At 39.5% G+C, this 144,179-nt stretch overlaps 1 protein-coding gene across 1 annotated transcript; it reads left to right on the top strand.

Annotated features, from left to right (window-relative positions):
• Positions 1–66,821: 66,821 nt before the first annotated feature.
• On the top strand, positions 66,822–137,075 carry LOC145985202 (homeobox protein six1-like). Its single transcript, XM_083118941.1, has 3 exons — positions 66,822–67,575; positions 129,148–129,316; positions 134,333–137,075. The coding sequence occupies exons 1-3, from the start codon at positions 66,929–66,931 to the stop codon at positions 134,555–134,557; spliced, it is 1,041 nt and encodes a 346-aa protein (XP_082975067.1). The 5' UTR covers positions 66,822–66,928; the 3' UTR covers positions 134,558–137,075.
• The last annotated feature ends 7,104 nt before the right edge of the window (positions 137,076–144,179 follow it).

The raw sequence follows: 144,179 nt of genomic DNA, 5'->3' as shown, positions 1-144,179 counted from the left end.
ACTGAAAGTGATGTTTACCTGTTACAGAATATGCTCCACATGTTGTCCGTGCTGGGCAATGCACGTCTGCAGACGCTTCTCCCAATGTCTGTGGTCAGTTGTTAACGGCTGGTTCAGCACCTGCAACAAACAGGTAAACATCACTTTCAGTTGTCAATAACTTTTCACCAAATGAAGTTAAATGAAATCTGATTTCAGATTTGACATCCTGATGAAATTCTAGCCTATGGTCATGTATCACATGACCCACCTATCATTTTAAATAAAAAGGTTGAATTCGAGATGGCGGAACCAAGATATCGGCCGTCCCCGTGACACACTCCAAAAGGTGTCCCCCTAGGCCTATTTTGTATCGCCCATATCAAATTCCATGAAAATACATCACCGGATTTTACAAGATGTGGTAAGGGATTTCTGATACACCCTGTAGAATCGGCAGAATTTCGGGGAAAGAAAACCTCGCCCAATGTATCCACAGATAGGATAAGGGACACACACACACAGTGTATATATATATTCAGGGGCGTGCCGTGACCTTTCGTGATAGGCAAGCGATGGGTTAATTTTTCGTTTCGGTTAATTATAACAATTTCAAATATAATATAGGTCTACACACATCCCTACTTACAATAATGTGCATAATGGTGAAGTATCGGGCTTGAGTGTGTGAAGTGCATACATACCGTAAAATCAAATCTTCGCTGCACGGATTTTAAAGAAGAAAAACAGCCTCTCGATATAAACTTGTAAATTTCAACCATGAAGGAAATAATGATTTACTTGATATTTGAGGGCAACTGTAAATTAAATTACGTTCTTTTTTAACCCTGAAAATAATAAACATCCTATTAGCATAAAGTTTCGATCTTAAATAAACGGACGGGTTTCGGTTTCTTACTTGGCTAGAATTAAGAATGATGACTTGTCTTCAATTGGATGCAAGCGCAGATGTGATTCTGGGAACGTTCATGTCTTTGTACTGAATTATAAAAATTGCTCAAGTCACTGTAGCTTGTATAGTTTCCATGTTCCTAAATTTGTACTGAACAAGACACATGGCCAACAAATTAATTTATTAAGAACATTGCTGCCACATAACCACATAATATTGTTGTACTGTACTGAGATGTTTTAAACTGCCTAATGAAAACTTTCCCATCTTTCTTAATTGGTTTGGTTATGCACAGTTCAGGACACGGTCGCTCATGATTCACAATCACAAGCTCCAACTTTACACCATATGTTCTCGAACTGAATGGTTTTGAAAGAAGGTCCCTAATCAAGGCCTTACCTGCAGCACTGCAACCATGTCGGAAATTTTCAATGTAGAACCAACCATACTTTTACACCAGGTACAAAAACACGACACAAAGAACAGAAAAAAAACAGCACAATATCACAGTAAAAAACAACACACATCCGCAGCACCCACGCTTCTAAATTAACCTTCCTTTTCACCCTACCTGCAGTGTTACATACTCTCCATATTTCTGAGGAACTGACCACATGACGAATATGTTCAAGTACCGGCTGTGATTTCATTTCTTATAAATAGCATACGACTGGTGATCACTGGCTAACCTTATAATGTAATTTGTTGATTACTATAGAGTTTCAAACATGAAATCGTACCGCGTTAGGTGGCGCTACGGACGCACAGAAAATTCTGGAAGTTAGCAACACTTGTGGCCCGTGTGGACGAATTCTTTCCAACACCCTTGCCAAAGACAGATGCAGTTTTGGTGTTCCTTGCCCTCGGCCTTTTTTCTTCGTGAACGGGATGGACAGCGTCCATGCAAGAACTGCATAAGTCACTCGAAAAGCGGGGGGAAATGTGAACAGTCCCCTTCTTCTAACGCGGTCAGTCGTGCCGCATCGCCCAGCGTCGTCAAGGGTGTAGCCGGTTTATGTTTCAAGCCAAAAGAACAGAAAATAGAGGAAATGAAAATTCTGCAATGTAAATATCCTATAGTAAATAAATTCCATTCTAATGTTTATAAAGACATTGAAAAACACGAACTTAAGATATCAAAAGTGTTTTAAAAAACAACGCAAGCGGCGCTTGCCCCGCCTTTCCTTACCGCACGCTTCTGATATATATATATATATATATATATATATATATATATATGTGTGTGTGTGGGGGGGGGTGATGGTGTGTGTGTGTGTGTGTATGTGTATGTGTGTGATAAAAGTGTGACCGTGGGAAATTTCCAGCGATGATTGATTGGTTTGTTTTATTTGACTTCCCTTTTATACCACTTTTGGCGAAATTTCCATCTGATGAGTGCTGGACTAGACCTCGGTTTTCCTTTTTGAGTGCCCCTTCATCAGTTCCATTCTTCATTCATCCTAACCGACGCGATTAGCCAGCATATTGACGTTTGTTGCAATAGTGTTGGAAAAAGGTGCGTGAAACTCACCACACACCTTTCAAAATCTTTCCAGTAGCATGTTCAATAAAGGATAATCCAACAGTAACATTACGATACATGCTCCACGAACACTGACGATCTTTCCCTGGTGCAATGTGACCAACACATCGCGGAACGTCCGTCATCCACATGTCAGAGCAAAAGTTCTTCCGAAACCGGATCCAATTTGACCACAGGCTTAGTAAGTTCTCGGGGTTTTGCTGGTTATGGAACACACCTGTATACTATGCATGTGAAAATTTCACTGTCGGAAAAACTAAGGTAGTGCCTTACAGGAGTAGGATACTCTCGCACTTCATACTTCGTTTTCCCTGGACAGAAACCGATGTCTGCATTTGAATTTCATAAGGAATTAATAGGGACAGCATTAACCCTGAGAGGTGGCGAGGAGGTCGCCCTATCTCAGCGCCATCTAGCTCCAGACTGTTTGTTGAACAGGGCGACTCCCGCCTGCATTGACGCCACTCTTTTGTTTTCTGACTTGTCACCTGGCGGCCGCTCGCGAAGGAGGTCCATGCCGAGTCATGGATAGCTCCGCAGGGTGCCGGGCGGGGTCGCCTCGGTCGCCTTCCATCATTTGCATCGCAGGGGACGTCCGGGCGTGCGTTGGTTCCGCGAGGTGATATCCAAAAGTTTCCGGAGTGGAATAATCACGTCACAGATGGACGTGCGCAAAACTCCGTTTTTGTCACTCGAGGACGATGACTCGAGTTGAAACATGCGCATAATGTAGAATAATGCCTTTCCGTACATGCCTTCTCGCCACTAAAATCGCAAAAGAGTTCAATGTCTTAAAACTTGGATATTTGTATCAGACGCGGATTTTATACCCGTTTAGGTTCATCGCGAAGATGAGAATGAATGATGATTCGGCGAGATTCATGAAGGGACAGTTATAGAGGAACACCCAGTCGACGACTCGCACTCGGAACCTTTGGTGGTTCAACTTACTCCGCCAGCGAGTTAGCTTGATGCCTGGAACGTTTATAAATAAAATGTTTCTCTAACACTCTACGCACAAACAATGCCATAAACTTTACGCCGATGTTTTAGTACATCGTCTTGTGGTACTGTGGTTGTGAATTCTTGTCTGAGCGATTAATATGCACACAAAATATACATATTGAATATTGATAATCCATATAGTGTGTATCTAGACGGACGCACGTTGAGGATATTTTTAGTACTAATTTAAACTAGAAACTCTACGTTTCTTTTCTACAAATAAAATGATTATTTTTGCTTATTAAATCTTACAAATCTTACGAATCCTAGCAAATAAAATTCTCGTTACTTTCAAGTCAATCAACTGCTGACCGGAAACAGTTAAGTTGCAATCTTTTTATATTTACAGTTGCGGTAATATTTTTACTTCCGGTAAACCCCCAGGAGAATGTATTTTCGTATTGAATTATAGGACCTGCCTATCAGAACCAAGCTTTAATCACGTGACGAACTGAATGTCTTGGATATCAGTGTGGTAACAAGCTATTATACGGTGTTATAATCAATAAAGTCAAAATAGAGATTTCATTTGCATTTGGGTAATTACAGTGGCTGCGATTATGGAGGGGCGAGGGGGGCAGTTGCCCCCACTCTTGTCCCCGCTATATGTTAAATCTTATCTACAAAGGGAAATATACTGTCTTTGCGGCCCCCCCTCGTTTTGGCACCTTGCCTCTCCGGTTTTGCAACCCAATCGCCGCCACTGGGTAATTACATAATTACAGTCAGTCAGGCGTTGATCCTAAGCTAGGGAACAATTTCTCTCTAAAACTGATCTGTGCCAAGCTCCTCCTAGGGTCTGATTCGTGTCCACCTTTCCAGTTCTTTCATACTCTCTCTTCTTCATTATATCCTCTTAGAAGGTGGGATGAAGTAAAAATTCTCTATTCACTGATAGAGGAAAATAAATGTCTAGGATCTTTATAATCATGACTGTTATTTCTATCGACAGGTGATATGGGGAGGAGATGTAATTGTTTACAGAGATAGTACATTTCTCGAATTTTATTCGTCATTATTTTACTAATGAATGCGTACTGAGTGAAAATTTGCATGGAAGATTTACTGGACCATGGATGGAATGATGGAAGGGAAACTGACAAAAAATATTAATTGATTGAAACTTCTGAAAGGGTCATTCCACGTCAATTCATCCAGGCCATGTCACCCACCATCCCCAATTTTGATGAAATTCGGTATGCTTATAGAACTTTTCTTGCTGATTACAAAAATGACAACTTTTTAAAAATTGGTCAAGGGGTTCAGAAGTTACGCGCTTTTTAAGATCTCCGTGTACGCCACATCCGGCTCCACTTTGAATGACACGCATTAGGTTATAAACGATCAGATCTTCCCTCGGGTTTGCCGTAGAAACTTCAGGTTTGTTTTCTTTTGTTCAGAATAGTATAAGCTTTCATTTAAATAACGTTTCAGATGAATGCATCAGTAAACATGTATTTTTATATATAGTTTTATGTATTTTTTTAGAAAAACAAATGACTAACTTTAAGAACGAATTTCATGCAATGCCCCCCCTTCAATTTCTCCCCAATTTTATATGTAGGTAGCTCAGAGTGTGTACTAATGCCTGATGAAAAAATTGGGATGGGCGGTTCAGAGACAGGGTGATAAAAAAATCATTTGCATAAAATGACATTAAAAGTAAATCTTATTAAAAATGCTCATGTATTTAGCACAAAGCCTGAAGTGCAATATGTTTCAAGTTACAATATTCCAAATTTATGTTCACTAAGCATAGGCGTAACCTGGCGGGGGCAAAGGGAAGCACTAGCCCCCTCGAAAATTTATAAGTTAAATATATTTTGTGATCCTCCTGGCACTTGAGGAACAAACGAATAAAGAGTAATAATTGTGATTTTTCAAATGTATTTATCAAATAATCCTGGACACTATTTTTATGCGATGGATAACTTTGCGATTATCTCAACCCGAAGAAAGTTTCAAGTGACCCATTAAGATAGTATCTAAAAATTGTACTTTATGCATTGCCAAAATTTCATGTACTATAAATTGTGCCGTTCACATTTTAGATGGATATTTTGACCATTTCAAACACACTAAAGTATTTGACTTATCACTAAGTACATATGTTCATCCATTTGTATTGTTAATGTCCACTGGATACATCATACTTTTTGGCCAGTAGTGGGAAGTTGATGGACAAAGTGGATGCAAAAAATTTAATAGCTGCATCGCCATTTTCACGTGGACTTTTGAAGCAATCCTACAAACAAGTTTGAGTCACGCACACACATGCTACTACATAACTGTTCACTGTTGGAATTCGAAAGCCACTTCTTCACAGAAGTCAAACCATACAGTTATACAAAACATATCACATCAGCACTTACTATTTTGGCTCTGACTGTTAAACAACTAGTGTTTCGAAGTAACTAGTTTCAAAGTTACAAGTACAGTTACTTTTTATTTAGGAATTCTAACTGTAACTAGTTACTTTTAAAAGTAAGTACCTGTAACGTTAACAACGGTAACAGAGTTACTTTTGCAGTAGGGAAATAGCTAAATTGGACAATTCTGTTCCAGACTATAAAAATAAAAAATTTACCTTCTCCGGATGCTACGTGAAAGGATTTACTTGGAATTGCTGGCAAGGAAGCTATACTTTGTTGCATACTAAATTTAGAACATCCACGCTTTACTGTAATTCATTGCTAATTGCATGTGAAAACTCCATTGTTTTTGGTAGACTGCTGCGTTCGTTTGGAATGTTGTTGTCCAACTAGGAAAAAGTCATTGTCGAGGGAGTGGATCTTTGGATATTGTTGAACTTAGAATGGAGGAGAAAGAAATAGGTGCAAGTGGAATCAATGACAAAATATTCAAAATACCGTGGTCAGCATACAAATGATTTTTAATTATAATCGTTCAAGCAAAGTTGACTGTGTTTTCCATCATTTATTAGCAGTAATAATGTAAATATATGAATACATATTATGTACTAGAAACATAAGTAAAACATGGAAGTCTTCTTGATCATTGATTTTGTGTAACGTATACACAAATCAATGATCATTAACAGTACGTTACTGTTACAGTAACTGTAAAAGAAACTCAGTTACTTTCAAAGTACCAGTAACAATAACTGAGTAACTTTTTTAATGATTGACTGTAACTCAGTTACTTGTAAAAAGTAACTTACGGAACCTGTAAGTTCAAAATAGTGCATACTTCCTGGTACTGTTGTAGTACTTTGCAATCGCTGACACGTTGTACTGTGGGTTGTTGTCATTTCACCCTAGATGATTACTAAGAAATTTATGCCTTGAATACTATTTCTACATAATTGCCGTACTTGTTGCTTTATACTATAGAAGTCTTTTCAAGTATTTTTACTGTTCCAACCACCCCGTCACAAGGATATATTCTGTGGTATGTGGCGAAAAAGCTCCATTTGAAAAAACATCAATCAGCACAAATGTGTAGTATTAATTCTTACTTCATATTACGTATCCCCATGAATAGTAGCCAAAAAAGAACTTCCATATTGAGATAAAATGCACAAAAAGAATGTTCTCGAAGATAAATTTGCTAAACTTGGGAATGTTAATAATAATTATATATATAATTATATAATATATAAAATTTAAAAAAATGAAGACTGTTGAAACTAACTTAGATACAGTGGAACCTCAATTTTACGTTATGCAGGAGACCAAGCTGAAAAAACTTAATACGCGGGAAAATATAAAATCATGGAAAATTTCTAACCAGACCATCAAGATTGAATGCAAAATGAAAGAAAATGTAAAATCGAGGAACTTAAATCGGGTTTCCACTGTAATTATTACTTGCAAATTTTAAAATTAATCTATAAATTTTGGAGGGGGCAAGTGCTTCCCTTTGCCCCCGCCAGGTTACGCCTATGCTTAGTGAACATAAATTTTGAATATTGTAACTTGAAACATATTGTACTTCAGGCTTTGTGCTAAATACATAAGCATTTTTAATAAGATTTACTTTTAATGTCATTTTATGCAAATGATTTTTTTATCACCCTGCCTCTGAACCGCCCATCCCAATTTTTTCATCAGGCATTAGTACACACTCTGAGCTACCTACATATAAAATTGGGGAGAAATTGAAGGGGGGGCATTGCATGAAATTCGTTCTTAAAGTTAGTCATTTGTTTTTCTAAAAAAATACATAAAACTATATATAAAAATACATGTTTACTGATGCATTCATCTGAAACGTTATTTAAATGAAAGCTTATACTATTCTGAACAAAAGAAAACAAACCTGAAGTTTCTACGGCAAACCCGAGGGAAGATCTGATCGTTTATAACCTAATGCGTGTCATTCAAAGTGGAGCCGGATGTGGCGTACACGGAGATCTTAAAAAGCGCGTAACTTCTGAACCCCTTGACCAATTTTTAAAAAGTTGTCATTTTTGTAATCAGCAAGAAAAGTTCTATAAGCATACCGAATTTAATCAAAATCGGGGATGGTGGGTGACATTTTCACAAAATTCTGGATAATTTGACATGGAATGACCCGAAAGTTAGTGGAGCATTAAACAAGCTCCCAACTGGTATAGCCAATAAGCTCCTCCTTCTCTGGTCAATTCTTCGGAGACACTGCAAAAAAAGTTGAATGGAGAAATAACGGTCCAAGACCATCGTAAAAAAGATGACCATGGCCGATCATGAAGTATTAACATCCATTACATATATATATATATATATATATATATATATATATATATATATATATATATATATATATATATATATATATTACTGTGTTGCCAACCGTAATTTATAATCATTATCTACCTTTACCTTTCTGCATGATAAAATATTCAAATTTAAATATAAAAACGATCGCGTTCCGTGTTTGTAAATTAACAGTCAGGTCGTTAAATTTTAACGGTAAAATATTCAAATATTAACGGTAACTTCTAACATTAAAGATGCTAGAATTCACATGGGTGCTTGCAGAAGTGTTACCACTTTGTCTGTGGTGTTATTTTAAGATTATTCAAGAAAGAAATAATTTGATATAGCTCCACGAAACACACGAAAACAATTTTCTGATGCAGTGAAAACGTTAAGTTCGAGAGGAAGTGATTTTATTCTTACAAGGGCGTCTAAGCACTTGCTGTTATTTTAATAGCCTTTATGAAGATCACTATTTCACATAAAGAGCTGCTCGATACTGCCACATGAGGAGAAATACATATTCTACAGGGTGCCCGAAAAGTCACTGAACCGAGATTTTGACCGTACGTATCTTTTGTACAAAAAGCGAAAGAGACTTGAAACTTACACTGAGTATTAACTTAGTCTATGTGGATATATTTTTTAAAAAATTAGACAAGAAATTCATGCTCTTTACATGAACGTTCAATGCGGAAAAAGTTACTAAAGGGTAAAAAAGTTATTGTGCGAAGTAAAAACAAACATGGATAAAACAAAACTATGGAGTCGCTTGCAAAAAAAATAAAATGATATATGTCGACGGTATGTGTGGGTATTGAATGAATGGATAAAAGAACGTACATTTTTACGCATTTATGCATAGCAAACGATTTTATATAGGGTTAATTATGGCATGTACACAAAGAAATGTGTTTAAAATCGAAATTAGGTGTATTGGCAACATTAATCGTGTCAGAGGGCAGTAGCACGTATGCCCAACACCTGGCCTATGTTAGTCAATCAATGCAAGAAAAGATTTGAAATTTATCGTACAAAAAACTAACCTACTTATCTTTTTGTATGACACCACGTAGGCTACTATTTTTTTATTTTCAATATTCAAGTGCATTTCAACAGAACTGAAATAAATGTGCACCCTATGGTTGAGTTTGTGTTTTAAGTCCACTTTATGCACATACAGGCTACTCTGGACTTGACATACAGTATAAAGTGGAATTCGAACCACTGTGTGCTGCACCGGGTAACGAATCCGAGACCCCCTTGATTACAAGGCGACGTTATTGGAGACCGAAAGTCCTCATCCTGGATTTTACAATGAGATAAGATAACCACTGGTCCACAGAGGTTAGGATATATTGGAAGGCACCAAAGTAAAATTCGCCCATCCCAAGTGTCATCAGCCACTACTGCCTCCGCCAACAGAGCTAAGCTTATGTGGCTAACATCCAAATGGCAGTTACTCCCAGAGGCAGAATATGAAATTAGACAAGGGCTCACGATCGCTATCTGGGCCCTTTGGGGAAAACCGCTTAATTGCTGGGTGTCCGCCCCGGGACGCGTAACACTTATCTGTCATCAAGTCACTTCTCCCTCTCGCTATTACCACCGGAGCCATTGTGCTTACGTGCCGCCACGTGTTGATGTGAGTGATGCTCGATTTGGGGAAAGCAGATTAAATTAAATTGAACACCATCTTTTAAATTTGCATCTCCTTCCGCGACGTGGCCCAAACAGCTGCTCTGTCCGCCCGACGTGTGAGATCCCGTCCGAAAGGAGCCCGGTTGCTAGGGAGACGAGCTTTGGTAACGTGGGAGTCGACAGAGAATTTCGTTCAGGGTTAGGGTCTCAAGGATGGGTGAAATTTGGTTCAAGTGAGATCTGCTTCGCTGGTCATGGTTCCTACAAATTTTCTGTTTCTTCCTGTCTCTCTCCATCTCTTAGCCTCTCTTTCTCTATATCTTTCTTGATTGATTCATTTAGTTTATTTCGCTTTTCTGCCATCTTGGCTAATCGCGAAAAAGGGGATGAGTGATGATATCAAGAAATTTATGAAGGGAAACTCACAAAGAACGCCCATTCCGGGATTCGAATCCGGGACCATTGGCGTCGTAGCTTACTGTGCTAACCACTCCGCTACGGAGGTCGGCTCTATCCCTCTCTCTTTCTTCCTGTTTCCCTTCATATTCTCTGGTTATCTTCCGCGGATTTATTTCTTTCTATCCCTTTCTGCTCTATTCCTTCGTTCATGGCTTTATCCCTCTTTCCTCTTTCATTCAGTGCCTCTTCATCGAGTTCATCTAATCATCATTCATCCTCATCGTCATGATTAGGCTAAAGAGGTGGAAGATCGACGTAGTAAGAAGATTTTAATGACAACCCACCCCTTTGGTTTGTCTGAATGAGTCGCATAGTAAAGCAATTCTGATTCATATACCTAACCTAAATTCTCAAACGTACTTGTCTCGACCGTAGTACAAGTTGCCAATACTGTTGATGTCATTGTGTCTCAGGTCTGTAGTTTTCTAATTTTTCTATGTGGATGTTTAGTTATTATTTGTATTTTATTTGGGCTACTGCAAAAACTTGACTTTCTTCCTCCTATATAAATCGTCTCTACTTGCCACTTTTATTTTAATGCTTTTATTTCCAGGGCCTTCCCGATGGCGTATCGGTAACACGTTCTATCCCAGGTGGATATTGTACAGTGGTTCAAATCCCACCTTAAACTAAAGGTCCAGTCCTGAATAGCCCATATGAGCATAAAGTGGACTATTCTTTCATATATGCAGGCCCCCGTGGCGGAGTGGTTAGCACATCGCTCTACGACGCCAGGGGTCTCGGGTTCGTATCCTGGCCTGGGTATGGATGTTTGTGAGTGTTCATTCATGAATTTCATCATATCATCGCTTGTCCCCATCTTCGCAAATTAGCCAAAAGTGGCACAAGAAGCGAAGTAAAATAAAGCAAATCAATTAATCAATCTTCCTTTTATTTCCTCCTCACTTATATTTCTATGGTCTGCTTCTGTCTTTTCTTTCTTGTATCTTCTGTCCTTGGTTTTCTTTCTCATCCTTTCCGTGTCTTTCATCCAGTCATCAACGTTTTGTTCGCTGAATCTTTTCTTAATTTCCTTCACTTTACCATGTCTCTTTGTATATGTTCCTCTTCCTGGATACCATTTTTCTTTTAATCTCCAGTTTATTCTTTTGCGTGTGTTCTTATCGTAGAGATTTGGATGAACTACATACTGTTCCTGATTTTGTTATATCCTTTATAGGCAACGTTTTTTCTTTAGAAAAGCTTTATGCTAACGTGAGAATATCGCACAACTAAGATCGAGTCTTTCAGTAGGCTTAGACACCTCCCTGCAACTGAATGACACATCCATCTACCAATGAAAAGTTAATTGAACAACAGGAAAGTGCACAGTTTCCATGTTTAGCAATAACATGGCAAAGAATTAGCAGGTGCTCTTCGCTAAATCCAGAGGTACTATTGGCTAAATCCAAGGGCACTGTTTGCTTCGTCTGTGATTGTATGTATCAGTATACAAGACCTTCGTTGCTGGCCATAGAATATCTGGAAACACGGAGATAGGTAGTTAACGATCAAGGTTATAGAGGCTGAATCATGATAGGAGGTTCGGGGTCTGGATCAACAATGCACGTCTCCAGGATTTTTTTAATGGGGAGAGGGGGGGAGAAGGAGGTTAGGCCCTTAATATGAAATGAACTAAGAAATAAACCAAATGGCGCAAACAGCTTGTTGAAGGCCAAGGCCTGCTAAGCGACTTTTCGTTTCGTGATACATAGTCAGCGCATTGTGTCCCATCGCCGCAGTGTTCTAGATTTCGAGACTGGAGAAGGGCGGTCAACACCGAGATTTTTGGTATGGAACCTGGGATCGCTAGCAGCAAAGGCAAGAACGCTAACCAATTAGATTACGAGACAGATACCAATAATAATAATAATGACAAGGATAATGTACGGTGATGATAATTATTATAAATTAAAAATAACTTATTAGTAATATTCTTTCTTCCTTCGTAATTCGATTATTTCATCTTGAAATGATGAACTAATGGAATGGATGATCGAGGAAATTCAATTATACAATTTCTTGACCAGAGTTCGATCCTAGGATATCTGACTTGGAAGCGCTATATTACTATTATTATTTTATCCTTGAAGAGGCTGTTCTGATCGATCTGGCACAACAGTTTTTCTAAATTCTGTAATTCCAAAATGTATTTGGTCAAGTCAGTCAAGGAGAGTCCACGAACACGAGGTTTAAGCTCACATAAAAATATCGTTTTTGAAGTTTGGAAATCTCACTCTTGGAGCCATTTATTTTTTAGATTAAGTGGTGCAATATGACATTTATCAAGTTCTGAAATGATTTTTCGAGCTAATCCATTTTCCCCTATAAGTTGTTTCTTTGGCGTGCGTGTGTGGAATGAATGGTGCCAATTCTCAGGGGGAGGATTCACTTTACCGTTTGAGAATCTTTTTCCCGACGCTCACCTCACCAAAAGATTTGTAGTATTAGAGAGAGAGAGAGAGAGAGAGAGAGAGAGAGAGAGAGAGAGAGAGATAAAGAAAGGGACAGAAAAAAGAATTGAGAGAGGGAGGAGATATGCACAGTGACCGAGAGAGAGAGAGAGAGAGAAGAAACAGCAAAAATGAGATAAACAGAGAAAGAGAAAGATAGAAAAATAAGAAAAAAGACAGGGAGACACGCCGTGAGAGTTCGTAGTCAGAGAGAGAGAGAAGGAAAGAGATAGAAAAGCAGACAAAGAGAGACATTGGATGAGGAGGAGGAGACAGACATGAATATAGACAGAGGCGGAGTTGAGAGGAAATAGAGAAGAAAATTTTCTGAGACAGAGGAAAGAAGAGACATGCCAAGAGATTGGAAGAGAATGGCAGAGAGAGAGATAAAAAGGATGGGAAACAGACACATAAGTACGAACAGAAATAGCGAGAGGGGGAAAGAAAATGAGACAGAGAGGGGAAGACACATACGGAGAGATAGACATGGAGACAGATCAATTTCAGATCTAGAAAACTGAAAATTCATATACTTCCCTTTTAGAGCACTAACATATTGTAGTTGTGTGTGTACTTTCTGGACAGAAAGGAATTCGCAAGTCTTCCTGCTATATGTGGATCTGAAATGAATTTTATGTGCAATTCGTCACTCCATTATTTTCGCGATTAGTAAAGAATATCGAACTTCATGCTAGCTTCCATTATCTATTTTTATTGTCTATTTTCTCTCTCTCTCTTTATACGTTTCATGGAAAACAGCCTGTGTGACGCACTCGTTTCCAGGAATCGGTCTATTTCTCCCTCCAGACTGTCCAGAGTCCAGTCGGACTTGACATCTGGCAACAACAGACTCTAATCAACCTTTTCGACCAGAACAATAAGTGGCGACGCCAAGGGGAAGAAAATGTAACTTTTCCACCGATTTGAATATGAATTCCGTCAAATGAGATCGAAACGGAGGGGGCATGGATCCACGGCTACCCGTCACGGAACAATGGACGGACAGGGTAGCATGATAAATGTGGTTTCTTCCTCGTTCGCTAGATCGCCCTGTCAGCGTTTATTGTCGCCTATCTGCGGGGTGTTATTTATCTGTAGCCGGAAGCAAAGAAACGCTTTGCGGGTGGCGCCGCGCACGGTGTAATGAGGAAACTTCCACAGTGCTGCCAGTTTCTTTACTAAAAGAACGCTTGATGTCTGCAAACTATACTTGGCGACGTGTAATCAGGCGACTGGCAAAATTTGCGCTGTTGCCACATCGGTGCAGTGGCGAACCAACATTTACAAAGTTCTTATATAATTATATAGTATTACAAAGAGAAACAAGGCTACCAGACGTACTGTTTTCCAGAATGTCTTACATTCTACAGTATGGTCACGCTGGATTTGGTTGTCGTGTTCTGCCCAGTTTGACTGACGGATGTTTTGGTGATGTGATGGTCACACTGAATTCCGAAAATTGTCAGTGTGCTTGCTGGTGGGGTTTGATATGAAGATTGTATATAAATCACCGACGAAATATTATTTGGAATGGGTTAGATTTTGGAAGAGAAGGAGACGTGTGATGTGCTTCACGCCCTGTTTCTAAGGCTGTTGGACAACTGTCGGGTAGGATGAATAGAACTGATGAAGGGACGCTCAGAAAGGTACATCAGGCCTTACATGTCACACGTTTACATGTATAATAGCTATAAATTGGAGTATTGAATCATTCTTTTGAGATGGGTATAGCTCTGTATCTATTCAAATAAATAGAATGTTTTATTATTATTATTATTTGCGCATATTTTTTACGGAAATTGTAGTTAGTGCTTAGGAATCTTTGAAATTTTAAGCCACATTTTCATAGCTCCTGATTGTGGTAGTTGTTGATTGATGTTTACGTAAGCCAAGTCAATTAACTCTCCTTGCCTACTATTATCAAAAGAAGCCAGGTATATACCCGTGAACGCCACAGTAGCTCGGCGCCAGTGTGACCTCTCACACCTATTTACATGTTCTTTGTGTTGCAATTTTCTGCCGTGTACGCCATCGTATAAGTTCGGCCGAAACAGAACCCAATGCGACCATACCGTTAGACAGGGAGGAATTTGAAAGAACTATTAAATGTCCTACATTCTGGACATCATTAGATCATAAACATATATGATGCGGCCCCTCGTGAAATCCACTTGAAAGGCCCTGGAGTCATGATCTGAAATGCAATATCAAAAGATGAAGATTTTCCAGCTTTCAGTTCATACATGCAACTTAGAATTTTTAACATTCCTTCGAGTGGAAACTGATTCACCCCTTTCTCTCCCAAAACAGGAGAACGAATCCAGGGCGACAGAGAAGCCCAAACGCACCGACTCACGATTTTCCTACCGAGGGTTCCAGTTTCCAATCTAATCACCATTTCATACTCATCGTCATGATTAGCAAAACGTGGCAGAGAAGCGACGTAAAATGATAAAACATTACAATTTACAAGGAAACAATAGTTTCCTTCAATGCATACCGTGTAGTGTAGGTTGGGTTGCATACGCACTAGGCTCACATGTTGAGAAATTACGCATTAACTAACGTATTCAAGGGTCTCCTGACTCCTTTTCTGCGAAGTACTAACATACAATAAGAAAAATGCTTGTTTTCCATTTGCTATTTCATATGAAATTTATTTCCATCGGACTTATATATGAAGATAAAAATTGGACTGGTTGGAATGAAATCAGTTTTGTATTGGCAGTGCCTACAAAAAATGAATACATAACAATGAGACAAGAATGTTCATAAAAAATAGGAATCATCGCATGTATTTAATTGAAAATCTTTTAGTTATTCTAAAATCTTGTTGTTATTTTGACTTTGATATCTTTGGTATACCAGCTGTACAAGGTCTGTACAAGATTTAGTTGCCATGACGAGAAAAAACATTATTATTATTGGTACTGGTACCTGTTCTTAATAATAAAATTGTTATAATTATTATTATATCGGAAGCACGTGGTCAAAGTGTAACGACACCATCTGAAACATACACTCATGGGCAAAAATTAAGGTAATGCATTTTCTTTGTTTTCCACCCACCGGAGTGACAACACAAATATACATGTACGTGTACATTTAATTTAGTGAAGTCTCGAACAAGACTATCCCATCGGTCCCATCTCGATTTTTTAGATATCTGTCTGTCTCTTTCTCGGTCTCGTTTCGAAGGATCTTGTCTCGATCTCATCTCGATTTATTAACTTCGATCTTGGTTGGTCACGGCACCATCCCCCTATTTCGGCATGTCGTTGTAATGTTATCATCGCCCACAGTGGTTCACTTTTCCTTCCCAAAGGCTTCTGTTACATATCCTACCCGCCGACCCGGAGGCAGAAATCACATTTCAATCCGATCCCCGGGAGTCAATTGGCACCCCGCGATCAGCCAATGAAAGGGCTTAACGAGCTCCACGGAGCACCATTGTTGCGCCTCCTTGGAGGGAGGGATTGATTTTTCCCAGCCATCTCAACAAAGGTCGGTTCTCCAAGAGGCAACCGCCAGGTGCTTCGCAACAGCAGAAGGATCGCGTTTCGTCGTTCCCGAAAAAGCTCATTACGTCGCTGTTATCCTTAAAGTGGTCGATTGGACGGTGTAGCCTTACGCCCTCTCCTGCGACATTCTAAACTCCAACCGGGAGGAATGTTTTGATCGCAACGGCGACAAAACAGAATTTAATGCGGATCATATTGCTGTGTAAAGGGTAAACCTGAATTCCAGCAGCTAGGAATGCTACCCCGACTGAGATGACAGCGACGCTCGACCGACTCTTCATGGCTTGTGGAGAGGAGGGGGCATCAAAATCAAAAAGTTGTGTTTTGAAGAAGGATGTAGAAAATTATGTGATATGTTTAAAAGTCACTGTAAAATATATGTGTTATAAGAACAAGCTCTGCAGTTGTCGCTTGTCACGTGACATTTGCCGATTCAGTCTGAAAGCTTCCTAACGCAGCCCAAAATGTTTTAAAAGGTCCACTTTACGCACTTTGGAGTAGTGTTGCCCACGGGACGAGACGGGACAGGCTTTTAAAAATTCGAGACGAGACGAGATTGATCATGTGTCCCTTTGACAAACGAATATTTTCGAGACGAGACAGCATTTCACAGCATTTCCACGAGACGAGACAGGCCAAAGTCTCGTCTCGTGGGCAACACTACTTTGGAGCTAAAGTTGACAAGAGTCTCAATGTACTGTATTTCTTTTTTAAAAACTCTTATCAAGCATAATGACCTACATAAAGAGTTGACTGCAACTACAACATGATAACTGATAAGAAATGCATACTGTAGAATTCATCGAAGGCTCTCATTTCAAAGAAATTGAAACAAATGTACATCTTATGCGAAATTGTCCCTCATACCCTCCAAGGGTAAAAAAAGGGTAAAATATCATTTTTACCCCTCAGCTGCCGAACCCTGGTCATAATAGAAAAGACGGTGAAATTAGAGCCGTAAGCAAATCAAAAAGAAACCGTCGCGGAGAGCCTACGGGATGGAAAGCGATAGGATGTCTTCTCTCTTGAAGAACCGAAGCCGAAGAGCAGGTGTGTTGCTCCTCCTGCCCGTGATACTTATCCCGCGACAAACACGGTGTGAAATCAGAACGAGGCTCCCGGAAAGGTTCAAGGATCTTTTGGGCACCTGCTAATTCGCCCAACAGGAAAGGGGCAGGAGAATCCCCCCCCCCCTTTTCTTGGAATTATGTGACATTTCACACTCTCCGGTAGGCAAACATTTCCTGTGGAACCGACGAAAGAGAAGGCCACATTGTTGGGGAAAACACAATTAATTACACTTGAGGTGCTACAGATGGTAGAGGGCGATTATTTTCTTAACATCCCTGATTGTACCTAGGTACTGCATCAGCATTTAAACAACGTGCTTCCCAGCAATATGCCGACGAAATCTATACGAGCATCTATACCTTGCGCCTATGCGTTCTCTGTCCCATGGAGCAGGCGAAGGAAAACAAGTCTCTACGCGAGTATTGACGCGATACGGCTCCACCAACGAAAACGTGAGAGGAACGGGATTGCGCGGAGGGGGAGAAGCGACTACAGTTATAACCAGCCTTCCCAGGAGCGTGTACTGCTTCGCTCTGGATCTGCTTACTCGATTTCGCCCCCCTTCTCTGCCGCTATGCGCGGCCTTGCTCCATAGATATCTGGGACAGGGTATAGGCTCGCTAGCTCGCACAGTCAGCTGGAGACGTTACGAAAATAAAGTACCTCTGCCAAGGATAGACATGGTGTGATCTTCTGAATGGTTTTATTATCTTTATTTGGTTTATTTTTCTTCGCTTTTCTGCACACCTTTGGCTAATCGCGAAGATGAGGATGAGAGATGATATGACGAAATGTATCTAGGGACACACAGAAAACACCTATGCTCTGGCCGGGATTAGAACCCGAGATCCCTGGCGTCGGGAACCACTCCGGGTCTTGTGGATGAGGAAACCTGACTAGTTTTCGAAATAATCGATATCCTACAATCATGTAAAAAGAACATTCGTCTTTAAACAAAATAAGAACGTAATCATCCGTATATGAACAACACGTGCAAACAATCTACAAGGTTGAGCGGAGGCAGACTGGGCCCCTGAGAAAAGAAAGTAAAAATCCATACAAGAGCAAATAGTGATCGACCACACGTTGACGTCTAAAATTAAGAGATCACCCCCACGAAACGTTTAAAGCCAACATTAAACCGTTAATGAACTTAGCCGGTGGTGGTAGGGATGCGCAATTGTTCGCAGTGTGGGCAATATTATTTGTAATTAAAAAAAGAAATCTGCAAATGCCACTTATCGTAATCACTTGTTGCAAATAGTACTAATATCGAATAGCGGCATCAAAGAGTCTCCTTGTTGGGAACCCGTCGAGTGCTGCAGTTACGATCTAGCCACCGACAGTTCCAGGTTCGAGTCCTGGCTTGGGCATGGGAGTGCATCAATTTCATCGGATTATCATTGATCGTCATCATCTCCATGAAGCAGACAAGCAACATTGAATCAGCGAATAATAAAAAAAAGAAGTCGAAGGGAAACATATTTTTAAAGAAAACTGCTTACCTAAATGACCACAATATACGCTGTGAAAGTTTTACGTGTTGCTCACAGTAAACATGTGTCGAGGCTCAAGACGAGACCGAGATAATCCGCCACTGTCTAAACGTATACATCTTTTCCGCAATGTCTGGAGTAGCGACGCGCAGAGGCGACAGCTTGTGGGCAGGGCCAGACTAGGTGGAGAAGGGTACGATTGGCTAGTCGAGTCGCCCTCTCCCGCGCGACACCACCTCCGCGCGTTCATTGGACGAGGCACACACCCGAAACGTGCGCCAAGGACGAGTTCGCGTTCTCTTACTCCAGACATTCCGGAAAAGGAGTATAATGACACTACTCTGGTATATCTATCTAAATAAGTCGCATGGAAAAGCAACTTTTATTTATAACGGTTGAAATTTACATATATTAATTTACATTATACTTTACTTAAACTAGCTAACGCTGTCGGCTTGTATTCGAGGGGTTCCGGGTTCGATCCTGAACCGATTGATATATCTCGAAGGCTCTTATCTACATAGATCTATACAAACATGAAATATTCAAGAGAAACTTGTTTCTCCTGCAGATTACCTTTTCACGAAACATACATAGAAGACAGTGGGACAGAGCCTTCCATTCTCCCTCTGCGAAACCGCAATCGAATCCCCCTCCCTTTCCCCAAACACGCAACCCCTCCCTCCAGCAATTAGGATTGGGTGTCACGGAGTGCGTCACAGGATCCGCCGTGGAAACACGATATCCTGATTGGGCGTCTCCTCCCTCATCCCCCCCAGGGAAAGGTAATGATACGTGAGGGGGGTGGGCAACATAGGAATGGTCGGAGAGAACAAAACAACAACGAAACTGATAATGTGCATGTGCGGAATTCGTCTCTTAATAATAGGCTTCCGCCTCATCATGCACGCCGCGTTACTAGGAGCAGTAAGTCTCTGTCCAGTTACTTTCCATTACTTTCAGGGATTTTTCTCTGTTTACGTTTTCCATTTCGAATATTCTGGTCAGTTTTCTTTCTCTTCGGTTAATCGCGACATCCCTGAGGCTTTATTCAATACGAGTTATTTGTAACTCGGTTACAAGTAAGAGTTATCTTTTCGAGTAACAATGACTATAACTAGTTGTTTTTAGGAATGATCAACTGTAAATCAGTAACCAGTAACGAAATTAAAGGGTTACTTTTACAGTTACTTTTCTGTACAGTTCAATTGTAATAAAAATTTAAACATAATGTCAATAAGCATACATTTGTTGCGAGCAAATATTTTTCGTGACATAATCTTCATAAACACATAGCAAATGTTCTCAACTCTATAGCTTCATATAAACAAATATGTAATGTAATTACTAAAATTGAATGAATGTAAATAATAATTTGTAATGACCATGGGCAATGGACAGCCCGCTTGCAGTTCAGGCATGCAAAACGTTTCACGAACTGAAGTTTATTTAGTATGAAGTGACTTTGAAAGAAGCTTACAGTTGCTTTTAAAGTAACAGTAACTGAGTTACTCAGTTACTCTTAAAAAGTAGCTTTGCGAATATTTTGTTTTGTTGCAGGTACCTCCTAACCCAACGACAGTATAGTCGTGAAAGTATCTATCGACTTGCAATAAAGGTGTCCGGGTTCTATTCACGATCGAAGACACTTGCGCAGTTGTTCGTTTCCCATTTTAAATTTATACCCAGTCTCGACTAGTCTATCAGTGCATAAAGTGACAAAGTGAACTTACAACAAACTTTTCCAAAAAATTTTGCGTCCATGCCTTGGCTGTGATTCTTCCTCTATCATGTAGACTCTTCGGTTGGACATGGACATGGGTGTCACCAGAAATTTTTGTAAGAGGGGGTTAGACCACTGATAAAACTTGAATAGCAAAATAATCGCAAAAATAATTACTAATTTCGTGGTAATAATGATTATTATACAATCATAACCATTATAACATAAATAAACCAATTCTATTACAAATTTATTATTATCTTGTTGTGATTATTTTTATTAGTAGTAATACATATATCCTAACTGACTTTTCTACTCTATTCACAAGGTAACCAGCACAACTGTTTTTCATCTTTTTACATTTCATTTTTACATTTCATACAGCCAGTGTACTGAAATACATAGTTCAATCTATTTTCTTACTTTTACGCACATCGTTCAAGAAAAAGCTTTAAATATAAGAGGAATTTTAGTCATAAAGTTTATGTTGTGCGAGTGTGACCTTTCACATAAAACTATAGTTCTTGGAATTTTGAAAAAAACCTGTGGAACCCTTCATTCTTTGGATTAAATGTTAAAATGAGAAAATGTAGCTGGTTCCTGTATTTTACAATGAATTTTATGGTTCCAACGATTTTTTTCTTTTTTATTCTGTCCGAATACTAACTGTAATATTTTTTTGTAATCAACAATAAAAATGATAAGCTTTATGATTTTTTATAACTTAAAAAGAACGATGCCAATTTCAAGGGGATGGGTCGACGGTCCGGTTGCAGCACTCTCCCGATGCCCATTGATACTCCGGTGGGGCAATGGCGACGCCTCTACTACAACTGCATGTGTAGTAAACATTATGCAGGGGAAAGGCCTCGGTGCACATTTATCCGACCTTCACCTACAATCTCTCTCCCCGCCCCTCTCAGTACAAGTTTACCCCTTCAGGAAGCTTGGATTTCGGACCCTGACTGGAGAAAAAGAATCCTAGCCAGAAAGAAACGCGATATGAAGAAGAATATCGCATTTCGGTGAAAGTGTCTGTGTAGCTCCTAATAGGTGAGTCATGCTCACGTGTGAGCCAGTTCTTCACATGCACTCTTCCCCGCGCTGTCCCGAACCGAACATCCCTGAGGAATCATCAACAACGTATTTCTGCAAGTCACCAGAGTCATTTTCCACGGTTGATAAGGGTTGAACCCATCCACCCCCTTTCTTGGGCGAAACAAAGGTTTCCTCTAGAAATTACGAGCCTTGAACGCTAACACAACACCCTTCTCCCTCGAGCAGCAACTGGCAACTGCTGTTGAAATTGATCCTAGATGTTTATGCAGTTCCTGTGCAGTCAGCAGCATCTACTGTATGTGTTGTGTTTGCTGTATAGTAGTGTACCATTTATCAACGTCTCCACATTGTTTGCATGGTGCTATACTTTACACACACAGGATAGCCGAAACGTCACTGTACACTTAATATGCATCATTCGAGCATGGGTTGCTAAAAATGGTGAAGGTTTGTTTATTTCGTTCAATTGGTATCGTTGGGGATGCCTGTCTCGTTCTCGAGGTTAGTCTCGTCTTGTAAACAGCAGTCTGTTTCGGTCTAGAAGAACGAGTCTTGGTCTCGTCTCCAGTCCAGTAATTCGAAATATAAACAACAATAAACAACATATACAGCATGTCACCCCACGAACTTTCACAGCGTATGGAGGTCATTAAGGCAAACAAGTTCTCATAACGTTTTCCTGTTCGGCGTCTCGTTTCGAGGCTTTTCGAACCCTCGAGAAAGTGGAATTTATTCCTAAATACGTATATGCAACCACACTACACTGAATCAAATGCATTATGCCACTAATTGATTAACTTTACAATTACTATAAACAAAACAGTCAAGTACAGCGGCGCTAACCTATATGGGCCTGCGGGACTAGGATCTTCTTGCTTCGAATTATTATTATATTTTAGAAAAAAAAAGTCGTATCGTGCAACGAAACCATAAATAATGTTCACAACTTACTGTTAATAATAATTTGAAGGGCTCGGGTGTAAAATATGGTGACATTTTGGTTATTTTTGAGTTACAAAGTAAAATGTGCCATCCTTCAATGTTCGGGTGAAATTGGCATGTCATGCAATTTGCATTTTTGTCAGTAGAACCTTCTGAAATTAGTAAACGCAACATGAAAACAATTTATCTACAGTATAGCTTCTAATAACAGTTTTTCTTAATGAACTCAGAAAGACCAAAATGTCACTTACCATGTTTTACATCCGAGCCCTTCATTTGTTAATCTCCAATTTGATACTTGTCAGGGTTCTATATTATTGACACTTTCTGTGGTCATATCGTTATTGTGAAAGTACAGGAGAACAAATGCATGTGCTATGTGTTGTATAATATTACAACAAATCTCCAAGTTCAGCCTACCCAATGTTTTTTTTTAAAGATGGCGCCACTGGTCAAAAACATATCCGCTTGTCGTCTCGGTGTCCGAGCGCGTTGAGATCTCGCCGGGTTCGATTCCATGCCTTCTGAGCATGAGTGTACTTTGTGAGTGTCCCATCACCAATTTCACATCATCACTCGTCCTTATCAAAAGTCACGAAAATACAGATATCGGTCTGGTATATCTGAATTAGTCGCACAGACAGGTAATTTTGGTTTTCAAACATCATATGTTGTACTTTATCAGAATCCTTAACCGGACTAAGTCTAGAGTCTAAAGGGTAGGTTGTTAGAACTAGTTTTAAACATGAATTCGAAGCACTGAAACATGGCCCATCCGGGACTCGAAGAAATAACTAGATTACAAGGTGAATGTGTTACCTCAATAAACATTACGTTTCTAACTTTAGGAATTCCTGAGAAAAAAGTTTACACGAGTCGATGTAAGGTCACATATCAAGATGTTTTGGGTTCATACCCCGGTAAAGAGTGAAGGTTCATTCACCTGCACTTACAGGTAACTCAGGGCTGTCCACAGGGGGGGGGGGGAGTATGGAGCAGGCTGCACCGTCGAGATTTTTGGGGGGATTTTTTCCCTTCAAATAATATAAAATTCAACAATATCCAACTCTTACATATCAGGCCTTAATTGACACGTGGGTCTCTGAATTAAACTTTGGGGGGCAGTATCCAACTCTAGGTCTTAGATTATTGCGGGTATTTTAGTTAGAGGGGTATTGAGGATTAAATTGAGGGGGTATCCAATTTTTGTGTACTACTATTGTCTTAGATTGTTGCGGAAATTATGGTGTTGAGGCTGAGAATTAATATTTTGAAGGCAATATCCACTCTTCAATATCAACAGTACGTCTAAAATTGGCATGGAAATTTTGGTGGTAGAATTGAGTATTCAATTTAAAGAGGGAGGTAGAAAGAAGCTCTTGATAAAGTGTTAAATCTTAGATTGTCAACGGATTTTTGTAGTGGAGAAAGTTCGAACATTAAATTTTGGAGACTGTATTCAGCAAAGCAATACGGTATCCACACGTTTTCGACCCCGAACATGCCAAAAGAGAAGCTGGAAAAGATATCTCGGGATCCTAAGAAAGTAGCTATTGACACCCCCATTAAATGAATATTCTTGACAGCCTGCAAAGAAATGAATGCAAAAATTTTCTTGCTCGCTTCGCTCGCAATAGTCTCTTACGGAGCGACAATGCGTGTTTCGCGCTTTAATGAGGTGAATTTGAAGTTTTATACTAGGGTCATTTGTTCAAAGACGGCCAGTTTGTAAAGACGGCCTACCTGCAACGTTTTGTTGTGCAGCGTCGCACGTGGCGAAATTTGGAGCTAACGGTGCCTGTTCCAACACGCAGTGAGGCTTTCTGAAGTGGGGTGACATAAGCGCCGTGTTGTTTAAATGAAGCATCCAGCTGCATACTCGTAAATACAAAGGTAAGTGATAAAAGTATAACGATCAAAATGGCTGATATAACTCTCTGCTTAATGAAAAACTCTAGATAAACAAGCGAATCTGTAGTTGTACAAAAGTCAGGTTTATAGGTGTGTTAGATGAGGTGTGGAGCATACAACGCTGCTTCCTGGTTTGAATTCCATAACGTACAAGCTTCTCGTTTGTTGTTTTCGCTGCATGATACGTGTTGGGGTAAGGCGGCCCCTTCTGTGCATTAGCCATGTGGGGTAAGACGGTCCCCACTAATATTGTTATGCTAGTGGAATATGTCGTGAATTTAGATTAATAAATATGTGTCTTGCAATGATATGTAGTACAAGACTTACAAGGCTCGCCTCCTTCACGAATGCACATAACATAACCAGGTAATTAGCTGTCATTAGATTGTTTAGGCGGAGGCATGCATTGGCGACCAGAAATAAAATTGTCCAAATTAGTGTAATTCGTACTTTTGTATTGTGTGAACTTTATTTTTGCTGTAAGCAACAAAAGTGCCAGTGTAGACGTGGCTGTTTCCGGGTTCTCGAGCACAGGTCTATACCCTGTACGCCCTGTACACCACATTACTTCAACATCGCTGATACTACTGACAGACCTAGGGCTACTGCAGACGATGTCACAGCCTCATCCACAGGTGCAACCACTCCATCCAGTGGTCCCAACGCCGATGTTGGCCTTGTTCAATCTCAGTCAGATCTAGGGCTAACTCACATGTCTCAACTTCCACCTTCGAGCCCATGCCTTCAACATCTCGTGGGACCATGAATGGAAATGCAAGCATGGTGCGGTTTGCAGATATAATGAAGGTACCACGTCTTGATACTGCTGGGCACAAGAAGAAAAGCAGATGTGCATCTTCTGAACAGTTAACTTCCCTTGAATACATAGAGAAAGCAAAAGGGAGACATGAACAGTGAAAAAAGGAACGTACTCAGGCGCAAAAGAGTTGTGCAGATCGAGGGAAAGGAATATCAATGAAACGTAGTAAAAACCATTGTTCTAAGTGTGGCGGTTATTATTAAAATGCAAGTGATGGGAAGGATTGGTTCAAGTGTAACGATTGATTGCTAGGGTTGGTTCCATGAAGACTGTTTTGGGCGAGATAGAGTCCAGGTTGGAATCTGTGCTGTTTGTGGTGATAGTGATGGTTTATAGTGATGATAATGATGGTTTATAGTGGGGTACATGGAATATGGAATGCTGACGTTTTTTTTTCACTTGTTTATTACATTTAATGTAAGTTTTCATATATCGGAGTACCATTTAAGGGGGGTCCATCTTTGCACAGCCAACTTTTTAACGGTGGGCCGACTTTGACACATGTTTGTAAAAACGGCCTACTTTACACTACCTGCAATTTTGATTTATTGTGCAGACAGGATGTTTGGTTAGTGGATATTACCTGTATTTTCTGATAACCTAAATAACAATAGTGTTAATAAAAAAAATGCTTTTTCTTCAAAATTAATATTTTCTTGTTATTAAGGGAAAAAGTCCTTAGGGGTGCCGTCTTTGAACAAATGACCCTATAGCTGCATTACAAGACATAAGCGATATTCTTCATATTCATTAATACCGTAACATCGCTTCTTAAATATATAATGCTTAGTGTTGGTATACTGCTTAATTTAAAGCAGGTGCATCATTTGTAACAAAAATATATCGAATTCGCACTTCTAACTTAACAAGTTAAATTTGCACGTAAGATAAAATCCATGTAATTATTGTTATGGGTTACTAAAATAACACTGGCCAACAAGGGGTCGGTAACATGGATGAAAGTAGCTGATTCTTATTGTATTTCTTGCGCTGAATTCAGATATGTAGGTGAAAATTTTCCACCACGTACCAGTTGTCTGTTATTTTGTCTTAAGAGGTTCCGAACGAATGATGTTTGTGGCTTATGGGGAATATTTTGCTTGCACGTTGGCAACACTGGAAACGTCCCACAATGCTTTGACCATAATTTTGGCAGGTAAATAGTCGGTGCTGTGCTGGGGCTTAACAATGGAGAAATCATCGCGCCGTGCTTGTGTTAATTCCCCTGATATGTTCTGTTACGTGTGTGGACAGTTTGTTGCTAAGTCTCAGCGTCGTTCAATGACAAAAACGTTCAAAACTGCATACTATTATTACCTTGGCTGTCAAGTTGGTGATCAGGACAAGGAGTGGGCCCCACACGTAAGCTGTATCACATGCTATGTTAACTTAATTGAATGGCTAAAAGGAAAGAACAAACATTTGTCGTTCGGTGTTCCAGCCATTTGGCGTGAACGTACAAGTCATCTCGTGGACTTCTATTTTTGTCTAACCAAAATTGAAGGTGTTTCTAAGAAGAAAAAAAGTAAAATAGAATATCCAAATGTTCCATCAGTTCTGCGGCCGGTTCTGCATGGTGAACATCTACCAGTTCCTACAGGGACAGTGAAAGTGCTGAATCGGTTATTTGTGATCCTGCTTATGACCCTGGGATGAACAGTGTGCCACATCTCATTGAGCAAGAGGAACTAAATGATCTTGTTCGAGACCTCTGCCTGTCCAAAGAAAAAGCTGAACTTTTAGCGTCACGTTTTCAAGAATGGCATCTACTGGCTGCAAACACTAAAGTGTCAGTTTTTAGGAAGAGAAATGAAATGTTGTCGTCGCACTTTAGCATGGAAAATTCTCTATGCTATTGTAATGATATTAATGTTCTTATGAAAGACTTGGGAGTCACATATGATCCAAATGAATGGGTCTATTTATCAATTCGTCGAAGTTCAGTTTGAAGGCCGTTCTATTACACGATGGAAACCAAAAACCGTCAATTCCCGTAGCACATTCTACAGGCCTACGAGAATCTTATGAAAGTATGGAAATAATTGTCATAAGCATACATACAGTATGAGAAACACAAATGGCAGATATGTGCAGATTTTAAGGTAATAGCATTCTTACTTGGTCTCCAAGGGGGATTCACGAAATACTGCTACTTTCTCTCTCTGTATGTGGGACAGCAGAGCAACAGAGAGGCACTACGAAATGAAAGATTGGCCACAGAGGACAGAATTCATTCCAGGTGAAGCTAATATCAAGTCGAAGCCATTGGTTGACCCTCAAACAATTCTGTTGCCCCCACTTCACATTAAACTGGGACTAATGAAAAATTTCGTCAACGCAATGGACAAGGAAGGAGAAGGATTCAAATATCTGAGGGGAATTTTTCCGAAACATTGTGATGTTAAGTTAAAAGAAACAATTTTCGCTGGGCCTGAGATTCGAAAACTGTTGAACGATACACATTTTGAAACCAGACTTTCGGCAAAGGAACTCGCAGCGTGGAAATCTTTTGTATCTGTGGTGAAAGGTTTCCTTGGAAAGCATAAGGAGGACAACTGGCAGTTATTAGTGCAGAACCTTCTGCAAAATTACAGACATTTGGGATGTCGAATGTCACTGAAAATCCATTTTCTCCATTCGCATCTGAACTTCTTCCCAGAAAACTTGGGCGACGTCAGTGATGAACAAGGAGAGAGATTTCACCAGGACATTCGAGTGATGGAAGAGCGCTACCAGGGAAGATGGGATCCAGGGATGATGGGAGATCACTGCTGGTTTCTGCAGAAGGATGACCTTACACCACACAAAAGAAAGAAGTAAAATCTCAACAAGACGTTTGGACTTCTGTTGTTATTTCATGTGTGACTATTCACTATAGTCCAATTATTTTACGTAAACTTATAAAATTATAATTATATTTATTATTTCGTATTAGTGTTTAAGTGTGTATGTATATTATCTTTTTACATACTCTAGATGTAGGGATCAAAGAAAACAATCTAAAATCATTACTGAATGGTGTTTCGTTTGTAACAGGTCAAATCTACACATAAATTATATGGCAAAGATAAAAATACAGATTATCATAAAAATAAAACCTTACGTGCTGGGTGTTTTTCTAGTTCATATCTGAAATCAGCATCCCAAAATTAGTATAAAACAGTACTTGCTTTCCATGTTACCGAAAATTGTTTAAAATTTGTTCCCCCCCCCCCAAGAAAACTGAGGGGGAGTTCTTTAGCTAGGGTTCTGTAATGACTCGTGAAACAATAATTGTATCGGTCATCCATACGTTACACTTTGTGTTAAATACTCAAATTGTGAGTTTTATAAACCCACTCACAAACACTATTTATATGCATATTTACATAATTTAGTTTACTACATTTAACCAATCAATGTCCTAGTTTTAAGTTTTTTCGAAAATCGAACAATTAAAAAAATATGGACAGTTTAACATGGTATTTCATTCAAATATACATCAATTTATTATTTATTATTATGATGAACGATTTTAGGGGTGATCTTGAGTGATGGGCACCCCTGTTTAAGGAGGAGAGGTAAATCAAGTATATTGTTCAGTTAAGCTAAGAAAAAGTTACTTTCAGTAGACACGCTGTTGTTATTAAATACTTTGTGGGGATTACGATATGGTTTGAGGAGATGAATGACATGATTTGGGGGGATGGGCACCCCTTAAGGTAACATCTATATCCTGAAATATTAGCTTCCCTGCACTGTGTTAAGTGTGTTGCCAAACTCTACAGCAATGAGCGAACTTCAATAATAACTTTTCTTTCGTCGCCTTAGAGTTAGGCAACACACAACGCATTGCAGGCAAGCGATTATTTCGGGATATAGGTGTCCCCACTTTTATTTCTGATGACTGTACATTGCACAGTTGTTCGGATTCCTCTCGGTCCAGTCCCGATTAGCCTACCTGAGCATAAAGTTTACAATGGGCCAAGAATCGGTACTATTTATTTCCAACACTTATTGTTTTCGCCGAAAAAATCCCTCGTTTACGCACGCAGTGTTGTAAATATCCCTAATTCTGGGAGAAATTACAGCCGAACGAGAACACTGACCCACTGTAACCCGACGCCGCAAACACCCACTTCTGGTCGGAAGTACACGTCGCTTTGCATTGTCCCATGCATGGAAGATGACGTAATCTGATAGACGGTTGCTAACCGCAGCGAATCCCCTCCTCCTCCCGCAGCAGAAACTTGTTACGCCTGCGGGGCCTTTCTCACAGGTCCGTGCGGGGTTTGTTCAAAGCATCTATTGTTCTTCCCGTTCCCATTTGTCTTTTAGTGACAGGGGCGTCGGAAATTAAAGGATTATATTAGGAGGGACAAGGATTATGGGAAGATCGTGTTGGAAATTCTCGGTGCTGCTTATCTTTTTGTGATTTAATTTTCTTTGTAATTTTCAGTTTGATCAAGCTGAAATGTATTATTTCTTTTAATCATACAAAGTGTCTGTGGCGTAGTGGCCGCCCCCGCCATCCCCACAATGCGGGAGGGGGCGGCCAACATTGTCTACATTGGTTCTTCTTGAGGGCGCGGTCCGGATTTTTTTTTAAAGTTTGGTGCCCCATTTTCAACTGTACTCGTAAATATATTTCAAATCCATTAAACTGTATACATTAATTTATATCCATTAAATTAGGCACACACAGGAGATGTACTATGTAGATTTTCACCGAAAAATGCAGGGGCTCGACCAGGACTCGAACCAGGTCTCTGGCAATCCGTGCCATTGCTCTACCACTGAGCTACCGAGCCGGCCTGGCTTCCCCTGCATTTTCGCTGGCGCTGTTTTACCTGTGTGAAATCGTCTCTGCAAGTGCTACTGCAACGGGATCTGTTGCCTTTGAAACACTATAGACGTCGACGTTGTTAATTTATATGTGCCGTTGAAATTTTATATTAATAAGTAAATTATGGCATAATCAGAATTATGTCTAGTAGGAGTTCGTCTAAGCTTTTTGACAGTCTTTTGTATGAAAAATATAGTATGTATGTTTATGTAATTGTGAATGCATTCAATTGTTTCATCAAATGATAATAATTATGATGATTTCAGTCTGCTTAAGCGTTGCTGGGACAATAAATTCAATCTGGAAATTGTTTGAACTAGATCTACATTCTCATCCACTCATTCCAGTAATCAAAATTCAATAGAAAATCAATTAATTCTCCATTTTCTGCGAAAGTGATAGAAATTGGAGATAAACAATAACAAATATTTTTTAGTTTTTTTTTTAAAAAAATCCACATTATGCACAGATAGGCTAATCGGGACTGGACCTATAGTTTAAAGTGGGATCTGAACCACTATGTGCCTCCGCCGGTCATCGAACCCGGGACCACTTGATTACAAGACGAGGACGTTACCAATATGTCATAGGGAATGCTCAACAAATATTTCTAGAAATAATATTGCCTATATTATTAAAATTATATTAGTCTTCTTCTCCCAAATTCCTATGACGCAGAGCGTGTTGTGAATCCCCTCTCGTCGGGGTGCTCTTGGGTGCGGGCGTCATGAAATTGAAGTTTGAATTTATAGCATTGGAAGCAAGAGTTTTGGAAGAGGCTTGGCAACGCTGCCTGACATCTCCATCTTGGTCCCGGAGTCGAGATGTTGTTTTCCCCCCATTCCTTTCGCCCAGAGTTTTGGCGCTGGCGTCGGGGGGTATCGCGTTTCATTTTATTGGCTGCGACATGTGATGGGGAAACCCAAGTTGATGAAGAAGCGCGCGCCCTCTCTCGCCAGAAACAGAAGGTTCCCGCCAAAAAATGCAGTCTTGGAATCCGCTGCTTCTCAACCGAAGCCAGGAGGGGGCGTTCACTGCACATGGGACGAAAGGTTACGTTCTTGGGTTACACAAACGCCCCCCTTTCCCCGGATATCGCTTTGCGCTCTCGCTTGTTTGTGACATTACAGACGGGAAAGGCTATTGTAAAGCAGATATGGAGACACCAATTCAACGCTGAATAAAACCTTTTGACGTTCTGCCAGGAATTTTTGTAGCGTCCTTTCTGAGTGACTGCCAAGCGACGATTCAGCTATCGGAGAGCAAGCGAATGGTGTCGAGGGAGAGAGCTTTATTTGAGACGTATATTAAAAATTAAAGCGAATCTTACATACCTCAGGACTCACTAAACACCACAATCGCACGAAAACTTTCAAAGAGGAGGATAGTCAAAATCAGTGCCGCAGGAACGTTTTTCATTTGGGGGGGGGTACAAAATTCACTCTCCCATATATACTATATACACATACACATGTACTACTTCAAACCAAGTGTCACAATAATAACATTAATTATTATATTTAATTTAATTAAAATATTAATTAAATATGTAAATTAATTAATAATGCATTATTATTATTATTATTATTACATGAATAGGTCAAATATAGTAAAATAATATAGATATAACAGCACGTATTCATTATCTAGCTTACGTGTAGTTAAAGATTGCCAAGATTTGCATAAAAACAACTGTCCTGGCAAGGAATTTAATGTCAAATAGAAAAATAATTGAATATTTATTCAATAACAAAAGAGGAGTTGGATCCAATTCATGAAAAGTAAAGTTCCTGAATAATATTTTATGGATGATATTAGCAGTGTACATAAATCTTTGGAACCCTTCAAAGCCGTATGCACCAAATTCCTTGCCTTCCAAAAGTGCAGCGGAAATAGCCATCGATTATGCTAAATGCATAACAAATGCTAACAATATTTTGATTATTACTTTTACTACTTGGTAAGTCTTTCGGGGAGGGGGATCAGGAACCCCCCCCCCCTTAAATATGTCCTTGATATCTAGGTATAATGTGAAGCCATGGGAAATATTATATTTTAGAACAGCACACACGCATGTCCTGTTATTTAATGCATATTTTGCATAAATATTTTTTTCTTTGTTTTTCTTAGAATTAAAAAAAAAACATTTTTAAAACCAGATAAAAATTCTGAAACATACAAAGCTCTGGACCTCGTTCTGGGTTTATTTGAATTTAAAGGAACGGAAAATCAGGAGTTTGAAATGTGAAAATTGCGAACAAAGATACATCTATTCATTTTAATGCAGGTTGAGATTAAACGGGGTGAGGAGGATCTTGGGCCACCCCAACCAGAAATAATCATCTCCCACCCAATGGATATAGAAACGACATTATTAATTATATAATACTTATGAAGTTCCACTTCAGTTCTTTTCATTCTAATTTTAATGTGCCATATCTACGCATAAAAATATCTTAAACAATTTATGGCAGATGTGTACCACATCCAATGCCTTTTAGAAGCCATGTATTTGGTATTTTCTCAGATATCTATAGGGCGTTGTATTAAAATAGAAAAAAAACTCGAGTTGAGATGGTTCCCGATCAACTCGTAAGAAGTCTAACTTTGAAATATTTGTGAAACATTTCACAAAGCATTTATTTGTTATATAATTAGCTGTACCTAATGACACTCTACAAGCACTTTATCATTACATATACAAAACCGAAATCCTTCAGATCTCAGAGGAAACAAGGAAAGTTATATGCTCAAGACTTCTTTTTCTTTTCAATCGTTGGTGGACAATATGAAGAGCCGGCCAAGGTTTTTTTTCGTATGTAATGGTATTAAATGCAGGTGCATGCGTGTATTTTTGGGTGACATGTCAATTTCTCCTTTATGTGAAAAGGTAAACTTTAATGTAAGCAAAAGCATGTGCGCGTCACAGTTAAAGATTTTCGCATCTACAAACCGTGGCGGAGGGGTTAGCATAGCGCACTATGACGTCAAAGGTCCCAGGTTCGAATCCCGGACTGGGCATGGGTGTTATTTGTGAGTGTACATCAATTTCATCATATCATCACTCATCCTCATCTTCACGATTAGCCAAAAGTGGCAGAAATGCGAAGTAAAATAAACCAAATAAATCAATCAAACATCACTCAAAGATCTTGTGAATCCATCCAATCCAAAATATACCAATAGAACCTGCAGCGAATCTCATTTATGTCGTTCATTCATCTGACTAATATAATTTTTTTTCAGTTTGACTTTAAGGTTTAACTTAAAATGGCGTTGTGTTTGTGCATTCGATATCACAATTAGATTATAGGCAATTAATGTCCAATTATAAGTATACCCTAATACCTAGGTAAAAATAAGTCCCCCCTGCTAAAGTCGCAAATTGCATCCTGTTTAAATGTCTAGGAAAAATTTAATTTCACCTAGAAATGATTTCGCGATACGATGAGTCGAGAATTGTCACAGCCTCATCTCGTCTCCTGTGTGGTGAGGTCCTTTTCGTTCTTGTTTGTGCTTATTTTTGTTTCGGTTTCCACTCTGAAGTTATTAAAACTTATTCTAGATTCACTTCATGCTCAAATAGACTAATCGGAACTCTATTTTCTTAAAAAAATATCTTAAAATATAGGTTTAAGTATAGTTTTCCGTACACCATCTTACAAAGTTATGCAAAATATGGGTGAGGTACAGGAGTACATTGTACAGTCATGGACACTTCTGGGTTGTAACGATTCCATTGAAAGTTAATGAAATTGATATAACCCAGAAGTGTCCGTGACTGTAGCCCCCAAGTTGGTCTGTCGTGTCTCGTTCGTGTAAACATTTCGTTTCGGAAAATTATATTTTAAACATTCAAAAGAAAATGGAGTCAGTCATATACTCTTCTGATGAAGATTTGTATCTTATCTTCGAATCGATGCGACCACTTCTTTAGTAAAGTGTACCCTTATGCAAAGGAGCATTCGTCTGCTGCGTGATTTTCTTAGAGCAAATATGGTTCCATCGTTCCACACACATTTTAAACAATTTTCATCTCCTTAAAGAGGTTTCCAAGAACACAGGTCAATGAACTAACTAGTAGCAAGGACAATGTAGTAGAATAAGTTGGCAATGGATTGAATTTTCTGTGGTAAGAAAGATAATGCTCATAAGTTATAAACAATATAAACTTCTTTTATTGGGTGAATTGAAAATAGGTTCTTTTAACAGTAGCACCTTCCGTCTGCTGTCATTTTTTTTTTTTGGTCTTGTTCTGTCTGTACTGTTTTGGGTGAAGCGCTTCTAAATTGCTAATTGGGTGTTATATGATTCTATAGTATAGTTTAGTAATTTATATTACATTATATTTGTGTATGTGTTCTACCTGTGTTATGTCTCACTGTATTATATTATGTGTTTCTCTTGTATTTTTATTTGTATTTTTATTGGCTGCCTTCTGTAAAAGGAGATAATTTCTCTGTTGAAGGAAATAAATAAATAAAAATTACCAAAGGGGGGGTACAGGGGGTACAACTCGATTTACGGATTTACGGGGGTACAGTACCCCCCTTCAAAAATTTGGGGGGTACAATGTACCCCTATAACCCCCCCCCGTTCCTCGCCACTGGTCAAAATGAAAATCTTGTGTTCTGATGTAGGACATTGAAGACATTGTGATCAGGCACTTATCTAGAAATATGTTTCGGGGGGCGGATCCGAACCAAGTGTCTCAGGAATAATAATAATAATAATAATAATAATAATGTTTAAATTAAAATATTTATATTAAATCAGTAATTACAATATATAAATTAATATTATATTATTATTACACGATTAGGTAAAAATACTGTATAAGAATAGAGATGTAACAACGCAAATTCATTACGTAGCTTACCTGTAGTTAAGATCGGAATAACTTACATAAAAACAAGTGGCTGGCAATGAAATGGATGTCAAATAGAAGAATAATTGAATATTTATCGAATAACAGAAATGATGTTGCATGTAAACTTAGTTGGAGAAAAGTAAGTTTCTGATTAACATTTTATGCATATTATTTTGAGTTGTAGTGTACACAAATCTTGTTTGTAATGTCATTCAAAGCCGTATGATCCTAACATAATCTGTGCCTTCTACAAAGTTCAGAGAAAATTAATAACCATCGATTATGCAACAAATATGCTAATATTTTCATTACTTAATTTTAGTACTTGGTAAGTTTTTCGGGGAGTCCGGACTCCTGAACCCCCCTAAATTCGTCCTTCCTGTCCTTCAAAGCCGAATGATCCCAATATAATCATTGTCTTCCAATAAGTTCAGAGGAAATTATACAACACATGCTAAACGAGTATATTTTCATTATTTAATTTTCGTACTTAATAATTGGCCTTCCCGATGGCGCAGTGGTAGCGTTGTCGCCTTGTAATCAAGGGGTCCCGGGTTCGATTCCCGGTGGAGGCACATAGTAATTCGGATCCCACTTTAAACTGTAGGTCCAGTCCCGAATAGCCTTACTGTGCATAAAGTGGACTTAAAACACCAAATCAATCCAATCAATCCAATCGTAGTAAATGAGTCTCTCGGGTGGGGAGAGGAGGTCCGGAACCCCCTAAATACGCCCTTCGTGTCCTTCAAAGCCATATAATCCTTGTCTTACAATTAGTTTTTATGTGTCATCGTAAAATAAAACTGTTTTTTTATGAATATGTATATACTATATATATGTGTGTGTGTAGAGGGAGAGAGAATGTGATGGAGTAAGGAGAATGAAAGAGAACATGAAACAAAATGTGAAAATGTGGTATAAGAAATAATCAAGGGAAGAGAGGTAGTAAGCAACAAGAAATAGAGTCTGAGACAAAAGAAGCAGAGTAAAATAATAAGATAAAAAATACAAATGTAAGGAAGAAAATAATGTAAATACATTAAATTGTAGACAAATATTTACTGTCACCTTAGGAGAAAAAACAGCATACCACATAAAAGTGTATATCGTGATTGGAATTTCTGCTTGTCCAATCATTTACACAGTTTACATCGTTTGTCGCAAACTTACAGGGTGTGAATTGTCTACAGTTATGAATCCAGTAGGAAGATTCAGTTGTTCAGTCAGTTTGTCTCTTATTGTTAAACTATCGACAATCGAACTTGGTAATTCATAACCTTGTATGCGTGGTATTTAAAATGCAATGTAACTCAAAATATTTCAAAGAGTGGTCCCAACCAGTTTTCATATTCAAATAAGGGGTATCCCACATTGTCCACGTCTGTTGTTGTTACACGTTACTCAAGAGTTTTAGCTGTACTGTGACAAGATAGTTGATTTTACTTTTAACTGTTAAACACTTCGCCTCCCCAATGGCGCAGTGGTAACGTCATCTCCTTGTATTCAAGGGGTCCCGGGTTCGATACTCGGTGGAGGCACATGGCACGGTGGTTCGGATCCCACTTTAAACTGTAGGTCCAGTCCAGATTAGCCTGCATAAAATGGACTTACAAGAATAAATCAGTCTGTTAAACACTTCAATGGGGCCCAAAAACTAAATAGGAGGTGGGCTTCAGAGAGCAATTGTCCTTTTTCTAAGGCCAGTACACCCCTGATAATAAGTCGCGTATTCTACATTCCCCTTCTGTCGCAAAGGGTACCTTATATGTGTATTATTTGAGTGATTATGTGAAGAGAATTTTTATTTCGTTTTGAAGTTTCGTCGGTATCCCTGTCCGATCAGTTTTCTTTTTCAGTCTGTTACGAATTTTTTAATGATATTTTGTAAAGAAGAGGCATTGCTTCATGAAAAGTCTAAGAAATGTATATTCAGTAGTGATATTGTAAAAGGAATGGCATCGTTAAAATTTAATAATATCTCTAGGTCCATTAACATTAAACGTAAACTCCGTGCCCGTGTGGAAAACAACCTTTTTGAGGGTCAAGTTCTTCAATCTTTTTTTCATTGAGTAACACGTGATCGGTGAATAATATGTACAAAATACGCAGAAATACATTTATTAAAAAAAACTGAAAGCAAAACTTAATGCACATTCAACAACTCATGTAATTTATCTATAAATAAGGAGCCATCTCATTGGTATGATTCATCATACCATCGAAACGAGGCGTAAAAAAAAAAAAGAGTTAAGAAAGTTTGCCTCGATTACCTCCATACACTGTGAACGTTTATGCGGTGAGACTTGTATTTTTTATTTGCAGACTCATCACTAGAGATGGACGATGTCGAAAATTTGATATCGCGAAATATCGTCACAGACGATACGATATTTTTTCCGTATTGTGATATCGGCGATATATCGTCTCCACGATATATATGGCCAAATATCGTAACGATATATCGCCGACACGATATATATCGCCATATTATAGTGATGATATATCGCCGACACGATAATATATCGCAAAAATATCGTGACGATATATCGTCTAGTTCATATCACCTGGACGATATTTTTCAATGTCGTGATATATCGTCTGGTCGATATATCGCCCAACACTACTCGTCACTTGTCATTCGAGAACGAGTTGGCGATTTAAAATCAACTCCTCATTCACAAGACCAGACGATACTGTGCTAAGTCTTCTCTCCGTCGGTAACATACAAAACTAGCTTGTCAACTAGATAAATTGACTATCAATGGGATCATTCAACCTAGAACTGTCTGTGACTGTACATACTTAAATTAACTGTTCAACTAGATCATTTCTAGTTGATCATCATGTTTGTTTTGATGTACATATACATATTTTGTAGCAATGCCATTATGTAATTGCACAGGATTGCCTGAAGCTGCTCTGGTTCTCTTGGGGAGTAAAAGTGCTCTCTTTCTCGCTGTCATACCTCTCTCTCGGGAGGGAGAGGAACAGCTGGCGGCTGAAACCCGAGATGTTTGAGGAGGGATTCTGAAGGGGAGGGGGGACTGAGGGGGTTCCTCCCGTAGTCCAAAAACAAACACGGAGACGCGGAGAGCGCGGACCACCAACTTGGATGGAGTTGCAGTTTTTTCCATCGCGAACGCTCGCGACGCGGCCAGAATTTCATCTCGGTTGCAACGTTGCACAGGGTGGCCCGAAAGTATGTGACAAATTTAGGGAAAAGTTGCAGTTCTCTTCTCAGGGCACTAAGAGTTGACGATTTCCAGCCAAAGTTCCGTCTGCTGGGTAGAGAAGAGGGGATTCATGGGCTAAAGGAAATAAAGATTATATCATCTGAATTGCATTCAGAAAATTTTTGATTCGGATTAGAACGCTGGGAATTTCAGTGTTTATATAGTTCTTTTTGAGGAACACGAAACTCAAATGACCAAATTTTGGTTCAATTAGCGAAAATATAAAGATAAAGAGGGGATGTGTTCATTCCTTCTCCGCAAGAAATATGGGATTCTGATAATAGTATTTTGACTATCTTTAGAACGGCCATCATGATTCAGCTTATACCTGCACTTTAAGGGGATGCCCCCCCGAAATACTTACTAAGTACAAAAATTAAATAATGAAAATAATGTAATAGCAAACTAACTGAAATTAAATAATGATAATATACTTGTTTTATCAAGGGTTATTTATTTCCGCAAAAGTTTTTGGATAGCAAGGATTATATTGTGCTCATACGACTTTGAATGACAGTACCAAAGAAGATTTATTACTACTTGTAACGTAACATTCATAAAATATCACCAGAAAATTTTCTTTTCTGAACTGGATCTAAAAACCTTTTTTTTCAATATTCAATAAACATTCAATTCTTTATCTATTTGGCATTCATTTCCTTGCAAAGGCAAGTTTTTTACAATTTTGCCGACCTTCGCTACACATAGTCTAGTTAATGAATATATCACTATTCTTAAACCGTTCATTTCTATATTCATGTAATAAAAATATAATATTAATTTATTTGAATATTTTAATTAATGCTATTTTAATTAATTTAATATAATTATTTTAAACATTAATTATTATTATTATTTTGAAACACTTGGTTCGAACCCCTCCACCCGAAACATATTTCTAGATACGTGCCTGGATGTGCAGTACACGATCTAGAATGTCACTTTACTATTTCTTCGTATCCTACACTCACTAAAAAGAGATGTGGCAAAACAATAATTAAAGTTACAATCTATTCGTAGAAATTCTTATCTTGAGATCAGATATATTATTTTCACCTTATCATTACTCATCTCTTGGTTTTTGAGTTTGGAAAATTTCACTCAAGAACCCTTATTAATCTTGAGTTTTTACAATTCATCAACGTATGTAGTAACTAGAAATCAGAAACAATGGATGTACGAGAAAGCACTGAATAGGAATGTTTTCGATATGATATATCTTTGTTCAGTTTTTCAAAGTTTCTGTTAGAACCAATTAGCCTCTTCTGTGGTGAGAGCCGGAAGAGCTTTTCAGCCTTCAACTCTTTCTGCCTTAGTGATGGTCATTGAAAGGAAATTTCCCTCGTCGTAGAGAAATTTTGAAGAGAAGGGGGAAAAAAGGGAAATTTCTATCGAAAGTTGACGAAATTTAGATAATAACGGAGGACTACCAAAGCTGTTTATCTCGGTTTCCTCTTCCCTCATTGCTTTTTCATAAAGAGACAATCTCACTGGCTGTTGGTTTCCTTGGTTTTATTGGCTCTGAGTGCCTTCGATGAAATAACAACTTTGAGAGGATACAAATTCTTTGTATCACAACAACCGAATATCTTCTAGAAATAACTGTGCGAGGGATGTTGCGAATATTCCAGTGAAAATTATATGCATTTAAAATTGTATTGTATCATAATTTTGTTGGTATTACCTGGTATTTTAATTACAAATTCACTTTATAATTTCATTATTGATTCATTAATTTGGTTTATTTTACTTAGCTTTTCTTCCACTTTTTGGCTAATCGCAAAAATGAAGATGAGTGATGATATTATGAAATTGATGAACACACAAAAAACACCCATGCTTGCCTAGGCCGGGATTCGAACCCGGGACCCCTGTCTGCGTAGCGCGTTGATTGTTCTAAAGACTCCGCCACGGAGAGCGGCGCTTTATAATTTCAATCTATCGTAGTAATTAATATGTTTTATTAATTATTAGTCGCCGGCTCATGTGGCGGAGTGGTTAGCACATCGCGCTACGTCACCAGGGTCCCGGGTTCGAATCCCGGCCTGGGCATGGATGTTTGTGGGTGTCCATCATGTCATTACTCATCCCCATCTTCGCAAATTAGCCAAGAGTGGCACAAAAAGCGAAGTAAAATAAAGCAAATCAGTCAATCAATCAAATTAATTGTTAGTCAATGAATAAGTAAAGTAATTCAGTAAAGCGAGCAAACACAAGTAACCTTGTTAGAGAGGGTTATTCAAAAACCGATTACCATCACTGCTCTGTCAGAGTCTTCTAGAAAGAGCCCACGCCATTCGGAACAAGCGGACATTGTTCGGTCAACACGCCATTTTCACATATCATGATCCTTCATCAGCTGGCACAACTCGTCTTTGCGCTCAACGTCCTTGTCCTTGCACGAGATTACACCAGTAAATATCCCCATTCAATGCAGCAACCCAAGCCCCTGCAGAGGCTCAGCTCAAAGCAGTCACCCAGCAGCATTCGATCCTCCAGTTAGCAAATGATGTGTGTGCAAGAATCTGCTGAAAAAGCTAAGTTTCCATTTATTAAATTTCCGTGTTTGTTTTCTATTATCTATCCAGTACTACAGGGTGTCCCACGAACGGCGCAACTGGGAATTAAGAGTGACGTTACTTTGTAACCGAAACCTGTACATACATAAGTCATACACCAAATGTTAGCCCTGTCCAAGTAGATATTTTTAAACATAGAAACAACAAACAGGGTGCAGTGTTGTTCATGCAGTGTTTACAAATGTAAGTGGAAGTGTAAATTTATTTTTCCACAAAGCATGGAAAATTGCATGTCAAACATTCGTACGGAAATTTGGACGTCAATTTCCACCTTGGGTAGGTGGACTATTTCGCCATCTATAGTTCAGAGAAGAAAACCGATCGTTTTCGCGTATAGCCAATACTGAAATGCCTCGTAAAGGCGTACCGGTCCAAATGGGTGTTTTAAAAACATTACGAGGTACAGTGGCAACACTGTTGATGTTTGAAGGCAACAAAAGGTGTGTTTAGTGATGGTCTATGACATGGAAATACTGGAAACAGGAAAAAAGGAAAATTTTCATTTTCTTTTTTTCCTGTTTCCAGTATTTCCATGTCATAGACCATCACTAAATTTTCATTTTCTTTTTTTCCTGTTTCCAGTATTTCCATGTCATAGACCATCACTAAACACACCTTTTGTTGCCTTCAAACATCAACAGTGTTGCCACTGTACCTCATAACTTTTTTAAAACACCCATTTGGACCGGTACGCCTTTACGAGGCATTTCAGTATTGGCTATACGCGAAAACGATCGGTTTTCTTCTCTGAACTATAGATGGCGAAATAGTCCACCTACCCAAGGTGGAAATTGACGTCCAAATTTCCGTACGAATGTTTGACATGCAATTTTCCATGCTTTGTGGAAAAATAAATTTACACTTCCACTTACATTTGTAAACACTGCATGAACAACACTGCACCCCGTTTGTTGTTTCTATGTTTAAAAATATCTACTTGGACAGGGCTAACATTTGGTGTATGACTTATGTATGTACAGGTTTCGGTTACAAAGTAATGTCACTCTTAATTCCCAGTTGCGCCGTTCGTGGGACACCCTGTAGAATTCGCGATTATTCTGGCATTAACCTTACGTCAAGATTATAACTCCTGTGCTTTCTTCTTCGTGGATGTGCCTTCGCGTTTATTTCTATGCTCAGTGATCCTTCCCTCTTTTATTCCTTTCCTGCTAATTTACGCTGGCGCTTATTTTCCTTCACTGCTACTCATTTCGCGATTATTTCTGAATCTCAAGTTGCAAAGGCGTTCAGTTTGCTTCACGGTTATTCAATTCGGTTCTTTTTTTCTGTATCCTGTTCTACCTTAGCCTTATTTTACTTCGATCTTATTAATTTCGCCCTTACTTGTGTTTCCAGCTCTTAACAATTATTTTGCTTCGCTTTTGTTTACTGCAGTATTTTCCCACGCGAGGAAGCAAGAGAGGATTTTTCCCATAGGGGCGGGGGCAAGCAAGAACTTTTTTAAACCCCAAAACACTGCTTCAGTTTGAAGATTTCGCGTTTCCCCAACAATCTGTTGACAGTCCTTTATGAAAACTAATGCGAATTGCTGTGACTAATAAATTATATGTAGGCTATGAAATATAATGATATTAGGTTGACATTCATTTTCCACGGAGGTAACGTCCCCTTCCGCATGCCCATGGTTTCAGCTACTGAAAAATAATTTTCAATGTCGCTGCGTGTAGGAAAATGAAGCGAAATAATTATTGATTGATTGATTTGTATATTATGGGCATTTCAGCACATAGGCCATTTCGGCCCGTCACCTTATACGAGGATAAACCCCGTAACCAAACCAAATTGAGGGCAGGCCCCTAAAACAAAATGTCTCTTACAAACTTATTTTCTTAATTTTTAAAACTAAATAATTCATTCACTGCCAAACAAGAACTGAAACTTTACTGTCTGCGAGGACTAAAATATCCTTAGGTTAGAAGCTCAGGCTGTAAAGTGATAGATAGATTTATTCCTTTCATTTGCCAGCCATAGGCTGTACGCACTACATCCCATTTGAATTTTTCTTCTACAATACATACATACACACACACACACACACACACACACACACACACACACACACACACACACACACACACACACACACACACACACACACACACACACACACACACATATATATATATATATATATATATATATACGAGGGCGATTCAATAATTATTGTCCCCGGCATACTTAAAGAATATGAATTGCAATGAATGATGGGGATATTGTAGCCTAATGTCTTAGATGCCTATATGCAAAATTTCAGAACCGTAGGTGCTATAGTAAATTTGTTTTTCACGTTTTAGGTGTGAGAGGTGGCACTTAGTTTGAAAAATGGAGAAAACCGAACAACGAGCTGTCATCAAGTACCTCCAGAAAAAGGGGCTAAGCCCAAAGGAAATTCATGAGGACATGGTCAGTGTGTTGGGTGATGGGGCTCCTACCTACCAGGTGGTAAAAAACTGGTGCCGCGATTTCCGTTGCGGCAGGGAAAGCTGTCAACAGGCCCCTGGTGCTGGTCCTCCAACAACAGCATCCACCCCAGAAAACATTTATGCTGTGCATGACATGATTATGGCTGACAGAAGAATCACGGTCCAACAGTTAGCAGACATCATGCACATCTCTGTAGGATCAGTGGAAACCATTGTGCATGAACACTTGGGATTCAGAAAGGTGTCAGCGCGATGGGTCCCCAAAATGTTATCCCGTGAACAACAGAAAGACAGAGTTCAATGTTCGAGGGCTGGTTTGGAGCTGATGGGGGCAGAGCTGAAGCAGTTCTGTGATAAATTTGTGACAGTGGATGAGACATGGCTCCACCACTATGATCCCGAGTCCAAACGACAGAGTATGGAGTGGCGGCACAGCAATTAACCTCCCCCCACCCCCGCAAATTCAGGGTGCAAGCATCAGCACGCAAGGTTATGGCCACAATTTTTTGGGATGCGAAGGGTGTGCTCTTTATTGACTACCTGGTGGGACACACTGTTACTGGGGACTATTATGCAGCCCTAATCCCTAAGTTACGCGAAGCATTCAAGGAGAAACGGCGTGGGATGTTGCGGCGAAAAGTGCTGTTTCACCACTATAATGCTCCAGCACACAGAAGCCATGTTACTGGTGCCGCAATCCATGCTGCTGGTTTCCATGTGTTGGAACACCCTCCCTACTCACCCGACCTCGCCCCTAGTGACTTTCATTTGTTCCCGAAGTTGAAGGAGCACCTCAAGGGGACGCATTTTCCCTCAAATGCTGCTGTTATGGACGCTGCGGGAGAATGGCTCACGGCTCAGCCACAGACATTCTTTGAAGCTGGCATAGTGGCTTTACAGCATAGGTGGAAGAAGTGCATTACTGTGAAGGGGGACTTTGTTGAAAAATAATACTGCTTATATGTCAGGGACAATAATTATTGAACCACCCTAGTATATATATTTACATTGAATTTATCTCTTATGCTGTCTCTTAGTTTGTGCCCTATGTACACATTCTTTCCCCTCCCCTACCAGCACATTCACTCCACTCGTTCCAATCTTTCTTCCTCACCACACTTCTCTTTTCCTTCACTTTCACCAAAAACACCCCACTTTCTCCAACTTTTCCACACTTGCGGCACTGTTTTCCACAACTAATTTGAACGTTCCTTCCTTTTCTGAACCCTCCAACCATTTGTCCTGCAGGGCACGCGTTCCCGGACATGCAAACAGGTGATCCGTTCCATCATTCCCCTTACATATTATATATTCATATGTCCCTCCCTCTCTTTTCACCGCACTGTGTCTCCACCCTCCAATCTCAGCCACTACTCCCTCTCTTGCTTCCTTGCTTACTTTCTTCATATAACAACGAGAGACACAGGACAACACACACACAAAACCCTACAGAGGATTATAATGATTGTAGGTTCAGTCGCCACACCCTCATTGGCCTCCAAGAAGCAGTTACCGAAGTGTACTACGAGTAAGTGAGGCGAAATAATTACATTGGCCTATTTTCGTCAAGAGGTGGTTTCTGACCCCGCTTCCCATGCCCTCTGGTGCGCATAACAGGACTAATACTTCCCATGTCGCGCTATCTTCTTTGTTATTCCCCCGTTTCTTTTTAGTATCCTGACGCGTGGGCAACCAGCAGAGCAACATGAATCTCCACGGAAATGAGGCTGAAGACAAAAGTTGATGACAACGGATCGTGATGGACTGGGTAGAATTGTCCACGTGGCCCAGGAAGATTAATTAGCGTGGAAGTACACGCTCCGTAACGGATCCAGGGGACCACTGATGGCTGTTTCGCTACTAATCGAACGATGTCTTCGATTCCTCGAAGGAGCGAAGCCTCCTGGCTAAGAGCCGAACCGTGTCAACGAGGGGCGTCGGTTGGGTGTCGCGTCGATGGGTATCTGGCGACCGAGGAGCCTGTTACGTCACAAGGGCAGAACACAATGAGTGCGTGGGACGGGGATGGTCGAGTGCCAGACACGCTTTCTGTGCTAAGCCTTTGATGTGATCGCAGTCCGTGGGTACGCCAGTGGAGGGGAAAAGGACAGGGGCCCATACAGCACACAAATGTCCGAGAGACATCTAGTCTCTTGGATATTCAAAACATATCTAGGATATATCCATTAACATTTTAGAGAATGCTTTGGACATCAGCGCATCTATAAAATAACTTTTCGTGCAGACTTAATCTCCTGGAAGGTTCCGTCACCGGTAATGAAAATGTGACACTTACAGTGCTGCCGCACTAGGAACCGGTCTGCAATCTCAGCGCAGAACGGTTATTTTGACAAAATCCTGTTTACCTGCTGGCTACTTCGGGAAGGAGGGTTTCCAAGGATTCCGCTTGTTGCCCAAAGAGTGGGTCAGCTGTAGATCTAATTGGCTGTTTGACTGCGAGTTCCTTCGTAGGTAAACGCTGCAACAGAGGGTCACTGCCAGAAAGGCGGCTCCTACGCCGGGAGTAAGCGCGATTTCACTATAGACCCTGAAATATTCGCTTCCATGCAAAGCATTATGTGTGTTGCCTAACTTTGCGGCGTTGGTAGAAGTTGCCATTGAAAATTTGCTATTGAAATTCACTTATCGCCGTAGAGTTAGGCAACACACATAACGTCTTGCAGGGAAGCGAGTATTTCAGGATCCAGGTGTCCTACTTTTATTGCCGGTGACTGTACCTACCCAAAAATGTTATGTATCGAAGTAGCCTAATCTCAATACTGGATCGTGTATCTCGAGTGCTGTGTGAGAAAATAACCGCAACGATAGTAATAAGTTAGAGCTCTAATAACAGCCAGTTGGGTCTCGGCCTACGACCTCCAAGTCGACCTCGATATCACAAGGCCTTAGCCTTACAAGTCTCTCTCGGAAGCTGAGGATGAGGCTGAGACACGGCCTCCGAAAGCTAAGTGAACATCTCTCCTTCTGAATATTGTGAATCAATGTCACAAAGACCATCATGAACGCAGAAAAACAGAATAGTCTACTTAGTATAGAATATGAATGACTTTTTAACATGTGTTCATTTTTTTTATATCATATTTTCTTTTAGAATGTTACTTGTACAGCCAACAAGGTGCAAATTGCACATCGTTATTTTCATTCTTTCTATTCTACGTCCTTCTTTCTTTTAAGAATGGATTTTGTAGAAGTGAAGCACACGTTGTCCTCTGCTTATTGAGGTTTCTATTTCAATTCATGATCGTCATATTGTTGAACACAGACTGGAGGAAAATGGAGATGGACAATTTGCATACCATTTCTTTTGCTGTTGGGTGTACAGAACTTTTTCCTCACAGCCATACCCATTTATTCTTTGAATCCAAATCGAAAAAGCTTTGTGCTTGTAAAAACTGATTTGACTTGGCTGTTCCTTTCGAGGGTTTTCTGGAGAACGGACAGACGACCTGCTCCTATGCCTGACGAAGTGATTGAAGACAGACGGACGAGAGAGGAGGTTCATACGCTTTGTATTCCTTACACTTATTCTCACGAATAAGGAGGTGGAAGAAAAGGTTTAAGGTTTTATCCGATCGGGTCAAGCATTGTTGCGTGGAAGTCATCCAGAAACGACCGCCATTGTGCCCAATAATACGGGGTGATTTGCTCCTTCGAGTCGAACATCTGAGCCCAAGAATTAGGGGCGTTTTGTGTCGGCGCGGGAGGAGGAGAGGCAATACCCCCCCCCCCCCAGGTCCTCTTACATTCTTGACGATTGCCCTACTCTGAGCATCCAGGCTGTCTGGGTTGTTTGCGATTTGGAAAGCCAGAAGGGGATCTTTTGGCAGGCGCTGATTTCCTCTCAAGTGGCCTACAATGCGCCTTTGTGCTCCTCGGAGGGCCGAGGCCGAGGGCTTCGGGAGAACCAGACGTGGTTCTTTCTGACTGGAAAGGAAATTGCTGGGTTTTTCTCCCAAAACATGGAAACTTGACGAATTAATCCCAGCATTGACATCAGGCAATTGTCACCTCATTCAGGTGCACCAGGAGGCAGTCTTTGGCTGCAGGGTTGCCACGTGTGTCATAGGGCTCCAGATTGCGGTCTCTCATTTAGGATGGGGCTCTCAGGAGAGCAGACCTCACCCTCATCTTCCTAAAGACAAGTGAGGGTAAGGGCAAAGGCGAAATCGAACCGTGAGGGCGAGATCGATCTGTGAGGATAAAGGTGAAGGAAGTTCAGTCAAAAGGCCCACCTCGGATTGTTTGAGTTTTTAAGTTCACTTTATGCACATATAGGATATTCGGGACTGGACCTACAGTTTAAAGTGGGATCCGAACTAATATGTGCTTCCTTTGATTACATGGCGACGACGTTGCCACTACGCCATCCACGGAGCCCGACGTGCAACGCAATTTCATCTATCTTCCGTTTGCAGCAGCGCGCATTGCTTTGCTCCGACCACTCGCTTTCTCCCCTTCTCTACTGTTATGCGCAGCTTTGCTCCGCAAAATAACTTTTTTCCCTGCCAGGGATATTATTATCCCCACTATAACAATATATGAACAGTAGGCACATTTGTAGCACATGTATTTCCAGTGGACTTCTAACAAAATCTTCTTGATTAAACAAGTTTTATTTCGTGCAGGTAACGAGACAAAGCGAGATATGGTAAAGTCAGGTCTCGTCTCATGTGGGCGGAAGTTTTTTTGTTCTTGATCTCGTCTCCGTTTTACAGACGCGTCTTGTTCTCGGTACAATTCCTAGTTGTTATATACCGTAAAAAGTTGACCGGAGAAATGGCGGTCTAACACCGTGAATTTGCGTTGCCATCCAACAACCGTTAAAAAAAACGATCGTAGCCGTTTTTAAAGTATTAACTGCAATTCCATAGGTAACCTAATTAATGTAACTGTAATGGCTAAGTTTTTAAACAATGTATTTATGGTAGACGCAATCGCAGTTTATAATCATTATCAGTCTCTATACATGATAAAATAAAAAAGATTGCGTTTTGGTTTTGTAAATTATCAGGCAGGCTGTTAAGTTTTAACGGAAGATTATTTTCAATTTTACAGTAACTTTTAAGAGTGTAGGGGATAAGTGATGTGTCTTACATGCTTTGAGTCGTATGAACAATGCCGGTTATGAAAAAAAAACCGTCGTAAAAAAACAGGTACAATTTACATAACCAGGAGGTACAGATTGGGAAATAATTATGGTGTATTGAGGATATCATTGAATAACAATACCGCACTCTTTAGTTTTGCATTTCAAGGGAATTCTTGTGTTGTTACGCCGATCTACATAGTGACCTGATCGACACGGATATTGGACCCTCCTGTTCCAATAAGTTATGCATTTGGACACAGCTGTCTGATCGCTAACCCACAAGTAGTACATCGCAGGGTGGCAATATGGGAAACCTGTCACCGCGAAAAGGTCGTGAAATTTCTTGTTAAAGTAACGGCCAAACCTTCACCGCGCTGGGACAATCGATATTGTACTCTACAAAGGTAGAGGTGGTCGTAGTTGATAAAAGGTTGTAGTTGACTTTCTCGTGGCAACAATCAGAGGTTTTTGCCTCCCATAATTCCATGTTTCGCAGCTCGTCAAATCGACAGCTGCCCCATTCTCCCCTGTGCCCTATTCACCACTCTATCCGATCATGGAGTCAGTTCATCATCGGCTGATTTTTCACCGCGAAAAACTCCTTTTTCTGCCCGTAGCATGTTATTGTGATTCGATGCTATTTGTCCGCTTGAAGGTAGGGGCGTGCATCCCCCTCACCCCCTCCTTCTCATTCACTCTTGACCCCGTGTGCGACGGGGCTTCTGTGGGGGCTGTTAGCGTTTGTTTGAAATGGGGAGAAGCCCACAAAGGGATGAAGAATGGGTGTGTAAAAGGGCGAGCGGTGACATGCTTTATTTCAAGCTCCGTTGCTGCGTTGCCATGTCCCCGACACGCAAGTGCGTCCGGAGGCTGCTGCGATTTACGCATTATCTGTGAGGAAGTGAGGGGCGGTTATCGTATACTAATAAGCAAAAGGCTATACATAACTGTCAGGCGGAGTTTCCTCATTTTTGTTCTTTTCATTGCTTTTTCCCCATCTCTAGGACAAATTTTGCAGATTGTTCGGTGAATGATTTATTCATTTGGCTTTTTTAACACATGCATAGCGACAGCGATACTGGCTTTATCCCCCCTCCCTCAAAACTGAATAAGGGATCTTACGTAAATCAACTTTCAGAACTTACCATATTTCCAGTACCAGTATGCAATGCTTTTACACGAAAGAAATCTAACGAGAATTCAACTATGAGAACAACACCATTAGAAAAATCGAATAAATTAAATTTTAATATACAAGGTGTCTCGTAAGTAATAGCGCAAACTGACAAAGGTGAAAGTACACGATAATAGAAGCAAAAAGTCTCAGTAAACATGGGTCTGCAAACGAGCCGTTATCGAGATAATCGCGAATGTGTGATTACAAGCCGCCACTGACTTCATTGTTTGTAAACGTCGTCCTAGTTGGTAAAATGCTAATAATGTGTGGTTACAAGCCGTCACTGATTGCATTTTGTAAACACCGAGTGCTTTACTCCTTGCGCGGTCCAAGGTTTGCTCTTTGTTTACAAAACAGAACATTTCCGAGAGGTGGCGTTGTACTCAAGCAGGATGGATACAATCGGTACAAAGTCTAATCATACTGTGGGAGTCACGTCAGTTGTGCTGTACTGCGTAGTGAAAAGGGAACCTTACAGCAACGAAGAGCACATTTTACCAACTAGGACGACGTTTACAAACAATGAAGTTAGTGGCGGCTTGTAAACACACATTCGCAATTATCTCGAAAACGGCTCGTTTGCAGACCCATGTTTACTGCAACTTTTTTGCTTCTATTATCGTGTACTTTCACCTGTGTCAGTTTGCGGTATTACTTTTGAGACACCATGTATACTGTAAATTTCACGTGTCGTCGACGATTGTACTCTTGCAAAAAAAATTCTTGGTTTATGAACAAAGTCACATTTTATAAATATTTATTACAAGTGGTGACTATTTTATATGGGAAGGGGGGTTGTTAAAATCATTCCTGAATCCTGACAGGGACGAAAATTTACCTCTATTGCCTCGTGTAAGCAGTTCTTTTGTCAGTTTCATGAAAAGAACGAATGGCCGAAACTATTACCAAAACCTATTCATAAACACAATATATATCAAATATATCGTTAAGCTTGTTTTCTCTGTAGATAATCTCAATCAGGTTACTCATACGAAAGGTTAATTAAAGTAGAAAGCGCAGGAAGCAAGAATGCTGAGTTGCTGTTTTAAGTCCACTTTATGCACAGTAAGGCTAATCGGGACTGGACCTACAGTTTAAAGTGGGATCCGAACCACTTGTGCCTCCACCGGGTATCGAACCCGGGACCCCTTGATTACAAGGCAATGACGCTACCACTGCGCCATGGGGGAGGCCAGGAAGCAAGAATGCAAACTGAAGAAACTAGTAAACAAAACTGATTATTAAAAAGTCATCTTCTCGTTGCACTTGCGTTTACACTTAATACATTGATGCTTATTTTTTTGCTTATATTCTATTTCTGTGTCGGTTATTTTACGTGGCTTTCCTGGATTAATCACGACGACGGGGATGAACAGATGAAATTCATGAATGGACAAAGAAAGCGATACAGCCAAAGCAGCTCTGGAGATGCTGAAAATTCCTCCATGAAGCAATTTAGTCGAGATTTTCACATACTTTAGTTTCTAATTAACTAAAATCTCGATTTTCAAAATGCAACATCGATATTATATCCGTAGCCTGGGCAGTTGGGAATGTAGATCCTCTCCAATATTTCATCTCGTGGATCCGCCCCTGTCGCAAGAACGAAGAAGGTGACTAGGGATGGCATCTAGATTTGGCAGATTCTCGGTCTCGTCTCGAATTGTAAATGCCTGTCTCGTCTCGATTTACAAACACCAGTCTCTTTATTGTCTCGCGTATCGAATTATGTAGTGTAACAGGAGGCGCCAACCTAATATAAATTTTGGGCGGCAAGGTTGACATAAATAATATTTTACATGTATAAATATATATAAAATGTGTCCCTCTACGTGAATTTTGGGGGCAGAACGTACCTTGCAACCGCCCCCGCGCCTATACATACAGATTGTTTCCGCCAAAAACTTTCACAGAGTACAGGGGTCACTGAAGGAAGCAATTTCTCTGGATAAGGTTGAACTATTTGACGCCACGCTTTGACGCTACGAACCCTCTCAAAAAGGAATTGTATTCTCAGTATCTACGCAACACATGCTAATTGCCACTAATGGTTTGACAAGATATATGATTTATAAATAATCAGATAGATATCCACTTGGTATATCTAAAGAAATCTTCTCACAGTAAATTTGGTTCATGCATTTTTTTTTTCAAATACCATACCTGTAAGTCTGTCTCTTCTCGATTTTACAGAGGCTCGTTCTCGTCTCGACAAGTCTCGAAAGAGGCTGGTCTCGATCTGGCCTAAAGGTTTAAAAGACTGTCTAGGTCTCGTCTCGAATTTCGAGAAGAAACCGAGACTTATCTTGTCTCGGTATCGGTACTGCTACTCGCAGAAGGCGACCCAGGAAACCCACCTCCCAAAGTTTTAATGATGCCGATCTCTATGGAACCATCTCCCGACGAAAAGCACCTTGCTGTTCCACCATTGTGCCTCATTCCTTTCTTCTTTCCCTGTCCACTTCCAATTACTCCCGCTGAAGAGAGAGCGAGTAGACGTGGCAACAACGCAGGAGTATCGAGTTACCTTCCACCCCCATGAAGAAGGAGCAACTGTCAGGACAGCGAAACCCGATACCAAGGCCTTCCCCACCTCTTCTCCCAGAGCCTGTTCTGGCCTCCCTGACCCTGTGGCTACCTCCCCCTCCGCCCCACACACCCACAAGCTCCTCTTCCTCGGCAAAACCACACAATCGTCTCAAGAAAAGAGGCACAGAGGACCACCATACCATATGCCTGGCTTCCGCTGTTCGAAAGACCAAAAGGGTCCCCAAAAGACTGCACCGCTGACAAGAAACAAATACTGCTGGACTACCAGTCTCATTTTTCTTCGGTCTTTGCAGTATTCCAATTTCCTGCCACTTGTATAGATGGCGGGGAAAGAAGGGGCAGCAGGCTGCACAGGCGGATACGGATGCAAGTGTGGAATCCGAACCAGTGTGCAATGTACAGTCACCCGCAATAAAACTACATTCTGTAATGAAGAGTTGTTATTAAAATCAACTTATCGCCGAAGAGTTAGGTAGCACACAAGACTACTTGCAGGGAAACGAGTTTTGTTATATTTCAGGATCAAGGTGTCACATTTTTATTGCCCGTGACTGTACCTCTAGTGAGAATCGGATTCGAGGACCTTTTGCTATACCACAACGAACAAAAATGTTGGCTGATCGTAAAATAAAATCCTTCAATATCCTCTACCAGACAGTAAAATAATAAAACAAAAATTAATCGGGACTGAATCTACTCGAACCTGAAATGTGTGGGGTTCAGTTGCCACTACAGTGAGAACAGAAACAATTTTTTAATTTTTTTTTTCAAAAATGAATAAGGTATGAGAACACTGCAGAGACGTAATATTTTTATTGATCTTCCCTGGAAATTTACATTGTTCATTAGTATGACATTAAATTACATTGTTGTTAGTAAACATAAACAAAAAAGCTTGTGTGTATATTTTTTCACAAAATATAAATTTTAGTTCATTTGTATTTGAGCAGATTAACTAAAGAAAAAATGGGTTTGCTCAGAAGGTAGAGTAATCAAAGAATTTCGGGTTCGATTGCCATTGCTTGAAGTGTAAGTCTGAGCATCTTTATTGAAACTCGAACGTTAGAGAAGTTGAACGTGAAAATAACAAACCAAGCCAGAAGTTGAGGTATTCTAGTCCACTACTTATTCCAAAGAAGGAGGGAACGTTATTATTTTTTAATTAAAAAGAAATATGGAAGGTCACACAAGATAAATTTCGCGACTAAAGGTTTCTATAACTATCCAAGATATACCCAAGGTATAAACGGCATGACAATGTGTTGTACTTTATTAATGGTTTGGTAAAAGTTGTGCCAAATATTGAGTTAAAGTGACTCCTCAAAGATGTCGACGATGAAAGTAATCATTATTATTAGTTTACTTATTATTATTATTTAATCATTTCTATATCAACAGCGTGACCAACTTTCCTTGCCAAAATACTGGCGACGCTCAAGTATATAAATATACTATATTTTGGATAAGGATGATTTCAGAGAATGTACAATCAACATGAAAAATCTTTTGGCAATGTCGATTGAAATATAATAAGTGACAGATGAGTTTGGAAATGGTCGTTCGCCCTCATATTCCACGAGGATTGTCTCGAGCGAGGGAATATTGTCCTTGAGGAAATAGTATCAGGCGAAATGTGTATTTCAATAGCATGTAGAAACAATTTTACCCCGAAGGAAAAATGTAAGCGCAACCCGCTGCCCACATTCAACTTTCAGAAGCGAACTCGGAGAAAGGAGGGTGTTGAGGGCTGAAGAAGTAAGACGTTCCGTTCGGTGACATTACACTTTGTGGCACAAAATCAGTCAATATCTACGACACTCCCTTTCTTTTCACTCCTCGCCGTGCGGTGGCGTGGCGCCGCCCTTGCAAGGCGAAGGGAGTGGCCCCCGTCTTCATTTAAAGCTCGTGTTCCTACGCCTCTATACTCCACCCTTAGCGCCTGTGATTAGCTTATTATTATCGCCGGCTGACTCACTCGCTCGCTGCCAACTTATCGGTTATTGGGGAGTCGCTCGATCACCCAAGGCTGTCGTCTGTCTCCGCATCTTATCTTCCTGCTTTTGGGACTGCCAAGGTCTCTTTTGGAAGACGGAGAGGCAATACTCTTGTGGCACGAAGGGGCAGAGATCTACACACTCTGCAAACATAATGGTGGTGGTAACTTTTTACTGAATGTGTGCTTATTGCTGAAAAGTGAATAAAACACTCAAAATGCTGACCAAGGCAGAATTTATTGTCAAATAAACACTACAAGCGTGACGTTTCAACCTCGCTTTGCAAATACTTTGGCATTTGAATTTGCTTCAGTGTCTGAGGAAACGTCAACTTTAAAGTGTGTTTCTTTGACAATAAATTCTGCCTTGGTCAGCATTTTGAGTGTTTTATTAAACATGGAAACAAGGCTTTGTTAATACTTACACATTTTAAGACATGACTTTGTATTGGTTGGAACCAAGTGAAATTTAGGCTAAGTAACGTTGTGCTAAGATCTCGTACAACTAAAAGTATGCTAAATGTTGTTCTAGAACCACCAACTAAAAGTTTGTTAAAACATGTTAAGTCTTAATGGGACCTACAACTAAAAATATACTAAATGACAAGTTAAGCCAGGTCCAAACACTTAAAGTATGCTAAACGACGTTAAGTTGTGTTAGTACTAATAATGAATATGTTAAAGGACATAAAGTTTTGATAGGACCAACTGAAAGTATGCTAAATTATGTCAATTATGCCAGGACCAATAACTGAAAGTATGGTACGGTAAAATAAGTTGGGCTAAGTTGTGTAGAACAGCTGAAAGCATGTTAAAGGACATTAATATTTGATGTGACGTATGTACCACCGAAAGTAGGTTAAATGTCATTAAGTTTTGATAAGATCATCAACTGGAAGTATGGTAAATAATGTTGAGACATTCATAAACCATCCTCTTATCTAAAACATAAGAGGAGTTTCCCTCGTATATTGGGAAGGGTGCAAAATGGCCAAGTGTCCGATGCATCCATAACATTTTAATTCATCCATTCATTCCTTCGCAAGTAGCCTCATGAATAACGTTCTCGACATTTGTGTAGAAGACCCCGGGCTCGATCCCCGGAGGAACTCCAAAATTTCAGTGCTGACCTGCCATCGTGAGAATACTGAGGAGCAACTTGAAAAGCAGGCTATCAAAGGAAGCCAGACGAAAGCGGTCATAGGATTTGATGCACCCAATGTTTAATCAACACTACCCCCCGATAGAGGGAGAGATTTTTTCGTGAGGGGTAGCCACCCTATGAGCGCCATTATAAATGGTGGAAAATTTCGAAGACGGTGTTGTTTAGATGGAAACAATTTTTGAAGGGGGTCGTTCTTGAGTTGAGCGTCCAACGGAATATGCTTCGTCATCGGGTGTTTTTTTAGAGAAGGATAAAAAAGAAGGTTGCCTGATATTGCACCCAAGGAAGCACCATGTGTGGTTTGCCACTTGAGGGGTTAAATATGTTATAGATAGAACCCTATTATCATAAGGCCCCCCATCCTGTTGGATGACTGGTAACAATAGACCGTTGTACTATGGGAACAGAGGTGCATTTTGACGAGTGATGGTTGTTGCATCGCATACACACCTGTTTGTTGTTAATATTTATCGCCGCGTGTGAGGTGTGAAAGGTTCGCCCCGGGGGTTGCTTAGTATTCATGACGTGGACCGTGTTTTGGCAACAGACGCCGTCGTGATGAAGGGGGAGGGGAGGGGACAGAAGGAGGACCCCGTTGGGGGGGGGGGTTAAGGCGTCGCGGGGGGTTCTCGGAATGAACGTTAAACTATCGCGACTCGCCACGTCAGCGGTGGTTTTCAAATTCCCTTTCTGATCGTCGTCGCAGTGTTGCAAACTGCGATTGATTTGTGTTTTAAATTGCGTGGGTGGGTGGGTGGGTGGTTTCATCATAATGGGACACTTCTGTCGCTGACACCTATGAACGGTCGCAAGGCCGGGTTTGGGCTTGGGAGGGTAGTAAGCATGGACGTCCGGAAGGGAAGGCAGGGGGGCACGTCCCCCCCTGGAAAACGAATGTCCACTTAAAAATTATATATTGCACACATAATTTCATTTCAGTCACAATAATATATGTTAATTATTACAAATTCATTGAAGAAACATGATAATTTCGGGCTGAAATAGTATTTTTTGAGGCGGCATCACTATTATAGGGAAAAATATGCCTCCTTTCCCCCCCCCCCCCAGGAAAAAAATACCTTGCTTGCCCTCCCTGGAAAAAATCCTGCGAACGTCCAAGGTGTCAGGGCACTTCAAGTTCTGTGGATCTCCCGAACTCAGAATACAACGAAATCGAAGAGATCGAGATGAGACCGAGTCTTTGCTATGATATTTGGAATATTTACTTAAATAAAATTTACTCTACTATGGCATGAGTCTTCTTGACACACTAGGTGGATATTTACTTGCAAAGGCAATGCATTAGTGGCAGTTGTGAACCTCTGCTACGTGGTTGCATAGTCTATATCCAGGGTAAAATTTCGTTTTTCAAGTGTCGAATAGAATAGAATAAATTTATTCATCAGAAAACATTTTTGCTTACTGTCGTGAATTGTTACATATAATTACATTTCAGGTTGCCTATTGATTACAGTCACTTTAGACCTACTCACAAAAGTTAAGATTAAATATAGCAGATACAATGTCTTGATTGGACATATGGGTAGGAACAGATGAATATTATAAGATAATTGAGATTATGGTAGTTGCGTGCCTAGAGCATAGAACAGATGTGGAGTTGAACAAAAAGTATTAAACGATAGAATAGCAAATCATTTTTTGGAATGAACTTCAGGTTTTTTCTGCGTGGGAGAAAGAGAGCATTGTCCATTAACAAAAGTTGTAGTGCTTCCTTAAGCCTTACAATAGGCACATTTTGGGCGGTCACTAGGAGCATGTTGAACAGCTTGATTCCCATAGATTTGTAACTACTCTGTGTTTTATTTAATCTGACTGTTTGCTTGTCCATATTAGGTAATTATTATAGGCAGCTTGGAACAGTCATTACCTTGAATTCTTTAAAAATAGGCTTATATGAAACAGATTAGTCAGTAAATCAGATCGTTGTACTTATTGCATTTTTTGCCAACTCAATACATTCCAATACATTCGCGAGCTACGTCGTGAGAGAGTTCCGTAGGTCAGAAGTCCATGAAAAATGTATGGTATGACTGTAAAAGAGGATCCTTACTGAAACATGTGGTAAGCCCGTAAGTAAGTGTATCGGGTGTTCTTTTATTGCTACCGAGGAATGGGGTGTCATCTGCGTATAGAACTGTCTTTTGAGGAATGAAGTTAGATAGATCATTTATATGGATAATGAATAGTAAAGGACCTAGGATAGAGCCTTGGGGAACTCCACACCTTACAATTTGGAAGTCAGGTTGTCTATGCTAACAATTTGGTGTCTATTTGATAAATATGACTTTATGAGAAGGAGTTGCTTTTCTGAGACACCGTTTCTTTATATCAATATTTGGTGGGATACAGAGCCTTACTGAAGTCAATTAGTGTTGCCATAACGGAGAGTTTGGATTCAAAGGCATGTATGGTAGTATTATGGAAATTACATTTTGGTGTGCTCAATAATAATATAAAATTACACTAATTGAATTAAAATAACATTAATTAAATATGTAAATTAGTTAATATTGTATTATTATTATTACATGAATAGGTAAAACTATGTTAAAAATAGAATTATAAAAGTACGTATTCATAATTTATCTTACGTATAGTGAAGATCGCCAAAATTTGTATAAAAACAAGGAAATGTCAAATAGATAAAGAAATGAATAGCAAAGAAAGGAGTTAGATTCATTTGAGGAAAATTAAAGTTCCTGATTAATATTTTATGCATATTACCATAAGTAATAGCACAGACAAGGCTATGGTACGAGTGTGCATAAATCTTTGGAACTGCCCTTTAAAGCCGTATGATCCAAATTTCTCGCCTTCCAATAAGTTCGGCTGTAATGAATAACCATAGATTATGTAACAAATGCTAAAAAAGTATATTTTCATTATTTAAATAGGGTACTTGGTAAGTCTTTCGAGGGGGGGGGGGGTCCGGACTCCTTGACCCCCACCTAAATACGTCCTTACGTGTTCGATAGACGATAGTTGTTAGGACTGGATTTATTTCCCTGAAAACAGTTTGGATGTTACTAGTGTCTTGTGTTATATGGCTGATTTTATGAGATTGCATTGAGGTGTTGCTTTCAGTTTCAGGTTTGTTGCCTACTCCAGTGAAAGAGTTTTAAAAATGTATCCGGAGTGATTGGGATATTATTTTTGGTTTTGTGCATCCCTGTACCTATTCACAAAAGTTAAGATTAAATATAGTAGAGACAATATGTTGATTAGACATATGGGTAGCCATCAAACAGAAAAAAAACTTTATTGAAAAAAGTTGTTGACCACTATACGCTGTCAAAGCTTGTGCAGCGACACGCTAGTCTATGTATGTTGTTTATAGTATAGTGTATTTGGAGATTCGAGATGAGACCGAGACGAGACATACTTATAATTCGAGACGAGACCTAGAGCGAGATGGTATATACAACTCGAGACGAGACCGAGACCCTACAAATTCTTGTCATCTCCTACCATCCCTACAGGGAAAAGCAAAACAATAAATTGTAGTTACTTCAGATAAACATCGGAAGAATTGTTACGTAAATAAAATAAAAACAAAAACTCATATTAGCGTCTAAAATATATGAGGATACATTACATTCGTATCTGAAAAACGAAAAGGAAAAATTAGTCCTGAGATGGCAACATTGCAGGTAGAGCTGTAGAGTGTTCGATCTACCAGGAAGACCCCTGGAAGTAAGGTTGCCCGGTGGATGCTGAGAGGCCTCGCCCTCTAATATTTCACGTCCGGAGACGGCGCACTACCAATTGCCTACGTCGTGGTAATCGTTCAATTCTCCCTCGGTCGGAATCCGAAGAGTGATTAATCGATGCTGACTCGATCGGATAATGTGATCAATGAATCGGAGTTGCAGGTACCGTCTCAGAACAATGACAGTGAACCCGTCATGGAAATTCGACTCCGGGGGATGCCGCAGTCATTAATGGATTCGGGGTTTAGGGGATCAAAGTGCCATTGTGACGCCGTCTTGTGTTGCCTTCGGGTAGACGCCACACAAGATGCACACTAGTTCGTTATTCGAATGCGGATCCCATGTCCGAATCTCGAATCCTAGATACGATATCTAAATGGAACTGATATCCTGACCCTAATCCTGGTTTCGACATCCAAATCTCGTAGAGTTCCACATATTCTCCATCTCGGCCATACTTGGAGGTGATGTGATCAGCACCACGTTCAGGCCAGCTTTCCTCCACTTCCCAAAGGTTGATCCTCTCAACCCCCGGAATCGTACCCGCTGAATGCAGGGGCTAGGTGAGCCTCAGAGTCGGTCTATATGCAGGAACATTATCTGAAAAAATCACCCATACTGCCAATCGAACCAGTCTCCCGCATGGCAGTTTGACACCATATCGACTGGACCACGTAACCCCAAATTATGTTATTTCTTCCCTATGTATCAATCTATTTATAGTGAAATCGCGGTATCTCCCGGCGCGGAGACCGCCTTTATGGCAGTGACCCTCTGTTGCCGCGTTTACCTGCGAAGGAACTCGCGGTCAAACAGCCAATTACACCCATCGCTTGGGCAAGAGGCGACAACGTTAAAATTCCCCCTCCCCAAAGCAGCCATTAGGGAAACAGGATTTTGTCAAAATAACCGTCCTGTGCTGTGATTGCACACCGGTTCCTAGATTGGCTCTACTGTGGACGAAAGTTAAACTGGTTGCTTAACTTTAAGGATATGAGCGCTGGACGCTGGCAACCCACTTAACCTCCCTCTACCTCCAGGTTGCATACAAGCTGCAAAAATTGCTGTTTTATCGCAATTCTTAATCGCTCCGAAAGTAGGGAGGAAGATTCCCCGTGTGCAACTGTGACCTCCCAGCTCCGGGTACCTCCCGCAAGGTCTGCCACGTACTCCAGCACGAGTAAAAAGGCGGTTACTCGGAAAATCATCCTCTTTGCGCTTCACTCCGAAATCTTACTTATCCAAGCCAGGTTTCTTGTTTTTGCTCTTGTGTAGTTTTCTTGCCCAAGCAGACAAAATCGAGAAGTCGCCGGCTGAAACTGTCTGCATCATACGATAACAGAACGAAATGAAGAGCAAGATTGAGATGAATGAATGTTGGATACTGGAGCACTCTGGGAAATTAGAGACCGATTTCGATGGTGTTTAAGGCACACCAAGGGTTGTAGCGCCAGAATAAGAGACACACACACGAGATAGAGAAGTTGAAAAGAGAGAGGAGGAGAATAGGGAGAGGGAAAGAGATGGAGAGAGGCAGACAAGTAGCTACATAGAAATAAGTAAATTCATATATAGATAGATAGATAGATAGTGAGAGAAAGAGAGAGATATTAGCACAGAGCGAACGAGAAAGAGCAAAAATACAGACAGAGACAGACAGACAGACACGGAGTGAAAGAAAAAGGAAGAAAAGAAGCACAGCGGGAGAAAGAGTTAAAGGGAGGGAGAGATAGAGATAGGAAGACACAAAGAGAGAGAGAGAGAGAAATTAAGGCAGGAGAGTGAGATAAAGATAAAGGCACAGACTCAGAGAGAGAGAGAAATAAAGACCGAGAACGAGAGGAGATGGAGAGAGAGAGAGAGAAGGACAGAAATAGGAAATAGATAGAGAGATAGGTAGAGGGAAAAAGAGAAGGAGAGAGAGAGAGAGAGAGAGAGAGAGAGAGAGAGAGAGAGAGAGAGAGAGAGAGAGAGAGAGAGAGAGAGAGATGCATTAACATTACAATTTCGTTTACTTCCTTCCACAACAGTAAACAACATTCTCATTTCGTGCGAACCCATGTTGAACAGTCAATATTCTTTGCCTAGGAGTTCGGAACTTCCCTGCAATTCTCTCTTCTAAGTAACGAGCTCCATCGATAGAGTCCGCAAGCAAAAATTGAGGAGAAGCAGAAGGCAGCTGTCGTTATGAGAAATGGAGGAGAGGTAGTGCCACACCCTCAACTGGGAAAGGAACAGCCTAATTCAGCCGAGATCCACGATCGTCGAAATTAAAGGACACAACCAGAGGAAAAAAACAATTTCCAAGTGGCCATATTCGGAATCACGTGCAACGAATACATCACGCCTCGGTACACTCATCAATCGAGAGCAACGCCCCTGCCATCACGTTCGTTTCGAAAGGGGGGAGGATCCGCACCCCCCCTTTTCATCACGCCCCTCGCCTTTCCCTCCTGACAAATCAAAATAATGCCTTATCGAAATCGGAAGCTTCAAATCGGAGCTCTGTGATCGACAGTTAGGGGCGCTTAGAAAAATTGTAGCTGGGTGGAGTTGTCGGCGATAAACATCTGAGAGGTGTAGATGAGGGAGGGGGTAAGGGTTGTGCATGACACGGTGATTTTTTTTTTATCCCATTTAGGGCTAAATGATGCTTAGGAGACGGATTCTGGAAAACTGTTTCTTTGATTAACGAAACGTAGAGATTGGAGTAGGGGCACAGTATTGTTGAATGGCGTGGCCAGGAGCTACATAGAACTAAGGGGTATTAGATTCCCATTTCTTAAGATTGCTTTAATGGAAAATCAGACCGAGGCAACCACTTAAGTATAAAGAAAAGAACGAGACGAGACGTTCTGAGGCGAGACCAAGACTTTCCATCTGTCACTTTTGTCTCGTTCGAAACTTCTTAATTTATTTACCCCTAACATTACAGATGCAGTACTGAATGACTAGTTTTTCTTTTCTGAAGCAGTAACAGCAGGAAAACAACAATAACAACAAAACAAAATAATACAAATCAAACTATTCATATAAACTTTTACCTAGTAATACATCACCGTCAGTGTTCAATATGTAGACCTTCTTGACGCAAATCAGTTACAATAATTTCAATTGGTAGTGTAACAAAATGTAATATGAGAGGGAGAACCTAGTAACTTGTTGTCCGTGTTGGGGACATTACTAGAAAGGAAACTAAATTTTTGTTATGAAGCCATACCGCAAATCTTGACGTTCTAAAAAGCCTGAAGCCAAAGGCCTGCTTTCAGCTATAAAATCGTTGGATTTCATTGTATGTTTATCAGTATTTTCTGATTGTCTCCGCCCTCATAAATGTTTTATACCAGTCCCCTCAGAAAGCTGATACCTCAATAGCTCAAAGTTCCAGTGTAGCCAACGGAGTATTAAGGAGTTTGAGTCCCAGCGAAACGAAAACACTTGGGACAGAAAATGGAATGGAGTAAAAGGTGTAGACAAAGAATTAGGTCTAAACGTTTTTGAAGGTGGAGGTGAGATGAAAGAAGGTACAAATCCAAAACGGCCTAGACTGATATCAAACAAATTATATGTTTATCTGGTTTGTTCTTCAGTTGGCCAGAGAACCAGAGAAGAGACATCAGCTGAAACACTTTCTACATTTCAAAGTGAAGAAAACTGGAAGAAAAAATACAAGTGTGATTTTGTTATCCATTGCTGGATATTTTGATTGGTGAACTGAAAATAATATTTTGTGGTGTAACTTTGGAAGTTGTTGAATCCAGTGAACGATTTATTCGTCTGGATGAAGAAGGAGCTGCAAGTTTCATTGAGATTTACTCCATTCCTGGTATTGACACAACAATATTGATGGCAGAAATGACCACTTTAAGAAATGTAATGGAAAGTTCAGGTTTGAGTTTGATAAGTGCGCCTTCGAAGAATATTGTTCTAAAGATGGGACACAGTTTTGAGCAAACATACAGAAACACACACAAATTTTAGCATTCTTCAGAAAATTGCTCTTACCCTGCCATCAAATAGTGCCACTTGTGAGAGGACATTTTCTGCTATGAGGCGAATCCGCAACTGCTTGCGTTGTACGTACAATGAGTCAAGAGAGAACAATTTAATGATCTTATACTTTGAGTCAGATGTTGTTAAACTAATTAACTTAGACGATTTGATGGATGTTTACAGTTTGAAGAAAGAAAAACGTAGAATGATTTTGTGTTGAGTCAACAGTTATTGTTGATGCAACAAAAGAACTTTTCAATTTAATTTTTCTAAAATTTCTGAAGCTTACTATTGTACCGTAACTTTTTTAAAGTAATACGAGTATTGTATCAATAAAAAATTAATGAAATGCAAAATGCAATAATCGTACTGTTTTGCTTCTTTTAAAACTGACAACCAATATATTAATTAATATTTGTTTATTTAAGCGAGGAAATTTAACATTTTCAAATCTAAAAGGCCTAAAACTCAGTGTTTTTAAGTTTTTTTTTTTTTTAATTTCCGGGGGAAGGCCTCCGGACCCCTTATAAGCTAGGTGATATTAAATAACCCTCAGGTACATCATATGCTTCTCCCAGAGTCTGCCCCCCCCCCCCCAAAGCAAAAGCTCAAACTCCGCTCATGGAGGTTGGTCACAACAATACCGGACTGTCACGGAGATGAAGTATTACACGTGGCAGGTGTTACGCTGTTCTAGTCCTACCTTACAATATCTGGACGTTGTTCGTCCAAGAGATCATTAATTGTATACTGTAAAAAATATTTTCTAACGTTAAGTTTGTGACATCATAAAATTTACTGGTTGTTTTCCGTAGTTTAAGTACTCTACAGACAGTATTTTAATTGTGAATAAGACTAACTTAAAAACACTGAATCCAACATCTAATTTGCAGACACTTCTGTACATGATAACAAGTAATTTCAAAATGGGAACTGTTGAAAAAACGTTTATTGTTATAATGAGACAGCAGATTGATACTAAAACGTGAAATAATTTAAGTTAAAGTACAAATAGGAATTGTTATTCAATTAACAACGGGTATATGCTACTACAACTGGAGACCAAACCATATGCCAACAACAGAAACGTGGTGAAGCATTAATTACCTTCGTTTGTTATTGTTCCTTTAATTAGTTTTTACGACATTACTTTTACGGTAATATCACTAGCGTCCTACTTAAGTGTGATTTCACTGTAAAATTACATTCTTTTTTAATCAATAGGGCAGAAAATTTATATTTGAACGCGGATATCAGTTTCAGAAATTTGACTTGAATTTGTCTTACTTGAAACCATAAATAAATAAATAAAAAATACTGTACATAATACCGAAATTCTTTAAGAAAATAGTGGAGATATTAATTTTATATTTCAGTTTCCGACCTGTCTTTCTCTGGCGTAGTCAAGATGTATTTTTTACCGCGTCGGCTTAAACTTCGATAAAAAAATGAAAATTTATTAGGGGAACCTGTCATCTGCAACTATAATTTAGTCATAAAATATACAACTTTTTCCAGAATGTTATCGAACTTATTACACTCGCTTAGCAGAATATCTACGATATAGTCTAGTTCTTCACAGAATATGTACAAATGTTGTGAAATTCGTGAGAAACCCTAAAAATCATGGACAATAAAGACTTATAATTATTTGGAGACTTTTTTGGCTGCGAATGGCGTTTGTTGATGTTATCATAATAAATAATAAATAAACCATGGCTCGACAGCCCTCGAAAGAGCCTGGGCCTATCTCCCTTCCACAATCCTACCTAGAGGTGTGGAGTTCTTCAACCGGTAATGGGGTGACGTGGGGTCAGCACGTCTAACCCCCAGCCCTTATAGGAGATTTCCGAGACCGGGTTACGCTACTCACTCGTAGCTCCCCAATTTCCTCACGATGGTGCGTTGCCACCGGTCCTATACACCGGCCGAGAACCCAGAGACAGAACCCAGGCGGACTCGAACCCATGCCGTCCCGCAGTCGGAGCTCAATGCACAGCGCCTTAGACCGCACGCCCACAGAGGACTGTTGATGTTATCGCGATTGCGAAAAATACGTTGTTCACATGTAGGTCAATACAACGTTTTAAAATGTTGATTTCAGTTACATCTCTTCACATGGAAACAGGAATCAATAATTTCAGAATTTGAAGCCCGTGACCGGTGAATCCTTGCCTGCCTATGCCAATGGTGTTTTCTCGTATTAATACTTTTTAACTCGATGGAACTGTAAGATTTTCAACAATCTCTTTCAGAAATTCCACTTTTATGTATCCATTTGCTCAACGTCCAGTAACACACCTCTTCAATACTGACAAATCCTAGATTAAAAATTTAAAAACATTATTTTTTTCTACGATTCCACAACTTTTAACGGCGTTTTAGACTTTGGGTTGCTACCTGTTTGGTATGGAAAAACTAGTTGCCATGAATTCCAAATGATCCAAGTCAGATTGTGTATTTCGGTTGTACAGTCACCGGTAAAAAAAAAATCGGACACCTATATCCTGAAATGTTCGTTTCCCTGTAAGGCATTGTGTGTTGCCTAACTTTACGGCGATAAATGGATTTTAATAACAAATTCTCAATGGCAAACTTCTCTCACAGCCGTTGAGTTAGGCAACACATATGTCGCCTTGCAGGGAAGGGAACATTTCAGAATCTAGGTGTACCATTTTTATTGCCGGTGACTGTACATCTAAACGATACTCTCTCCTACTCTTGGCGCAGCACCCTTTTCACGGAAAAGGTCTGTCTATTGTGCGGCTTTTGATGGGGTGACGCATGATCAGCGCGTATCGAGTGTCATCGCCGCTCTTTTCTGGCTTTCGAAATCGGAGTCCACTATTACTGCTTTCAAGTAGATCGCGAATTGTTCTCACGATGCTGGATCAACCATGAAAATTTAATTCCCATCCAGGATCGAACTTAGGACCGCTCGCACCAAAGGAGAGAGCACAAACCGTTCGACTAGGCGAGAGTTCTGATCAAAATAAAATATTATTTTCTTCTTAATTTTTATTCTGTTTTGTTATTTTTATTATACATAATTTCATAACACAGCTATGGCAGTATTTTTTAATTAACGTTTCAGCTTTCACAGCTTCCCCTTACTTGTAAGTATAGTTGTGTAAGTTACTCAAAAAGTAAGTATTTACAGTTACCGCTACTTTACTTCTGGAAGTAACGTGATACCGTTACTTTGTCATGTTTGTACTGTTTACACAAATACTACATCCGTTCTCTGCAGTGCATTTTTTTTTTCAGTTAAACTTTACATGCACAAGCGCGTTTGGTGGGGGAAAAATCTTCCAGTTCTGAATTTATCAAGGTAGTAATGCAAGTTAAGCAACACAAAGCAACGAAATACCTTTTTACCTACTCCTGTAACGCAAGTACCGGAAAATTATGCGATACTCGCGTTACGTTGTTCCCAAGTCTGTTTGTCAGGTAGTCTTCCTTTTCTTTTACTTGCAAAAATGCTCATCAGCTTTTGGATAATCGATTACCCTATGAAAGCATGGGTTACAAGCCGGATTACACACACAGATTAATTAACTGGACCATTTTAGCTTCCCGCACGGAGAAATTACCCGACCAATTCAGCTGAGTGGCCAGGGTTAATGAGTGCTCCCCCACACATACTCACAAAACACACTCATGCGTGCATGCAACCCAGGGACGTCTTTTCCCACATCGAGAGGGACACGTAACATGTGTGTTCGATCAGGTAGCCCCTCCCACAATCTCCAAGCCCCGCCCCGACCCGTCTCGGGTTACGTGACTGACGTCGTTACCATGGCGACGCCTATTGTAGTGTCGTCGCCGCACGCCGTCCGGACCAATCAGGCGCTCGCATCTCGCGGACCGCTCCGAGTGCGGCTGTGCCGGGAGTCAGTTCGATAGAGTCGCGCGCGCAATAGAGGTTGTCTTCTGGCCGGTGTCGTGCAAGGGGGATAGAAAAAACGTAACGTGAAGAGAGACCGGTGTATGTTGACGAGGTGGCGAGTTTCCAGTTCCCGATGATAGTGGGACCGATGTCGGATTTGTCCGCTGTGAATGCTGGCGTCATGGGTCCCGGCGTTGCGGCTCTAGGTCCTCAGTCACCGAGCACCATGCTGCCTTCCTTCGGCTTCACCCAGGAGCAGGTCGCCTGCGTCTGCGAGGTCCTGCAGCAGTCGGGGAACATCGAACGCCTCGGCCGTTTCCTGTGGTCGCTCCCGGCGTGCGAGAAGCTCCACAAGAACGAGAGCGTCCTCAAGGCGAAAGCCATCGTCGCCTTCCACCGCGGCAACTTCAAAGAACTCTACAAGATCCTCGAGAGCAACCAGTTCTCGCCCCACAACCACCCGAAACTGCAAGCGCTCTGGTTGAAAGCCCACTACATCGAAGCGGAGAAGCTCCGGGGACGCCCGCTCGGGGCCGTCGGCAAGTACAGGGTGCGTCGTAAGTTCCCGCTCCCGAGGACCATATGGGACGGCGAGGAGACGAGCTACTGCTTCAAGGAGAAGTCCAGGTCGGTGCTGAGGGAATGGTACGCGCACAATCCGTATCCGTCGCCGCGAGAGAAACGGGAGCTGGCGGAGGCGACGGGGCTCACCACGACGCAGGTCAGCAACTGGTTCAAGAACAGGCGACAGAGGGACAGGGCGGCGGAACAGAAAGACACGTAAGTTGAGACATTTTATATTACCATTTTTCTAACGTCTTCAAAGCGCATGGGTGTATTTAGAAATGTCAGGACCGCTCTCAGTACCAAAATTAAATAAGCAAAATACTTGTATGCAGTTTGTTTTTCAATATGAACTGTATGTAAACATTTGATTGTGTTGATGGTAAGTATTCGATTGGAATGAATCAATTTTATGCTGACAGTGTTTACGAACACGAATGCATAATAATAATAACAATGGTGTCATGCGACACTAACAACCTTTTGTTATCCTTTAATTATTTATATTGACATTAGTTTATGAAGGAACAGACACATTTTTAGTGATTTTAACTAGAACTAAGGGAATACACTTTTATACAAGTGCATGTATTTACGTTTCTCGCCATCGGTTTTATTTCTGCTGAAAGGGTAATAATAATAAATTAAGTATTATTGATACTACTATTATTAATATTCAAGGTTCTCGCTGGTCTGGAAAAGACGGGGGGGGGGAAATATGGCGGTTGAAAAGATAGTATAGAAAAATAAGAGAAAATGAATTATTTTTGTATTTGCAAATAATAAATAACACATTTCAAAATTTTCTCCAAGTTTCTTGATTGAATTATTGTTCGCAAAAATATTTTTTATATTTTATTTTTCTTCATTTATTTTCATCAATTGAATAAATTTCATTAATTTGATTAGCATGCAAAGTAAAAATCCATAACATTTATATATTAGTATGTTAATGCATTATAAAATTACTTGGAAAAGTCAGGGTATTTGGTTGGGAAAAATGAGTGGGAAATATTTTATTATTAGAGATTATGATTAGTGAATCTGCAAGGACACCCGATGCGTGCCTGTTCAAGGTGTCTTTAAACTTGTGGACCACATGTTCTCGCTCCTTTTGAGCTACTTTTGAGCGACAAATTGTTCACCACTATGTTCATTTCACTGTGTTTTTCCACTATGTAAGCTTGAAGAAGTGAAACAAAACTTCAAAATCAGTTGACAACCTCTGTACCATGATCAACATAATCATATTCCATAAAATATATAGGGTGCTAGAGAAAGGTAGTGAAAATAGTGATGGGCAATTTTTTTGTTGTTATTTATACATTCTACTCTACAAGTATTCCCACCTCAATTACACACCCATTTGAATGTACTACTATCAAACATTTCAGATAAATGCATTAAAATAACTCACATTGCAACAGCTTAGGTACTTGTTGGGATTTATTTTCTTCATTATCATTTAAATTAATGTTGATGTAGCTTGGATAGACCAAATATCGCACGGAGATTATATTAAAATTCTCAAAACTTTCATTCCAGAATTTTCACGTAGGCTACATATAAATGTACCATAATTATGTCAGTGTAATTACGAATTCCTAAAGGAACTTAAATCATTACCGACATGAATAACAATAGTATCCCAGTCGTAAATCGCAATATACAGCATATCCTTGATTAAGAACGATCAGTGTTAGAAAGTGGCTATAAAATTTATCATGGCGCTGTCATTGGATGCTCAAATAGGCCTGAATTTTTCATATTAATTTAGTTCGTCACAGGCAACAGCTAGAATTAATAATAATAATATTTAATTATGTCACTATTGCAACACAAAACAACTTTAGTGGGTTCTTAGTGCTATTTTACACTAATGTAGCGTTGTTTATGTAAACATTATCATCTATTTATTATTATTATATTATTATTAATGATTTGCAAGAACACAGAATGCTATCACGTTCAATAATAATTTACCAATTTGTTTTTAAAGCTTGGTTGAATGTGAATTAGAAATTTTTTTTCATTTTTTTTTTTGCATTAACAAGAAATGCATGAATACTTCGGAATTAAAGATGTTCCCTGACCATTTAGGAGAAATTATTGTACGGTATGTAATACTTTTGCTATTACTTTCATTTTTATTTAGAATTGCTTACCCTTAACTTCTATATCAATAAACTATTGCAAATAAAACAGCAATCCACTTTTTGAAAATTCCATTGAATGCCTCTGGGGCACTGTAAAGCCGATATGAATTTCTGAATCTGTAATATCGGCTTGTTTCTTGAAAAGGAATTACATTATGAAAATAGTTTGTAACAAGAGTCGGAGAATTAAGAAAAAAATCAATGAAACAACGGTTCTAGTTTTACACTAAGCCGATTGAAATACAAAATTAATTAATTTTTATTAGAACTGTTGATGGAGGTCCACGCATTTTCTAGACTGATTTCGGGTTTAAATTGAGTTAATTGTTAAAGACAGTAAAATAGCCATTAATTTTGAAAACGAGTATGTGGTAAAATGAATGTTCGCCAAGGAATTTATCTAGAAGAAAGTTTTGCATAAATTTCAATTGGTTATGAACTCGACTATTTTTTCTTGTTGAAGCATTGTGTGTAATAACTGATCGCGTTAATATTGTGTGCCTGTTTCCATCGTAATAGAACTAAAAAAAGTCCTGAGTTTTTATATGCCTATGTAGTGTTCGTGTCAAAATTTATTTTCCAGAAGGCTTAGAGTTTTTATATACCTCCCAAATTTCCATTCTAATATCGTGTTTGATTCAATAATGCTGATGAAGATTGATACGATGATACCTAACTACTCTCTTCGGAGACTCCCCATGTATGCAATGGTATTTGATCCAAGACATCCAGGCATTAATTTATTCTATTTTTTACCGATAAATTTCAGAGAAATAATTAAAGCTGATAGAAGATAAGATTAGTTTCTCCATAGTTTGTGGATGATGCTGGTCACATTTAAATACTATTAAGATTGCATCCCCTTATATAGAATTTGGAAGTAACAAGCCTAGGATCGGTTTTATTGAATGTAGAATTACACATTGATAAATATTAACCAAATCAAAAATACGTATATTTTTTTAATAAACGGGCAAAGACAGGACATTTTCTTGACAAACCTATAGATGTTCTGCACTAGTATGTTTTTATTTTATTTCATACATGTTTATTTACAAGAGTCCCACCAATTTTCTCATACATATAATCTCATGTACTGACTTGACTGGTTCACACACACACACACATCACACACACGCGTCTTAATACCGTAATATATTACATATATCCAGACAACAGCTAATACTAACTTTGTCGCCTTGTAATCAAGGATTCCCGAGTTCAATACCCAGTGGAAGCACGTAGTGGTTCGGACCCCACATCAAACTGTAGGCCCAGTGTTGATTAGCCTGTGCATAATGTGGAATCACATAAATGATGTAAGAGGAATTCTTGAACACCTCTGAAATTTGAAATATCAGGAGAGTTTGCAATCGGGTAACATTTTCGATAATACCTTTGCTGAAACAGAAAGTTCCCGCCGAACTTTAAATTAACTGTGCTTGACAGACTATTAATCTCAAATAGTAATAGAGGAATAAATGTAAAAACGACCGAAATTCATAATTTCCACGTCCCTTTAAACGGGCATTTATGCAATCCATCCTACTTTTATATTGCCAAATTTTCTGAGGCTATTATGAGCGTTTTTAAATGTATGCACAACACAGGAAAGTAACGCATTAATTAAAAGTGCGTTACATAAAGGATATGCACTAAAATGCATGTGGTTTTATCAATATTATTATATCATGTTACTCGATTCGCTGAATGCATGAAATATTTTAAAAGCACTCTTCCAAACAAATCTAAATTGTTTTGAATTCTTAAAGTATAATTAATCAATTTTATATTTACAACAATGTTTCCTTTTGGGGAATGCATAAAAAAATATTACATATTGCATAACGTATTAATATGTTAGAAATTTTCAGTTTTCTCGTTGAGATAACTTTTCCGATCTTTAATAAGTTATTAATATTTATTAATGTGATTATTATTAAGAAAAACATAAATTTGCATGGGAAAGTAAACTAGTCGCATGAACCAATGATGCAATGAAGCGCATAAATCCATCGGATCGGAAGATTTGATCAAGAAACTACTAGTAATTACAAGTAGGGTTGATGCACATGAAATGCTTAAATCAATTTGATGCATTTTGTTTTTATGTGTGAGCAATCTTGACCTGTCTATTGTGACGCAGATATACAGAAGTGAAATTCCTGAGTGAGAGTTGCCTGAAGATCATTATTCTGTTACAGAGGAAATAAATGATTTTAGGTATAGGAGGAGCAGGGGCGGCTCAAGATAAAATTTTCACCCCGGCGAGGTGGATTTTTGGTGTCCCTCTACTTTCCACCTTTCTCCAATGGAAAACATTGCCATATGTTTCTATATTTACCACGTTTTACCTTATATTTACGGTTTTAATGAAAAATAATAGTCTTATTTTTCAAATACTTCGTTACTGTTACGGAAGACGTTTATTCTAGGTATATGCTTATTTAATGACATCAAAATAACAGTAAAACATTACCTTAAATTGCTACATGATTTTGCAACATACTTGTTATGTTATGCAGCAGCAAACTTCAATTGTTGCCAACAATAAACCCAACTATATTTAAAACAAATAGCCACGCACCCAGTGGAAGCACATAGTGGTTCGGATCCCACTTTAAACTGTAGGTCCAGTTTCGAAAGTTTTTCTGTGCATAAAGTGGACTTGAAAATAAACTCAAACAAATAGCCACGTTTGTGTAATCAGAAATAAAGTTTTGGCGCTAATCACAAGGGGGGGTTTGGCTGCCCCGAGGACGACGCCCTGGGCAGATGAGAAACGAGATGCCATGGATTTCAGTGAAGCAACTCAATGAAGTCAACACACGCATAGCCTTTTTTTGAGGTGGAGATGAGTCGAAGGTTTGCAAGGTGCACCTTTATGTCAATCCTGTCAAAATGCTCCCGAAAATTAGCAAAACGAAGACATCAAGATCTAGATTTTTTTTGTTTTCACGTTGTAGGTGTGAACGGTACCTTTAGTCGATTTTTAAGCTAGATGAAGCTTATTGAAAACATTCTTAGTGCATGGATTTCGACTCCAATGCACTCTTATGGAGAGTGAAATCACTCACTCGCTCTTCAACTTCAAGTGTTCACTAATCAGAACTATGTTTTGATATTTTTCGTAACCCTTCTTATTTTTTCAGTTCAGGTGCTTGTGCAAGTTATATTTAGTGACATGTTCCTAGAGTGGTGATACAAGTAATATTTCCGCAGGTTTAACATTTTAGCTTCCATCCGACACTAGGCCGCGTAGATGTTCCTCTGGAACCACTGACTTAATTAACTCATTATAACCATTACAGTGTTATACTGGAAACATTCTTAACCAGAGCAGTACCTACACTTTTATTTGTTATTGCAATCATTTTTTGGTCACAAACGTATCCATTACAAAAATGTTCCGAGATTTACAGTGTTCGAAATTAATTTTTTACTTTCACGCCTAACTGAATATATCAGATCGCCATTTTTGGGTACTATGTACTTGTAAACCTCATAAATATTTTAGAAATTTGAAAGTTAAGTATTTTCAAATTAATTGACAGTGTAGCATTTACATTTGTTTGAACAGTCGATTTTAATTAGTAGGCCTACATTAAATTCACGGGAGCCTTCACAGAGAATTACTTAGCCTGGATTCGAATCAGTGAACTCTAGCTTCTTCACACTACCAGCAAATTTGTCAAATATCGAAGTGTGAGATATCGGCAGTTTTGGCTTACAAGGTACCTGAATGTTTCAATGGAACAGTGACGGAATACCCAATTAAAATCAATTGAGATTTTAATTTTGCTGCTTTTGTGTGGTTCTCTAAATAGTAGAAATGTATGTTTCCGTATACATTAGTTTTTATTGCATTTTGTTATTGAATCATATTTTGGCGAGTTAGTTGTCAGTTGGCGTTATGCATTAGTCGCCACACGGTGCCTACATATCAAAATCTATGTAGTTTCGTCGAACTATGTTTTACGTGTAGTACACATGCTAAAAAAAACACAAGAAGATTCGGGCATATTTCTGAAATTTATATAATTTTAAAGGATATCTTCTATATTGTTTCACTTGAGATATCAAATCCAGTTCTATTCGTGGGCGCTTGTTGAAGTAAACTCTTTGTGTGTTTGCCAAAGGAAAATACACTTTTGCATAGGCCCTGATTGTGGAAACTTCGTCTAGGCGACATTTCTTTTCGGGTTGGGAAACCAACTCACGGGGATTTTACCTAGGTAGAGCATGGCGTGATCTACAATTTGACAATGAAACCTTTAAAATATAATACATTATTTATAAAAAAAGAAGGGTGGGAGCAAGGAGAGCAAGTCACCTAATTTTTTACCCTGATAACTGTCGTCAATTTTTCAGATTTTGTACCGAAAGTTTTACAGATGCTGTAGATATTGGTCGGAAAGTTTCAAGAAGGCGGTTTCTTAATTTAATACTGCACTCAGAAATGTAAACGCATTACTGAACGGGAGTAAGAAAGTGCAAAGCTGAAGCTTCAAATAAATGTGTAAATGCATCAAATGTTTGATAAACTTACGTGAAACAAAATTAATTTGTTTTGAATTCTAAATGTTTAGAATCACGTTTTCCTTTTTAAAAATGATATCACATAAGTGATCTCATATATTGTATAACCTGTCATTTTCAACTTGCAGATCTTTAACAACTAAACAAGTAATACATTAATAAGAAAAACAGACAAAGGCAAAATTAATATGTCATTTGAATTAATGATGCAGTGCAACACAGGCGCAAGAAAGCATGGCACTCAGAGGCAGGTTTTGTGGGGCAAGGTTGAAATAAACAATATTTTATATATGTAAATATATATATAATAATAGCTAGCTGTCCATCTACGTGAATTTGGGGAGGGGACAAAAAATTCCTCCCCCCTCCCTCCAAGACGGAGCCTATTGCAGATTCACTTTACATTCTCTTTTTGCATCAGAAATGCATCGGATCAGAAGTTTCGAACAACAACGAAACCAACGTTGTTTTGGGTTGATTCATTTGAAGTACGCAAATCAAAGTCGATGCATTTCTTATCTGCGTGTGGTCGATGCATTGAAATTGTACAGCAGCTACAGACACCTTAACCTGTACGGATCCAGATTTGTCCGGATTGGGAACTGAAAACGAATTTTACTTTCCCTCCCAACTGGCTTCTTTTTTTTTTGGGGGGGGGATATTCGACATAAAATTTTTATTTTGGTTTATTTGTTATCCTTTATTTTCAATAATTGCGATTAACGTGCAAATTTGAAGACGTTACAGTTATTTGTTAGTATGGTGAATCATTACAGAGTGGTCTGTGGGAAAAGTTCGGGAATTTTGGTTTCACAGGATGAGTATAGGGATCCTGGAATAAGGAAAAGTTCTTCCCTTCTTCCTTTTATTTGTAACGATTTTCTTTTCTTGTATCTTCTTTCTAGCTTACTTTCCTCTATTCTCATTTGTGTTATTTCTTTCTTCCTGTCTCAATTCATAATTTCATTTTGCATATTTTTCTTCCTGTATTACATCTAATGTATTCTTTATTTTCTATCTCTATCTCTCTTTGTGTCGACCTTGTCTTCCTTCTTTTCCTATTGCTTTCTCTGTCTATCTCGCTTCTTTATTTTTCTTCCTCTCCCTATTTCTCGCTTCTTTTATGTCTTTCCTCTGTCTCATTCTCCACTATTTCTTACCTATCTCATCTCTTTTCTTTCTACTGATGACAAGTAATCATGACGTCACTATATCCCACCTATAGACAACTTTTCGATTTTGACCCCCTTCCCCATTGGACAATTTTCTGTCACTTGAATTGAGCAGGGCCTCCGCGATGGCGTAGTGGCAACGTCGTTGCCTTGTAATTAAGGGATCCCGGGTTCGATCCCTGGTGGAGGCTCATAGTGGTTCGGATCCGACTTTTAACTGTAGGCCCAAACCCAACTTGAATTAAGCAAAAATGTCAATTCGCACAGCGAGTACACCTGCTGGAAAGGATGTCGATTTCTTGTTATCACGAGTGTCTTGTCATCGCTTCCGCCCACGAAATGCCATTGGGTCACTGTAAATGAAAATGCTCCGAAGGCCACCGATGGTCGATAAACAAATGACGCAACTACTGACGAGAGATAAATGCAAAAAAAAAAAAAAAAAAGAAAGAAACTTACGAATGTCGCCTTCGGAAAAGGCTTAAAAACATTGGCTTCGGCCAAGTACAACATACTCGACATTCGTTCCATGTCAGATCCGTGCCAAGAGACGGGAGAAAAGATGATGGAAGATGTCAAAGCTCTTATTCGGTATTAGCGCTTGAACTTTTGACCAAGACAATTGGGGTTTCCCTGATTTTGGAGAGAGCAAGAACTGTTTCCTTGACTTCAAGTTAGGGATCGACCCGAGACGAGACTTGATGCAGTCTCTCAACCCGTGAATGAGACTGATGCCTGTCGTTCATAGTCTCGTCTCAAGTTACAAATATCTGTCTCGTTCTCGGTCTCATCTCTAGTTGGAAATGTCTGTCTCGTTCTCAGCCTTGTCTCGAATTGCAACCACCTGCCTTGTTCTCGGTCTCGTCTGTAGTTGAAATGGATTTATAATTGCATGCAGGATTTTTCAATAAGCTAAATAAAAAAAATACAATGTGTTTCAATATAATTGGCGCTTTTCAAATTTTATGAATACAACAGAAGATATACCTGTTCTAATAAGAAAAAAATTACGAACGCTATATTTTCAACCTTACACATTGCTGCCTGCGTTCATGTTTTGAATATTAAGTGTTTTTTTGGGGGGGGGCAATCGTATTTTGAATGTTTGCCCCACAAAATAAGCGTGCACAGACTAATTTATTTGGGAGTGCCTTAAGGAAAGTGTCTGAACAATGTTAGCCTAATTGTCGTAACTTCATGTTCCTTTTTTTTCCCACAGAAATGAAGATAAAATTTTAATATTATAGTCTGAGTATTCGTTATCCTTCAGTACAGGTTCTCTCATCATTGTAATGACATTTATATTATTATTATTATCTAAATAAAGAAAGTAAACAATTGAAAATCAATATTCGTACAGAATAACCGGCTTTAACAAATGTAATACAGTACAAGACTATATCTCTACAAGTATTATTATTTTAATGGTAGTTTCTACCTTTTAATTTTTCAAGCACACATTTTGGGGAGCCCAGGAACCCCTGGCACCCCTCGTTTTCACGCCTATGACCACAAACAGATCTGCATTACTCAAAGGACAACTAAAAATGGCACATTTACTGCATTTTACGATTTAAATGTGTACTATAAACGGGAAATGCATCTCAAACTATGTAACATGAAATTCATGTAGCCCTGTATGTTCCTAACATCGTAATTCTCCGACGTTTGTGATTTTAGTCCAGGCAAACTAGAGCAATTTTCCCTCCAACCTGGTCAAAATTTCTTCAGAAACTTTTTAAACAATTTCAAGCTCGGGAATCATTGCTGAATGACATATTCAAAATCGGACCACGGGAAAGATCCCCAAAACGGATCTCAAAATGGGGCACTGGCTATTGTGAATTTCCTAACATTTTATGTTTATTTGTGAATAATTTTTAATATTTTGTGTATTATTACTTATAATTTGTGCTTTCTTGTATCAAAATATATTTGCCCTTAAGAATGGAGATCTCTAAATTGTGAGAAAAAATTGGACAATGGACAAGAGGTAGATAAAATATGATCATCACAAACGACCAACAATGCATGTAACTTGATAACAGCTGATAGAATTGACTCGTGGACGATTTGCAGATGCAATCTAGATTGCTGTGGATTCTCTCTATCATTGCAGCAGCTGGACATCACAATTACCTTAAGCATCTATACCTGTACTTGCAGAAAACCTTGTTTGTCCTCTGAAAATCCAACAGCGCAGAAAATGTTCATGGGAGGTAAATTTATTACAATAAGTGACAGAATACGGGCCGGACTCGGTTTGAGTCTTGAGTTTGAGTTCTTGTTTTAAGTCCACTTTATGCACAAAGAGGCTAATTGGGACTGGACCTTTAGTTTAAAATGGGATCCGAACCACTCAGAGGCGAGGCGTCCAGTCATCGGGAGATGCGGCGATGACCAACCAAAATAATAAAAATATTGCATTTTATATATTTTAGAGAAGTAAAAAAATAAGTCAGAATACTCGCATATTTGTGCGAAATAAGCCAAGCGACAGCATGAAACAGCTCGAAATACGCCAGAGATTCGCTAATCTTAGCGCATCGAAATGAAAGCCCAGTACTACACCCCGCGCCAAACCCTCCCGTCAAGTTTCTATTGAAGGCAATGGTGTTCGACGGCCCAGCTCATCGCAGAATGTTGCAAATCTCCCTGGTCTCTGCCGGTACCGAGAATAGCCGAACGCTTCCGAACCGGCTTCTCCACCACTCTTGAATGTCTGGGTCATAACAGGTCCTTTCTCAGGTCCCCATCCCCATGTTTACAGTTTACAGCCACGGCTTCTCTGGAGTCATCAAGATTCTTCCGAGTTTCCAGTGGCGTGCTCAAGGAGGGGTTGGTGAGGGTCATAATCCCTGCTTAGGCTCAATACTCTTTAAAAAAAGGAAGGAAAAAAGGCAGGAAAATATGGCAAAATGAGGAATTCAGGAATGACTACTAAAAAGTACACGTAACCCCTTCCCCTTCGGAAATCCTGGGCACACCACTCGAATGTCTGCTATTCCCACTTGTTAAGAAGAAAAACACACATTGAACGATATGAAATCTGCTTTTCATTATCAAAACAATTTGCGGCGAACCTTCGAGGTGAGGTAAGCGTCACCGCGCTCCAGTCGCGTCGGGTGTGAAAAATCGGGACACTCACCACTACGCTTGCCGGGGAGCTGAAACAAGTCCCAGACGAGTGGCACATTGACAGTAAATGAAGCAGAGCTCGGTGACGCTTACCTCACCCCGAAGCTGAGGTCCACGCGATTCGCGTGGACCATAGCTTCAAGGTGAAATAAGCGTCGTCGCGCTCCAGTCGCGTTCGGTATGAAAGAAAACGAAAAATGACGTAAAAAGCTGATTCTTCTTACCTTTAAACGCGACAATTGAGGTGTTTGCATTGAAGTTTCCATCATATTTAATAATTCTCGTCGTATAGGATAGAATTATGTGTCTTTTGTAGTCGTAACGTCTGTGGTATGAGCTTGTACATTGAATTGGCAATGACCTTAGCGTTTATCGCAGAGAAATATTGTGACCCCTCCCCCTCCGTTGAAAGATCGACCCTGACGTTTGGCAAATCTTGCGATGACTACGTAAGAATGTCACGCTTCGCCACTGGAACCACTATGTGCCTCCACCAGGATACCTGGGACTTAGAACAAGTACTAACGCATTCCTTGCAAACCAGGGAAGGACTGACATGAGGATATGGATTTACAGAAATCAAGGCAAAGTGGCTGTTTTCCATATACCTGTGTTCCACTTACAACTTAGCAATGCAAGAATACACCAGCGTTTTTTTTAAGAGTAGTAAATGGCACAGTGAAATGCAGGAAAGTAGACAAACGAGGGACAGTAATGATATTTAAAAAAAAGGAGTCGAACGGCTGGAATCCATATCCCCATTCCATTTTGACTCAAGTTTCTGCAATTTCAGAACAAGTACAGGAGTCACAGTTGATCCTGGACTTAATTTTGGTAATTGTATTACATTGACTCCAAAATGATTGAGAAAGAGGTATTACAATATTCCGCCAAAAGGATGACAGGGTTTGCTGCTGCTGCTGCTGCTGTTGTTGTTGTTGTGAGCCCTGTCGGATACGGTATACAAGTAGATGCAGCACTCCTCTTTCAGAGAATGACGACTTTTGCCACTGGAAGATGTCATGTGTTACACGTTTTGTGCGTATCCTTGTGCATTTTTCGAATCACAAAGTATGTTGAGGAGAGCCGACAAGTTTCAGTTACGTCATGTAATATTCAAATACACCAACAAGTTAAGAATAGAAGAAGTTGAATAAATTGAATGTAAAAATCAGTGCGTTTTGGACGGAGGATTACCACTACATTGTGTTCCCATGACCTAACAATTAAACGCACAAGAGCATTGTAATCTCTTACGTAGATTTCACTCTGAAAAACATTGGAAGGGCTATATTTGCTTTCGATGCCTACAGTGGCTTTCTCGTAGATAAAGGACACAACCCTTTGAAGAAGACGGACCATGACCAGTAGGAATGTTAATTCGAGCACCTGCAAGAAAGAACACTTCCTGGCTAAGGAAAACAACAAGAAAACAATTATTTCCCTTATAGGTGAGATGTTGAAGAAGCACGAGTGTACTGTTCACAACTATATGAGGGATGTGGACATTGTTCATGCTGCAGTCTCATCACAAAGTGCAAGTACACAGTAATAAGGGGAAGAGTCTAACTTGCTTCCATGCCATGCCAAGGACAATTGTTACAAGTCGTAAAACTATCGCGGTGATATAAAGCGAGGACCATCTCCCAGTACTGTGTATGATATCCTCGGAATTCAATCATTGTTGGGTCGTGACAACCTCTAATTGTTCATGTTTTATTGTTCCATGGACTATAATACCACATCCAGAATTTTTCTGCCTCCCTGGTTGCGTAGTCATAACGTTCGTCGCCTTGTAATCAATGGGTTCCGGGTTCGATATCCGATGGAGACACATAGTGGTTAGCATCCCACTTTAAACTGTATGCCCAGTCCTGATTTGCGTTCAGTACCTGTGAATAAAGTGGATCCACTGGCGGCGATTATGGGGACCATTCCCCCCCCCCCCCTGTTTTGGCAACTTTTTGCCCCCGCACTATGTTAAACCTTATGTACAAAGGGAAATATACTGCCTTTGCCCTTCAAGTTTTGGCACCTTGCCCCCTTGGTTTTGGAACCCAATCGTTGCCACTGAGTGGACCCATAACAAAAACTCAAAAGCACACCCAGAATGTGTTCGATTGTGTAATGCCGAGGATTTCCCAAACTGATGAAGGTAACTGAGCTCCGTTCAGCTGCAAAATCATTTTGTTTACATTACATTCCTTTTGTTTCCACGAAGTACCACAGCCTTCACACATACTCTCAAAGATGAATCTCGAAGTATACAGAAGAGAGTATCAAGGCAAAAGAGTGGGGTTGGTATGTAAAGAATATTTCCTACTCTCCTGTACACCCACTACCTCCAGATTTCCTCCATTATATGGTTTGCTGTTCCTACACGACGGAATATGCCACTTCACAATGTGGTGCAAGCGTAATCGATTGTCCTGTCCAACAGCTTACGGCGAGTGGTTGCAATAATAATATGATGACAGTGACTAGCGTACGTAGGATTTTTTTTCTTTATTTGGAGGGGTTGGAATTGTAAATTGGTTATTACCAAGCGACGTTCTACACAATAAAATATTTCTCATATTTGGAACTTTCACTCAAAAATGGTGATCTGGGAATTAATTTAGCACTTCAGTTTTTCACAAGTTCTCTACTGCTTTCATTTACATTTTTTTTTCTTCAAAAATTTCTGGATTGCCTGTAGCCCCATCTGACCCCCTCCCCTGTGTACGCCAGTGATTACAGTGATGAAGACAATTAATTAAAGTTTGTCATTCCTTAGAAGTTGACTTTATAATAAGAGGAATTTAAAAAAAAAATGTTTGAAGCAATTGTAATTTTCTCGATTGTTAACTTCTATAAATCATTTTTAATATCAAAATTACATAAGAAATGGTATATTGTTATTAAAATAGTTTTAGTTTAAACATTGTTAAATGTAAATAAAAGCATTATCTCTCTCTCTATAAAGCGTAGATTACTTAATTTTTGTCGTTTGTAGAAAACAGCCAGTCCGCCATTTTGAAATCCGTTTTGGGGGAGGTTCCCGTGGTTCGATTTTGTCTGATTTTGGATATGTTATTCAGCAATGATTTCTGTGCTAGAAACCTTTAAAAACCTTCTGAAGCAATTTTGCCTAGGTCTAAGTGCAAATTCCCTGGACTATTTAGGCTAAACGTAAAGTTTGTATTTTTGTTGTGAGCATTAAAGAATTAGAAGATCCTTACTCTATAACAAGATCAATATCAGAAATGACATCCGCCATTAAAGTGTCATGACGTTGAAATAATTAAGAATTAATTCGTGAGATTGACGTGCTGATTGTAGAGAATTATATGTTGTTACATGGTTAGCTGTTAATTGTTTCTCGGACGCAATTATCTAAGGAAGGTGTCTTATCAGATTGCGCAAAATTATCGTGGCAATGCGTTTATCGCTGAAATGTTTCTTAGCGCGCGGGAACATTAGAACAATACCCATACTTGGAAATTATAGCAATTCATTTTGTGGAAGAGGTGAAAGAACGGACCGAGCCAGTGTATTTTTTATTGTGATGAAATGACTTCCGAATACAGTGGATAAATATAAACATTGTATATTTGTATTCTTATCGGTTTAAATATTACGTATTTTTTCATTCCATATTTAAGGTATTTAAATGATATTGCTGCCAGCAGAATATTCCCAATATTTACCAACTATTGTGCGAAGTGTTTTTATTGCGATGCTATCATAAAGGACTCCAAGAAACGCTAAGGTGGTATTCTAGATCATGTATTTCACCTTATTCACACTTTAGAGAGGTGTCTGAACCAGTGAGCCTTCATCGAGGACCGAACCCGAGACCCATTGTTTACAAGGCGACAACGTCATGACAAAGCCATCGTGAGTGCCCTGATCGTATACAATAAGTTTAAGTAATATGCACAAACCTGACGTGACTCATAGAAACCCTTATATTAGAAGCGCAGCGACCCGAAAGAAAAAAAATAGCTAGTTTCTTTGCAAATATTGTAATATGACGCCAACTTATCTGGGAGGAATTCTAAACGTTTTATAATTTCGGAGGATTTCTTGTAAACGAAGGTTTTTAGAGGACATTGATTTGATGTGACAGATCGAAACCTTTCACATTGAGCTTCTCTCTGTGACGATTTCAAGTTTTCCTTGTTTGTCCTCGCGGAGTGTTCGGGCTTGTCTTTGAGTCAGCTCTGAGACTGAGATGAAGCCAACAGCGTGGACCTCTTGTGGAAAAGTACACACACGTATGTGCAGGTGCCACCTAGGCGTCGCTCGCCCACTCTCCTCAAACACTTCCAAAGTGACAAATCATTGCTAATCGTGGCGAAATTGCTGGTTGGAATTCATCAGCCGAGAAGATACCAGTCACTGCTCAACTTATGTGCAAAGAACCGCTGTTCTGATTGCCGTGGGCCTTCAGGATGTGCAAGATCGAGATTACAGACAAGGAAGTGCTAGGAGTTGGGATGGTACGTAGACCGAGAGCACGAGAACGAGGACAGAAATGCATAGTCTGTTACCGTACAAACTTTCGACTGGACCTTTGGCTGACGCCAGCGAAGCCATTTTCTAATTTTCCTCTCTTTTCTAAAAACCGTTATCATATTCCAAGAACTTAAATATTATATATGTTTGGAATTTGTTCTAGATCATTCACGTGAATCTTCGTGTGGTTTGCTTTCATAGTTGATTATATAATTCGCAATAGTGTAATAGACTTGCGTAGCCATGAAACTGATCCGAATATCTATACTACGAAAGCAAACCACACGAACATGCTCTAGAAGGAATCCTGAGCATATGTAATATTTCAGATTTTGGAATATCATTGCGGTTTTCCGAAAGGAGAGGACAATTAAAAAAAGAGTTCGCTTGCGTCAGCCAAAGGCCCAGCCAAGCCTTAATAACATTTTTCTATTTGGTGCCTATTTTCGAGGCTATGAACCATCAACAGACTATATATTATCCTGAATTTATGCAACCACAATGCACAATTTTGCAGTTGCCACTGATAGTTTAACTTTGCAATATGACCTACCTGCAAATGATTAAGTCCACATGGTATATCTGAAAAAAGTTGCATAGTAAAGTATTTTTTCCAAATATTATTCATTATGGTTTAGCAGTCTCGAAAACAAGAATGTGCAAAGTCTCATATCGTCTCGGGTAGACGATCCAACTAGAACAACTTAATTCGAACGGAAGAGCTGTAAGGAGCAGGTGAGTCAGAGAACGTGGTATGCGATTGTTTGGAGAAATTGTGGCCGAAAATACACAGCCTCTCGGTCCACGTGCTGCTCTTGGTGTCCCTGCATCAACCAAGTGCCGAGACGAGTCGGCAACGAGAACTCCCGAGGCTTCAATGAAATTTAAGCGATAGGTGTCGGTTTTCCGGGCTCAGCCAAAATAAAGGTTATTTCTTTTTCTGAATGCAGAGGCGTCGCCTGAAAGGGGTTCACGGAGCACACGAACCCCCAACCGAAAACTGAAAATTTTAAATTTGTTTTCTTTTCTGCACAATAAAACACTACATTTCAATATACTTATTTTACAAAGCAGCTTATTTCGTTCATAAAGTCTTTCCAATACTTCAATTTTCCCCGACTGTTAATAAGGAAAGCTCACCAGGTAAGGCAGCGAGAGCCCGGGGTACATCTGGCGCTATGAACTCCCTCTGCTGTATTCTCCCTGTGTTGTTGTAGCTCTACCGAAGTAGCCGAGAGAAAGCTAGGGGGATAGCTGGAGATCGGAGCACGTGCGCCTTTCGAAAGAACACTGTCAGCGGAGGAGGGACGAGGTATTTTATTTTTCATTTCGTTTAGCTTCTGCATTGGGGAAAAGTAAGCAGTAGTTAGGATATAATGCAAGCACTGTTTGCATTGTTAGGCCTATAGTAATTCTTAAGATCTTCGATGTTTTAGCCTAATATCTTCCTCTTCCAATACATTTCACCAAAAATTAAGGCCGCAAATCTCCTCAACAACTCCACTGGAAATAGTTGTCGCGCACCCAATACCTTGCATGCCGAAGGTTTTAAGTTCTAAAACACTGTTATCACCAAAATGAGCAGCTTTACACTTACATCGATAGTTAAAATGTGTTGCATAAACCTTTACATAATGTAGATGAGTCAAAACGAAAGAAGACTAAGACACTGTTAGCAGAAAATAATATTTATCTTGATACACATGTAAAACGAGAATGGATAATTACCAGTTACATATTTTGGAAAATAAATTATAATTGTTATAAACTTCTACAGATAAGCTTTAAAACAATAATTTTTAAGTGCCGCGAGTTGTAATTCTCATCATGGCATTTGAGCATTTGCCAGAGACTTACGAATGAAAAATAGGGAAGCTACTGCGAAATTACAAATAGTTATTTAAAAACAATCACATATTCGACGATATCTTGTGGCTAATCGCCAAGATGAGGGTGAGTGATGACATGATGAAACTGATGAAGGGACATTGATAAAGAACATCCATGCCCTGGCCGGGATTTGAACCCTGGACCCCTAGAGTTGTAGGACGCTGTGATAACCACTCTGCTACGGAGTTCGGCGAGGAGAAAAGTAAGGAATTTCAAGAATTCAAACTTGCAAAAGAATTTTTGCATTGTTTAACTTGGTAATTTTTCCTTGCTTTTTTTAGGGAGTCTTCACGGGCGACAGGGGAGGTGCGTTTTAAGCGGGCACGATAATTCGCAATAAATTAAAATTGGCCTGTATTTTGTTAATGTATTTTCGCTAAGCACTTTGGCAGAGTGTCTACACAATGCACTACAAATACAAAGTCACAGGTTCGTATCCTCGATTAAACACGCGCTGTTATATTCGTACTTTTATGTTGCTTTTCTTCGACATTTGGCACTAGAAAGAAATGGAATCTTAGCTTCGATCCTTGGCTAAAATTTCGTTTTTTGTATCTCGATTAACCAATGTCACTTAGGTTCACTGTTCTCTTCTCTGCGATGGTGATCAATAATTGATTTCTCTGTGTGTTTGTAGCTCCCTCGGTCTGGAGGGGGGGGGGGGTATAATTTTTTTCTGTTTTTAGGCTGGCTGTGAACAGCCAAGGATTTACTCCACGCGACGCCACTGTTGAATGTATGCAGTTGGCTCTATGGATTAACAGTACACTTACAATAAACACTATATTTTTGGGTTCATATAATGTCATTGGGCGCAAAATTCTGTAAAATTTTAAATTTTATTGTATTTGACTGTAAATGAGTTTTAATTGTATTTGTAATATGTTGTTACAATGTCATAAACTTTAACATTATTTTATGTATTAACATTAATAATATTGTTAATATTCGTGTGTATTATCAACATTATGTTTGTGTATATTATGTTCAACATAAATGGGACTTCGGTCCTGTGATGGACAAGTGAATAACTGAAATGAAATCTTGTTTGCCAAAATCTTGAGTCGGTCTCAGGAGCGGATCCATGGGGAGAGCGATCGCCCCTCCCAAATGCCTAGACTAAGTTAATTCATGCATTTAATTCAATATTTTTTATATGTCAGTGCAGTAAATGTAAGATATCCTTTATTATTATTATTATTATTATTATTTGTTCATTTCATTGCATTTATTCATTTATTCACAGGACCGAAGTCCCAATTTATGTTGAACATAATATACACAAAGATAATGTTAATAATACACACAAATGTTAACAATATAATGTTAATGTTAATACATAAAAATATGTTAAAATTTATGACAGTGTAACAACATATTACAATTACAGTTAAAACATTTTAGTCAAATCCAATGAAATATAAAATTGTACATAATTTTGCGCCTAACAAATCGTGCACTAACAATAAGTCATTAAACGATTCCTGAACTGGAGAGTTGTGTACGTTTAACCTTGAGAATGGCGTGTAGAGAGGTGTTTCTGTTCCTCGCTGTAGAATGTGTTACATGGAAGTTTATTTTCTTTAACAGCTCAGAACATAGCCAATCTTGTCTTACTAATTTACATAAAAACATTAGATATATTAAACACTTTTCTTTCTTTCAAGGTATTGAGTCCAAAATGGCTACATGAAGTTGCATAATATCTCCTATAATATTCAATATTGCTTTTAAAACACAACCATTTCATGTTCCAAACATCTATGTTGAGGTCCTGTGCTAATAATCTGCATTTAAAATCAAAATTAAGAAAATAAATAACGACCGTAATTATTTGTGAATAGTTTTACGGGACGACATGATTCTTAGAGAAAAGATCCTTGATTCTTTGTTTCCTCAATTTTCGTCGTATCTTTACATCATTAGGTTTATAACGACAATGGAAAGATATAGCAATTATGGAAGATAATAATAAACATCCTTTACTTGTCCAGGATTCGGACCCAATATCCCTCTGTGCGCGTTGATCAATATACACGGAGTAGTATTATATGTTGTTTATATATATATATATATATTAAAAACTATGTACATTTTGGTTAGAATGTATGACTTCCGTGGGAAAATCGCCCCTGCCAAGTGCAACCCCTGCATCCGCCACTGGTCGGTCTCGCTCTCGGTCTCGTCTCTCCAAGTGTCGAATAGTCTAGCCTGTTCTCGGCATCATCAACGCCACTTTTGTTCGTCCCTACCGGAACTCAAATTCGAGGATTTCCGATTACAACAAGATAGGCATAGTTCCCTGAAATTATGGGAAGCGCCCCCCCCCCTTTTCCCCATCTCCAAAAGAAAATCTTATTTCGAACGGTGTAGTCATTGAGAACTGCATCTGGTCGGCCGGAATTAGAAAAAAGAAAGGATCTACTCGAATTAACACAGCAACAGGCACGCGGACAAGGTGTTGACTCGGGTAGAATGGGACAAGCAGGAGTGAAAAAAACAAACAGTTCGATTTTCCACGGCGACCGGGCTTTTGAACTTTCGCACCTGCTTGGCGTCGAAGTCTTCCTGCCGCAGCAATTAACAGAGTCCAAACAGCGTCTTTGTTGTCCTCTGACTAATGCAGGGCGTCGTCCACAGAGAGAGCGCTACTTTGGAATCTTCCGAACAAACACGCGTCTCAGTATCAATAAGCGGAAGAAACAACGGTGCTAAGGGAACAGGGAATGTTGCTGCTACACCGGCGTCCACGAAATTAGACGCCTTGGCAGAAGTGCCCTGGTGCCACATATGGGGAAAGGCAAAGGAACTCCAGGAATCGACCGAAATGTTTACTTGGAAATCATTTTACTGGAAATATTATGGAGAGGGTGACAGCCGACAGGGTGGGTTAATGAGATTTGGAAAGATTTTTATTACTTCTGTGTATTGTAGTTGGTGCCATGCAATTTCCCTGTAATTTTAAGGCGAAGTGATAATTTCGCGCCAGGTGTGCATTCATTTCAATATCGTCGGAATGGGTAATGCTACTGATAACAAAAAAACCTACAATTTATCCCTATATTGCAAGTGGAAGCGTTTTTTTAAAGTTGTTTATTAGATAGACACGTTCCGAAAAAAAATATGATGAATGAGTACATGTATTCACAGAATCCCATATATTCCTTATGGATTGATTGATTTGCTTGGTTTATTTTACTTCGCTTTTCTGCTCCTTTTGGCGAATCGCGAAGATGAGGATGAGTGCTGACACGATGAAAGTGATAAAGAGACACTCACAAATACCCATCCCAGGTCTAGATTATAGAACCCGAGACTCCTGGTGTCGTAGCGCGCGGTGCTAACCACTCCGCCACGGAGGCCGGCGTATTGCGTATGGAGAAGCAACTTCAAGTTACGGCTAATCGAAAAGAAGTTCAGACATTTCCCACCACAAATAAAATCTTCAACCTGTCTTCTTTCTGTTCATGTTTCTGCGCCTTCGGAAGTTTCATATTCCCAAGAGAATAAGTAAAATAATACACCAATAAACGTAATGTTAAATTTTCACCCCACCTACAACCAATCAGTCTTCCTCCCTGCCTGAGCTACAACCATCCAGCGCCTAGACCTCTTTTTCTCCAGCTCGCCGAGAGGAAAGGTCGCTGGGAGAGGGACTGTTTACGGTCTTTCCAGAATCTCGTGTCCGGCTGGACACTGGAACTCTTCGCCGTGGCCTTCAGTCACAGTCACACAAAACTATTGTGATAGCTTTAGACTGATGTGTCTCTAATGGTATACGTTCGTAAACCAAGTCAATAAACTTTTTATTGTCCTTTTTGTCAAGTATAAATAGTGCACCGCACTGCACTTGTGGCGAATTCGGCCGAAATGAACAAAATTGGTACGAATCGGTGGTCGGTGAAAGACGACCGTGCACGCCAGAGACAGAGTAGCTTTCCTCCAATGTGACCACCCACACTTATTTACATGACTGTACCCTTATACGAGGCAGAGGCTTTCGGAAGCTAAGTCTCGTTTCCTCGGTTTATTCTCTCGAGTTTTTGAATGGCGTCTCGCTACCATCCCTATCGTCAAATAACGCAAGAGGAAAATGAAATTTCCTTCCTTGACTTAAAAATTAACCGATCACCTCTTTGATTTGACAATAGGCGTTTGACATACTTAAAATCGATGTACACAAACACACACAACCCGCATAATGGATATATCATATTTGCAATGGTGTTGCAGATATCCCAAATCAACACACACACACACACACTTGTTATTTCGAGCAGATTTTCGAAATTCAGCACATTTTGTGATACTCGGCGATTGATGGTTCCTGTGGTTTGGCTTAACACAATTTTCTGTAACTTGAAAATAATTGTATTAAGTTATGCATTGTTATATTTTGTGATAAGGGCAACAGTGCGGGAAATAAGCATAATGTTGTCAATGAAAATGTAGCAGTTTTTTTTTTTGGAGATTATATGTAGCATTTTTCATATATATATTTTTTCTTTCTTTCATATTTTGCCTACCATCTCGTTGGCCGAATGCGTTGAGTAGAGGACTCATGATCTCGCTATCAAAGTTAGCGAGTTCGGGCCCCGACATTCCTTCACCAACTTCATCCAGTCACCATTAATCCTCATCGTCGTGATTAGCCTAGAGAGGCAAAAAACCTAGGTAAAATAAGGAAAATACAAGTTTTGCCTGAACATTATCCCATATCGTGAAATTCCCCATCCGATAGTCCTGACCTGCACGCGACATATTTAATTAACGGAAAGGGGAAAAGTGGCGTCTTAAATAACTCAATAACAACTGCTAATTCGGGTGGTTAAAGTTGTCCAAAACACTAAAACTTAAAGCAAATGTTGTAGTCACCCGATACTCCACGTTCGTTTGTTTTCCAAACTACACCTTTTGCGTTCCAGACATCTGTTTTGTTTTTTGCTTTTTTTTTCTGTCGCGCTTCCCCCTCCCGCTGTTGCCATTGTCTTTTTAACTCCAGTCAGATATCTAAGGTTACATGGGACTCGCTAGGTATGGGGAGTCACTTGTATGTATCTGTTTGTCGCCGGCTGCCTGCTTGACCTGCTGTTGCTATATTTATCTTGGCTGCGTCTGCCCTGCGCAGCGACTCTTTTTCACTCGCCGAGAACACGTGTGAGTATGAGTTCACTTGCATGTGTGGGAGCGTGTCCCACTGAAAACAGAGCAAGGATTGTTTTCGTAACTTTTCGCTTCTTTTTCGAAGTCCACACCTTGCATTCCCCCCTCCCTCCTTCTCTTATGAGGAAATACCTTTGCGTGTTTTTTGTTAATCTGATCGGAATGCGAAGTTGTGATGGTGAAACACGTTCTTTTATCTGTACCCCAAATTTCATCTCCACAATAATGATAATAAACCACGAAACACAGTTTTATGTACTCTGATACAGTAATGTGTCTGTGATACAGGAATGTTTTAGCATCTTTGACGGGGATGGTCACGTTAAATTGTAGGCTCTCTGCCAACTAACCAACACGTCTACTTCTTTATATTTTAATTCTATGGTGTGCGGAAAAAAAGTAAAAAAATGCAATTTTACAGGATTGTTTTATTGTTATTATTTTAATAGCAAACATTACAGACATGATATAGTACATGTTGGATCATTACTGTTTAGAATCTTTACACATCCCCAATGTAATATTATGTTTATAATATCTTCTTCAATTGACTTTTCAGTGAGACTTAATTAGTTACGAAGTCATTTCTCCTTAATATGCTACTGTCTCGTTTTACATACTATATTTTGATCATTTTTCTATTATATTAGCATATAATTTGTTAGAAAAGTATTGAGAAGAACGCATTTTTTATGCACAGAGCAGCAAACTATGTATATATTCACCATTATAAGTTGCAAACCTACAAGATTAGATGTAAACATACTGCAAATCATAAATAATTTAACATAATTTAATAATGACTTTTCTGTAGGGATGGTACCGAGACGAAACAGTCTCGGTCTTATCTCGTAATTCGAGACGAGATCTAGACCAAGATGGCGTTGTTAAAACAGACGAGAATGTGACTAGACTCTTCGCCACTTGTCAAGACGAGACAGAATTGTGAAATCGAGACGAGACAGAGATTTAGTGTCCCAGTGGAAAATTTACCTAAACCAAATATACTCTGTTTTGCAACTTGCTCAGACAAACCAAGCGGACATCTACCAGATTTTTTTTAAAAAAATAGATAAATCATACCTTTTTTTTATAGTAAGTATAAACTCAATCCATTGTTGTCAATTGTGAACCTGTGCTCCATGGTTGCATATCTTCACAATGAAATTGGGTATTTCGAGACTGAAGACAAGACGGAAACATGCCCTTCGAGATATGCCCCATATGCCCCCATTATATGAGACTGAAAATATGTAAGTTAGCTTATGATTTATCGATGAAATACACATTCCACCATTCACAGCAAACCCGCCACCCCAAAATCCAGGCATCGTATATTCACCGAGTCGTCAAAAACTAACAACGAATTGTCAGTAAACGGAAGAGTAACCCATATGAGCTTCTAACAAGGCTCCCCCTTGTCATCGAGGGATTGTTCCCCCATCTCGAGACATCTAACGCTAACATAAATAAAAATTGGTCGCTCCCTTTTCAACACGTCTGGGACTCTAAAAACCACAAAATAAACAACTCTTAATGAACCTAGCAAAATGATAAAAAGGACATCCGTTCCACCTCCGAAGGTCGTTAATTCTCCACCGAACAGAGGCAATCTGTAAGTAAAAAGCACATTTTACTCACGTGGTTGCTACTATAGTAACGCGGTGGAGAAGTCTGAAAATGTAAATATTCGAAAGCATAAAAAGAATTTTGTTCATTTACCGACATTTTGTGTTACGTGTACAACTACGACGACAAGGAACGCTCATGTTATATGACTGTTGGGAGAGCCGTATTTTTATTGTATGCACAATTAAGTGTATCCAAAGACTGGAGTATAATTTTTGGTTTAATTTCAGCAAATTTTTCCATGGTACATTTTTATTTTGTTCTTGTACACAAGCATGAGTTCATTACGAAAAGTGTTTTAGACCACCCATTACATATAACACGGAGATGCTATCGATAACTATCCCTTGTTTCATGTTTACCATAATTTAGTATTCTGATTAATAATAAACGCCTCGTTCGTTTCAGTTAATACTATAATTAATAATAAATGTCTTACGCACGCTTTGTAACTGCATTCACGTAAAAAATTAAAACATTAGAATGGAGTTGCATAATTATTTTTTTCATATTGTACGTACACACTTGTGCAGTGGAATATTTATTATTAAAAAGTGCAATCTTGTGTAGGTTTCAGTTTCCAGTCTGTAATTCGATATCTTATATCTATATCTGTGCTATAAAAAGGAATGTTATAGTATAGACCTCGGATTTTTAGGTTCCTAAAATAGGCTCTAAAAATCCTAAAATAGGTTCAAAAAGCCCTAAAATAGGTTCTAAAAATCTTCAGTTAGGCTCGAAAAATCCTGTAGTGGGTTCAAAAAAACTTAAAATAGTTCAAAATTCCTGAAAAATGCTGATTAGGTACAGTCACCGGCAATGAAAATGGGACACCTATATCCTGAAATACGCACTATCTTGCATAACGTTATGTGCGTTGCGTAACCCTACGGCGATGGCGGGACTTACCATAGGAAATTTGCTATTAAAATCCACTCTTCGCCGTATATTTAGGCAAAAAAAAATTTCATGTTATATATCGTCAAACTCCGCAATTTTGTCTCTGAGAATCATCTTATATGCTGAAAATAATCTTTCAACAAAAACATAATCAGTGGTGCAAACTTCAATGCTGAAATGTTAGTTTGCAAGGCGTGAATGCCACAAAGCACCGAAGTGACGTGAAAGTAAGCAAGACCACACAGATCAGACCACTTTGGATTGTACAGGTAACAGTGGCACCAGAAATTTTGCTTTGTTTAGAGCTTTGAAATATCACCATGCACTTGGAGGAAGGGAAATTGACAGAGAATACGTTTCATCCACGTTCGTCTTTAATATTTTTCGTGACCAAACAAAGCAAATGCCTCTGTGTGACATAAAATTCCTGTAAAACCCTTTAAAATATATAAAAACCTAAAAAATGGCTTGATTTAGGCGCGTATACCTAAAATAGGTTCTAACAAGCAAAATAGATTTTTAGGCACTATAAAACTTTATCAGTTGTTGCATTTTTAACGAAACTCTGACATAACTTCTTATTTCTCACATACCTGTAAAGGAAAAGATAGGTTAAAAACCTAAAATCCGAGGTCTAGTTATCAGACTGGAAATAAATAATAGGAATTTTGTCAATAGCATGTTTTATTCTGATGATTGGCAGAATAGCAATAGTTGTATATTGTAAAAATAATACTACAGAACTTGTCACACCACAGACCTCGACCGTGCAAAACTGGCGGAAGTAATGTGTTACTATAACATGATTTATTATATTACGAAAAAGTTTAATTTATATAAACTTTTTAAAAAAATACGAGAAGTATTAGGAGAAGTTACATTTTCAAACATAAATAACAAAGTGTTGCAAAAACAAGGGTTTAATGATTAGTGTTGACAGTCCATTGCTATTAAATATGTTTTATTACCGTTCAAAGTTCATGGATTATTATTTTAAATTCCCACTGAGGCGCAAAATGGCATCAAGTCAACTGGAGTTTTTTTTTTTATATAATGTCTACAAAATTGGATGTAAATATTAATTTAAAGTGCCGGATGTGCAAAACCCTCGCACTTAACCTTATAACATAGCCTTCGCAATATCAGTTGCGCTGTTTATCTACTGTCAACTTTACCCTTGCACCGCTGGCAATATCTTTGAAGAAGAAAAAAAATAGGAAATATCACCAGTGTGGGAAATTTAACCATAACCAGCGACATTCATAGTAATTTAAGAATTCCCTGTTTGTCTACAAGGTGCAGGTTTTAGTAGTTTCCAGAATTAAGTGTGAATTCTGATTGAGTTGTGAAATAATTATATTACACATTTGCAGCGGGTGTTTGGACCCCATGACTTATGCACTTGCCAACAAAGGGGAGGGTTCATATTCAATTGACAGGCTTTGGGAATTCTCACCTGGCACGTCGGTAAATAATTTGTAAATAAGAATCGATAGGCGCACTTGGACCACCCGAAAATAAACTATTATAGTTACGCCAATGCGACAGTTTGAGCCCATTACTTTTCGTAAAAGTAATGGATGAAGTAATTTAAATAGGCAAAGGAATGACAGAAAGACCAAAGTGGGAACGTGGAGAATGAGGCCAGTTAGTACTGGTATGGACAGAAACCTGGTATCAAATGAAAGTAAGAGCAAAGCAAGGAAGATGTGTAGGATAGAAGATCAAACTAGAAACTTAAATACAATTTGTAATGGAAAACAAGAGCAGGTCTTAAGCTATGAATATCTAGGAGCAATACTAAATCAAATTGGAAAAATAGAGTCAGAATTTTTAAACCACGTCCCAGAGGCAAATAACACATTGTGATTGTAGGGAGGTTATTTCAGTCGTTCACCGCCAGCGTCACGGCCGTTCGGCGGACTCTTCATGCAACAGGTCCCGGCAAATTGCGTTCAGGAAGTCCGTAACAGAAACCGCTTGTTTTGTAATGTTTCCACTTTTCACAATTACAGTTACAATTACAATTGAAATAAGCACGTACCTTGTCGCAAGGATGCTGTGTGTGTGTGGAAAAGGTGTCCTCCCAAATACAAATATTTCTGGCATCTTATTTCTGACAGAAAATCTTAGATTAGACATCGTTACTTTATCGTCAGTTGTCAGAAAGGAAAGACAGCATCCCGGCGCATAAAGCAAACCGAAAGCGTAAAATGATATTTAAAAGTAATAATAATGATGATCACTAACCTCCTGTGTTATAAGAGATGTTGAAAATGACCTCCTTTAACAGCAATACAACACGTTTCTTAGGTTCAAGAGATCCTGTCTATCGTAATTCCCTGACCACTTTTCTGCAAGAATTCGTTTTCACGTAATTATCGTACATAAAAACTCTCTGTTCAAGACTATATTTGTTTAACGACATAACTAATGAATGAATAACAATTAACACACAATAAAGCACTGGCCATGAGTAGCACATTACAATAACACAGTATAAGCAACACGTCTACTGACAAACGCAAACAGAAGTGAACATGAACGTACACTGACGTCTGGTAGCCGACAGTGTTGCTAACCATTTTTCGGCAATGTCCCTACAGACGTAGTCAAAATGTCCCTACAACTGACCAAATGTCCCTACGCCAAGTAAAGCGACTAAAAAAATTATCACCTCATGAGCATGCAAAACAGAAGATAAAATATACACATTTACTTACCAAATCTTTCTGCTCGGTGCTTCCACAATTAATGAAGGAGCGAATTTACATTTGCCTATCCTAACTTAACCTAACCGTACCTGGAAGCGGCCCCGGCGCCTACCCAGCGTCGAATAACATGGGTACCTGGGGGAAACCCTGGGGGGTAAAGGCGGTCAGGGGCGTGATGCTGATCACATCACCCCCACTCACGACCGGATCAAGAAAGTGTGGGGCGTTACCCTCACACCCCCTATACGCCTTCATGGCGTGGTGCTATGCACAGGGGAACACTTTACCTTTTTTGTACCTGAATGGTTCGTGGGGATATCCGTCAATGGTTTGTTGGGCTACCCGTTTTTCGAGCCCAAATTTTAACTATGTTTGCCTTGCCTAACCTAACTTAACCTAACCTTACCGAGAATGCTCAGTGGGGCTATTCCTGAATGGTTTTGCGGTAATTGTGATTACGAACCGATAAAAAATATTTTTTTCGTAGCACTTGAACATCATCGAAGACGCCATTTTAGTATCCTGCAATTTTATGATTGATGTAATGTTGCCAAATTTACCTGTAATCAAATCAGTTCTTCTACATCGTGATTGTCGCTGTCACATGTAAGCACGTTCTTTGGGCAACATACTGAAATGAATAAGTTTATTAATTAGCCCTCCTGCACACTCCACCTAACAATCTGTATAACATTAACAACTTTTTTACTGTTCTCTTCCGCTATTCTTACACAATCCATGCTCTCCAAGTATGAAATCAACAGTGTGGCAACGCTGTAGACAGCGTAACTAATTGTAATTTGTTCATATCAACAAATATGGCTACCATACTTGTATACGGAGAATCATTGCGAGAATTGAAATGCTTATTTTACAACTTCTACACGTGAATTAACATTTTTTCCCCCTCACCCCAACATGTTAACTTGAGATAAATCATCACGAATAATTATTTCGTGAGTATAAGACGTAGCATAGAAATTACAGAAGGGTCCGGTATTGTAAATTCTTGCCTTAATGAATAATAGGGGTGTGCGGGACAGAATTTTTTGGGTTGGGACGGGATCGGGACGGTAATTTTTTTAAATCCCGACATTCGGGACTGAAAAATTTGCAATTTCCCGACCAAGTCGGAAAATTTTCGGGACGGGAAATGTTCGAAATTTCCCGAAGCACTGGAAATCTCGAATTTTACAAGTCATTTTCACTTTAAGTGATTGTTTTTGCATTTCTAGAATAAAAACTTACAATTTTCGATAAGTTCCAGAAACTTACAAGGCAGAAAACGTCGAGAATTAACGACTTTTTAAAGTAAATGATCCCGCACACCCCTAATGAATAACGTTGAGTCGTTTACTGTTGATTATGTTATTTGAAGTCATACATGCTGCTGCTGTGCAGAGATAGATGTTGGTTGGTGATGCTGTATTTCCTGCAGTCTTTAACAATTCTGGTCCCATTTTATTTCCCTTTTTTGTTTTTGTATCACTTAACATTGAAAATATTCTTTCCGTTTCCGCTTTAGAATGTGGCAATGTTAGCACTATTTTCGCGAGAGTGGAAATGTTTTCAAAAAGGAACTTGCCTTGAAAGTTTTTGGTAACCGATAACATGTTCCAAAATTCTGATGGAGATTTGTTAGTTAGTTCTTTTTTCTCCTCTTCGCTAAAGTATCCAGATAAACTAATTCATAAAATGTCATTTACTAAGATTGAAAAAAGTACCTACGTTTTCCCTCATTTGGCAAAATCTGTCCCTACGTTCCTACGCGGGCGAAATTTAGTGAAAAGTCCCTATGCTTAGGGACATGTCCCTACGGTTGGCATCACTGCCGACACGTGCAGTATGAATCGCCCTCTCGCGGCTGACAACTCACCCAACCCCCGATAAGCTGCCGGCGCTGTCGCGACAACTGACGATAAAGTAACGATGTCTAATCTAAGATTTTCTGTCAGAAATAAGATGCCAGAAATATTTGTATTTGGGAGGACACCTTTTCCACACACACACAGCATCCTTGCGACAAGGTACGTGCTTATTTCAATTGTAATTGTAACTGTAATTGTGAAAAGTGGAAACATTACAAAACAAGCGGTTTCTGTTACGGACTTCCTGAACGCAATTTGCCGGGACCTGTTGCATGAAGAGACCGCCGAACGGCCGTGACGCTGGCGGTGAACGACTGAAATAACCTCACTTTAATCGGACAATATTCAGGAAACGAGAGATAAGAACAAGGATCAAACTTTAAATATAAACCAATGATTCGGCCGTTGATTGCAATATTACTGTATTACAGTCAGGGTTTATGCTTGAACCTCATCATTTTACAACCTTGCACTTTTGTTTTCCTAAGAGGCTTTTTACACCCCTTGTTTTAATATTTTAAGTCGGAATTTTAGGTAAGGGTGATATTTCCCCAAATATATTGAAGGGCGCAAAATGGCCTGAAGTGCCTACACACCCAAAATTTTAATTAATTAATTCATTCATTCATTATCTTGATGTTTGAGTACAATCACCATATCTAACTTTTCCGACAGCATAGTGACTGTCTTCAGGGGTGCCCACAGGTAGCGCCATCGAGATTTGGAGGGGCGTTCCCTTCAAATAATATAAAATTCAACATTTATATCTTTTCCAAAATGTATGTAAAACTTTTACACCTTAAGTGCACCATATTTAATCCATTAGATGAAGAATTGAAAGTGTTTAAGGCATTATCGAGGGGGGATATGAACTCGTATACATATTAGGCTTTAATTGACACGTGGGTTCTAAGGGGGATTCTGATTAGAACTTTGGGGGGACAGTATCCAACTCTAGGTCTTAGATTATGGCGAGTACTTTAGTTAGAGGGGGATTGAGCATTAAGTTGAAAGGGGTATCCAATTCTTGTGTATTACTAATGTCTTAGACTGTTGCGGAAATTGTGGTGTGGAGACTGAGAATTAATTTTTTGGCAATATCCACTCTTCAATATTAACAGTAAGTCTAAAATTGGCATGGAAATGTTGGTGGTAGGATTGAGTATGAAATTTAAAGGGGGAGATAGAAAGCTCTTGATAAAGTGTTAAATCTTAGATTGTGAAGGGATTTCTGTAGTGGAGAGAGAGTTCAAACATTACATTTTGGAGACTGTATTTAGCGATAAGGCATCCACACGTTTTCGACCCCGAATGTGCCAAAGGAAAAGCTGGAAAAGGTAAAAAAAGTAAAAAAAGTAAAGTGTTCCCCTGTGCATAGCACCACGCCATGAAGGCGTATAGGGGGTGTGGGGGTAACGCCCCACACTTTCTTGATCCGGTCGTGAGTGGGGGTGATGTGATCAGCATCACGCCCCTGACCGCCTTTACCCCCCAGGGTTTCCCCCAGGTACCCATGTTATTCGACGCTGGGTGGGCGCCGGGGCCGCTTCCACCGTTAGAAAAGTTCCCGGATTTGAATCGGCCGGGGATCGAACCCGGGACCTTGAGCATGGTAGTCAGACGCGTTACCGACTGAGCCACCGCGGCCACAGAAAAGACTAAATATCTCGGGATGTTAAGAAAGTATTTCTTTGCTTGCAAAGAAATGAATGTAAGAATTTTCTTGCTCGCTTCGCTCGCAATAATTTGTTGCTAACTTGCTACGATGTGTGCTTGGCGCTTTAATGAGGTGAATATGAAGTTTTTATACTAAATCTGCATTACAAGACACGCGATATTCTCGATTGATTGATTTGATGTTTTAGTCCACTTTATGCACTCTAACGCTAATCGGGACTGAACCTACAGTTTAAAGTGGGATCCACGCGATATTCTCGATTATGATGAACGATTTTAGGGGTGGTCTTGAGTGATGGCACCCCTCTTTAGGGAGGTGGGGCAGATCGATTATAATGTTCAGTAAAACTAAGGAAAAAGTTACTTTCGGTAGACACGCTGTCGTAATTAAATATTTTGTGAGGATTTCGATATGGTTTAAGGGCGCGAATATGATACGATTTGGGGGGACGCATTACATGATTTTGGGGGGATGCGCCATTCGCCTTGGGGGGATGGGCACCCCTGACTGTCTTTGCCATTTAATAAAGGGTTCTCGAGTTCCATTCCCGAAGGCACATTTAAATGATACTTTTCCCATTCAAAGCGAGCACCGATGGATTTTTTTAAAGGTCTCAAGTGGAACAAAGATCGTATTTTTATTCTCTCTCCCCCACTACCCCAAGGCATGTATAGTTGTGTTAGTCACCGGTTATGTTCATTCATATATTTCCCCATAAATAATCTAAGGAAAGAAATATAAAATGTTTAGAAGGTTATAGGTTCAATCATCGCAACTGGAAATTTAAGAAAGAAACTCTGTTGTGCAATTCTTCTCTGCCCATTGAAGCGGCACATTCATAATATTGATCGCTCTTGCTTTACGCTATTTCTTAATGCACTTGTTTAGCATGTGTGTTGTTGCAGACATGCTCCCATAACGAACTTTCACCTAAGGTTCCCGACCTTTACTCGTCTGAAGCTGATTAAAACCTGTCAAACGATAGCCAAGGAACTTGATAAACTTGTAGACACTGAAAGCTGATCTGCGTAATAACCTCTGGCAGCTAATTGGAGAAAATTTACTTGTTGAGCTCGCTCGTATCCAAAACATCTGTTTATTTAAGGACGGGGGATGCAGTTTTCGTGGAACCACAAGCAAAGAAACCTGCGCAGACCCGCGACTCCTGTGCACCGTACTCCCGCGATGGGCAGGGGGGGGGGGGAGCATAGACCATGCTTCCTTATGGCCCGAGCTGAACGGAGGAAGGGAAAGCTGCGCAGGGACTTTTCGTCCAAGTTTTTTTTTCCTTGTGGAAAACCGATTTAAGTAGCTCACGAACATGTTAACTAATATAAATGAGCAAAACACGTGAACGGACAGAAGAAATGCTGAGGAATGATATGTCAGATTATTTGTTACAGTACTCATATACCTTATTTTTCTCACACGTTGTCAACTCTTATAAGGTCACCCAGACCGTAAAGACAGTGGTGCTCGGTGGAAATGTTCAGAAGAACGCACGAGTGGAGTGGGCGGCTGACACATAAACAAGCTACACACAAAGTATGTAGCAATGCTGTAAACCTTGCCCCGAGCTATGTTCCCCTGTCGATTTGTTGTGAGGGTACTGTTGACGGTCTCAGATCTCAAGGAAATAAAGGTTTTACCCGGTCTGTACATTGTTATGTGAGAAATAACACCAACCCTACCAGGAACGAAAATTTATCTTTGTTGTCGGTTGACATTTGGGTTTAGTAGAGGGTGGGCGGCATCAACTCCTTTAATTCACGCCTCTGTCATATATAAATGCCTCTTCATCAATTTTATCTTAATCACTATTTGCTATCATTGCCGCGAGTAGGGACGCAAATTAATTATACAGTAGGTAAAACAGGTAAAATGCCAGAGGTTCCGAGTTCGAATCCCGGCCTGGGCATGGGTGTTGTTTATGAGTGTTCCTTCATCAATTTCATCATATCATTACTCATCCTAATCTTCGCAATTAGCAAAAAGTGGCTGAAAAGCAAAAAATAAATCAAATCAAATGAATAATTGAAATATAAATACGTAATATACAGAGAACGAATGGCTAGACGCCGTCTCATGTAAGTACACCATTCATCGATTAACCTCCCCCCCGCGCAAAGAAAGACGAAAATGAAATATACCATTTCCAGAAGACAACGCGCCAGACTATTCTACATCCGCTGCAAGAATGAAGTTAATAAAAGGTGCGGCAATGAATCGGGCAATTTAATCCACAGTTAAGAGACAATAATGCATAATACATACAAAACCTACGTAACAGAGATAAAATGAACTAATTTATTGACTGAAGAAGAAATAAAAAAAGAAAATACAAATGTAGTCCTTACATTGTAATTTATTTGAAATAACGTTACTACAATGACCTCCATTTTGTTCCAGACACTATCAGTAAAGTAGGAATTTGAGCCACTTCTTCCTGGATCCGATCTTTAAGTTCATTGAGGGTGCGTGAATGAAGACTTTTCCTTTCAATTATCCCCAAAAGAAAATCACACGCGAACAGATCTGGTGATCTGGCGGGCCAAGGAATATCCCCGTTGTTGTTTATGTAATACGCTTTTACAGCGAATGCGCGCTCTGCTCCGTTCAACAACTTCATCATAACTAAATGTGAAAGCAGGCTCTGCAAGATGGCGGTAGTCATGTTGTATCTCTGATGCAAGAACAAGCTATATCCAGTCTTGCAAAATCGTCAGATTCATTGCCACACCCTGTATAAACAATACCACGTGACATCTGAAAAATATTTATGGTTCGTATCTGCACAGCTAAGTTCCTACAATGTCTACATGGCAGTTATACGTTCAGTGGCATGGCTTTATCACTATATCCCACGCTCAAGATTCCTTCACAGCTGCCAATAGGATTTCTCAAAAGCATGGACTTCGTTCTTACAGCTGACAGAGTATAGAGTAGCGTAGAAGGATCCCATTGCACCGTACAAGCATTGACGATGCATATCGTTGAATGAAACATTGCGTGTGGGACCCTACGCATCTTGATGGCTCGCCCTCCTATATATCATACCCAAACGACATAATGACGTCGTGAGCTTTTAAAGTGTGAAATCCTGGTGTTTGGTTCAACACGCTACGCATGGCACGCTACGTCCGCTGAGGGTTTATCTCATTCATCTTCTGATTCGGGATTAATGTGATACCCGGGGCTGTTTTCCACGCCTTTTGATGGATGGGTGGACGCACCACTTGCTCGATCTGAGGAAAGCTTTCGTTCGAGATCGACACGCCTTCCTCCGGTTAAATAGAAATGTATTTGGTGATGTGTAGAGTCCAGATATTTTATGTAGCATTAACGTATAAAAAGATGTACATAAATATGTGATAAAATGGCGCATGGGTGTTCTTTTGCAAGTGTCCCTACAACCACTTCATCTTCATCGTTGCGATTGGCCTAAAGAGGCAGAAAATTAGAAAAATACAAAACGTACAAATGTGCGAAATTTTAGCGCGCAGCCTCCGTGGACGTGTTACGTTGACAACTAATTTTTCATTAGAAAAAATAGCAGAACATGTAATTTATATAATATCTTTTTAAACATTTAACATCTGTAAAATGAAGAGAAAAGAAAATCGATCATACTGCTCTCCCTTTCATAGCACCTAATCATGAAAAGAACATAAAATATGTGGAGGTATGGCTCCATACATTCTCAATCCCGGCTAAAGGTAAAGTGATGTGATCAACACAACACCATGCTCACTCAGGTCGCCATAAAAGTTTGTGAGTTTTGATGCCCTCTACGTGCTGTGAACGTTTGTTAGTGTCGTATGGCGACAACATGTGACAGACACACACACGCACATACATTGTTGTACACAACTCATAGGCGCCGCCTTCGCGGGGGCAAGGCACTTTCTGCTCCCATCCCTAAATTCATCTAGAGGGACATATAGTATATACATATATTTACATGTATAAAATATTGTTTATGCCAACCTTGCCCCCTCCCCTACCCAGAATGAATATTTTAATTGCCTCTGCGAACGTTCTCGATAAATTGAGGTATTAATACAAAATCTGCATTTTAATGGGATCATTACAACCCAGAAATGTCCGTATCCGTCATACGTCGTATACGTATGTTCTGTGTTGACGTGTGCCTGCGTGAGTTTTTTTCACCGAACCGAACACTGCCAATGTCCAGCAGTAGGCAATTAGTCATCTCTGACTTCCGACGCCGATATAACAACACATACACCTTACAACAATTTCAAATTGTATCAGACATAAACGTTTTGTATCACATCACAGCTCGCGAAAGCCCGCAAGTCTACCACGCAGTTTGTGTTCGGATATATTCAGCAATGATGCTTGATTTATGCGCCTTGTTTACCCAGCCTGCTTTGAAGGAAAGCCAAGATTTGTGGTTACCATTCGTTTTCTATAAGGCTCTAATCAATTCTCCCATGCTCTTTTTTTGAAGGCCTTCTTCTTTTTTTTTTTTTTCGCACGGCTCGCGTTTGCAATGGCTTTTTGAGGAAGAAGGGAGTGCGAGTTCCTGACAGCAACAGCCCAAGGCGAGGCACTGACAACAGCGCCATCAATTTCAGTCAGTGTTCCAGCGCATCTTCGTTATGTAAATTATCAGGGTTCGTTCAGCGTTGCCATCGTCACCGTGTAAATTATAATGGTTGGTTTAAGTGTTGGCAGCGTCGTCTTGTAAATTATCATGCTTCCTTTCAGTGAAGAGGGATATGGACGTTACCACTAGCTTTCCTATGGTATAATCTAGTGATAGGACAAGCATACAGTACTTTTGTTGCAGGTGGATTGTCAACTAATAGGTTACGCCAATAAGCCCGTGGAACGTGACATAATTACCGATAATACCTTATGCTTGTCATCATAAGTTATTCCATGCCGATCCACGAAACGGTTGGGGACATGCCTCGTAATGAAGGGCACGGAGTTCGATTCCTGGTGCAGTCACATTGTACAGTAACGACAATAAAGATGGGACACCTAAATCCTAGCTTGTCGCTTCCCTGAAAGGCGTTATGTTGCCTAACTCTACTGTGATAAGTGGATTTTGATAGCAAATTTTCAATAGCAACTTCTACCACCGCTATAGAGTTAGGCAACACACATAACGTCTTGCAGGGAACTGAGTATTTCAGGATCTACGTGTCCAATTTTTATTGCCGGTGACTGTACAAATGTTCTGATGTCGCATTAAACTGAAGAACCAATTCCGATTAGCCTGTCTGAGCATACAATGGGTTTAAAACAAACTTTTACCTTTTGAATTCATGCCAAAATAATTATAACAAAATATTTGTACAATAATTTTAGTCAAAGCGTCCAAAGATGCAAATATTAAGGCATACGTGCAAACTGCAATGTTTATCGCAGAAGATATGGACTACATTAAAAGCTAATCGTGCTTATCCATCGCATAGTTTTGGAGACAATATCTCATGACGTTCGAATTGAAGGATTACGAATCAATATGCCATCGTCAATTGTGGTAGCAGCGGTAGCGTCGTCGCCTTGTAATCAAGGGGTCCCAGGCTCGATACCCGGTGGAAGCACATAGTGTTTCGAATCCAACTTTAATCTGTAGATCCAGTCCCGATTAGCCTTATTGTTCCTAAAATGGACTTAAAACACAACTCAATCAATCAATCGTCAATTGTGAACGTAGCGAGTCTCGACATATCAGTTGTTCGTTTCAATTTTCGACTACGTGTTGGGTTGTCGCTTGGTATGATTTTGTGTGAAGCACAGTGCAGAAATTCTGATGCACTTTAAATTTTAGCCAATGTGATAAAAGTGGACTTGAACCAAACTTTGTTTCATAGGAGATGCTACCCATTGTAGACAATCTGGGGGAAATTTGGACACTGATTGGCAACACTTACGTGTCAACCATACTAGCTCAGAAGTTTGTAGGTTCGGCAATGAATGTCAGAAGTAACAAGTCGAACACGGCACAAATGACCATATTTCATGTTGTCGTCGTCGTAAAAATGGTGGAATTCCTGCAGTTCCTGCGGTGTTTGGGTTTAATCAATGTTGCCAAAGGACGACTGATGCTTATCTGTGAACTTTGTGATACCTCCCCCCCTCCGTAAACGCGTGACTCTTTCTCTCTCTCTCTCCCTCCCCCCCTCTCTCTCTGTCTGTGCGGGTGTAGTAAGGGATTCCTGCCTTTTGAAAGTGCCTTCTCACTTGACATGCTGTCATTTGTTCGAAAATACATGTTGCAGTGACAATACAGTCCAATGGAAAGTATCTAAATTTATTAATGAGATTAATATTGCCTTGTTAAGTGTAACCAAGGTTGATTGATTTAAATCATGTTGATATATATATTTTTTAAATCACTGATTTAAATAACTTTAAAGAAATAATTTATAGAATAATGTATATAAGGTGTTTGCGTAGATATCAGAATCACTTTTGGGGAAAGTACATTACTCTCGTAATAATTTAATGATGTTTATTAGGCTCTAAGAAAGATAAAAAAATATATGTACTGATGGGGTGAATTTCACACGAATGGAAATGTAATATGCAAACTGTAAACATACTTAAATTTCTCCATTTAAAATTCAATAATTTTTCTGCCAAAATAGCAAACATTTTGTTAAGAACAATATACAAATACTAATCATGTTAGTGTCATTATCATCAAACTGTAAATAAACATGGCACCTGATATTTTGAAAAATATCATTTAAAAAATTGCCAAAATACTATAAAAATATTTTAAGTTACACTGTTACCTGTATAGTGCATCCAGAATGTTTTATTTTCACTGGAATAAAAGCCAGTGAAATGATTATAGTTCCATTAACACACTCAACAAACATTTCCATAGTAGATTCATATATACAGTATCAGAAACAGAAAAATGCATATTTACATGTATTTTTTTATTAGTTTTAATCAAACTGTTGAAATATTTTACAGGGCCGTTTACCAGAAAAAAGCCTTTCCATAAAAAACCAAAAAGATATATCTATACGTATGTTGCCAAAAACCCCTTGCTACGTGTGACCTTGAGGTTCGCATTTTCGTGTCCCGCAGTGTAGTTTGATCCCAGTGTAGCTTCAGTCCTGACTAGCCTGTCCGAGTCAAGCAAACCGATAAATTTCATAAAGACTGGAAAGAATTGGAATTTAATTCTAACAATTACATTTGCAACAATACTCATCGAGAGAAACCTAACATGGAAACAAAGAATTGCCTGTATATCGTTGCTATAGTTTAGCTTTAGTTCTGGTGAAGTTGATCATAAAAAGTCAATAGCTTGCCATCAAGAAATATTGTGCCTCGCAAGAAACCTTGACCTGTAATGGGGTGAGTAGAATAACTGTATGATTAAGTTATTTAGGATTATTATTGTAGTCTGTTTAGGAATGACAAGAGTATTAGTTACTTATTTACGGATTATAATCAATAACAGTTATTGTAATTTCATTCATAGATTCAATTTGTACTAACTACTTTTAGCTCCCTTCAGAAATACCTACTAACATAGGACACAGAAAATGCAAGGTAAAGGTCGGAACGTTATTAACTAAATATTATCGCTATAATTTAAGCATAATATATACTTGCAAAATGTATAATATGAAAGAGAAAGTTTCAAATTTTTTCCAATTAAACCACTACTATCAAGGTATAGAAATCGAAATAAAGTTGCTCTACGTGTGAAAAATTTATGTTAAACAATCATTCCGCCATCTGGCAACTTAAACTAAAACTAAGCCTCTGCCAAACCATAGAACGTGAGCATCCTTTCAGCCTGAGTGCTTTGCTGTTACAAACACTATTTTCTGTTTGCTGCCATTCAACTTTACTCCGCTAGAGGCGCTCAACCCCGACACAAGCAATTTTAAGCGTTTTTTTTTAAATAAAAAAATCGATTTAAATAAAAATAACCATCAAAAATGATTTTTTAAAATAAAAATCATGATTTTTTATCCACCCTGCTTGTAACCATGGTAGTCTCAGGTTCGAACACCTAGTATTTACACACAAGTCCATAAGTTTTGCACAAGTTGGCAACATTTAGTTCCGACGGTGGCATATCTCGTTTTCCCTGCGTTTCCCATCACTTAACACATGACAAAAATCCAAATACAAAAATCTAAGATAATTAACCATACTTTTCTGCACTAACACTATACAGTACTCACGTCCACATAGCAAAGAGAAAGACTGAAACTGGCTTACGGCGGCCACATATGCCGTCTGTAATAAAGCAGTGTCATCTTGTGTTGGGCACTTTAGTCAATTAACCGTCGCCTGCAATGAGAACAAAGTGACTGTGATGACTGACTATGATCGCAGTGAATACTACATATAAGAAAAATATAAAACATTCCATTTTTAAAAGGAACGATAGCTAATCTATAAAAAGTTGAACTTTTCCTCAAGTTGGTTCTGCACGTTATTAGATTAATTATCGCAATTCTTACTCTTGAAAATACATTATATGTAGTACCGTATTACAAGTTTCCAATTTACTCCAAACTTCAACGCCGGGATACTCACTCCACTCTAAGGAAAAAGATTGCCCTCAACATACATATACCTATTTAAGTTGATCTTAGACCAATTGACCTTGAAATGTTAGTTTCCCATTAGGTTAGGTACAACCACGTTTTTTCACAAATGCGATTCCATAGATGCTTAGATAATGTTATTCGACATTAAACGATATAATTTTCAGTGGTTCTACTCATTCTGTTGCCGAGCAAATCTGGAATAAAATTTCTCCGTGGTCTATCCAGATGAAACCTTAAAAATGGAGTCTTTATCCGGTCTGTTAGACTCACGTTATCTGATCGCAAGAGAAATATTTCTTCAAGGCCTTGTATGTAACAAACATTACCTTAAATTTTTTTGTTCATTACTTCTATATACTGGAGTGGTTAGCGTAACTTGCAAAAGGTAAAACTTGGTTTCCGGATCCCATCACGTATTTCATGTAATCATCATTCATCCCCGCAGTCGCTATTAACCAAGAGGTGCTTGGATGGCCGAGATCATCGACTCACGATCTCACTGCCGAAAGATCTGGGTTCAAGTCCCGACTAGGGCATAAACGTTTCATTGTGTTTGTTCTTTGGCATTTTTAATCTCATAATAAAAAGCTAGGTTAAATATACGAAATTGAAATCCACGTTTGGCATAATCTTCAGTTTCTTGATATAGCTAAAGTTATTGGCATGATTCACTTTTATTGAGTAAGGAAAAACGCCGTAATTGTCCGTGACATGGTTTGATGACCTCATCTCCCTCACGTCAGGGGAAACCACGTTTGTAAGTCTTGGGGTTTAAGATCAACCGATGAATTTGCAACCCTCTTTCCCATTACTGACTGGACAGGAGGATAGGCCACGGGTGTACAGCTCTCCCACAAGCTCAGTAAAGAGGAGGGATCGAAAGATTCGAAATTGGTCGTACTATACAGGCCTTTATAATTACACAAATGAAATACAGCTCTTTGGTAGATTATTTAGTTTTCTCATAGCTTTTATTTCTGGGGGGGGGGGATTAGCCACGCTATAATACTGCGTGTGAATGTCTGTTCAGGTCTGGTTACTTCAGTTTCGTCAGCCTACACCAAACCAGTCAGCGCCGAATGAACGAGCTGCCGAAACACCACCACGTCATCGCATCGCGTCGCCTCGCTCCTGGGGACACAACAAGAGCCGAAAGGGAATCAGAAACGAAGGCTTTGTAAGCGCCAGCCCGCGGTGGGGGAGTAAAAAACTCGGCGACGCAACGATGAAAATTTAGAACGTCTATTTTTAAGATCATTTATCTGCTATGCCCGCTCGCTCGCCTGTTGGCTGGAGATTCCCGTTTCGTCGCGGCGCCATCTTGGAATCACGTGACAAGGCTGCGTCGAAAGGAAGGAATCGGTCTCCGTAGGAGGCGGGGGAGGGGAAGTTCGGCTATTAAAACGGAAACACCGTTCATGCCCTTCCCCTTCATGAAATAAATTGAATGAACGGAGAGCAGAACTAAGAAATCAACGTAAGCTGATACCATTATAACTGAATCTCGTAGTTAAGTTGTGATTCCAACAGGGAACCTCCCTCCCCTCCCCAAGGGGATCAATTTCTAAATGTTGATCAGTTAGGCTTGCATTTCAGAGTTGCCCGCTACTGAATCCAAACAATAATAACAACTAACTTGTTATGACATTCCTAAACTCGAAGCCGAAAACTCATTGTCACAACATAGACTTCCATCTGTCCTATTCGGAGCAAGATCAATCCACTCAACAATCTACAAATTTCCTCAAGATTCATCTACATATTGTCATCCCATCTTCGTGTTGGACTTCATACAGGTCTCTTTCCAGCAAGGATCCTGTCAAGTTTTCTATCCTCTCCCATGCGTGCTACCCGGTCTGCCCACCGACGTGATCTTGATTTCATTATTCTAATAATACCAAGGGATGAACACAGTTCAGTATTATGCAGTCTTCTCCACTCACTTCTTGTTTAATCTCTTTTCTCTCCAAACATCTTTCCTAAGATTTTATTCTGAAAAACACTCAATTTATGTCCCTTTTTAGTGAACTAAAATCATGACCCTTTCGAAGCAATGAGTCAAACTTCTCCTCTTCCCTCCAATAACTAGAAAGTATTGTAACCTACTCTGTTCTAGAGAGGGTTTATTTTATTCCTTCGATATTACAATTAATCATAGTTCATTCCACTGTCGCGACCTGAAGGTGTAAATGTGCGACGTAAAATAGAAAAACAAGGAAACAAGATTCTATTCTCGAAAATCATTTTCAAACTCGGAACATAAAAAGCAGATATGCAGAGAATTCTTTGATTGTCAGCAATATTAATCCTTGGTAGCAGGCAAAAAGAAGCATTTGCATGGAGGGAAGGAGGAGGAGGTCGATCGCTTTTTTGAGGATCCACGCCTGATGCATGGGGTATAGCAAATGGAGTTTTTAAAATATTACTGAAAATCTACAATTTCAGTTAAAGTTGTAACAACTGGAAATTACGTTACAACTTTGTCGTGTTTTCAAATGTACAGTAGTGATTTAAAATCGATTTAGCAATTTAATTCAGTTTACCTCACGATCACCGTTCTATGTACAGAAGTCGTACATAAAGTTACAAATTCCAATTTATAAAACGATTTCTCGAATTGTTTCGCGAATGGTTTGTTCCTTGTGTAGTAACCTGAAATGTTGGAGTTGTAAAGACATTTAGGAGGCGTGATCTTCGCAGATACCCTGGCAGGCGGGCAACCAGAACCACACTCACTGTATAGCATGAAAGAAGCTCCATCGGTATGGATTAAGTAAGAACTCTGAAATTGAAACACCGACAAAGCAGACTTTAGCTTTATCATCATTCACGAGCCGAGAATGTGCTAAGCTAAGACTCACCTGAGATGTCATCCTCATCTCTGAAGGTTCTGGATTCATTTGTGTGCTTGCCCTTGCATCTACTTAATTCAATCACCGATCATCCTCAGCGTCACGATCAATCTAGAAAGAGAGATGAAAAATGATGGCGGTAAGTGACCAAAATACCTACATTCAACTGTCAACCAAAAAAACAATGGTGTAACAAATGTTAGTTTCCTCACAAGTTTCTGCAAATAAAAATTAAAAGTCTTGAAATCTTTCAGCACAAGCTAATTTTCAAAAATCAATCCTAGTTCAAACTGGAAGAGAAATACTAAAAGGGGGCGCACTTTGTATGCTCTTCAGGTGTATTGCAAAGAAAAGCAATCGGTGACGAATAAACAAATTTCACGCTCCAGCAATGATGTGTAACAATTGCCTCGAGTGTTTCGCTTCACAGCTAGCTTAATGGCAAACCAATCAGGCTCCAAAAGACTAATGCTAAAACTAGCTGATAACATGATATCGCAATGTAGGAAAAACCTCTGAGAGAAAAAAAGAAAGAAAGAAGAGTTACATTAGGATCTGTTTTGTGTGTGCTCATAAGAAGCGTCAACAATGTGCTCCCATCCAGTTCGTCAATAGAACAGTGTAATGCCGCTCCCCCCCTTAGCCTGTTCAAACACTGGAAACAAGTTTTGTTAAAATTGGATTATTCTGGTTGGATAATGCTGTGCGTACAGAGAGATTTGAATACCAGAACTGAAGTAATGATGTGTGAAGTGTTATCTGTTACTTTATCCTTTACAGCGCTTGTTTTGATCATTTTTTGGAAACCTCTGTGCTTGATGTGAAATCTTTCCTCCAACAGATTATATGGAAACTGTCATCGCAGACAGTGATACCGGGCAAACTGAATCAGTGAACTGGTGCCATCAGAAAGGCATGAATGTTATACTGGCAGATTCAGTAAGTTTGTGCCATCAGAAAGGCACTGATATTTTGATGATATTTAATGATCCTGTTCCATCACAAGGCCATTGATACTTTGTCGGTAGATTCAGTGAACCGGTATCATCACCAATTCAATGACATTTTCCCGGCAAATTCAGTAAACTAATGCTTTACAGACAGGGGTTTAAGCAGAATTTTCTATCTAAGGGTAAGATTACAAGTACCAAAATTTGGGTGTTTGTGAAAAAAATTAGAGGATGTTGAAGAAATTGTGTATGTGTGGATAAATCAGTGATCACAGTGTCATTAAAATTTTGCCAGCAGATTTAGTGAACCTCTGGCATCAGAAAGGCGTCATACTTTTACTAGCAAACTCAGCGAACTAGTGCCATCACAAACGTACTGATGTGGTAGGCTTAGTGAACCTGTGACATCACAAAGACAGCTGGCAGATTAGTGAAGCCGTACCCTGTGGCCGAGTGGTTATCACATCGCGCTGCGACGCCAAGTGTCCCGGGTTCAAATCCCGCTCGGGCTTGGTTGTTTGTGAATGTCCATTTATCAATTTCATCACTCATCCCCATCTTCGCAAATTAGCCAAGAGGCACAAAACGCGAAGTAAAATAAAAATAATAAATCACTCAAATCAGATTTAGTAAACATCTGCCATTAATGTTTCACTTGCCGATCAGTGAACCAGTGCCATAACACTCGAAATTTTGTCAGCAGATTCAGTAAACTGGTGCCATCGCAAAGCTATCTCTCTCGGAGATTCAATGAACCGATGCCACCATATAGCCGGCCTCCTAGCTGGCACAGTGGTAGCGTCGTCGCCTTGTAATCAAGGGGCTCCGGTTTCAATACCCGGTGGAGGCACATAGTGGTTCGGATCCCACTTTAACCTGTAGGCTCAGTCCCGATTAGCCTTACTGTGCATAAAGTGGACCTGAAACACCAAATCAATCAATCAACCATCATATAGCCAACGTTAAATGCTGATATAATCATTGTACGTGCCTTGACTCGGTGGAATATTCTGAGTCATCATTAAGATTTGAAACTGAAGAATCATAGATTTTTTAATTAAAATGAATTTTCTAGACGTTGTTTCCTGAGATAAGGCAGTGGAAAGATAAAAAAATCAGTGTTAGAATTAGAATTGTTAGAATTAGAATTATATGTGTAACGTATGGATATGCCATTCCATTTTGCAATCAACGTATGGAGTTGGAAGATTAAAATTTACAGCAGGTTTCATCATTTTTTTTACGAAGGTCACGAGCTAAAAAAGAAATGCATCTCTTTTCCTGCATTTCGTCAGCCTGTGAGTGGATCCACGAGCTCAGTCAACACCTTGTAGATATGCAAATAAAATTACGGGGAGGAAGCATGGGGTTAAAAATGTGATTTTATGGAACAGATTAAGATCTCCATATTAGACGCAGATGGCTGGCGGGCAACGTCTTCAGCTACCAAACTGCCTTCCCGCTGGACCAGGTGTGTCCTGTCTGCTGGAACTTCAAACAAAGAGGGAAAACATTTGGTAATGATGGGATTGCAGATCTTAACGCCCCTGTTTATGTTATTACCGCAAAGTGGAAGGCGACATGTGTGCCCAGATCGTGTGTGGATGCTCCCCGTAAATGAAAGGGGGCAATGGTTAATAGGGAGCTTCGGTCCTTTGCGACGGGAGAGGAGGCAACAATTAACAAGGGTTAATATCAACATTTCCTCTGGTGGCTGGAACCCGTCCAGTTATGCGGGGTCTAAATGGAAACACGCTCTCCTTCTACTTGGTCGCTCCCTTGTGAACTGTCAGTCAGCGCCAAGTCTTGATGCAATTCCCGTCTTCCCTTTAAATCGTTGGTTCTGTCCCGTCACCATTAGTCTAACTGTGAAAAAAGTTGAAAAAAATCAAGACTTTTTTTTAATTCAGAGTTTTCCCCCTGTTCGTGGCTTTTGAAAATCAATACACAAAAATTCTTTGGACATAAGATAAGTATTTTTCCGCGGGTGTTTTGGCAAGTAATGCACATATATACGTATATACTCTGGGCTAATGCAGAAAAATAAAATATACTTTGGATAGTTTTTCCCTTTTTTGTTTTGTAGCTAATTCAGTACTTTGGCGGGCATTTTCCTCTCTTGTTAAAAAAAATGCAGATTGTCTCTGGACACTTTTTTTTATTTTTGATAATGATACACTTATACTTTTATCATATCCCCCCAATATTTAGGAACTAAATCAGATTTGATTGGCCTTCCCAATGGCGCAGTTGTAGCGTCGTCGCCACGTAATCAAGGGGTCCCTGGTTCGATACCCGGTGGAGGCACATAGTGGTTCGGATCCCACTTTAAACTGTAGGTCCAGTCCCGACTAAATGTATAAAGTGGACTTAGAACACCAACTCAATCAATCAAGATTTGCAGAATGTCGGGCATACAGTATTTTGTTGCCTTTCCTCAATATTTGATGAAGATGTGTTATCGCTCTGGGCACTTTGTTTTTAATACATATTTTTTTGGCTTCAATTTAGATACACTCGGGGAATATTTTGCCGGGTAATATATACGCATATATATATATATATATATATATATATATATATATATATATATATATATATATATATATATATGGGCTTTTTCAATACTTTCGACATACTTTCGCCCCAGGTCCTTTGGGGTGGAACAATAATTACATATTATTATTTTGGGTATAATTCACTCAGATATCAATCTGTAAGCAGTGCACCAGTAATAACATTTCTTGCGTGTTATGGACGGATTGTAAAAAGAAATTAAACTGTTGTAAACATGGTAACGCCCTCTCCCCACACACACCTCTTTTGTCATATTTTCCAGCATCAGCTACATGTTGCCACTGGAACAGCCAACGCCGAGATCCCCCATAAATATGAATTGATATGCTATTGGCAAAAAACATAGTCTTGGAAAGCGGATATTTATCTTGCTGCGCTCCCTCCCATACCTGCGCAAAACAAACGGGCTCACAACATTGCAGCACTGTGTACTCGTTGCGGACGGCTCGTGATTGATGACACCAAAGCGGGCGACACTTTTTCGCACCCTTCATGACTGGCCCTTTTTCTTCTCGCTCCTATGCTATTTGCACAAGCGCTTCGCAGGATGGAGTGCGCGTTCGTTCTCCACTCAGGTCATCTGCCGCGATGGACACACTGCTTCCCTTTCATCTCGGAGGGGAGCTACACAAGCCTTGTTCGTCTGAGGACGAAACTTGGCACATTCCTCTCGTGAATGAGGGAGAATATCTCGATCTCGTCGGGAGTCTCGACTTATCTATTTATTAGTGGCGAAACTAACAAGCTGGTGCTCGGTCATTGATTAATTTGGTTTATTTTACTTTGATTTTATGCCACTTTTGGTTAATCGCGAAGACTAGATGAGGGATGATAACGTGATGAAATTAATGACACTCACAAAGAACCCCATTCCTAAGCCGGGATTTGAACCCTAGAGCTCGCTGTATTAACCACTCCGCCACGGAGGTCAGCGGATGATGCTCTGTCAGAGGGCATATAAATTAATAATAAAATCATAAGTAGTGTCTAGTAGTCCTATACAAATGAAGTAAGTACAATGTAACATGCTTGAACCTTCGTCCGTCTCTCTGTCTACTTTTTCTCTGTTTCTCTCTCTTACATCCCTCTCTCATCCCTCCCCTTCTCATTTCTATCCTTTCTCTCTTCCTCATCTCTCTTTGTCTCACTCTCCTTCTTCTCTTTTCTATCCGTCACCTCTCCCCTACTTTCCCCTCTTATCTACCTCTCCCTCCCGTTTTCCTCTTCTCTCCTCCACTCCCTCGTTTCTCTTCCTTCTATTTCCCTCACTCCCTTCACCGCCTTTTCTCTACCTCACTTCACTTCTCCCTCTTTCTCCTCTCTTCTCTTCTCTCCAGTCTCTTTTCCTCTCTCTCTTTCTCTCAAGAAAAAAGTGAAGGTCTTTGTGCACAGTGCTCTACCACGAGCCTTGGAGCGTCGCACAAGTGCGTATGTCACACGCATGCATGCGAGAGCTAACTGTTATTGTAGTGGAGTCTACCCTCGACGCGGAGAGCACTTCTCGGCTGGAATGCCAAGTGGGCCGTCCTCAGAGCCCTTGAGTCGCTCAGCGCACTTAACTGGCTCCATCATCGCATTTTCCCATTGTTTGTCTTCCCAACACTCGCGGGATGAGCCTCCCAACAGGTGACGAGTGGACTCAACGGATCAACACCAACCCTGTCGATGCACATGAGGCAATATGTGGGCACGTCGAGTTTTCGCATTCGCGATAACACCGAAGAGTGTAATTTGATGTCAGAAAGTAGTTATAAGCGTTATTTGTATTAATGGCTGCATGTTGATAATGTTCTAATAAGGTCGGAATCGAAAAGTACACTGTGAAGAATATGCAACTCAGTTGCCACCAAAATATGTGGCAACAGGGCACTCTTTTTTGTTACTGCGGAATTGACGTTATTTAGCACGATATTGCGTGTCTTGTTACACAGTTCGTTGTCATAACTAGACCTCGGAGTTTAGGTTCTAAAAAGTGTGCTTTTAGATTCCTAAAATAGATTCTAAAAATCCTAAAATAGGTCCTAAAAATCTTCAGTTAGGCTCGAAATATCCTGAAGTAGGTTAAAAAAAACCTAAAATAGTTCAAAATTCCTGAAAAATGCTGATTAGGTATAGTCACTGGCAATGAAAATGGGACACCTATATCCTGAAATATGCACTATCTTGCATAACGTTCAACAATCTTTTTTTTCATGTTATCTACAGTCAAACTCCGCAATTTTGTCTGTGAGGATCATCTTATGTGATGAAAATAATATTTCAACAAAAACATAGTCAGTGGTGCAAACTTCAATTCTGAATAGCGGTGCGAATTCCACAAGGCAACGAAGTGACGTGAAAGTAAGCAAGACCACATAGATCAGACCACTTTGGATTGTACAGGTAACATGGCACCAAACATTTTGCTTTGTTTAGAGCTTTGAAAAATCACCATGGACTTGGAGGAAGGGAAATCGACAGAGAGTACGTTTCAAACACGTTCGTCATTGAATTTTTTCGTGACCAAACAAAGCAAATGCCTGGGGTTCAGGACTCGTGAGTCAGGTTCTGTGGGGTTAATGATGAAAATACTTTGTAAAGAACAGCTGTTATAGATATCAGAACCGCTCTGGAAACCCAGAAACTGCCCAAGAAACGTTATTGAAAATGTTATTAATACTGTTGTACCTTGTAAATACAAGAGTCGAAATCAGAAACCGTACAATAATGGAAAATGTTATATTTACACTGCACACTAATAGTTAAAAAATGTACTGTAATGTAATGTTACTCACGAGGTTCATGTCCTCTGTTCTGGATCCCAGAACAGATATCATATCATAGCATGTATTATATGCACCAATTATGTTACATATATATTCCTACGTATAGCATTGTAATTTATTATTATACTTTTTATAAAATGCAATCAAATTGTAAAAAATAGAGAAAATAAAGTCGGGGGAACCGTCAAATTCGGAGCAACTGACGTCCTGGTATATTTTTAGGAACCAGGACAATAAGAGCATACCCTCGAATGTATGCGGGTGGAGGCGGGCTTACTTCCGGGGTTACCCCCCAGTTCTTTAATCACTTTCCAGACTTTTTTTTCTCGTTGCAGTCGGAACTTGAAAATGCCTGGAGTTGTTTGCAATCGCAAATGCAGATACATTTTCCTTTTAGTTGCAACAATGACAGCTAATATGTATGCATAATTAAATTATAATTTTAATTCGTTAAAACGTGTGAAGGTAAATGCAGAACTAAATTTGTAGTTCAAAATTGTTTCTACTTCCTATTTACTTATGTTTATCCACACACAGAAAACTAAATGCATCATATCGATTGATGCACCAGAATGCATCGATTCATGCACTAAGGTGTGTTTTATGGCTTCTTCAAAGAATCAGATTCACATTTGATGCATTTGGGTGCATTTTTGTATGTCGTGAAAGAAACACCAAAGTGCATCATTTGATTCAAGTGAGGATTTATTTCAGTCGAGATGCACTTCAATGCATCAGTTGATGTTCGTTGATGCACCTTCCTGCATCTTTTTTGACGATGCACTTAAACGTTTGCTCTGAGCTACAGAGTTTATGTAGCTCAGACGAAATATTTAAGTGCATCATCAAAGAAGATGCATTCTTAGACGTATATAATATCCCCTTGCTTGGAGAGACGCTTCTGGAAATTTTTCAGATACCTCCGTTATCATCTCAGGTGCCCACTCATTGATTAGAGCCCCTCTATGCAAGGGCAAGCCGAAAAAGTTCCTAACTCCGGTTCTTCCGCGTGAGAGTCAGAAGCTCTACCACCTGGACCACCGCAGCTTTGTATATACATCATGAGAGAGAGAGAGAGAGAGAAAGTTACCACTGAATATTATGTAAGTAATAAAAAAAATAGAGACAGAGGCTTGGCAAGATTTAAATGCAGTGTATGCTTAGATAGGCTAATAGGTACTGAAATCCCATTGTGAAATGTGTAGATTTGACATAGTTTAATTCAAATTATAAAAAAACCAAAGAAAAATGTTATTTTGTTATAGCTCTTTTCAGTTCTTACGGCGGGCGCTCTAGAAGCTGGCAGGGGAAGTGGAAAGCGGGGATTACGCAACAGACCAACCAGACAACAGCAGTAGCGCCGAGAGACACGACACGGCCGGAAAAAGTACTACGTTTAACTCGTTGTACTGGCCGCTACGTTTCTTATCGTGCTGGATTGGTCGCTTCCCCGAATCCCACTTCCCCTACCAGCTTCTAGAGCGCCCGCCGTAAGAACTGAAAAGAGCTATAGTTCTTAACAGGAATAAAGTTCCAAAATTAGTATTCAAGCAGAGAAACTAAAGGAAAAATGGGTTAATTCGAAAAAAAAAAAGTGCAAAATTCAGTAACCAGGACAGAACGTTGTCATCGTTCCGTGTGTTTTCAATATTCCAAAAAATGAGATTTCTGTGCAAGAGTTTACACAATATTCTATGACTAAAAATTCACCCTTTTAATTTTTTTCTTGAGTGAACAAAGTAGGATAGGTAACTATACATTTTAGTATATTACCGGTATTAAAGGAAAATAATTTTGCCGAATATTCAACCATCCAGTGTATATTGACTAGAAGTGTTTGAACAAGGACATAATCACAAAACGTTGGCAATAAAATAAGTGTTATTATTAGTTTAAAATTCACCTGCACTATTTGAGGTAATTTTATAATTAGAGCCGATATTAAGTGACTGAAAGACATAAGATAATTTTAATGCGCTGCAACTAATTAATATGTTCGGCCGTACCAAATACTTTCACACACACTCACAGGCTATGCGAAACGTTGCCATTTAATTGCTCCATAAACTAACATTTTCTAAAACTAAAGGGTTGCACGATACCGGTGCTGATGTGTTTACACTTCCGTTTACAAGTCATTTTTAAAGTTATAGCCAGTGCAACAGCAAAAGCTAAATGTAGTCTGGTTGTACCCTTGTTTCGAATTAATTCCCAGGATGTAATTAGTGTTCGCAGGACTTCGGAAATTTGAACTTTGTTCGCCCTCTTTTTAAGATAAACTCTAATTACAACGGCCGTGTGAATGGGATCCCCGATTCTAATTAAGATGCGGAAGGCAAGAGCCTCCCTTGCCCCCCCTCCCGGTGGAGAACCAAACACAATGCGGTTTCTGCCAAGCGTTGTACCGTGGCAACTGGTGATGAAACCCAATAGCAAGCGCCTCTCTGGGAAACTCTATTGTTTTCTGCTGAATAATGAAAACGGGGCGGGGGGAACGGATCGGCCACTCATGAAGCTTCGTTACGCTCTGGCACTCACGTTAACCCCTCTCCCCCAACACTGTTCCAGCGGCAAGGAAGTCGACATACATTTTCCGCAAGAACGTAACCGCTGCAGATTTTATAGTTTAGCCGGCCTGCCAGCCTGTAAGGCGCGTAGAAGCATCAATGCATCAATTGGGAAGATCAGACAAGATCATTTCAAAGATAAAAAAAACTTTCCGTGCATCACACGGAATATCAGCTGATGAAAGTGCCCTTTTATGCATTTCTATGTGCATTTTGACACCCAAAAAGTGCATCATGTGCAGTTTATGCACGTAATGTGTTATTGGAGTCAACATATATGTGTCAGTTGACAGGTTTTTGGTTCTGTGTGTATGTCTGCGTAAAACGGAGATGTCCTTCTTCAGGAGTGGCTCAAGATAAAATTTTAATCTGGAGGGGGGCAGATTTTTGCCCCCCCCAACACTTTCTTCCTTCCTCCAATAAAACATAATCACATTATATTACGTTACGGTGTTAATGACCGAACATAATAGGCTTATTTTTTATAGTATACTTTAAATGTTTACTGTTAAAATGACCGCTGCTCTAGACCAGTGTTCTCAACCCTTGAAAGTTAATATTAATAAATAAATTAAAGCATTGACCATAGAGAGTATTAGTTCCATTATGTCTACGCTTGTTGACAAGTTTGGTTTAAATGAGATAACAACGACTGGATCTAATGAAATCTTTTACATTCCTCTGGCCAATATCATTAAACTAATTTGCTAAGTTCTGATTTTCATTTTTATGTTCAATTTCGGAAAACAAAAAATTCTAATTAATCAGAATATTTCCACTTCACTATATTTGTTGATGAAAATTGTTGCTCGAACAAAATTGACCGTGGTGGCCTTCATTCAACCTCCAAATTTGGAGGCGGGAAGCAACGTGAACCCCGGTTAGATAATTTGATTAATCACCGCCACTGTCGCGAAAGCATTTGCTGCTATCGCAGTGGAAACCCGAACAGTGTTGCCACAACATGAGGGCACAATTATTTCCAACGGGCAAAATTTCCCTTTGTGGACTAATTTTTCCCTTCACCTAAGCAAATTATATAAATAATAATAATACTAATTAGTAGTAGTAGTAGCAGCAGCATTATTAGTGGTGGTGGTGGAAGAAATATTACGTAGTTAAGTATTCCGTTGAATTCGTTATTCGATTGAATAAAAAATATTAAAAAAATATATATATTTCGGTTCCATCACTTCCTGACCAGATGTCCCTTGCCCCAGGTTTGAATCTTGGGTGAGGAATCCATTTAATCGTTAATCCTCATCGTTACTATTTATCTAAAGATGCGTAAAAGCAACGTACAATAATAAACTTAAAGGAGCATAAACAAGTAGGAGTAGCAAAATAAATAAATAACATTAACATGTGGATATGAAATTCGAAGTTAACCTAAACTGTAATAATGTATTCAGATGACCTTAAAATTTCCCTGCAATTGTGGTATTTTTAATCGAAATTCCCTTTGCCCATTTGGCAAAAATTTCGGTCCGAATTTCCCTGCAAAAGGGAAATTTCCCTTCATGTGGCAACACTGAACACGAACGAAAGACAATCTTTCCCCAAGGTGGTTGCCAGCTCGGGCTGCAAGTTGCAAACTTCAGGAGAACCTCTCGCTGCCCGGTATAATATACACTGATCTACTTAGAGTTTATCGTATTGCACATCACATAATCGTATGGATTATTATTTATTACCTTCTATCACATCATCATAAGTCATCTCAAATTTTTGAGAATCATGTCCTTACTATGCGTGAACCCTCGGGTGGCCTGTAACATTATTTTGTAAGAAATGTCAAATCCCCCCCCCCGCGCTGGGGGAGGTAATACCCTTCCACTTCCAGTTAAAGACAAAAAAAAATGTCTTAGCGTGTGATGTGCATCATTATCGATAAACTTTGCTACTTCTACAACCATCTTGTATGACCGAACAACGAATCGAGCGATGCGTCTGGCCTCTGTCTTCACGCAGTCGCCCTTGGTTACGTCTCTCACGGCTACGAGACAAGAGTCTGTTGGAGAGCAGAGGGGCTGGGGAGGTCAAGAGGGTGGGAGTGTAACCCGATACTCAACCTCCCTCCCTCTCTCTCTCTCTCGCTCCTGCCTGTGCCTTCAGCTGGAGTCAAGCGGCCTCCAACATAACGGCCCTGTCGTCTGTTTCCCTCTCTGTCTCTCTCTCTCTTTCGATCTGACGTCACCAGCCGGTTTCCGGGCTGTAAAACGCGTGTGACGTCACAGTGCATCTTTTTCAGGCGCAAGAGGGTCGAGGGGGAGGGGAGAGATGCCTCCTGGACTGCAGCGCAATTCTTTTTTTTTTTCAAACACGGAAACACATGCAGGAGACGAATGAGGGAAATTCCCACCGTGCTGGGAAATATTCTCGGTTTCGATCCCTGGTACAGTCAACGGCAAAGATAATGGTTGGCAAATTGTCCACCGCTATTTTAATTAATTTTTATTCTACATCCTGTGTTGTTTTAAGGAATGAAACTATGTTGGTTCGAAGCAGGCATTGTTCTCTGCTTATTGAGGTTATTGTTTCAATTCATTGTCATCACAATGTGGAATACAGACCGAATTAAAATGGTGGTGGACAATTTGCCTACTGTTTCTTTCGCCGTTGGGTGTACAGCTCTTGTAAAATAAACACTGCATAAACAGGCTGATGCTGAATGAACAGGGATGAACGAACAATTAAACATCCAGCTTAAAAAAAGAAAAGAAAAACCGAAGGGAGAGCAACTGATCATCCTGGCAGAACAAGGTCCTACCACGACCAAAGGTGGCCACCGACTGTGGCGACTCTAAACTTTCATCACTGCACCTTCTAAGGAAGTAAAATTAATTGCCACTATACGACTATTTAAATTAGATATTTGTGTGATTTCCAGGGGCTTCAATACCCCGAACTTCCCCCCTGGCTATGTGCCTGTTCATGAATATGAAGCAGTGGTGGAGCAATCTTCTCTAGTCCCTTGAATTTTATGAAGGCGATTTCTAGTCGAATTCACATGCATTCTTTCTTTGATCTCAACCAGACAACTAATGGAAACCATCAAACAGAGCCAATGAAATTAGTTGGAATATTCTTTTAAAGTACAGTGTAATAGAATCACTCTTCCGTCTACCCTCTTGGCTGATGTTTGCTATCATTAGGTTCAATGAAGGTTTACTGTCAGTTTCGGACGTCAAACGAGGAGATCGTACCTAAAGCCTAGTCTTCCTATGCTGGGGTTGATTCCTTTCCTTCCTTTTTATCACGTGCTCTCCTAAAAGAAGTTAAAGTAATGTGGGACATAACCCCTCCAATACGTTACTCCGAATACACCGCTGCTGATTTTGCAAAATTCGCCCGAGAGCGACTTCAGGAAAAGCTTATATTTAGAGTATATGAACGTTCTCTCAAAGTGCGGCACCAGATCAATTTTATTGTTATTTAGGTTATCTTAGGGATTATGATTGATTGATTGATTTGGTGTTTTAAGTCCAATTTATGCACAGTAAGGCTAATCGGGACTGGACCTACAGTTTAAAGTGGGATCCGAACCACTATGTGCCTCCACCGGGTTCGAACCCGGGACCCCTTGATTACTCTTACGGATTATCTTTGTGTACATTATACATTATTGATTTCCCCACATATTGTCCTCCTAATTAAGGTTATTAAGAAAAAAACATTGCATAACAATTAAAAAACACGCTTTGAATTTGAATTTAAAATTTTGGATGCGTCAGCACTTAGGCTATTTTGCACCCGTCACGTTATACGGGGTCAAGACCCTTACCAGAACTAAAGTAACATAACTGTAATGTCGTATAACTAAAATATTAAAATATTCTGACTTAGGTTAAAAGCTAAGGACAAAAAACACACACAGTCCTTCAAAGATTATGCTAAGGACAAAAAACACACACAGTCCTTCAAAGATTATACTGGCGGTAGGTCCAAACGCCATAGCCTCGTTAGGCTGCAAAATGCAATCCAGGGAGTACTACGTGGAAGTGAGGTTGACAATTGTGTGTACTACGAGGAAGGTCACACCTTACATCCCACAAAAACACGCTTGTGTAAATTAACCAATATACGACATACGTACATGGAAATTTTTGCGTGTTGACTTTGAACACAAATTTTGATCATTAATTTTGAATATTGCTTTCACTAATTTCATTGATCTCTTACGAAGTGTGCAAGTTTTTCCAGTATCCAGTATGTCTTTATAACCAGTTGTGAGTTGTAGAATGTTGTATTGACTAGTTTGTTCCATCTGTTTTTAAGCCAGAATTTTGCATTGCGCGTGCTTGTTGTGGATTGCAAGTAACATACATGTTCAGTTCAGTGCTAAAGGTGTTGACAAGTGTTGATGAATATGGCCGGTGTTCGCGTTCTTTCGCAATCAACACGGTTAATCACGTGCAGAATGGGAATTTTTTACTTGCTCTGTGTGGGAATTTTCTGACGTGAGGGTATGGTAACACTGATTGGTATTTTTAAAAACCCTGCTGCTCTATTTTGACGTCACTGTGAATGAATACACATTGCTGGAATATCCCTGCTTTGTGCTGAATGTGCTTGCATGCAGATTATCCCTGTCGCGGCACGTAATATTAGATATTGTTATTCAATTTGATTCAACCAGGATTATAATCAATGATTTATGGTTTGGCAAACTCACAGTCCGTATGGGTAAACAATAAACATTGTGAACTGAGGTCAGGGAAAGGTTGCGATCTTTTACATTCAACATGTTTCGACAGCGTTGCCACATTTTTTGCGTTGTTCGTTAATGGGTATACCCGGAAGTAGTGATGTGTAAACTACGATAGCCTGTCTACATCTAAACGTAGCCCATGTCGTCTATGTAAACAACATGAAGACGAGCATGAACTAAACAACTGGCATTTTAAAGATGAAATAGTGTTATGTTGCATTTCATATGTTGAAAAAGAGTGAAAAGCACTTTCTATAAAATTACATCAAACAGAATAGCGGCCCCGGCGCCCACCCAGCGTCGAATAACATGGGTACCTGGGGGAAACCCTGGGGGGTAAAGGCGGTCAGGGGCGTGATGCTGATCACATCACCCCCACTCACGACCGGATCAAGAAAGTGTGGGGCGTTACCCCCACACCCCCTATACGCCTTCATGGCGTGGTGCTATGCACAGGGGAACACTTTACCTTTTTTTTTTTAGAATATTTCACATATATTCAATTTTGAATATTCATATATTCAATGTGTGATTGAAAATTCTGTTACTTTTGTGTCACAATTGCCGGGCGTAACTTGGGACTTAACGTGTGTGTGTGGGGGGGGGGGGGGAGGCAGGTACGAACTTGAAGCTCAAATTTTGGGGGAGGGGCAGAGTCCAAAAGTTTTTCATTCCATAAAAATAGTGTCCAGGATTATATGTTAAATGACTGTTACATTTGCGAAATCATAATTATTACTATTTATTACATAGCTGCTCAGGTCTTAGGATGTTAACAGAAGTATCCTTACGGCGGCTATAACACCGGGTAGCGAGAGCGCGTCTGCCGGCAAACTGGATCGCGAAAAATAGCTATTATAATGCCATGAAGGTCAAACATATATGAAATTAGTCACGTTTTACTTTATATTCACAGCATTTACGCATTTTTGAAATTTTAAATCTGGGAACGTCGGGCGTACGGGCGTACTATAACGCTACGCCACTGATAAACGTTCCCTCGTAGTTACACTTACATATTATGCTATTGCATTATTACGGGACGACACCCCCTCCCCCACTCTGGTGGAATCTGACCACCGGATCATGATTTATGATTCGCTCTCAAAGTGTAGAGCACGAATCTATGAACGTTGCGTTTAGGCTGCGTGTGTTGCCTCACTGTATGCCAGCAGTTCTGAAACTTTACAAACCGCGGAGCCCTTTTCACTCAAAGACGAGTCCGCGGAGCCCGAACATTTTTTTTTATGCCCGTCAGAGCAAAATTGTATTTTTACAGCCAATGAGAATTTAGGTTTTTGAGAACTATTGGTTTTAGCTTACAGTATACATGCTTCTGAAGCAAGAAAGTAAATTATTTCAGAATATGGTATCAAAGAAAATGCTCTCACAACTGTATGGTCGAAATCGTAAGACAAAAGCGTTTTAATTACTGGCCTCAATGTGAGAGCCCGCTTGTTTCTTCTTTCATCATATTTACGTCGGGAGTTTTGCTTTAAATTTTGTTCCTCCTTCCCAGTGTATGTAACACCCGTACATTCTTCTATTGTGGAGTCTTGCATTTTCTCGTCTTCTGGTTTTGAAGGGCTTGGCATTGGCTCCGAAAAATCCTACGTGGAAGGATCTTCCTTTGGTAGTGCTCCAGTATTCAGTCGTGGAAAATGTTCAACACAATCACAAACATGCGGCGGACTAACGATTAGACACTTTCGCCAAATCAACTGAAGCCAAATAAGCTTTTTAAGCTTTTTAAATTCCAAGAATCGAGCATCAAAGAAGAGCGTCAGGGAAACATCGCTTAGCGGCATCATTGCACTTCAAAAGTGCCGCGGCGACCTCACTCGACCTCATACTTTCGGCCATGATATCGGCTGTGGTTTCGGAAGCGTAAGTCTTGACATAGCAGGGACTCGGGATGTTCGCAAAAGCTCACTGTGACAACTTTGCAGGTATATGAGGGTGTGACGAGGGTTGTTTCACGGAAAACGTCTCGGAGCCCTGAAGCTTCGCAAGGGCTCCCCGGAGCACACTTTGACAAGCTCTTCTGTAGGGGGATAGCTGAACTTGCTATTGAAGTCCCCGGTGGAGGCACATAGTGGTTCGGACCCCACTTTAAACTGTAGGTCCCGTTCCGATTAGCCATACTGTGCACAAAGTGGACTTAAAACACCAAATCAATCAATCAATCAATTGCTATGAAGTTCTCTCATCACCGTCGAGTTATGCAACACACAAAACCCCATTCACGCAAGCAAGTATTTTGTACACTGTCAGAACTTGCTGTAAAAATTTGAGATATTCTACCGTTAAATTTAAATTTAGAAGAAACGGGACGTAACCTTTATTTTCGATCGGATTTACTCCCGTTACACCGCTTCTCAAAAAGTGGGCGTGGTTTATCCCGATCCATCGCTTCCGAAAATAAGGAAATGAACACTCGCAGAATGTAAGAGCTTTCCCTGACATTCGCTACGAGACACGGCGGCAAGTGACCTGGCGTCAGCGGTTGTCTTTCCCGGTGAACGGGGTCCGCGACAGTCGCTAGAGTCGGCTATTAAAATTACAGTTTTCATATTGTGTACTAACCTTGACTACAGAAGGTGTCGAAAATGATGTCCCTCTGCTGCAACACATTCCTGGCATCTCCGAAGGAAATTGGCATTTACACGTGCAAGTTCGTCTACTGTAATTCTCCCGATTTCTCGTACAATACTCTCTTTTAACTCACGGATTGTTTTGCGTTATAACGTGGCCATGTAAGTGAAACCATGATTCATCTGTGAAAATAATAAATTTCGGATTCACAATGCCATCGGCAACACTTTGTAAAACCCAGTTACAAAAATTCACGAGACTCGCATTATCTCTAGGCTGTAATTCATGCACTATTGTCACTCTGTAGGGCTTAAATTTAAGAATTTTAGCGGCTCTAGATGCTGTGGTTTTTGAAACACCCGTTTCTTGTGAGAGACGGCGGATAGATTTCCGAGGAGACTGTTCTAACCTTTGTCCTATCTCATCGATTTTTTCCTCAGTAAGTACACGTGGGTTTTTCTTTCCACTTTTATTCAGAACTGACCCTGTTTAAACTTTTTTACGAGGTTTAATATAGTGGTCCTATGTGGAACGGGAACACCAGGAAATTTCGTTGCAAAACGTCGTCGCACTTCTCCACAATTCCTCTTTCTGAAGTAACACTCGACAAGATAAATCCTTTGTTGTAATGTAAACTTTTGTGGTGCCATATTAAGCCACAATCTTCAACACACGGACACGACACAACACAACTTCCGAAGGAGATTATACTGGCGTCAGTCTGCAACATCAACAGAAAGGGAAAGAGAGCGAAGGCAGGGAGAGGGAAAACAACAGACTGTAGCGTGCGACTGTCGCGGACCTGTTCACCGGGAAAGATAAGCCCTGACGCCGAGCCGCTTGCCGCCGACTCTCGTAGCGAATGTCAGGGAATGCTCTGTATATAAAAATGTGTGCCACACGCACAAACAAAACCAAGGAACGTTGTTACACACATACATATGTAAAAAGAAGTAATAAACTACTGAGCATTTCGCAATAATAAACAAATAATATGCAAATAAATAAATGAACAGTAAGTACACACTAAATGTAAAAAATGTTTTTGCTATCAGGAAAGTAATCTCGACCCTACTGTACGATGACGTGGAATACGCCTAGAAGTTTGCAATAGACGAGATTGTTATAGTTGTACATCCCATTCAAGACAAACCCCTAGGCGGCTCCAATAGGAGCCTTGTCACGTTTTTCCTTTGCAAGTAGCAAATCGTCAACGGGAACGGGAAGACACCTAGAGAATAGAAACAAATGTGCAACAGGGATTAATGACAAGGTATCAAACCTAACCTAACTTGGAAAGAAAACATACTCATAGTGGTCATATTGATATTGTTATTATTGTTGTTATCGTCGTCATCATTGTTATTAAACCAGTAAACCGGAAATAAATTTTCGTCTCAAGGAAGTCTGCATACACACACACGGTAGGGTTGTCGTGAACACCTGCATACAATTGACGCTTCTGGGGCGATGGATCGGGACAAACCACGCCCCCTTTTCGAGAAGCGATGGAACGGGAGGACACCTTATTTTCTCTTGCGCGAATGAGCGTTCGTGTTGTTATTATATTGCAGACAGAATGGGAAGTAAACATGGTAACCCCTTGGAATATTAATCACAGACATACATGCTATTGATATGTTTATATAGGCCTCTATAGTACAGTATAAAAATTTAAATGTTTATATTTTATCAAATATATAAATGGATAATAATTGTAGATTGCAGTTCTGTACACCATAAATAGAATGTTTAAAAACCTTATTATTACAATTACATTAATTATTATATATTATTTGGATGGCAGCCGAAATTGACGGTCTTAGTCATGCCTCCAGTCAAATTTTAAGTTTTACTGTGTACCTTATGTCAATTCTTGACATAATAATAATAAAAAAAACATAGTCCATATTTCAGAAGCGGAGGCGTGTTTGGATGGGGCATTTGTTATAAAATCTTTGAAATACACTGCGCACTTTAGGAGAAGCAGATGACGTGGCAGGGAAAATTTAAGGCACTTATTTTATAACCACCTTTACGGGATGGTGTGGTACTGCATTTGAGCGAAATTGTTCAATGCGTTTCAAGATAGTAGCAGCCTTCAACAGGAAGGAAGGAAAATATACCTTTATGATTCCTGAAGAATTTTCACTACTAGGACTTAATTTTTAAGCAATTAAGATGATAATTGTACTCCTGGTAAACATCAAACCTGTGCTGGAAATATGACCCTACAACTATAACTTTAGAAGTATTTATTTCATGACCTGAAATAATTTCACATTTTCTACATTAGGACACTATGGCACTTAAAAGTAACCAATGATACAGGAAAGAATATCTGAAGTTTACTCGTTTGTATATTCTTTTTTATCACCAGGAACACTCGAAGTAAAAATGTATGATAATATTCATGAATATAGATATCATACCAATTATTAATATAGTATAATATAGTAGCATCATACATGGAAAATCACTTTTGAACTTACCTGTGTTTATTTTAATGGCTTATGAGTATTATTCATCATACTTTAAAAGTATTTTCCAGTTCGCGCGTTCCTAAACTTGCAGTGTATTATTTTGTATTTTTGTTGATGGAATTTAGGTATTTTTATATTAATATCGTCATTCTTATTACGGTTTAACTAAAGGTTTAGAATTTATTAAGCTGGGAAGGGTGCGTAAGTAGTTTTAGTGGGTGAATTTAGAACCAAAATTACAATTAATTGTGTCAGGGCAGATTTTTGAATGGGTCTTATCGGATTGTGTGAGGGTGAAGAAACTGAGGTTTTATAATTGTAAATTCCAAACTGTTTTCCCATCAATAAGTTGAACTTTTCTTCCGTTGCAGTGGGCCTCGGAGTAGCACAGGGGCGGACGGAGACAAGGGCGTCGTGACGCAGGCATCGGCGGCTGCTGGATCAGCGATGGACTCGAGCTCCGATTCCGTGGAGGGCGACCAGAAACCACCGTCGGGAATCGAAACCGGATCCCACCATTCGCAGTCCGTCGGCGGGCAGGTAAAACATTTCGTTCACTTAATTGCTTGATGGAGTTGCTTTCGATGTGTTTGAAATAAATTGAGCGGATTCCGGCCCGAAATAAAGTGGCGATGGATCTCGATGTGCTGTCCAAACGTCACAAATTATCCCGGGCCGCGAAAGGTTCTCCTGAAATTTGTCATTTTAGTTTACGTAGTGGAAATATTTTGATTAAATTGAATTTTTCGATGTTCAAACTGCAACGTGTCAATGGATATTAGCACTTACCAAATTAACTTAATGATATCGGCATGAGGAAACTACAAGATTTCATTAGATGCAATGGTTGGCAATTAATTTAGAGAGTAACCTCAATTCCATGGCGCAACAGTCCTCTAAGGGCCAGAGCAGCTTTTTCATCGGCTGTGACGCGTGGTCTCATCACTCTGGGTTTCGAGACCAGAGCTCGCTTCTTTTTAAGTAGCTCCCCAATTGTCCCCCGGCGCTGGATCAACGGCGAAATTTTGGGGGCTCCCACCGGGAATCGAACCCGGGACCACTCGCACCAAATGCGAGAGCGTTAGTTGCAGGAGTCTGACAACTAATTTAAACCTAATTGTATATTTGTCAACAAGCCTAGACATATAATCAAACTATTACTCTTTATAATTATGACATAATTTATTCATTAATATAAACTTCAAGCGTACATATTAATTAATGTAAGATAAACTTTATTTTGTATTTACGAGTAAAATGTTGGGATCAGGAATAGATTTTTCTAAAATTAACCGGTCCACGATCTCACAAAGGTAGAGAACTATAGTATGTTCTGATTCACTCCTGTTGCAGACAGTGTGACGAGATGGACCGTGGTTACATGCTTATCTTTCCATCACCATATTTATTACATCAGCTAGGTCATGGCACTTGAAGCTTCTCTGTAAGATTATGTGTGTTAGGAACTATTTTATCGACTGCGTTTCTGAAGCTTGTTCAGTTCATGTACATGATAACTGGCTGTTTGTAGCTACTGTTTTGTCAGTTCCCATACATCACAAATCTCCAAGGAATCTCCATTGGATATCCACAATGTCCAGACCAGATCCATAGATATCCATTGGACATACGTAAGATATCCAGTTAGGGATATCAAATTCTGGATATCCACTGGACGTCCATGGGATATCTAGAACTGGATATCTAAAACTCATCCAATTCGGGATATCGAGCTAGATTTTGTCCAAAACTGAATATCCATTTAAATATACAAAACAGGACGAGTTTCGGATATTAGAAAATGAACATAGATATGTTTTCATACTTTATCGTGCAATTGAAACAATAATTGAACTCGTTCATTGGCTTTTATAAACTAATTTACGTGTTATTTTATGACCAAACGAGTCCGGAACAGTTCATGTGTATCGGATTGCAATACGAGACTGCGGTTATATTGCATTCATTTCCTGTCTCGTTTTCCTTTTCTCTCTTTCCCCGTATAGCGAAATATCCAGCTACAGGTCTACTTGCTACACGTACCGACAATGCTGTATGGAAGGGCTTGTTCTCCGGTCTCACAAAGGGTAACAACTCATTGTCGTCGTATTCCGCAAACGCGATTGACCCCACTCGTCCCCAAACAACAAGCACGAATATTTATATTTCACTCGGACGTGTTATACCGTACCGGGATTCGTGTACACCGTGAGGCCACCTTAATGACGAATCGGCGCGAAACCATCAAAAGCGATGCGACGCGATTCGCATTACAGCGCGGACGGGCGACACCCGAGCCTCCCGCCGTGTTATTTGCGCACCTCCGTGACTGCGGGAACACGCCAAAATGACCACGACGAGAAACAGTGGGATAGGTAAAGGAGGCGAAGTCGCAAAACAAATGACAGTCCGCGGATATCGTGCCGGAGGAGAGACAAACGTGCCTGATCGCGCAGCTTCCAGCGTTGGGGGCCGTGGGAACGCTATGGTGGCTGTGTTCCTCTTGCGGAGTTTCGTAGGGGCACGGTCAATTCTCTACGCAGGGACAGATTGCCCGATTCCGAGCACGAAATGTATGATTCAGGGCAGGATTTCGTTACTCGCTGTAGTCGAGGGCTTCTTCCGCATTAAAGAATCTCCCCAATATTGCATTGTGGAATTAGAGATACAACACTGGAATAAGCTCCAGAGGAACAACAGCGACCAGGTTTAAAAGTGGAACGAAAATCAGGTAAGGGGCTTAGCGGAATAATCGTGAACCCAAAATTCAGCAGTGGAATAAGTAAACAACTGCGAAACGGATGCATAGCATTACCTTTTCTCTTTTATTAGGGAAAAATCTGTGACAGTCAAGAAACTTTAAAATATGTATTTCATGATAATCACATCTTCTCACGTGTCGATATCTAGTTTTATATTTACAAATAAAGTTGACATTATTTCCAAAAATAGTAAAGAGAGCATATAGAGAATTTCTTTCCCGATCCAGCAGAAAAACGACACATTCTTCAAAGGCCCAGAATATTTTAGTCATTTTTACATGCAAGCGAAGTCGCTGTACTATTTTAGATATGGTCCACATCCATTTTTATTCGCCCTTAGTGCAACGAAATCGGCGTGACATTCTCTACTATTGCCTATAGAGCGGATATTATGAATCGCAACAAATTTCAAAACAGACGTCACCAATTTTGCTAACCGCTGAGGCTCTGCAAGATGGTGCAAAATGATGACGTCATGGTTTAATCTGGTGGACATTGGTGAATCTCGAAGTGTGAACCAGTGAATTCTGGAAATCTAGGCAAAAGTTGACATCTAGACCTAGCAGACGGTGGCCGGAACATTCCACGCAACGCAAGTAATGGGTGCGTAAGTAACGTAAAACGATACTAAGCCTCGCACGAAAGAAATTAAAACTACTTCTTTGGAGATGACTTGCGAGATGCACTTCGCCTCCTGACAGATTATAGTTTCCGTTGAATCACGCCTAAAGAGTAAAACACTGTTGCACTGCTTCGTTTTTATTTTCGGACAGCATATCAAGCTCGTTTCAACTGGGCACTAAAATAATTACACTCGCTACCCTGGCTCATTACATTGATCGATTGATTTGCTTTATTTTACTTCGCCTTTTGTGCCACTTTTGGCTAATTTGCGACGATGGGATGAGTGATGAAATTGATGAATGGACACTCGCAAACATCCATGCCCAGACCAGGATTCGAACCCGGGAAGCGCGATGTGCTAACCACTCCGCCACGGGGGCCAGCTGGCTCATTAAAGAAGCACGCTTCCTTTACTATTATTGAATCGATTTGATTATTCAAATAAATATGAGGGCGTCAACAGCAAGGCTATTTGCACCTTTCATTTAGACAGGTCCTCTAAAGGCGCACAATGCCAGAATGCACACAATTGCCAACCTCGGTTCCATTGACACTAACACTGGAGGCTATTGAGACACTGACGCGTTGATCCGTAGTCAACATAACCCTCTATGTGGTACGTGTTCTGTATCTTGTCCATGTGCATTTGTGATTATCGCTTCATCAATCACATTATAATTTATCAACGTCATCTAGATTAGCGGAAAGTGACAGAAAGGCGATGCCAAGTAAGATACAAGCCATCGAACTAAAAAAAATAAATGAATCGACAATAACACTATTATTGACACCAGCATCATATTGAGGGGAGGGTAGAGACATATTAAAAAATGAAGATTATCTCGACCTTCGTTTAAAGCTCACCCCCCCCCCCCTTCTGGTGGAAGCTGGGCAGAGGAACTCAACAAATATATCAGGCCTGGTCAACCGGTATGGACATGTGAACTGCAGAGCGAGTAGTGGTACTGGAGCGTTGTAAAGCCCGCTTTAGACGAAAGCATTTCTTTTAACATTTCTCCTAGCATAAATGCTACGTAAATGCTTCCAAAAAGATGGTACTTTACACGGAAGCATTTCATGTAAAATTTTCAAGCTTTTGCGATTACAATGTATAACATACAAAGCACGAGTTACACCATCTATGCTGAGTGCAAGGTGTTTACAATTGAAACAACTAAAATATTCTTCCATACGTGCACAGTAAATGTTGTAAAGTATATATTTATGGAACGCCATTGTTTTGTACCTAATATTGTTTTATATGAAACGTTATTCCCCTCGGTTGAAATCGGCTTTTAAAAATGTGAAGTGATACATTGTTTGATCTCGTGCGGCCGCCATTACAGCTGCACGCGTGACCTAGAGGTCGCTTCTGATTGGTTATGCTACGGAAATAGGATCGATCCTATCCTTGAGAAATGCCATGAAATATGCCATGGCATCTGAAATGCCATAAAATGTCTCACTTTACACGGTAGCATTTTGGTAATGGCGTAAATGTTAAGAAAAATGCCAAGGAAAATGCTTTCGTCTAAAGCGGGCTTAAGAGTGGAGGAAAGAGAGAGGGAGCAGGGTAGAAGACTTCGTCGATCGCATAGGCTCAGCTGGATCATTGGCCGCCGCCAGGGCAGGTTTTTTCAAATTTTCTTCTCCTTTCGGAAAACCGCTGTGATATTCCAAAATCTGAAAAATTACATCAGCGTAGAATTTCTTCTAGAGAACTGACGTGAATTTTCATATGGTTTGCTTTTGCCGTTATCTAGATATTATCAAATATCAGTAGTTTAATAGAATTACGTAATTGCGAAACTATTGAAAATATATAGATAATAGTGAAAGCAACCCACACAAAAATTCACGTCAATGCTCTAGAAAGAATTCTAAGCTGATGTAATTTTTCAGATTTTAGAATATCACAGCGGTTTTCCGAAAGGAGAAGAAAATTTGAAAAAACCTGTCCTGGCGGCGGCCAATGATCCAGCTGAGCGTTGGGGCAGTTTTGGCCGACATCGCAGAACGTTGCGTCGTTATGTTTTTGTTGCGTAAGGGTAGTTTTGTGTATTTGGAGAATAGTAATAATTATTTAATCAATAAGTAATCGACTTCAAGCGTTATTTTGAATTTCTTGATTAAGATTTGTAATTAATATGAGCACTTTATGATTTTGCAGGATCAATCCTCACATCGCAGTGACCTGTATCCTGAAGTGAAACCCAGTGTTGCCAGTCTTCAAGCTACAGTGATGTCAAATGCAGCGGTGGCAGCAGCAGCGGCCGCATACCAATCTCACCTAAGCCTGGCAACAGCGCGACACGGAGGGAGCACCTCGGAGAGTAGTGGCCTGGGTGGGCACCAGAGCGACGTGGCGCTGCTGCAGGACTACCACAGCTTGTGACAGTGGGCAGCCGGCTACGGATACAGCCAGTGATGATGTGAGTGACGATCACCGTAAAACGGTCATTTGGTGTTTGGATGTCTGAATACTGTATCCGGGCTGTAGCGTGCAGTGCACGTAAGGGGCAATTAAGACTTTAAGGGTGAGGAAAATACACTCAAGACTAGTCCACGACGACATATTGGTAAAAATGCAAGTATACATAACTAAGATCTCTTTTTTGTCACAGATTGTTTCTGCTGGGAAAGCAGATCCGATTAAAAACTTGTAGAAAAGCTCAAAGATGAAGGTGTAATCGCTTTCCTTCGTGTTATTTGGTGAGGGGCAGTTTCGACACTGGTAATATGTATACGAGTTTACAATGAATCTCAAGGAATTGTTTTCAGAATATGTGCAATTTCACCCGGTGATTGAGAGGGTAAAAGGAGAGCAGGTGTACTTAACGAACAATAACATAACGATTCAGCATATTACGAATTGCTTTCCGAGTGTTCTGAACTAGAAGTGATTCTCTTTTTGAAAATTCTGGATCGGAAGACACTCTTTCTCGGTTTCTGTGTTAGTGTAAATTTGAAGTGACTGGTCATTTTGTAGATACGTACACCAACACGTAGTGTATGAGTGATATTTTATTTTTCTGGTTTTGAACAAGTGATAGGACTTTCCTTTTTTCATGACTTGTCATAGATTTTCATCCAAATCCCCTGTGGCCACAACCTCAGTAGAATCATTCCAAAGGTAACTCGAGTATGGTGCATTTTCACTGATGCAAAGTCGTATGATATGTAAATCTGGCTGCTTCCTTGGTCGTTACACTAACATTTCGGGCCTCATAATATTTACAGATTGCAAATTTATATGATAAAAATTAAAGCATTTGCAGCATTCCTTAATACATTTTATGTTCCTGTAAACATTGTAAGAATATTTCAAAATTGAACACTTTGTAAATCTTAATCTTTAACGACTCAATCCGTATTGATAAAGCGAAGATAATTCTTTAAAGATACCTTTCAAATCAATCGTATTCCATTCCACGCTTTCACCTAACCTTGAATTACTTCATGTGATGTTATTTGCCAGCATTCTTTGAAGTTGGTCAGTGCTGATCACGGTTCTACGAAGTTCCACCGAGGGATGCATAAATATTAAGGCAAATTTCCTTTACTATTATTTTTTTTCGTGGTTCTAAATATTGGAATTGTGCTGATGCTGGTGCAGAGGTTGTCAGTTGCTTTTTTGAGGTTTTCTTCAGTTCTTGAACGTCTCATTACATAAAACCTAGTGAAGGAAATGACGATAGTAATGGACAGTTTGCCTCGTAATATTTGTAGCTCTCACTCTGCAAGGAAACTTCCGCTGTGTTTTGTAATTGCAAATTCTGTCTGCATTTTCGGTCCAATTGTGTTCATAATTAAAATTTTGAAAACGCAAATTGGTGTATTTATATTATTACGGTTCGTGGAATTAATTTAATATTTATTCTTTTGACGGAGTTGAGTAAGTGACTCCAAAAATGTAACGTGTTACCATTACCTTGCTTCCAAAAGTAAGGTGTTACTTTAATTTGACGAACTTAAAAACACATCAAAGCGTTTCATCCTGGGAAGTAAATCCTCCAGTTCTAAGTATGTAATTTCGATAATCTGTTACTTGCATTACGTTACTCCCCAACTCTAGACCTCACTTTAAACAGTAGGCCCACTCCTTATCATCCTATCTGTGCATAAAGTGGACATAAACAAAACTCTCACAAAAACTCCGGTTTTTAAAGCGATGTTTCGTTTGATACATGATGAGGTTAATGATAACATCACTACTCAATTCAAACCCAATATTTTCTCATAGACTTAAACTTACTTCTGATATAATTCCAGGGATAAATCAATTATGATGTTGTGTAAATATTTTCTAATTAACATTTTTGGTTTTCAAATTAATACTGTAACCTGATCCATTTATCTGTCCAGATCGTGAAAATGCACCATTCTTGTACTGAATAATGTATACAACACAATAGATTTATAGAGCTTAAATTATATTGTAGATTTACATAGAATCACTCCTGATGTTGTCTCTGTTTTTGCTGTGTAGATTAACTTATAGAGAACAGCTGAATCCGTATGTATACGACAGTATTTGTTAGAGATATGTAATAAGAAACAAAACAACTATCCTATCATTAACATTGAAGTAGTGATGTTTGTTCAGTGAAGAATAAATGAGGATTGTAAACATGAAAGTTCCTACATCTTCGCATGTCGATGCACTTAAAAAATGTTACCTCACATCTGTAACTTTTTATTTTTGAGAGTATTTCTATTGTTAGAAGCAAAAAAGTAAGCTCAGTCGTATGAACTGTTCAATTTTTTCCAACTCTGTTCCTTTATTTTAAAAATTCCTGTCTCCATATGCTCGTGTAGTATCGAAAATCAACTATTTAACTAGTTCTTGCACAGCAATTTGAATTCTTCCTATATACCTAATATCTTTGTTCGAGAACAATAAACGTCATACGTTTCGCAATTTTATTAACATTTTTATTACTACCTTTCCCATTACTTTCCTGTAAAATAATTTAAATATATTTATAAAATATGATGTACCAAGACAAATATTATATAGCTATTAGCTGTACTCGCACACAAGTAGTATTAGACCGGAAGCCTATTCTTGTATCGTTGGACTACTTGAAGCTATAGACCTAAAAAATTTGGAGGTTTTCCTCCAGTAACAGTTTTGTTTTAGAAATCCGTTGTTTCTGTGAAATAATTCTAATTACGCAAACTATGTGCGGCGTCAACTATAAATCAACTGCTTCCGGGATACATAAAAATTACTACACAATTTATCAATTGCTATTCTCATTAATTTTGCTTCGGTTTCAGTTCTTGAACCTTGCATTGCGTAAACCAAATTAAATGAACATGATGGTGAACAATTTGGCTGGTAATATTTTAGCATCTCATGCCTGTCCCTTCACTCACCAACAATAAAAGCGGGACCCGGTGGAGGCACATAGTGGTTCGGATCCCACTTTAAACTGTAGGTCCAGTCCCTTAAAACACTAACTCAAACCAATACTCAAAATAAAAGCGGGATATTTGTTCATCAATATTTGCCATCAACTTTTCACGGAATGAAATTATACGGATGTTGACTAAGAAGATTTAATCAATTTGCAGAAAAGATTAAGGGAAGCGACGGAACAATGAAGTCCAAAAAATAATCACAAAGGAATATTCTAGATCGGAAATGGAAAAATAGTAGGGAATTCACAATTTCTTTTAGACCTAAAATCTTCACCATAATCGTAAATTCATACATTTTGCTGGAAATAACATTACCGTATTAAATGTCTTAGAAAATAATTTGAATTTGTATTTAAAAAAAAGAAACACTACGTACACACAAACACACGTAGTGAGTGACTAGAGTAATGTGCTTGGAAGCAAGAGGTCTCTGGTTCGAATTGTGATCATGATTGGTTTATTATACTGCGCTTTTCTTTCACTTTTGTCTAATCGCGACGTTTAGGATGAGTGATGAAATTGATAAAGGGACTCTCTCGAAGAAAACCCATGACCAGGTTTGGATTCGAACCTGGGAACCTTGGCGTCGTAGCGCGCTGTGCTGGCCACTCCGCCAGTTCGAATCGTGTGTTTGGCATGGATGCTCAATATTTCATGTCACCTTCAATTCTTCTTATCATCACTCATCATTAACGTAGGCTGAAAAGTAAACAAAAAGGATTCAAAATAATTAAAGTTCAACACAAAACAACAGGATTAACTTAGATAAAAGACGGCGTGAAATAAACTGGAATCAAATTATATATTTATTTTTAATCAGAAGACAATTTCCAAAATTTTTGTCATGATGATTATAGCGGTAACATAAGATTTATGCTCGAAGTAACATGATAGAAATAAAGACGAAGATTTGGTTCTTCTGTTATTCATCTTTCACTGGTGTCTTGCTCTGTTCATCTTACCTGCTGGAGAAAGATTTCATCAGAGGAAAAAAGGGAGGCGACAGTGTAACAGTTTTTCTACCAGGTGACATTTTCCTTTCAACTTTCGCCATACTATTTCTCGGTGCGTTTGGCCATTCTCCGCCGAGGACAGGCAGCAGCGACGGAGTGAAAAGAAACGTACACGAACAGAAATAGCAGACTGCCATTCTCCTCTGGCTCGCTATCAAGGATTTCATCTCTGTACGCATGCTCTGATAATACCACCATCCCAGCCAGGGCTTAAGGACTGAGGTCTTTATCATCCAGTCGCTGTGAATCGACAACAATGGGCTGAAAGTGGTGGGTCGGGGTGGACCCCCATTGGGCTACAATTGTGGGCCCTTCTCCTTCTTCATTCAGCACTTCATCATCCAATGAATGCCCTCGGATCGTCAAAATGAGCAAAGTTTAGGTTTGTCCTCTTCTTTTTCATGCACGGCGCACCATAAGCCTGGTGATTCCTCTAGTGAAATACCAGCCACTGCCTAAAAAGTGAGCAGCAGAACCCTTCAGGGTGAACGGCAGTCCATACTTCAATCCGAAGATCTTATCAGAGGTTTTCAGCCACACATTGAACCTAATAAGCATGAAGGGGGAGGGTTTCGGATCGTCCCAACACATGTTAATGCTCAGCTAAACTGCAATTTCGATCCCTTACCATCAATTACGCACCATTGTGCACCTTCAGACGACTCCGAACTGGAAACAAAACAACAGGCAGGTCTGACATCGAGATTTTTTGATACAAACACATTCCCTTTCTTTTCCCCTTGTATTCTGAAAAGACAGCTGCTTGCTCATTCTTTTCTTCACCTTTTTTCTCCTTTATTTACTTCTCCCCTCCTTCCCGGATCTTTTGCTTCAATGGCAAGAGGAGGAAACGTATCATTATCACACTACAATGAGCTCTCGGTCGCCTGCAAATAGATAGTCACTTGTTTCCTACTTACAATCAACAAGAACAGGAACTGTCATGGCCTTAATTTTTATAATCTACAGGAGAAGCGGACAAAACTCTTTGTATACATTATCCCATAACGCCAGAAGTATTATGTTTCCGAGCGGAATTCTTATTTGAGTATTTTACGTCTTGCAATAAAAGCGCAAAGTCCAATGTTGATGCTGACGTGCAGACAAATACAAAAATATTTGAGTGTTAAAAAAAAAAAAAAAACTGTGATAATGCTACAGAATAATAATAAGTTCAGTGTAATAACATGTAATATATTTTTATAATAAATATTATCAGTACGCTGTGCACTGATCATATTTCTAATTAAGCTGCTCCCGATGTGATTTGTGACAGATTTGACTACATTCTCATCCAGGATTTTCCCACCATTTTGAACCATTATGATTTATTACATAGATTGTTTCGACTACTATCCTTTGTCTTTCAGTTATTGTAACATTTCAAGAGTAAATTTTTCTATCAGGTAAGTTGTCTATTAGTTATTAGAAGTTACGTCTAACAGCATGTCCATGGGCGTAACTTGGGACTTAACTTTGTGGGAGCAGGTACGAAGTTGAAGCTTAAATTGGGGGGGGGGGGGGCAGAGTCGAACGGTTTTTCGTCCCATAAAAGTAGTGCCAGGATTATTTGCTAAATAACTGTTACATTTGCGAGATCATAAATATTATTATTTTTTACTTAGCTCCTTCAGTTCTTAGGATGATAACTAAAGTATACTTAACTTGTAAATTTTAACAAACCTGAAAATTTGGGAGGGGGGAAGTGCCCTCCCCTTCCCCCGACATAGTTACACCTATGACTGTGTCGATATTAGCTGTTATCATAATAAAATCATACTCTGTATATTGAGACTGTCCTATTCTCAAACTGTGCTGTTGAAAGCTAATGTCATTTATGTTATTATTGTTGTTTTTAACTTATGCATGTTTGTTTTTGGGTCAATCCATATGAAGTCATACAACCTGGTTGCTTGACCATTTTTAAAAAAGTTTATTTTTTGTGTGGTGTGAGCCTAATATGTTGACAGTTCAGAACCACTGTTATTTTATTTTTACTATCACTGATTTGAAGATGGCGGGCATTTTTTTATCATGGCACGCGTCATTTTCTCCATTCGTAAACATCAGCGGCAACTTTTGTTTCTCAGCTCTGGTAAGTCCTACGACAATGAGACAAAATCTGTGATGTTAAGCACATTATAGGCTACAATTATATTTCTGTGTAATTTTCTAAATATTATTCTTTCATAATAAATCTTAAGGTTAAAATTGTGTATTTTAATCGCTCAAAATGACATTTTCGGACATTTTTTTTTAGGGGGAAGGCATTTTGTTTGACACTTGAATTTTTTTGTGCAAGTACCTGTGTATCAATAGTGTGTGTCAAAATTATTTGAAGCTTGAGACTTTAATATTTTTTTTGTCTACAGGGTCATAAAAATGTACTTTTTGTTAAAAAAAATCCAAGTTCAGGGTTAAATATCTCTGGTGGGTAGTTGTTTAAAAATCTGAAATTTGTACACAATACAGTACTCCATGATAAGTAACTTCAGTAAAAATTTTGAGTTTGAGATTCAATTGGTTTAAGAGATACAAAACTAGTGAAAAATTCAATATTTTGCATTAAATATGGCATGCCTAATTTCATTTCTTATTAACATTTTGTGTTGAAATTCTGCAAACTGTAATTTGGAATGTCAATCAACAACATTACAATCCTGAAATGGATCTACAATAAAGTATATATACGAGGGCATGCTGAAAAGTAAAGCTTTCTACGTTTTTATTTTCATTGTTAACTTGTAAACGCCATTTTTGATTTTGAGCAACCATACATTGCACTTATAAGACTCTCCCGCTTCTCCATTGAAGGTTTCAAACTTCTATCGCCAGCGGGTGCTGAACTACTGCGAGGAAAATGGCAGCATGTAACCATGCAATAATGGTGAAGCGCCTGAAGTAGCGTGCAGTGATCGAGTTTCTAACCGCAGAAAATGTGTTACAAATTGACATTCATCTGAGACTGAAGACATTTTATGGGGATGAATGTGTAGCCGTCAGGACCGTGTGATCTTGGGCTGTTCATGTTCCTAAAGAAAACCCAAGCTGAACAAGATTCCGATGACCTCCATCAGTTGCAGTTCGTGGCCTTTCACTCCATTCTCTCACGTAGCTGAGATTTCTTCAACTTGGGTTTTCTTTACGAACATGAACAGCCATACACGAACATGTCATATTTCATCCTTGGAGAATGAAGCTTGCAGACCATGGTTTCAAGGTGAAAGGCTCGATTCAAATTTAATGACTGGCACAAGTTGTCCAAATGCTGAAATTGGTGTTAATGAGGCAAATACAAATAACTATTACTGTGATAATCAAGAAAGTCAGTTTGATCGTTGTATTTCTCCAACGTCTTTGCCTGTAATTACAGTTGGGGATAGAGGAAACAGATAATTAAAGATAAATGAACTGTCTCATTTACCCAAATTTTCTGGGAAATAGAAGTTCAATCGGCTCGAGAATATCTAGAACATCATAATTCTATGCTTGATCTTATGGGCATTCCAATTAACAAAAGGCTACAGAGTGTTTCACCAACAGAGCTGTGTACTGGTATGGAACTCACAAACGTATGTTTTCTTCATATGATCATTTTCAACGGGAATTCATTAAGCAATTTGCAAGTCTGGAAATAATACAGTCTCAGTTGTCAGTATTAAGGAACAGGCAGTATGATCCTGCAGTACTTGGTGACTTAGAAAGTTTTGCATTGAAAATATATTACAATTATTGCAATTTAGTTGAAAACCCAAACGAATTGGATGTTATTCAATTAGTTATTAGCCAGTTACCAAATAACATAGTTTGTCATGAGATACGTTCTATGGACCAGTTAACAACTATGTTAAGGAGATTAGATGTTATCCGAACCAGCAGAAGAGGACTTATTTTCCTACCGGAAGAAACCGATAATAGTAATAAGGTTAATAAACCCAACAAGAATGCTGACATTATGATATCAAAATTTAGTGTCAAGTAAATTAATATTAAAAACACTTGCTCGTCTTCTACTCAGACTTCGTCGAAGGATGTTCAAGTACCCCTTACTAATGAATTTGGCAATGCCAATTCAAGATATGGGCGGTTTAGAGGTAGTAATGGTAGTTTTAGAGGACGTAGAAATAATCGAAGCTATTCAGGATTTTCATATAATAACAGAAATAATTTCAGATTCCAAAGAAATAATGCATACTCTGGTATTTCCGGTGACATTACAAATAGAAATTATAATCAGGATGCTATAACTTCTCAGTTACCTAATACCGTAGTAATCAGAATGAAAGGATTTTCTGTAATAGGCAAGCGCAATATTCAAGTGAGCCTGCTCTCGCTTCTGCTTACAGCCAACCTGTTAATGTGACTTCATTGCAACCACAAAATGCATCTACAACTTCTGGAATATCAAATTCTCCCTCTGGAAATGTATCAAGAACCTGATACTCACCCACTTAATGTATGAATTTCAGTGTTTTGTATGTTAAATGCAGTGGCGGCAACTATGATGGGTAGTGCCAACGTGATCAAGTAAATAAAAAAAAAAACCTCCGCCATGCCTCCCCGCCCCCTCCTTGAGGTTGCGCCACTGGCCAAGATGTTTATCCTTGTTTGGTAACGTGCAAAACAACGTATGTTTAAGTAATAACGTACTAATCCGATTCATCTTCACTCACTAACTTATCTCTATACACTACGGGACACTTCCCTAAAAATATAACAATTACAAGAGGAAAGGAAAAACAAATCCTATCACCTTCTACTCCCCCCATTCACACGTATTCTAACTGAAAATATCTTTGTTACGAAAAGAAATTATCGAAATGCCAAAGGAAACTCGCATCATCATAGGTTTTTTTACTTTTATATTTTTAAAAAAAGTCTGGATGTCCCTCTTGGTGCATCTATCTATTATCAAAAATGTTCATTTAACTTTGGAAAAATATTAGGTTCGTTTCTCCAAAAGTAGGCAGAAATTACTTCCCCAAGGGGTCTTACAAACCAGTCGTATTTAGCGACTTTTTTTCTGAAGGTGGCAACTGTGTCGTGTCAACACTGCGAAAGTTCCCTCGCCAAGCCAGGCGAAGACGGGCACGGTTTCTTATGGTACTTATGGGCTAACCCCGCCCCCTGCCACTTTGTTCGCGGCTCATGGTGGAAATGTTCCTCGCTGAGACTTCTTCAACCCTCTGCACGTGTGTCAACTTAATTAGGTCCATGGGTTAGGCCAGCTCTTCGGCGGCACGGACTGTTGCCTCGCGAGGGTACGAACGAAACAGCTGGCGATGCAGTGAGGAGGTTGGGGCGGTCGTCACGTCAGCTTGGCCGATTGCAAGATTCGAATCTCCTTGTCTGTAAACTATCAATGTATTCATTTAACTTTACTTGGCGACGTATGCGTTTCTTCTGAGGGTAGTGCCATGGCACGGCGGCTCTACCCCTTGAGCCGCCGCTGGTTAAATGTCTATGACGTCATAATTTGTTTTGTTCAATTGGGTAGTCTGTAATGGTTATGGACTAACCTTAATACATTTGAGTGTGGGTTGCTAGGCGAGAGATATATTATGAATGAAAAAGGTT

Source organism: Lepisma saccharinum, chromosome 3 (genome assembly GCF_977018435.1).
Source record: "Lepisma saccharinum chromosome 3, izLepSacc3.1, whole genome shotgun sequence".
In the NCBI taxonomy this organism is placed as follows: Eukaryota; Metazoa; Arthropoda; class Insecta; order Zygentoma; family Lepismatidae; genus Lepisma; species Lepisma saccharinum.
This window is presented reverse-complemented; position numbering and strand designations above follow the sequence as displayed.

What these genes read in the sequence shown, in the direction of transcription:
- LOC145985202 (XM_083118941.1), top strand. Translation starts at nt 66,929, where the DNA reads ATGATAGTGGGACCGATGTCGGATTTGTCCGCTGTGAATGCTGGCGTC. An exon ending in GCGGCGGAACAGAAAGACAC is followed by an intron (nt 67,576 to 129,147) that starts GTAAGTTGAGAC and finishes CTTCCGTTGCAG; the next exon opens with TGGGCCTCGGAGTAGCACAG. An exon ending in CGCAGTCCGTCGGCGGGCAG is followed by an intron (nt 129,317 to 134,332) that starts GTAAAACATTTC and finishes ATGATTTTGCAG; the next exon opens with GATCAATCCTCACATCGCAG.